The 143,632-nt window shown below is 41.5% G+C and overlaps 6 protein-coding genes and 2 long non-coding RNA genes across 12 annotated transcripts in view; all 8 read right to left on the bottom strand.

Moving 5' to 3' along the window:
- LOC116716494 (liprin-alpha-1-like) overlaps positions 1-10,989 on the bottom strand; it is a gene marked incomplete at its 3' end in the record, with an annotated part of 16,636 nt that extends 5,647 nt beyond the window's left edge. The window contains exons 1-2 of the mRNA XM_032557315.1: positions 9,953-10,989; positions 3,522-3,791 (exon numbers count right to left, since the gene is read on the bottom strand). Of these exons, the coding sequence (XP_032413206.1) occupies positions 3,522-3,791 (270 nt within the window). The remainder of the gene's footprint in view (positions 1-3,521; positions 3,792-9,952) is intronic.
- A 2,713-nt stretch (positions 10,990-13,702) lies between these two features.
- LOC116716499 (uncharacterized) lies at positions 13,703-21,853 on the bottom strand. The gene is made up of 13 exons (XM_032557322.1): positions 21,493-21,853; positions 19,286-19,491; positions 18,886-19,023; positions 18,654-18,792; positions 18,018-18,567; positions 16,443-16,584; positions 16,223-16,366; positions 15,952-16,010; positions 15,389-15,579; positions 14,909-15,312; positions 14,578-14,677; positions 14,014-14,209; positions 13,703-13,928 (listed from the first exon to the last, which is right to left on the bottom strand). Exons 1-13 carry the CDS (start codon positions 21,616-21,618, stop codon positions 13,792-13,794), a joined length of 2,532 nt encoding a protein of 843 aa, XP_032413213.1. The 5' UTR covers positions 21,619-21,853; the 3' UTR covers positions 13,703-13,791.
- A 3,207-nt stretch (positions 21,854-25,060) lies between these two features.
- LOC116716495 (CUB and zona pellucida-like domain-containing protein 1) lies at positions 25,061-54,210 on the bottom strand. 4 transcript variants are annotated; one of them, XM_032557319.1, is made up of 14 exons: positions 54,032-54,207; positions 53,124-53,329; positions 52,834-52,971; positions 52,507-52,645; positions 52,155-52,420; positions 51,406-51,542; positions 50,412-50,553; positions 50,182-50,325; positions 49,853-49,911; positions 49,504-49,694; positions 49,024-49,427; positions 26,052-26,151; positions 25,488-25,683; positions 25,061-25,402 (listed from the first exon to the last, which is right to left on the bottom strand). In XM_032557319.1, the coding sequence occupies exons 1-14, from the start codon at positions 54,155-54,157 to the stop codon at positions 25,266-25,268; spliced, it is 2,385 nt and encodes a 794-aa protein (XP_032413210.1). In that variant the 5' UTR covers positions 54,158-54,207; the 3' UTR covers positions 25,061-25,265. The 4 variants fall into 4 exon arrangements, with proteins under 4 accessions (XP_032413210.1, XP_032413208.1, XP_032413207.1 ...); XM_032557317.1 differs by lacking the exons at positions 49,024-49,427; positions 49,504-49,694 and adding exons at positions 26,383-26,786; positions 26,863-27,053 and having other exon boundaries at positions 51,406-52,420; positions 54,032-54,210; XM_032557316.1 differs by having other exon boundaries at positions 51,406-52,420; positions 54,032-54,208.
- Positions 38,110-46,028, bottom strand: LOC116716496 (endogenous retrovirus group PABLB member 1 Env polyprotein-like). The gene is made up of 2 exons (XM_032557320.1): positions 45,737-46,028; positions 38,110-39,953 (listed from the first exon to the last, which is right to left on the bottom strand). The coding sequence occupies exon 2, from the start codon at positions 39,624-39,626 to the stop codon at positions 38,223-38,225; it is 1,404 nt and encodes a 467-aa protein (XP_032413211.1). The 5' UTR covers positions 39,627-39,953; positions 45,737-46,028; the 3' UTR covers positions 38,110-38,222.
- A 17,335-nt stretch (positions 54,211-71,545) lies between the features above and the next one.
- Positions 71,546-75,951, bottom strand: LOC116716491 (CUB and zona pellucida-like domain-containing protein 1). The gene is made up of 6 exons (XM_032557313.1): positions 75,840-75,951; positions 73,868-74,055; positions 73,229-73,623; positions 73,042-73,138; positions 72,370-72,550; positions 71,546-72,155 (listed from the first exon to the last, which is right to left on the bottom strand). Exons 1-6 carry the CDS (start codon positions 75,934-75,936, stop codon positions 72,019-72,021), a joined length of 1,095 nt encoding a protein of 364 aa, XP_032413204.1. The 5' UTR covers positions 75,937-75,951; the 3' UTR covers positions 71,546-72,018.
- A 74-nt stretch (positions 75,952-76,025) lies between these two features.
- LOC116716492 (uncharacterized) lies at positions 76,026-76,755 on the bottom strand. The gene is made up of 3 exons (XR_004338517.1): positions 76,521-76,755; positions 76,303-76,447; positions 76,026-76,165 (listed from the first exon to the last, which is right to left on the bottom strand). It is a non-coding gene; the product is annotated as an uncharacterized LOC116716492 (long non-coding RNA).
- Positions 76,756-87,946: 11,191 nt separating this feature from the next.
- Positions 87,947-91,717, bottom strand: LOC116716493 (uncharacterized). Of its 2 annotated transcripts, XR_004338519.1 has the most exons (4): positions 91,230-91,717; positions 90,794-90,935; positions 88,076-88,178; positions 87,947-87,973 (listed from the first exon to the last, which is right to left on the bottom strand). It is a non-coding gene; the product is annotated as an uncharacterized LOC116716493 (long non-coding RNA). The 2 variants fall into 2 exon arrangements; XR_004338518.1 differs by having other exon boundaries at positions 87,954-88,178.
- A 1,439-nt stretch (positions 91,718-93,156) lies between these two features.
- On the bottom strand, positions 93,157-109,793 carry LOC116716498 (uncharacterized). Its single transcript, XM_032557321.1, has 13 exons — positions 109,625-109,793; positions 108,565-108,761; positions 102,375-102,512; positions 102,162-102,273; positions 101,890-102,076; positions 101,219-101,360; positions 100,771-100,926; positions 99,682-99,737; positions 98,260-98,435; positions 97,777-98,177; positions 97,610-97,706; positions 94,563-94,794; positions 93,157-94,488 (listed from the first exon to the last, which is right to left on the bottom strand). Exons 1-13 carry the CDS (start codon positions 109,745-109,747, stop codon positions 94,292-94,294), a joined length of 2,214 nt encoding a protein of 737 aa, XP_032413212.1. The 5' UTR covers positions 109,748-109,793; the 3' UTR covers positions 93,157-94,291.
- Positions 109,794-143,632: the final 33,839 nt, after the last annotated feature.

Genomic DNA, 143,632 nt, shown 5'->3' with positions numbered 1-143,632 from the left:
TTTTCCTTCTAGGGCCTGAAACAGATTTTTAAAAAACTCCTGTGGTTCTTAGCCAAGAAAATGCAAATGAGGCATGTTTCCATTGACTGGTTTGGAGTGAATCAACCAAAGCGTAATTTCATCACATATTGACATGTGGCTGTAATAAACAGGAAGGTGAGGTTGCAAACTAGCAAAGATCACCAAGCTTGGAAAAATTGACGGAAACTTTTCAGAGTTTCATGCCTCTGGCAAGGCACAGACCCACCAGTGGATGGGAATGTTTCCGACATCAAAATTTATTCTGAAAATGTTTCTCCATCTCCTCTTTAAAGCATTAAATCTTTTTAAGAAAAGCCAAAAACCACTCAAGTGCAAATTTTCAACTTTTTCTGATTAAACACATCAAAACGTGCATAAAAAAACTTTAATGGAAAAACGGTTACTGAATCTCTGGTGTCTGTCGCCTCTTTAAAGCTCTTTCTGCTCCACTTGACTGTATGAGAAGAGCTTTATAACGACTGGTTGACTGAAGACAATAGATGCTGAAACCAGCATTAGTGTAAATACAGGTAAAAACGGAACAACCTGCAGTAAACAAACACTAGAAATCTGTTTCTGAGGCCTGGCAGGAGCTGCTGACGTGTGAGCGAGTCAGGCTGGAATGTCTCTGCATTCCAGTCAAAGCGTACACACCAAGAGGGAGGGAACCGGAGAAAAACCTGGACCAGCCCTGCATGGCACCAAATGCATGAAACATGTCAAGAGTCTTTAAATCAACTCCAACGTGTTCCTCCTCCATAACAAACCCTTTAAACTTTACATCCAACATGTATTATTTTAGTGCTCTTATGAGTTAAAAGTTTGGATGCCATAAAGTCTATTTTGGATGAAGGTTTGAAAACAACTGCAGTTGTAACGAGAAAAGCTACTGGATTATCAGAAACCCACAGGGAGATTATCAGGACGAACATGTGAAAAGTAGGAAGAAATCAACGTTTTATCAGATATGTTGAACACAATTTGTTTTAAACCGAATGTTTGTTCTGCTATTTGAAGCATGTGAATGTTCTGAGGCGTGGGTAACATGAAGAGGGGATTAAGGAACCTGGACTTGGCCTGTAAAGCAGATATAAAGACTCTGTTTTCTGTTTTATTAGTTTCTCTCCAGTAACATCAGAGTTTCAGATTTAACATGAAAGACAAAGAAAGCTCTGCAACCTGAGAAAAACAGACAAAAAACTGTTTCAAGTTTTATAAGACATCCAAGTGCAATAAAAACTGAATAGCAGTAGCATAAAAGAATTATACTATTGTTTTGATAAGGGTAATAGTTTTTGAGTATTCTCGTTTCACCTGCCACTTTAAAGCAGACTTGAACTCAATCTCTAGAAGCAGCCCAATAAAACCTTAACATGCAAATGAAAGTGTCTCCAATAACTTTATTCAGCTTTTCACTCTAAATAAATCCCTAATTCATCATCAATGGTTGGAAAAATCTGTCCACAGTTCAGCAGATTTAAAATGTATTTCTGTTTCCATCCAGTTCATGATAGTTTGTTGACCCATTAGCATTACCCGTTCATCTAAGCTTTAGGATGTTTTCCCTCCTGATAGTCCAGTAGACGCGGTTCTATCGGACTAAAACTGCATCATCTGCTCCATCTCCAGCTGCTGTGGTTCTCTTTCTCTCTGCTCTGAGTCAAACTAATCAAACCTTTTGACCAACCTGTTCCCCTCCACACCTGTGGGGGCGCTGCACCAAGAACCACTGAAGGAAACAAGAAAACATCAGAAGAAGACACTGACAAACTTCCTTCTTCACCAAATGGAAACTAAATTGGAGGCATCAGATTTTAGTGTTTGGATGATTTCTCTTTCGTCTATGGCCCATTTTTCTAGGCTAGCACGTTAGCTTTGGTTGCATATACCCAGAATGCTTTGCGCTGTACTCTACTTCCTGCTCTTGGCGTAATCTCCGGTCCACTTGGCGTTCACGTATGCATTCAAACTGAGCCAGAGTTCACTTCAACTGAACTTCAGTTTGGAGGACCAGAGTTTGTTTAGCTTTCACACCTCCCCAAACGGACCGGACGTTCAAGGCAAATGGATCGGAGTTGGATTAAGGTGGACTAATCAGGGCTGGTGGGACTGCAGCCTTAATTTTGCATCCTTTCCTACAGATCCACAAAGGTCCCTCCTGTCTGCAGAGGAATACTTTCTATTCATAGCTGGGACAGGTACCGGTCCGTCACTTCCATGTCTTGATTAGTCAAACATGAACCAAGAAAAGCCTCACCTGGATGGTAACTCTGTTCTAATGGAGAAACACTCAGCCACAAGAGCTACAGTAACGGATGAACAGACTTTCTGTTGTGTTCTCCTCTGCATAATTTAAAGGAGGAAACCTGAACCCTTCGTTATGAATATAAAACCCTGCATGAGAAAAACATGAGTAATTCATCTAACAAAGACCACAGAACAGATGGATGAAGACCGGGTCACAAGTTCTGCAGCACATTATGCAAACATATGAAACAGAAGCAACGCCATCACTAATTTATAACAAGAGGGTCATTAATTTCAATTAACTTTAATTTCATGCAAAATGGTGCTAACAAAACAGTTTCCTTTGACAGAATCTTTATTAATTATTACATTTTAAGACCAGATTTGAGCTTTAATTCATGAGGCGTCAGTGACAAACTTTTTATCCACTTTGACTTCCTGATGATTTTTTTGGTTTAAATCAAGTCCAGTGCTGGATTGCGCAATAAATCGCAGAGTTATCATTGGAGGATTAATGTATTCATTAACAATATCACAAGGAACTACTTCATCAGAATGGAGTTAATGAATCCAGACTGCGTATGCTAGAAATGCATCCAGTGCAGTTCTGGGAGTTTAACGTGTTAAGTGTGATTAATTAATTACATAATTTTAACTTGTTAAAAACTCCAATGCAATTAATTGCATTTTCTTCGTACATATAAAGGTCCCAATGAAACATTTATATTTGGGGGTTTCTAGTACAAAAATATTCCCTCAATGTCAAAAAATCACTTTCACAACTCTGGTGTTTCCATTAAATGAAAAATGTAATTAAAAATCACACTTGAATATGTTTGCTCATGTAATAAGTCATTAAAAACACACCACACCATCATCCTGCTGCTACTACTACTTCCTGTCATCATCTTCTTTGTGGTTTCTGCCAGTGGCAGCATCTGTTTATCCCGTGAAGTGAGTGATTTGTTAAACCAATTTCAATACATCCAAAAACCACAATCACAAAACACGGTTTTCCAAACTGCTGTTTCCATTAAGCAAATTTACTTTCAAAATGTCAAAATGTGCAGATATATTGTCAATGGAAACGCAGCTGGAGACTAAAGAAAACATGCAGACGTTGCACCTAAAGTGATGCAGCTATGACACTATAAACATCACTGACAGGATCAAACTAACCCCCCGCTGTGGTGTCCAGATATTAATGTCGGATCAACATTTATGCTATTACCTGCTATAATGTCTCCACCCACCTGTGGTAAAGCGGTGTTGAGCTGCCTCTGCAGTGAGTCCCGTTCATGGCTGACTTCATGCAACTTGCTCTGAGTCAGGCCCAGATTCTCCTGAGTTTCTCTCAGCGTGTCCAGGAGCCGGTCCCGCTCCTCCAGCATGGACACCATCAACGACTCAAAGTGACCCTCGGAGTCAGACTGCAGCGGCGACCCGGAGCCTCTGCGGCCGCCGCCGTTCCCGCCGCCGGGCCCTTCGGTCTCGCTGATGGTGGGCATCACCTCACACATCATCTGCAAGCAGGGAAAGAATGAGGTGGGGAGCATCAGACATCAGTAAAATTAACTCATATTTAAATAAACCGTATGAAATATTTAAGTTTTTCAGTAGTGAGAACATATATTAACCCCCTGATGCATAAGTGGATCCTTTTGGACCCGGTGAGATCATCTTTTTGCACTACATTTGTAATGAAAAGTTTTCATCATTTCATATTCCAGGTGTTCCTCAACAAACATGTTAATGATATTATGCAAATATTTAATTTACCTTTTACACATTTTAAGAAATAACATGTTTTATATTACTACCCCATTCCTCCGTGAGTGGGTCCAAAATGACCCTGATTCATTTCTTATGGAATTTAATGGGAATCTTTGTTTCTTACTAACTGTGACTGTCAGGAAAACATTTTTTGTGAACCAAACACACTGAATCCTAAGTCTCACCCCTGAATAATAATATTTTACAAAGCAAGAACTTTTACATATAATTATTATCTTTATTTTTACCTCACAAATATGTGTGTGTGTGTGTGTGTGTGTGTGTGTGTGTGTGTCGATCATCGGTGCTGTGGATGGATGGATGGATGGATGGATGGATGGATGGATGGATGGATGGATGGAAAAAATAAATGCACATACATACACACACTCACATGCATGATACACACAGCACAATAGAATACAGATGGCAATGTTAGCCAGCTGGGTTAGCTGGCTAGTTTCAAGAAACGTGTTCCTTCTATCCCCTCCTTCCCCTCCCCCCGCCCACACACACACACACACACCCACACACACACACACACACACACACATAATGGACACTGACATTGTTCCAACATTACTGTTGTAAAATTGCTGTTGTCATTTTGTTTTAAAAATGTTCTACAAATTGTCACAAATGTTCAACAATTTCTTCTAAAAATGCTTAAAGTGAAAAATGAAAATATTTCAAACATGAAAAAATACTTGTGTGAAATAAAACACAGCAGAAAGTATCAAACTAACCATTATTTTGAATCAAAATGACAAAAGTAGCATAAAAACGTGTTGATTTAAACATAGGTCCAAAAAGACCCACTCATAGAAGGCTGTGTAGTCAGTATGTCCTGCATCAGAGGGTATTTGAAACATAAAGAACCAGCATTTTCTCAGTTTGTTTTAGAAAACCCTGCTGCATCTGAAAGAGTTGCATCTTCTCCCAAAACCTACAGTTTTATTTTATTATGTTCTAAATGTGGCTCTTTCTGAACAGTCTGAAGTTTTCATTTTTGAGCTTCAATCCTTTAACTTCCTGCTTGAATTTCCCAACTGTGGGACATTAAAGGATATTTCTGGTCTGATATCCTTTTTGCACAAAGGATATTACTTTGAGTATTGAGTGCAATACTCAAAGTACTTTGAGTATAATTATTGCCCTCAAAGTTGTGGAAAAATTGCACAGCTTCGAGTCAGTTGTGTAATAATTTTTGCCTATTAACTCCTTATGTTTACTATTTGCTCCATTTCTCTGTCAATTTATTTTTGACACAAATAAATGTTACTCCTACGGGACAATCAGAGGATCATTCTACACAAAAACAAATTATGTTTGTAGACAAACTTGGATCTGATGCATTGAAAACCTATTTTTTAAAGTCTAAACGGGGATCTGCGCTTTGCAGAAGTATTCAGCAGTAGTCCTGAACAGCTTCTGTCATTCTGATCATATTTTCTTCAGTGATCAGCAGCAGCAGAGAAAGCTACGCTGGTTTGTTTAGTTGCTTTGCTATTTAGTAACTGACTGAGCCGTCAACTGATTAACATCTTCCTGTGTTGACTCGGACCGGGGCAGAATGGAGCGGGATCGGCTGATCCGAAATCATTCGAAAGGTTTCTTGACAGGAAAATTCAGACAAGCAGCTTAAATCATCTCTGACACAAAGACATTCAGAGGATTACGCTGCATCATCGCCTCAAACATCAGAATCAGGGAACAGCTTTTCATATTTACTACCAACATTCAGCAAACTGAAAACAAGATTTCCTGCCAAACTGCTTGGTCTCTGGATGCCATTAGCTGGGCCTTCAGTAAGAATGTAAAGTCATCTAAAAACTAACAGGTTACTAGGACTTCCTCCTCTTACAGCCGCCACACTGCCAAAACTAAAAATATCCTATTCTAGTGAAGCAGAAAAACTAGTTCACACATCTGTCATTTTAAGGCAGGACTGTCCGTGTTCTTTACTATCAGAAAGTCCAGAAAAATGTTCAAAAATCCCTGAGCTGTAAAACGCTGCAGTGGCTCCTTGTTCTCCAGTCGAACCAGCTCCCAGTGTACCGGAACCAGCTCCCAGTGTACCGGAACCAGCTCCCAGTGTACCGGAACCAGCTCCCAGTTTACCGGAACCAGCTTCCAGTTTACCGTAACCAGCTCCCAGTTTAGCCCAGTCTACTTTATAGACCAGGACTAAAACTTTCCCCGTTGATGAAGCTGATAATCAGGTGTAGATTATCCTGAGCTATCTCTGTAGCTACAAACTGACCGTTTCTGCTTCTTTCTCCTACTACTTTCCATTACCTGCTGTGTTTGCTAAAATTTACTTCCTGGATCCTCTCAGTTTTCTCACCTTGTAGTTTTTATTTGGCAACGAGTTTCAGTTTAGTGTTGGTATTTTCCTGGATGGAAGTATCTATTGCTTTTATGAACCATGTACTGCTGCCAGTTTACTCACTACTTTTTCTTGCTTCTGTATTTTGTGTCTGCTGTGTCTTCTCAACTTCCCAGTCAGTTGCATTTTACTGATTTCATTCTCAGGTAAAAGATACGACTTCTGAGATAAACAGAATTTGTCTGATTGGTATGTTGATCGATTTAATCACCTGATACAGATAATTCAATCAGCAAATTCAAGGTGAGGGTTTGGAGACTAAAGGCACATTTTCCTGAACATCAACACAGTGGAATAAATTATCAAAGTTAATATTTTCCTAAAAGAAGTGAGGTTAAAATAATTACAGAAAGGATTAACCATAAAGATCAAACTAAAGTGTCACAAATATAACCGTTTACTAAGCTTCAGGGTTTCCCTGCAGAAAATTTGCTACGCATGGTGGCTTACCATGTTTTTGAATTAAAGATGTTTAAAGTTGACAGGAAATTTGAAAATATCAAAAGGCAAACATTAAAAAAGTCTAAAATAAACAAAAACAATGCTCAGCCTGGTGGGGGCACAAGTAAAGCTTGGTGGCCCACCAGACTTATAATAGAAACCCAAGCTTAAATTTCTAATAATTCATTACACAGATTTCCCAACGCTAATGTCAGCATCAACATTTCTAAAGACGCTCCATGAGTGATCAGGGATTCCTGAAACTCTGGAAAGTTGAATGACTAAAATAAAACTTTGCTTCAATCTGACGGTTCAATAACCTGAAGAACAGATTAAAAACAATAAATATCTGTTGTTGTTGAGCTAATACGCCAATTTATTCAACAATTCAAATGTAAAAAATGTTTCTTGAATTGAAAATGTTGCTTATTTTGTTGATATTTCAATTGTGATTAATTAATTACAGATCCTGCAATTAACTCGATTAAACATTTTATTTAAATGTTTAATTTAAACATTAAATAAGTAATAAATAATTACTTATTTATAACCAAAGAGTAAAGAAGGCTGAGTTCACCCTGGTTTTAAAGCTTTGTTTATGTTCTAGTTCAAGTCCTGTTTCTGCAGATTTGAGATAAGATAGCAACTAAGTTCAAAAGCACAGCAGAGATGATTTGATCACCAAACTTTAGAGGCCGGATACAATCCGTCATTCCAACAACGCATCGACTAAGAAGATGACAAAGAAAGTTAGATCATCTAGATCTTCAAACTGTACCAAAGAAAAATATTTTATCAAAGCAAATATTCAAGCTGACATTCACCGCCAACGTTGAGCGAAGAACTGAGATCAGCAAATTGAAGAAGCCTGGAGTTCATTTAAAAGATGCTGCTTTAGCAACAGTTGTGGGGGATTTGGAGCCAGTGGGTTTACCTCCTGTACACACCGAGCCGGCGCAAAGCGGAGAATCATGTGAGCTGGATTTAACATACCTACATGAAACCCACAGTCGGCTGAGGGAATTTAAAACAACCCTGATCAGTCAACCAAAAACTCCCTACTGGAAGTGTTTGCCTTTGACACACACTAATTAACCAGACAAAACTGACCGTGTCAGCCCTGATTAATTGAAATCAGGAATTGCATGCTTCCAATAATAAATGCTGTTTGTGGTGGACTGAGCCAAACTTAACCTAATTTACTGGAAGCAAAAACCCTGAACCAACGCTTCATATTGAGGTCAAGCCACTCAGGATCAGCAGTGGGGGGGGAGGGTCGCTAAGCATCAATGGGAGGTAGCGACAGATGGTGAGCAACTCTGTAAAGACACGCTCTACGTCAAAAACTAAAGGTAACAAATCAAGATTTGGATAAAAGACGATGCAACATTTATAAAACTTCTAACCAATTACTGCATAGAGAATTGTTTTAAGGCTCAGAGTATAAAGGACTGAGTGTAAAATAAGAAAGGCAGAGTTGATGTTCTGCCGTTTATTAGGATTCAGGCTTTTTCCTGGATGATTTTTACAGATGACTGGTTTTCTTTGACAATTCTACTTAAATCTGCTGAAAATCTTCTGATTGAGGAAACTGTTTTGAACGAGAAGGAATCACAAAATGATCCTCATTTACTCATCAAACCATATTTACTGCTTCTACCAACAACTACAGCTCAATGCTTCAGATTTTCTAGTGACATTCTTGACATTTTAGTCCAAAACATTCACATATTTGGGTTTCCTCTGTGTTATGAAACATAATCAACACAGAACAGAAGCTGTCCTCTGGCTCAGCAGCTCCTTTATGAATGATTGTATTTATTAACGTAGTTCACACTGTAGAATAGGTGTTTATAATCAATAAAAGAGTTTTTATGACTAGAATAATCCTATCTTTAGAGATTCCTGCACCTGTAGTTGACACAACAATAAACTCCTGCTCTGCAGTGAGCTGCCATCTTGCTTACGTAAAGGGTTTCCTCACAGTTTTACTTTTTATCCGACATTGTTTAACATCTGGATAAAGTCGGTGTATAATCTAGATCAGATTATCCTAGAATAAATACATGCCTGAGTTCAGAGTTTACCACTTATAAAAGAAAAGGGAATTTAAATGTTTGATTTTGAACCAAACAAGCTTCAAGAACCTTGAGTCCAGCTTGAAACCCAAAGGTAAAAAGATCTAGAGGCCTAAATTAAAACAAACAAAATCTTTTAGTAACTTAAAAATCCATATATTGGACAAATGGTCGAAATGTGATTTGATAATCTACATTTAAGTGCATAATTTCTAAAATGCAGACTTTTATCTTTTACATCAGAGGTCACAACCCCTAAATCAGTCATTATAGACTTTTTTCAATTCAAAGTTATGTCTTTATTTACACATTAAAATGAATCCAACATGTAACAAATTGATAAAATGAGGCATAAAATAAATATTGCAGTCAAAAATGCAGACGTTCACTGAGAAAAAATCTGTTACATTAAAAGTTCTGTAACTTTATGCAAAATAATACTTTGTTCGTATGTTTAAATAGATAGAAATAAAGAATCTGCATATTAATTGTATTGAAAGCACAGTAATAACGGATGTTTATATAAAGCATAGTTTATTGTGGAACACTATACATTATTTTTACTATTAGTTGAGAGTCCTCTCAATCAAAAAACGTTATTGAAATAAGGACTTTTCCATATTTAATTTTCATTCTTATATACCGGTACTCTAGAGTAGAAAAGTGATAAAAAGTCCATTGGTTTTTTTTTAAAATACCAAGTTGTTGTGAGTTTTGACAAAGATATTAGACAGGAAAGAAAATGTTTCAACCTGAAAATCACTGATCAGACCCAATCAAGGAAAAATCGGCCAATTCTGATAATCTAAAGGAGCTGACTGGTGCGTCTCTACTTCCGTTCATCTTTTCTTGCAGCTGAAATCTGCATCCATGGAAGGAAAACATGAAGTGACAGCTGCATCGTCAACTCTGGACATTTCTGTTAAAACCTCTGGAGAAAAGGGATAATGGAACATCCAAAGACCTGTTCAGCACCATCCAACCACAGTGACACATAGCTCACCTTTGCAGTTTGACGTTAATCCAAACTCCTTTGTAATCCACGTTTTGGAGATAAACTAAATCCAACTCTATGGAACGGTCTTCAACAATATCCAGGGTTATTCGGGAATTCTTAATTCCGTTCAGGTGTTGGGATTAAGGCTGTGGAAGAGTCCTTTAGAAGGGGGAAAAATAAAATTTCCTTAAGGCCTCAGACCCACACAGGGTGAGAGGGGGGCAGTATTCCAACTTTGGCCGGCTAACTCCGTGTTAGCACGCTAGCTTCCCGAGTGAGCTGGTGATTCGATGATTGCATTCCTGGATTTGGAAGTAAAGTGTCGATCTTTGCACATCAAAACCACACAAGCACCCTAAAATATAAAGTTATTCTAATCGAAAATAGCATTTCATAACTGACAGATACACCCTGATCCAGTCAGGTGACGTGGAAACTGTTGCTGAGCGGCTAGCTAATTTGAAACAGAAATCTTTGGCTTGGAGTCAGTTTAAATCGACAGCTACTAGCCTGCTAGGTAGCTAACGCTCACTACTTTTAATTTATGAACAAACACGTAATGCTCGGTTTCGTATAAAAGTACGCAACATTGTAAAACATATACTATAAAATCTATTTCAAAGTGTTTAAAATGATAAAATCTTGAAACAGGTCTCCAAAGCTGCCGAAATGAGGAAAGTATCCAGCAGCGTTAGCGCCTCGGCTAACGTTAGCTTCCCGTCGATGCGGCTGCGGAGCGGCGTCACCACATCACGGCGCAGCTCCGCTTCCACTCGGAAACTTCCAGCCAACGCCGGCCCGTTAGCGACGGTTTTCTCCGTCTCGACAAACCCGAACTTTAATCCACTCCCTTCACGGAGGTTTCGCTTAGTGTTTCCGACCGAAATAAAAAAGGTCCGTTGGTCCGGTCCTGTTTTTTAGCCGTCGCCACTGCCTGGCAGCTTCGGCAGTCCGTGAGAAGTAGGAGCCTGGCAGTCTGCGGGAGGAGAGCGCTTCTTCCCCCGCGGTGGGCTGCCTGGAAACTGGAGGAAAAGGAAGAGCAGCAGCACTTTCCGTTCCAGTGAGCGCTCAGGTGACCACCACACACATTCAACCTGAGATTTTCCCTGGAAATGTTATTTATTGTGTTAGTATGCTGGTGCTTCTCACAAATTTTATCACCCAAAAGTTATTTTCCTTTTCAGTTTTTCAAAAATAACTAGAATGCAGAGGTGGGAACTCAAAAAAATATACTCAAGTAAGAATACTTCAACATATTTTTAACCAAGTGAAAGTAAAAGGGAAAAAAAGGATAAAAAGCCATCCAAGGAAATACTCAAGTAAAAAGAGAAAAAAGAGTTTGGTTAAAAAAATGAACTCATCCAATGGACCAAAATCTAAAATATTGTGGACATTTTGGCATTTTAAAGGCCAAAATGAAAGTAATTCATATTAATACCTATACAATATAATAATAAAAAAAAAAAATAAAAAAAAATAATAATAATAATAAAAAACAGACAAAAGAAAAAATTGTCCAATTTCTTTCTTCAATGCATGTGAAACTTTATTAAAAGCTTTTTTAGTAAAGTTAAAGTGGTGAATCTTTGGTTAAAACAAATTTGTTCCTCATTCAGTGAAGTTTCTCACAGTGGGCAGAGGAGTCCGAAATTTTACTGAAATAAGAGTAACAATACGTCACAAAAAATATTACTCACATAAAAGTAACAAGTACAACATAGTTAAAAAGGTTATTTCAAGTAAATGTATCTGAGTAAATGCTTAGTAAATGGATGTTATGCATTGTAGACACAAAACCTAAAAAAGGTTGCTATATTTAATCAAGTTTAATGAATTAAATAAAAGCTGATTGGGTGAGCAAAGTCAGCTTCCCCATATAAATCTATTCTACTTATTATATCAGCTTGGTTATAAAAAGACTAATACTTTGTGTTGCACTTCACATTTGCCATTTTAACATATTTATGTCAGCAATAATTTTAATTTGATTACAATTATTAATTATTAAATCTCCATCTGCAGCCACGACTTTTGCTGGATGGGTCAAATCATTCTTGAAGTGGGGCTCATGTTTCACAGGAGCAACAAATCACTCCTCAGTTTTCTTTTTGTTTCTTCCTTTGGAAAATAGGAAGAAAAAAAACATATCACATAAAAAGCTCCAACACTTCTAGGTTTTGTCTTGGTTTTTTAAATCTTTGTTTAAAACTAACAAAATTGCTAACTCCAGGACAATCAAAGAAGAAAACCTGCTAGAGAAAACCACTCTACACAGAGAGAATGGCCTAGTCAAAGTCCAGACCTAAATTCAATTAAGAATTATATTTCTTTTTTCCTCATTTCAACCTGATGAGATGCTTCAAGGTGAACTTTGAGAATGTTTGTGTCATTTTGTCCCTTGTTTACAGGAAGAATGAAAATCTGTGTTTTGAAAATCAAATCAAAATTTGATGTATAAACTTTTTCTGGATAGCACCTAAAAACACTGTTATGTGAATTCATGTCATATTATTAAAACCAATTTAACTTCCTCAAATTGAACTGCATCCACCTTTGTCTCGTTAATTAACTTCAAAAATAACTTGGACGATGAGTTTATGTTTTATTCAGGTCTAAGTGGGTGAGTTGAGTAAAACTGTTTTTATAGTCATTTACAAATTATAATTCAAAGCAGTTTTATGCATAATTCTTTTTGAGAAACATTATGAATTCATAAAACGCAAATGAAGCCCTTCTGAAATTCTTGAACAGAGGTTTGGCTCCATCTAGTGGTCATATTGACTTTCTATTCTCTGAAATTATATATATATATAAATACTCAATTTCCATGTTGAATTATTAGTGTATTACTTAAGTAATATTAATGTATGAATATATATATATATATATATATATATATATATATATATATATATATATATATATATATATATAATTAAAAATACAAAGTTTACTTTTGAACATACTGAGATAAATGGGGAAAAGATAACAGAAATAAAAAAATCAAATCTCTTTGATGTAAGTTTCAAAGCTGGAGGTGATTAAATGTGAAACATTTCATTCATATTTTTCCTGAATGTGGCAAAAATATCTGTGAATATAAATCTCTATGAACAAATGGCCAACAGACCTTGAGATGGACTTTCCCTCCGTCTCCTCTCAGCAGAAAAAAACACTATAGATTATTTAAAGACACGATATTGTCACCGATTTTCCAAATAATGAAGTTCCTAAAAAATGAAAGGAATGTAAAGCTGGATGCATGTTGTCCATTTGTCTGTTTGGTTGCTGGGGGTTCGAGTTGGAGGTTTTATGTGTAAATTGCCTGATTTATGCGGCGGTGGAGCATCTCTGCAGACAGACTCTCTGCTTGCATCATAATTACAGTAACATCCTTGTGCAGGATCTCCTCAAAATCAATAACAATGTTGTGGCTTTTTAACAACTCTAGTTTCTTTGTTTCTTCTCTACTTTAATGACAGAGCGCTGCTAAAAAGTCTGGCTGTAACACTAGATTCTGGATTTCACACCTTAGTATCTTCTGAAGGAAAAACACACAGCAAAAATAATGAAATCAGTATTTTATTGAGATTTTCAGAAAGAAAATGATAAAATCAAAAGTCTTTCCAAAAATAAACTTTTTATAGAATAAAAACTTAAGGCACATTTTTTTATTTCAATTTAACAGAAGCAAATATTTTATTAAAATAGGAAAGAAATAATCAAAAGTTTTTTGATTAGCTGCCTGAATCATAATTAGATATTAAAAAGATTTAATTAATAGTTCAGAAACATCCAGAATCCCATGTTCAGATTATCCAAGCAGCCTGGCAGATGTTCAGGTTTCAGTTTTCATGTGCAGGCAGAGGTTGGTATTTGGCCCTGGAGGTTTTGGTTTTGTAGATGATCAAGCCACAGACCATCCCAACAGCAGCAAGGAGACATCCAGCCACAAACATCAGGTTCAGGTTCAGGTTGACAGCTGCAGACGAGAGGAACACGCTGCTGATGGAGTCCTGTTCACATTTTATCTGCTGCTCATAAACCTCATCATTCCATCTCCTTACCTGAGGCCCCTCTGGGGTCCGCTTCACGCTTCAGACGCAAAGGACCCTGGGAAACGAAGTGCTGTCCGCTCTGGACCACAGCCTCTCTCTTTCTGCGGCTGAAGCTGCTGGACCTTGTGGAGTTGCTGCATCCCAGTGAGCACCTGGTGTTGGGGTTTCCTGCTTCACACATCATGACTGTGCAGCTGATGTACACCTGAACTCAACAACACACAGCCACTAAAAGAAAGCACTCCCTCTGGTGGACAAGAAGCAGAGCTGCAGTCAAGCAACTTCAGAGCTCTGCTACATTTTCCATCAAATAAACCTAACCTTTGTGTTTATTATATTTATGCTGAAGTAAGTATTCCAACAAATTATTTGTTTATCTTTGACCTTTTTGTTCACAATTAGAAACAGCTGTACCATCATCAACACTAACTGGTCAACATCATATTTAATATCAGCTCCTTGTATCTAAACAGATCAAGTGATTTTACAGAAGACCTGACTTGAAACTCTGTGTTTGACTTTGACAATGACATGTGAATTGATGCATATGAGATGCAGCCTGCACTTCCTCACCTGATCATGCAGGCCGATAAATCTGAAGGCCTCCACGCTGAACTGGAACTGTCTATCGTTGGAAGGTGTATATGTCCGCACAGTCGGGTCAACCCCACACCTGCACCGAGAAAAACAAACAAGTCACAGAGCTACTGAATCAAAGAAAACTCTTTGCTGTTTTGGAGATTTGGCAGTTTTGAACCTTGGTCAAATACGGCTGTGGAAATGAACCGTTTTGACTGAAATTTGTCTTCGCCAATATCAATGTGCAATTATGAGCACCTATTATTAATGGTGACGCAGCATTAACATCATGCATGCGTTGGCCAGATGGAAAGCCACGCCTCACCCGTTCTCAATGATGGAGTAGGTTGGATGGTAGTTGGGGTTGTCATACGGTGCAGCTCTGCAGGACTCCACAAACATCTCGGTGTTGTTGACAGAGGAGCTGGCGTCCAGCTGCATGTAGATCCTGTTTCCGATGTCAAACTCCAGTGGGTATGAGTTTGGGTCATACTTGGCTTCAAACCGGTCATTCTGGTAGAACTCAAACTGGTATGTGAACGTGCCGAAGCCTTTCTCCCACACCGTGACGGTCTTTCTGTGTGCTGAGAAGCTCAGCGTCACATTCCCCCGTTTGGGGTACTGGCAGTAGAACCGGGCCTCCACCAGGTGCTTCCTGGTGATCAGCTCGTTCGGGTCGTCTTCCTTAGTGGTGATCTCATTCTTGAAAATGAGGTAGTCATCGTCTTCCTGCAGAGGGAGTGGTCTGTGTTAAAACAGCTAACTGACTGGGAGGAGATGAGTTGATGTGTCAAACCGCTCTCACCTCGATCTGAGTCCCACATTGGTTGAGGGGAATGATGGCGACGATGTGAGTGTGGTTGGAGTGCCTGCGGAGGCTGCAGACAGTGTTGCTGGGGTCACTGAGGCGAAGATGATCCTCCTGGAGTCCAAAGAAGGAAGCTTTGTCAACCTCAACCTTCATTGCGGATTCGGTGCAGGTCACTGTGGCTTTAACTGGAACGAGGACAGACGTCAAATAATTAGTTACGTATAAATCCAAAGATAATATTTAAAATATTGGGTATAAACTCTGTGTTGGCAAAAAACAAAGAACAAAAATAAAACATGTAAAGTTAATACTTAAAATGTTCCTAAACATTTAAAGTATTTTAAGAACTTTCAAATTATAAGATTTGAAAGTTCGGCTGCTTGAGTGGAAGATAAAGGAATGAGTGAAAATATATTTCTGTGTAGTTTCTTTGTATGGATCAAAGTTATGCCCTCAGATAATGGATGACTGTTCTTCAGAAACAGTATCATCAATTATAGCAACATTTACATGGAGAGCTTCATTTTCCTCCCATAGACCTTTAGATTTGGACTCACTTTGTTCCTTCCTGATTTCCACCAGGACACACCTCATCTGAGACTGATAGACGGAGGACCTGGACAGGAATTAGAAAACAAAACATTAGAAAACAAGACATTAGAAAACAAGATATTAGAGGATTGGAAGGGCATTAGAAAACTCTAATACCTGAGAAGGCATTATTGTTCTGAAAGTTCATTTCTACACATGGTAATTCAACTTACTTTACAGAAAACTGCAAGGACACTGATTGGTGTTTACAGCTGAGATAAAAGCAGCTGGTCTCACCTGCTCACTGACTCCACAGCAAAGCAGATTGGGTAATGTTCCCCCAGGTCATCCAGGACGGGTGTCCACCTCAAAACAAACTCGTTATTCGTGTCTTTGTGTTTGGTGATGTTCGCTGGTCCACTAACGACAAGACTTTGGATGCTGGATGGAAAACAAAGCAGAGGTCCTTGTATAATTTTTGTTTCCTTTTTGAGTTCAGTAAACTCTACGAACTTACGCTGAATATGTGGCCTGAGCTCTGACTCTGATCTCCACCTCTTTGTTGACCTCTGCCATGATGCGTTCTCCCTCTGCAGGTGTTGGAGCCACAAGCTGAGGCAGGTAGAGTCCCTCCTGGCAGGATGGAACAGCAGGATCCACTGGGAGACAAAATCAGGATTCAACCATAAGGATCCAAACAGGTATGTGTATGATGTTGGTTATCCAGGAAATGTTAAGGTGATTAAATCAAATCAATCAATCTGGAGACATGATCAAGACTGCAGTGTAGGTGTTAGAAAGATCAAACATGAGGGAACCTCCTCTGTTTATTTTGTTATTTAATGTTTAACATAGATAACTGCCTTCAGTCCTGTCCTACTGGTCTAACAAACCAAACTGAACTGGTAGACTGGGCAGAGATGGACAGAGGCTCAAACGGGCATCCCTCTGGTACAGGATGCACTCCGACTAACAAACTGTGAGGATTTGAGTTTTCTTTGTGTTTATTTTAGGTTTCTGTGTCTATCAAGTCTCTGTGTTGTCCTGTCTACCCCTTGATTGTTCCCAGCTGTGTCTCATTTTCCTGATTACCTGCTGTGTATTTAATCCCACCTGTGTTCCTTGCTCCTCGTCGGGTCCTTGTCTTGTCGAATCTGTTGTGTCTAATCTGTCTTGCTGTCTAGTTTGTCCAGCTGTCTTGTCAAGTCTGCCATCAGTGATTCATTTGTGCCAGTTGCTACCAGTTGTGAGCATTAGCCTTCCGCTTATTCTGTGCTGCCTGGAGTTTGGTATCATTAATCATTAAATCATCATTTTCTTCACACCAACCTGGGTCCTGTGCGTCTGCCTCACCACCGCTAACCGCAAATCATGACACAAACATGTATAGTTTCTACAACTATACTGGGACTGTGCTTGGTTGGATGAGACTAACATAAAACAAAGAATAAATAAATGGGATGCTACCTTTTGTTCACTGTTGAGTGAGAGCTTTGATGCCTAAAGCCTGTTTCTCCTCCAAAGGGAACCTTGTTAGGATGCAAGGAATCATAAAGTCTGACTTTATGATAGATATTTGATAGATCTTCATTGGGTCTATTAGCTTTATTACAACCAATACCAATGGAGAGCTGGTTCATTAGACACAAACTCAGCCTTTTTACAGTCAGTTCAGTCTCAACACGTACAGTACAGACCAAAAGTTTGGACACAACTGTGTGTCCAAACTTTTGGTCTGTACTGTATGTAACCCATATTTAGTCAGAAGACTTTTTTAAAGCCATGGGTCACAGTTTCCTTCCTCCTCCGTCTCCACTGTGGCTGCAGCTCTGTGCTCTGTTCAGCGTCTTACAAACAAATTCATGCATTTCTTCAAATCTACATTGCAAACTCGATTACATGGTGAGTCTGTGAGCAGAATTGTTTCATGTCTAAAATAATCATGCGATTCCTCACTGAAGCATTGGTTTTAGCAGAATTTCACAGATACTTCACATGGAATTACAAATGGTGAGATCAAATTATAGACTTTTGATAGCGGACTTTGAAATTATTAGAAATTTCATAAAACCATGAAAACATTACGACTGACCAAGAAATGCAAACTGCAGTGGTAATTTGCTGAGGGGAGAACCAGAGGTGAGGTATCCAGGAGGCGCTGGGGTTATCCACCACCAAGGGCTGGTCGCTGGAGCTGCGGTTGTGGTAGTCTGCCACCACCACCACCATGGGGTTGTTGTTGGAGATATAGTTGTAGTTGGTGCAGCAGTGGTAGTCTGCCACCACCACCATGGGGTTGTTGTTGGAGATACAGTTGTAGTTGGTGCAGCAGTGGTAGTCTGCCACCACCACCAGGGGTTGTCTGTGGTAGTTGGTGCAGCAGTGGTAGTCTGCCACCACCACCAGGGGTTGTCTGTGGTAGTTGGTGCAGCAGTGGTAGTCTGCCACCACCACCAGGGGTTGTCTGTGGTAGCTGTGGAGGCTCGTCTCTTCGTCCTTGAAGGCAGTGGATACTTGCGAACACTTGATCCATCAGAGTAGAACAAGTCGATAGTGCCGCGTGCGTAATCTTCTACCACCATCTCAAAACCAAAGACTCTGTAGTCGGAATTGGTGTACTGGTAGTGTAAAGTGCAAGAATCCTGGAACAATAAACACATACTAATTAAATGGTTAATTATCACAGTTTTATATGAGCTAATAATATAACTTAAAATATGTGACTGACCTGGTCAAGCTGGAAGCCTGAAGGAAGAGAGCATCTGTCGCACTCTATTCCAGGGAGATTCCCATACCTGCACACGACTCTGTCACCATCAGGGTCAAAGGCAGCCAGCTTGTACGTTCTTGGGCAGTTCTGAGGAACTCTTCATGGGATACAAACACAAGTTTTGGGAATATTCTGCAAAGCAGAAGTCCCGTACACCAACTTGGACAGATGTAAACAACCAGACGATTACCTGATGAAGGGAAGGACAGCAATATCTGGAGATCTGTTTGGTTGTCTTGTGTCTGATCTTGTTCCCAAATCCACAAGGGACTCCAACCTCCAGTTACTCACTGAGTTACGTGTCGTGATCCAGCAGCAGCTGGATGCCCTGATGATCATGGGAGAGAGGAAAACAGGCAAAGTCATTTAGACTTAGCAAATAAAACATTTTGTAGTTTTATAAAATGTCTAACTCTAAAAAAACTCAATCCATCAGTATGGTGGCTCTGGTTGCCCTACTGTGCTGTACAACAGGGAAACGATGGATATTCCTCATGGCTTCAATCTAACAGTATGACAGATTCACCTGATCCAGGCAGTAAAACGGACTGAAGCTGGGAAAAGAATTTACAGAAATAAATGCTGCTCACCTGAGCAGAAATGGTTTGTCACTGGGGACTCTCCACGTTTCAATGTTTTCTGTTTCACACCACCGGGATACGTAGGATGGTGTGTTGGTGCTGGAGTCGATGTTAATGATCTTTCTGGTGGTTGCAGACCCACAGTTGCCAGTATAACAGTTCCAGTAGTGGTAGTATCCACAGGTATCATAAGTATCTTTGCCTCTGAGAGAAATCTGGGGACAAAAATACAGGTAAAAGCCAGTAAATTAGAATATTTTGAAAAACTTGATTTATTACAGTAATTGCATTCAAAAGGTGTAACTTGTACATTATATTTATTCATTGCACACAGACTGATGCATTCAAATGTTTATTTCATTTGATTTTGATGATTTGAAGTGGCAACAAATGAAAATCCAAAATTCCGTGTGTCACAAAATTAGAATATTACTTAAGGCTAATACAAAAAAGGGATTTTTTAGAAATGTTGGCCAACTGAAAAGTATGAAAATGAAAAATATGAGCATGTACAATACTCAATACTTGGTTGGAGCTCCTTTTGCCTCAATTACTGCATTAATGCGGCGTGGCATGGAGTCGATGAGTTTCTGGCACTGCTCAGGTGTTATGAGAGCCCAGGTTGCTCTGATAGTGGCCTTCAACTCTTCTGCGTTTTTGGGTCTGGCATTCTGCATCTTCCTTTTCACAATACCCCACAGATTTTCTATGGGGCTAAGGTCAGGGGAGTTGGCTGGCCAATTTAGAACAGAAATACCATGGTCCGTAAACCAGGCACGGGTAGATTTTGCGCTGTGTGCAGGCGCCAAGTCCTGTTGGAACCTGAAATCTCCATCTCCATAGAGCAGGTCAGCAGCAGGAAGCATGAAGTGCTCTAAAACTTGCTGGTAGACGGCTGCGTTGACCCTGGATCTCAGGAAACAGAGTGGACCGCCACCAGCAGATGACATGGCACCCCAAACCATCACTGATGGTGGAAACTTTACACTAGACTTCAGGCAACGTGGATCCTGTGCCTCTCCTGTCTTCCTCCAGACTCTGGGACCTCGATTTCCAAAGGAAATGCAAAATTTGCTTTCGTCAGAAAACATGACTTTGGACCACTCAGCAGCAGTCCAGCTCTTTTTTTCCTTAGCCCAGGTGAGACGCTTTTCGCGCTGTTTCTTGGTCAACAGTGGCTTGACACGAGGTATGCGGCAGTTGAAACCCATGTCTTTCAAGCGTCTCTTGGTGGTGGATCTTGAAGCACTGACTCCAGCAGCTGTCCACTCCTTGTGAATCTCCCCCACATTTTTGAATGGGTTTTTTTTCACAATCTTGACTAGGGCGCGGTGATCCCTATCGCTTGTACACTTTTTCTGACCACAGAGCTCTGAGAACAGCCAGCCTCTTCAGCAATAACCTTTTGTGTCTTTCCCTCCTTGTGCAATGTGTCGATGGTCGCCTTTTGGACAGCTGTCAAATCTGAAGTCTTCCCCATGTTTGTGTAGGCTTCAGAACTGGACTGAGAGACCATTTAAAGCCCTTTGCAGGTGTTTTGAGTTAATCAGCTGATTAGTTTGTGGCACCAGGTGTCTTCAAAATTTAACTCTTACACAATATTCTAATTTTGTGACACACGGAATTTTGGATTTTCATTTGTTGCCACTTCAAATCATCAAAATTAAATGAAATAAACATTTGAATGCATCAGTCTGTGTGCAATGAATAAATATGATGTACAAGTTACACCTTTTGAATGCAATTACTGAAATAAATCAAGTTTTTCAAAATATTCTAATTTACTGGCTTTTACCTGTAATTATTTAACCGTTTTAGGTGTGCCTGGGAGAAAAAAAAAAAAGGATGTTATGTAAAACTCAGATCCGTCTATGAATCAGGAATCATACCCTATTGAATTATTATTCAATAATAATATCAGATTAAGCTAATTCAACTGCAAATTATTGCTGCTTTGGATGCTGACTCTGAGACCTGATAATGGACGGATGGAGAGATGATGAAGAGCCAAGTTAACTTATCACTACTTTCCCCAAGTTAGAAAGTAGAAATATTTTGTTTTAAATGTTTTTCAAATTTCCTTCACTTGTTAAATCATCTGAAAAGCTAATTTAAATATCTCTAAATGTATCATTGTCCAAACACTGACTATAAAAAAAACGTAATTAAGTAATTGTGGTGCAGTAATATATGGAGAGCATGATAATAGTCATCACCTTAAAGGATCCGTCAGGGTTTCGTCCTTTGTAGGCGTAGTTCATGGTTCCTCCCCAGTGATGAGACGCCGACACCAGGGAGGTGAGCAGCAGCAGCTGAAGAAGGAGCAGCACTGCAGAGGCCATGATGATGATCTCCAGCGATGAAGCTCACCTCCACCTGCAGGATCTTATATAGACCTGTCCCACTGGGAGGAGACGCCCAGCGCAGAGCGAGGAGGGCCGCTCCAGGTCCGTACAACAAGACGGAGATTAAGACAAATTTTCATAAATGATGCTTAAACTTCAGCAGAGATAATGTTATTTCCAAAGGGTCACAAAACCTGACAAAACAGGAACTTTAAGCAGTAAATTTGTAATTTTTATTATGTATGTACATTACATTTCTTCTGAAGTGGCTTTGAGTGCTATTAAAGTTCTATTTTGATTTTCTACCACAAAAAGTCTTAAATTTATTCTGTTCTTCCACTTATAGATTTATTGATATAAACTGAGGTAAAGTGCCTAGAGTTTGTTTCACTGTTAATCTTTGATTTACTTTTATGCAACAGTATCACTTTATGAGTATTCAGACACAATACGCTTTTGTTTCTTCAAAGACCTCGAATTCTTCATGTCTCTCATCATAAAATATGTCCTGGTTGAAAGGAGGTTTGGGTATTTTTCTCTTTTTATTACCAGCATCAAACACATCGGTTGCCTACATCGATGGTTAGAGTCGGATATCAACTGATTTAAGCACCAGAATTTATAATTATGCGTTCATTTTGAACAAATGTCTTTTCAGCAGTAAATTTGTAATTTTTATTATGTATGTATTTACATTTCTTCTGAAGTAGCTTTGAGTGCTAAAAAAAGCTTTATTTTAATTTTCTAACATGAAAATGTCTTTATTTCCTTCTTGTCTTTCATTTAACAGTTTTATTTATCGATTTAAACTGAGGTAACATTCAAACTGTTTATTTCAGTTAATATGTAATTTTATGCAGCAGTATCACTTCAGAAGAAACAACACACCTTTGTTTCTTCAAATACCTCCAATTCTTCATGTCTCTTATCATAAAATATGACCTTGTTTAAAGAAGGTGGAGGTATTTTTCTCTTTTATTACCAGCATCAAACACTTCAATGACCTACATCGATCATCAAAGTCTGATATTAACCAGCTACATTCAGCACATAAACCTGAAACACAATAAAACGAGGACATGCAAACAAAGTAATCTACCGTAAATTTACAAAATACCTAAATTAACAAGTCCAGTTCATTTCATTCCATGTTCTTTAGACATGAAAAGCAAACTTTTGAGAGATGCTTTTGTCCAGAAACTGCAGATCCATCTGAGATGTTTCTGCAACAAAACACAAGCATCAAGAACACTGCAGATCCAACAGTCTTAAAACGACTACAGACACTGAGGATACGCACAGAGGTTTGCAGATGACAAAGATCTGAAAAAGATTTGCTTTAAGAAATGTCTCCCATCAGCCAAAACAACGAGAAACAGGTGATCCAATGGATGGTGGTGTTTAGGGATTTATGAAAGACACAAATTATAGATTATTTAGTGTCACCAGTAACAGAAACAAAGACTGAAACCATCAGTGGCTGAGAATGTATCCCAGAAATTTTAGTACAATGAGCCAATTATATTGACCTGAAAAGGGTTTCATCTTTCTGCAAATTGTCCCTTTAAAAACTCGTAGTTTCCTTGACAGATGTTCAGAACTTGAATCATCATCTCTTTATGTACTGAACGTTTCAGAGATTATGGTTGTTTTAGCACTTTTACTGTGTCTTAGCCCAAACCAGATTTATATGGCATAGTTAATATTTTATGGATGTTTTTCATTTCATTGTAATGTTTTCCAAATCTAAAGTCTGACTGTAGAAAGAAACTTGTTTTCTGTGTCAGATGGATTTGGTTTGATGCACTCTAACCTAAATGATTCCCTAACGCCCTAATTTACAGCCTCTAGTCCATTTTTATGTTAGGATGTTGCATAGATGTTGCAGAGACAGATTTAAAGTATTTAGGTAAACTTAGCCTGTATCTAAGCTAAATGAGGACAATTAGAAAATGGCTAAAACAGGCAAAGTAGGACTAAAAACAATCAAACATCCCACAGTTGATCTGGTCCCAAATTTGGAAATCTTATTTTGAATACTATCTTATTTCAATTAAAAAACAACAGAATTAAGAAAAAAATGTCTTTTACCGTAAGATGAGTGAGGAGTTTATCCTTTGGTTGAAGCAAAATCAAAACGAGTCTTCAGTCTCCACGGTGAAGCTAAATTACCAGCACAATGTTCTGCAAGAATATGTAACAGAAAATCAGTTTCCCTTCCTAAGCGCAGGGTTAATACATCATCTAATGAGGAGGAAGTTCAGAGGTCAGAGTTTAAATAATGATTTTTGGAAAAATAAAACTTGCTACTTCCTGATGAAACACATCCAGGGGGTTTCTATTCCATTAATAACAAAACTCCATGATAATGTATTTCCTGCTTTCTGGTCATAGATGATATGGGAATTTTAGAGGATACTTTCTATTGAACCAATACATACAACAATAAGCAACCCTGCCACTTTATTAGGTACACCTTGCTAGTGGTTGATCGGTGTTCCCGGTGGTGGGTTGAGGTTGGACAGGCCAACAAGGCCACCACTATCCTGCACACAACATGCAGAACCCCAACAGAAACAGTGAATCAGCCAATCACATGGCAGCTCTTAATCCATTCTTTATCTTTCAGAAAGATAAAACTTGCTAGATTAGTTGCTTCTGAACTGATCTGATACTTAATGGCATGATAGCAACACAGCTGCTGCAGATGTTCAGATCTCTTATTCCACCACAGCCCAAAGATGCTCTGATGGATGACGGCCAGGTGACTGGAGGCTCTGAGTACCTCCAGTCACATTGGCAACCTCAGTGAATTCACTGAGGTTGGCAAGAAAATATCATAACAGCTGTAGGTTTGATTCCAGCTTCTTCCAATCACATGTTGGCAGGTGGCCAGTCCATCGCAGGACGTTTATGAAATGAATCTTCAGATAAGACAGAGAGAAAGTCACTGACTGTAAATTATTCATTTAGAACAAAGGACATTCTGTTTCACAACATTCACTGAGGAACATGTGCAGTAATAACTGTTTTTATGAAGCCAACCAGAAATACCATGTTCACCTTTACACTCTCAAAAAAACTAAAAATACATTTTCATATCAAAATGTAATATAGAAAAGGGCATAGAAGGTACATCTTCATAAGATGAGAACAGTAAATCAGTAGCTACAGTGGCAAGCAGGGACCTTTCTTCCAGTTTTGTTTCACAGCTGGTAAATACTGTAAGTGTTGCAGTTTGCATTTTTATTAGATTGTAAAAAGACTTCATTTAAAAAGAAATCTGATAAACTGCATTTTACAGTTTCTCAGTTTCTAAAGCAAAAATCACAGCAAAAATAACGAATGAAGTATTTTTATTGATACATTTGCATATACCAAATCCACTTATATATACTTTGAGATTGACAGAAAGAAAATAAAAAGGATCAAATTGAAAGCCTTTACAAGATGGACTTGTATTCTGAGATAATAGTTTAAGGCACATTTTCTTAAACATAAACAACATTTTATTCAGGATAGAAAAGAAAAAAATCAAAGCTGCCTGAATCATAATTAGATATTAAAAAGATTTAATTAATAGTTCAGAAACATCCAGAATCCCATGTTCAGATTATCCAAGCAGCCTGGCAGATGTTCAGGTTTCAGTTTTCATGTGCAGGCAGAGGTTGGTATTTGGCCCTGGAGGTTTTGGTTTTGTAGATGATCAAGCCACAGACCATCCCAACAGCAGCAAGGAGACATCCAGCCACAAACATCAGGTTCAGGTTCAGGTTGACAGCTGCAGACGAGAGGAACACGCTGCTGATGGAGTCCTGTTCACATTTTATCTGCTGCTCATAAACCTCATCATTCCATCTCCTTACCTGAGGCCCCTCTGGGGTCCGCTTCACGCTTCAGACGCAAAGGACCCTGGGAAACGAAGTGCTGTCCGCTCTGGACCACAGCCTCTCTCTTTCTGCGGCTGAAGCTGCTGGACCTTGTGGAGTTGCTGCATCCCAGTGAGCACCTGGTGTTGGGGTTTCCTGCTTCACACATCATGACTGTGCAGCTGATGTACACCTGAACTCAACAACACACAGCCACTAAAAGAAAGCACTCCCTCTGGTGGACAAGAAGCAGAGCTGCAGTCAAGCAACTTCAGAGCTCTGCTACATTTTCCATCAAATAAACCTAACCTTTGTGTTTATTATATTTATGCTGAAGTAAGTATTCCAACAAATTATTTGTTTATCTTTGACCTTTTTGTTCACAATTAGAAACAGCTGTACCATCATCAACACTAACTGGTCAACATCATATTTAATATCAGCTCCTTGTATCTAAACAGATCAAGTGATTTTACAGAAGACCTGACTTGAAACTCTGTGTTTGACTTTGACAATGACATGTGAATTGATGCATATGAGATGCAGCCTGCACTTCCTCACCTGATCATGCAGGCCGATAAATCTGAAGGCCTCCACGCTGAACTGGAACTGTCTATCGTTGGAAGGTGTATATGTCCGCACAGTCGGGTCAACCCCACACCTGCACCGAGAAAAACAAACAAGTCACAGAGCTACTGAATCAAAGAAAACTCTTTGCTGTTTTGGATATTTGGCAGTTTTGAACCTTGGTCAAATACGGCTGTGGAAATGAACCGTTTTGACTGAAATTTGTCTTCGCCAATATCAATGTGCAATTATGAGCACCTATTATTAATGGTGACGCAGCATTAACATCATGCATGCGTTGGCCAGATGGAAAGCCACGCCTCACCCGTTCTCAATGATGGAGTAGGTTGGATGGTAATTGGGGTTGTCATACGGTGCAGCTCTGCAGGACTCCACAAACATCTCGGTGTTGTTGACAGAGGAGCTGGCGTCCAGCTGCATGTAGATCCTGTTTCCGATGTCAAACTCCAGTGGGTATGAGTTTGGGTCATACTTGGCTTCAAACCGGTCATTCTGGTAGAACTCAAACTGGTATGTGAACGTGCCGAAGCCTTTCTCCCACACCGTGACGTTCTTTCTGTGTGCTGAGAAGCTCAGCGTCACATTCCCCCGTTTGGGGTACTGGCAGTAGAACCGGGCCTCCACCAGGTGCTTCCTGGTGATTAGCTCATTCGGGTCGTCTTCCTTAGTGGTGATCTCATTCTTGAAAATGAGGTAGTCATCGTCTTCCTGCAGAGGGAGTGGTCTGTGTTAAAACAGCTAACTGACTGGGAGGAGATGAGTTGATGTGTCAAACCGCTCTCACCTCGATCTGAGTCCCACATTGGTTGAGGGGAATGATGGCGACGATGTGAGTGTGGTTGGAGTGCCTGCGGAGGCTGCAGACGGTGTTGCTGGGGTCACTGAGGCGAAGATGATCCTCCTGGAGTCCAAAGAAGGAAGCTTTGTCAACCTCAACCTTCATTGCGGATTCGGTGCAGGTCACTGTGGCTTTAACTGGAACGAGGACAGACGTACTAATCAGAAACAGAAGATGATCAGAATAATGTGAAAACAATGACGACAACAAAAATCTTTGAAGGGATTTCTTTTGAAAGCCCTTCAATACTTGACGAAAGAAAACTTTGGACTTGGTGTTCCCTCGGCGGGTCACCGGGGCCCCACTCAGGAGCCAGGCCTGGAGGGGTGTACGATGGTGGCCGGGCTTTTAGGATCACATCTCTGCTTTTTGCGGATGATGTGGTTCTATTGGCTTCATCAGGTCGTGATCTGCAGCTCTCTCTGGAGCGGTTCGCAGCCGAGTGTGAAGCGGCCGGGATGAGGATCAGTGCCTCCAAATCCGAGGCCATCATGGTCTTGAGCCGAAAAAGGGTCGAGTGCCTTCTCCGGGTCGGGGTGTCCTGCCCCAAGTGGAGGAGTTCAAGTATCTCGGGATCTTGTTCACGAATGAGGGAAGAAAGGAGCGGGAGATCGACAGGCTGATTGGCTCAGCGTCTGCCGTCAAGCAGCGCTGTACCGGTCCATCGTGGTGAAGAGAGAGCTGAGCCAAAAAGCGAAGCTCTCGATTTACCGGTCGATCTACGTTCCCACCCTCATCTATGGTCATGAGCTTTGGGTCATGACCGAAAGAACGAGATCGCGGATACAAGCGGCCGAAATGGGTTTTCTCTGCAGGGTGGCTGCGCTCTCCCTTAGAGAGAGAAGCTCAGTCATCCGGGATCGACTCAGAGTAGAGTCGCTGCTCCTTCACATCAAGAGGAGCCAGTTGAGGAGGCTCAGGCGTCTGGTCAGGAGGCCTCCTGGACGCCTCCCTGGTGAGGAGTTCAGGTCCCATCAGGAGGAGGCCCCGGGGAAGACCCAGGACACGCTGGAGGGACGATGTCTCTCGGCTGGCCTGGGAACGCCTTGGGATTCCCCTGGAGGAGCTGGAACAAGTGGCTGGAGAGGGAAGTCTGGGCCTCCCTTCTGAAGCTGCTACCCCCGCGACCCGACCTCGGATAAGTGGAAGAAAATGGATGGATGGATGGATGGATGGATGATGGATGGATGGATGGATGATGGATGGAGGATGGATGGATGGATGGATGGATGGATGGATGGATGGATGGATGGATGGATGGATGGAGGGAGGATGGATGATGGATGGAGGATGGAGGATGGAGGATGGATGATGGATGGATGGATGGATGGATGGATGGATGGATGGATGGATGGGATTTCAAAGGGCCCAGTGATCAACACCATATCTCTAATGGGATTTGTAGTTTCTGAGAAACTGCAGCACTAATCTGGACAGAGGAACTTTAGCAATCTGTTTCTGTATTCTCTCCTCCAAACTCACATCTCAGACTTACTTTGCCGCTTCCTGATTTCCACCAGAACACACCTCATCTCAGACTGGTAGACAGAACGCCTGAAACCAGATGGGAAGAAACAGACCAAAACATTTCAGCTGAGCAGAACATTATTTTAAAAACCATGAAAATGGACATTTTGCAGCATTAGGGCAAGACCATAAAGCTGTTTATATGCTAAACTAAAGTATAAACATCATTATGGTTTCATTTATCCATAATAAATTCCTTTTAACACAAATAAATCCTGGACTCACCCATTCACTGATTCCACAGCGAAGCAGATTGGGTAAAAATCTCCCAGGTCGTCTTCAGTCGGTGTCCATCTGATGATGAATTCGGTTTTTGTGCCCCTGTGTTTGGTGACGTTTGTTGGCCCACTTAAAATCAGATTAAATATCCTGAATAAAAAAGTAATGCAGAGGTTATTATGTTATTCCCAGTAATTGGAGCTTAAAATAAACAGAATTGCATCACATCTATCATTAACCTGTAATCTGACTGAAAGCTTTATCATTACATCGTTTGCGTTACTGATAATAAAATGTGCGTGCATCGCTGTAATTCAGCACACTGCTTGATTGCTAAACAGCAAGTTTCCCCAAGTTTTCTCTGCTTTAAAAAGGTCTGAAAACGTCTGCTGAACCCTGCAGACGCCCTGTCAGAGACCGATCATCTCACTGTAGGACAAAACTGTCATTATGTGTCTGTGCAGAAACAAGTTAGTTTAAAAATAGAAAGATTTAGCATCCATATGTTGCTTTACTGAATTCTGAATGGCTACACCCTCTGACTCTCTGAAGAGTTGCTGACTGCATGCTGTGTGATTGTTAACTTTCTTTGTCAGTTTTTGCTGTGGTGATGTAGCCATGTGTTAAAATGTTAGTGTTGGTAGTTTGGGAACGGAGTTTATTGGCTGAATAATTTCATTGTGAAGTTGAACTTTTTGTATTTTGTCTCTGTATTAATTAAGTTGTTGATGTTTATGTGTTTGCTGTCCAGTTGGGTTGAATTCAGTCATTCTTGAGATTCTGACGAGTTTAGCTGATAGTCCCAGGTAGTCTGGTGTTACTCAGTCACTTAGTTACTTTTTTCAAATGACTTTTTAAAATTAACTTGTCCAACACCGGTTATTACGGACCAGCCGTCAGTGAACTGGTTCTAACTTACGCTGAATGTGTGGCCTGTGCCATGACTCTGAGCTCCAGCTCTTTTTCGACCTCTCCTACGATTCGTTCTCCATCTGAAGGTGTTGGAGCCACAAAGCGAGGCAGGTAGAGTCCGTCCTGGCATGAAGGAACAGGAGGATCCACTGAGGAATGGAAGACAGGAACTAAACTTAAATGTGAAAAACACAGAAGTGTTGTCCTGTAATGATCTTACACAGGCAGAACACGGTTCGTTTTGCAAATTATGGTTACAAAGTTTCAATTAAGGTCAAAATTGGAATACAAACTTCTACTTTGGGTTTCATATATCTGTACATATGACTCCAGAGAAGTCCGTGTCTCATTAACCTCACCACACATCACTGATGCAGTATTTCTACAACTTCATATTTTCGAACAAAGTTCCAATGACGTCCACATTTTGGGTCAGAAGGTGGAGACAATGTCAACTTTAACATCCTACTCTGTTAAAAGGCCCAACAGTGGTGAAGGTTACACACTTCACAGTATGGCTCTAATTTTAAATGTATTTATTTGTATCTAATTTGAGTGACCAACTAGACATTCAACCAGTTTGGATTGTGGGAGGAAGCTGGAGTAGTAAGACTGTGCCACGTATGCATGGAGAAAAAAATGAAGTCTATGCAGACTGTACTGTGCACAGGATTATTAAAGATATCCTTAAAATATGGTGTGCAACAAATATTTTCCAACGTTTACATGGATGCACAACAATCACATTATGGAGACTCTTTACCTAGACTACTTTACAATCTCACTTTTATCTTCCAAATTTGCTCACTTACATTTCTGCAACATCTTGATCATTAGGTGTTGGTTTAGACAAATGGTGCAGAATACATCTTCAATATATTTACATTTTTAAATTACCTGCAACATCATAAATAGTGTCAGAACTTTATTAGAAACAATTAAACCTTTCTTACCAAGAAAAGCGAACTGCAGTGGTAATTCACTGATGGGGGAAATATTTGCCTTTTGGTGGGTTGTACTTTGCAGCCTAGACGACATAGTTGTCGTCCACCACTCACGCCATGGGGTAATGGTTGCAGCAGGAGCTGCTGAAGTTTTAGTCGTTGGTGCAGTTGAAGATGTTTTTGAAATAGTTGGATTTGAAGTACTAACTGTTGGTGCAGTTGAAGATGTTTTTGAAATAGTTGGATTTGAAGATGTTTTTGAAATTGTTGGTGCAGTTGAAGTGGTTGTCTGCCATGACCAAAAGGGGTCAGTAGTTTCCAGTGTGACTGAAATTCCAGTTGCTGCAGGAGTTGACCGCTGCCTCCAGGAGGTAGAGGGTTCTGGGTTAGCAGTAAACTGTTTGGTTTCTGGTGCACCTATTTTTAATGGGTCCCCCACAAGCACCACGTTCCTCTTCATCCTTGTAATCAGTGGGAACTTGCGAGCTTTCGACCCATCTGAGTAGAACAGATCGATAGAGCGTCGTGGAAAGTCTTCTACCACCATCTCAAACCCAAAAGCTCTGTGGTCAGCATTGGTGGACTGGTAGCTCAACCGACAAGAATCCTGACAAAGTTAACACATACAGATTATCAGAAGGCAGTCACCTGTTATCTGAACTACTAAAAGTGTAAATGAGCCTCCCAGCTCACCTGATCAAGTTGAAAACCTGAGATTGAATTGCAGTTGTCACATTCTATGTTTGGGACGTTCCCGTAGCGGCACCGGACTTGGTCTCCATCAGCATCAAACGAGGGCAGGTTGTATGTTCTGGGGCAGTTCTGAGGAACTCTTCATTAGATACAAAATAGATTGTAAATAATGTTCTGCAAACAATCTCTTTATTAAGGTTAAAGAATACAACAAAATGTGTAAGTATGAGGAACATTAGTAGAAACATAAAATCATACGTCTGTAAATAAAGGTATTATTGAAAGTAAGTTAAAAAACTAAATTACCCGTATAAAAAAAGAACTAAAACAAAAAACCTTTAACCACCTTCTGTGCTTCTTTCATGCTTCTCTGCTCTAAATCTTTTTCATGCAATATTTGATTCAGGCACCTCTTCAAAGTGCACTATTGTTTACTTTTCAGAGTATTTAGCCTAAATGTACTTTCTCTTTGTCTTTTGGTCTAACTTAGACAATACATCACACAGTGACATCACACAGTGATTTATTCAAAAGTATAGATTTGGAAAAGTAAATTAAACAGTGGAATGGTACGATACTACCTGATGACAGGGAGGATGGCAATGTTTGGGGATTTATTTGGTTTTCTAGTGTCCGACCTCGCTCCCAAATCCACCAGTGTGTTAAGCCTCCAGTTACTGACAGAGTTACGCGTTGAGGTCCAGCAGCAGCTGGCTGCCCTGGTTTTTAGGAAAGAGAGGACAGATACATTCATTTAAAGCTTGGCACCAAACACTGATAAATTATATCAACTGGTCTTTGTTTTGATAAGAAGAAAACATTCACCTGAACTTCACCGGTTTGTCAGAAGGGAGAATCCAACTCTCAACGTTTTCTGCTTCACACCACTGGTTTTCATAGGACGGTTCATCTGCGCTGCTGTCGATTTGAGATAATTGTCTGCTGGTGGCGTAGGAACAGTTTCCGCTGTAACAGTGCCAGTAGTGGGAGTAACCACAGGTATCATAAGTACCTCTGGTCCGGACTGACAGCTGGTGAGAAACAACATAAATAAGCAAAAGATAAATCAACATTTTTCATGCAAAGAATTTGTTTTTTATTATCCATAAACCAAACAAAAATGAAGCTAGAAATGTAGCATAACTTATGAAACTAACTGATCCATTTCTAAATACGCACATCAGCTTATATGCAAAATGAACAAAAGTCAAAATTCCTGCAAAATGCTCTGTATTCAGTAGATTAGACATGGAAGACATTTCTGCTTAAATTCTTATAACAGGTGGTTTTGATTGTTTCTTATTTGTTCACTTATCAATCAATCATACAAAGAATGACAAACTAATTAATCATTCAGACAGTTGACTGGGTAATCAATGAATCTAAGGATCAATTAGTTATTGATTCCAGCAACCATTCAACCAATTTATCAAGTAATTTGTTAATTGATCACTTATTTAGTAAAGAGATCACCCAGACAAATGATCAGTACATCAATTAGTCACTAATCAGTCTATCGACCAGTTTTTATTTTATTAAATACTTAATGGATAAATATTTTAGCAAGTGAATTAAAAATGTTAATGTTTTGTCATTACGTAAAATTTCTGAGATTCTGGAACTACTAGCCTATGAAATCTAAGGTATAAAAAAATCTCACATTTTTTCTTGCAGAAAACATCTTTTCAAATTTTTAAAATAAAAAAGCTGAGTTGTCTTAGACAAGGTTCACAAAGTAAACCAGGGTTCACTTTATATGATATCTTGAACTTTTACCTTCTCTTATACAATTTACATATAAAGTATAAAGATACTTTATATGTAAATATGCAAGAAGCTCAAGGTAAAAAAAAAAAGTAAATGTAAATTTTTTTATGGTAATTTGGAGGAAAAAACATAAGACCTGTGTGAGCTACATAAGAAGAATGTGTTCATAATTTCTCCTACTTATGCCATAACAGACAAAAAGATAACGTATTTTAGATAAATAGCCTGCTGCTGATTTAAAATGATTGTTTTCAACCTTAAACGATCCGTCTGGGTTTCTGCCTTTGTAGGCGATGTTCATGGTTCCGCCCCAGTGTTGCAACGCTGAGATGACGGAGGTCAGCAGGAGCAGCTGAAGGAGGAGCAGCACTGTGGAGGCCATCGTCACGCTCCCAGCACAACTTGAATATGCTCACATTTACCTGCAGCATCTTAAATACACCTGTCTGAGCAGGGAGGAGCTCCAGGTGAAGGACTGTGTACTTCAGTTTGGAGCAATGAGGCGATTGCAGAACTGGTTTTATGGAACAATTGGGATTACAACACTTTTTACTGTAATTACATGCAATAGTGAGTTGGGCCACCCATCCACCTCCACACACAATGAAGCTGAACTTTTCCCACTTTTAGAGCATTCAGATTAGTTATCGAAATCTGAACAAATCAATCCTGTTTTGCGGTCCAGCAGCTTTGCCAGTAACAGAAGAGGAAATGCCCGAATGATTACGCAGTGGAGAAAGAAGATAGATGTGTTTAGTTTTTTATGTGCTTAAATTATCAGCATCAAACACAACTCCAAGGAAATATTGGGTCAACCTTCCAGGTCCTTGAATCCAGGTGTCCAGTTACCTTCATGCCAACAGGTGTAAAACACCCAGCACCTCGGCATGCAGGCTGTTTCCATAGATATTTGTTAAAAAACAAAATATGTAACCCAGTAAACTTCAGACTGGTGGCTTTATGGAGTGACACCAGTCAGATAAGTTTGGAAGAAAGTGAGCATGATAGCAACTGAGCCATGAACTGGTAGGTTGAGTAAAATCCTGTGCAGGGATTACCAGTTTTCTCAAAAGCCAAGGAAAGCTTGTCACTGCGCTGTGTGCAGTTTGAGATTGTAGCTCTAGAGGAATTCAAGAAATTTCTAGATCGAATTGCTTGTTCATGAGAGTTAACCCAACAAACAGTGCTGTGTAATAAGCTTGTCCTTCAGGTGCCTCTGTGTCTTCTCAGTTGGTTAACTTTTTGTAAAGACGATATTATACTGCAGCCACAAGAAAATTTGTAAAGACCTCCACAAAGACTGGAAAACCAATAACCAGAACTCTGAAAAATCAGAGTCCTGATGCACATTATAGAATATTATGTAGAGCATATTGTAAAACTTGTTTCTATGGTAAAATGTTAAACCATAGTGATAAGCCTGGCAAATAATATTCTCTCGTTTTACAGATTTTATGTGAACTTACTATTCATTTATGACGAAAAGAAAGGCACAAAGGAATAGGATTTTTCAAAGGCTCTGCTTCACCCTTTGTCTTTGGTTCTTTTATTCTTGGAAACACAAGAAGAGTACATTTCTTCTCACTGTACACAGAAGGTAACAATAACCCCTGGGACTTACTGCACAGTGAAAAACAAAGAACAGCTGAGTCTGAACTGAAGCAGTTCTTCTGACTGAAAAGAAACAAAAGTTAACAAAATAATACTTCATCTATTTACCTGAATGATGGTCTAAAGGAAAATGTCAAAGTTTAACAAAATGCAACTGTTTTCTCAGCCTCACCTTAGTTTTTGCCTTTTGGTAATTATTTTATCTGCATACCTTGGTGGTTTTTTATATTCTGTCATCACAGGTTGATCATTCAGAATTTTAAGACTTTGCTTATTTTTATTTTATGATTTACAAGCTAAACTGGTACAAGACTATCCTACAACAAACTTCTCTAGAAATCGTGATGAAAATTAAGATTCATTGGCTTAAAGTGTATGGAGAGGTAACTGCTGGTTATTGAAATAAGACAACATTACCAGTGACTGAAACTGTAAAAGGACTAACAGAAAGCTAACCAGAACCATGGCAAACAGTCCTGGCTGGAACTGCCGTGGCACAAAGCTGAAAAATAAATCCTTTAGATCTGGGAAAGAAAACGGCACTACAAGAAAACAACCTGGTGAACGTAGAAACAAGGACAAAGTAATAACCTTCTGTTGTGAAAACAATTAAACTGAAAATGGAGGAAGTCCAATAAAATCAGCCTTGCTGCACTTCTAATCTGAGTCACGGGAAGAAAGCTTAACTTCAAAAACAAGTCAGAGGCATGAGGCAGGATTGAGTTGTAATAGCTCCTTCTGAACATATTGAGGTCCAGAAGAAGAAAAACAATAAGCTACAAACCCTAATAGTTGGTGATGGAGTAGTGAATGGGTTTACAAGTTTTTGAAGAAAAAGAAAATTCAAAGTACTTAGTTTTGCCAACGACATGGTGTCTGATATCTTACATTTCATTAGCTGCAGCTATTTAATCAGTTAACTCCACTAAGAGCTGCAGAGCCTTTCTACCCCAACTCCTGGGGTAGAAAGGAGTTGGGGTAGAAATCCTTTCTACCCCAACTCCTGCCATTTACCATATGAGCTTAATGCTTTCCTAGTCCTAATCCATCGGGTTCAATATGACGATGGTCCACTCTTTGCAGCTAGAACAGCTTCAACTCTTCTGGGAAGGATGTCCACAAGGTTTTAAAGTGTTTATGGGGATTTTTGACCATTCTTCCAGAAACTTATTTGTGAGGTCACGTACTGATGTTGGACGAGAAGGCCTGGCTCTCACCCTCTGCTCTAATTCATCCCAAAGGTGTTCTATCGGGTTGAGGTCAGGACTCTGTGCCGGCCAGTCATGTTTATCCACATCAGACTCTACCCTCCATGTTTTTATGGACCTTGCTTTGTACTCTGGTGTAGTCATGTTGGAAGAGGAAGGGGCCAGTTCCTAACTGTTCCCACAAAGCTGAGATCCAGGGATTGCCCCAAATATCTTGGTATGCTGAAGCATTCAGAGTTCACTGGAACTCAGGGTTCAAGCCCAGCTCCTGAAAAACATCCCCACACCATGATCCTCCCTCCACCAAACTTTACATTTGGCACATTGCAGTCAGACAAGTATCGTTGTCCTGACAACCACCAAACCCAGACTCATCCATCAGATTGCCATATGTAGGAGCTCATTTCGTCACTCCAGAGAACGGGCCTCCACTGCTCTAGAGTCCTGTGGCGCTGTGCTTTACACCACTGCATCCAGCACTTTGTATCGCACTTGGTGATGCATGGTTTGGATGCAGCTGATCACCATGGAAACCTATTCTATGAAGCTCTCTGCACTAATTTGCACATTGTTCTGGAGCTAATCTGAAGTTTGGAGGTCTGTAGTGATTGACTGCAGAAAGTTGGTGACCTCTTCGAACCATGTGCTTCATCATCAGTTGACCCTGCTCTGCAGCCATGAGGTGGTGGGTGGCCCACCGCCTCATGGCTGAGTTGCTGTCGTTGCCAAGCACTTCCATTTCCTTATAATACAGCTGACAGTTGACAATGGATGAGGAAATTTCATAACTGGATTTGTGATAGGTGGCATACTATCACAGTTCCATGCTGGGATTCACTGAGAGCGACCCATTCTTTCACTGATGTTTGTAAAAACAGTCTGCATGCCTTATGATTAATTTTAAACATCTGTATCCATGGAAGTGATTGGAACATCTGATTCGGATAATTTGGATGGGTGAGCAAATACCTTTGGCAATATGGTGTATATGGACCAGAACCCAGCAATACTTTAGTTAGAACAACGGTTCATGGAAGTTGAGAAGGACTGCTTTCCACATAAATAAACACACTCATGAAATTCAAATCAGTTACACAACAGGTTTGCAGGGAGAGAGGGGCAGAGAAGCCAGATGGGTTGAGACAAGAAGGGGCAGACGACATGAGGCTGAGAACGAAATGACCCAATTTTGTCATGCAGCTGCAACAATGAGAATTGATTTCAGCAGTTTGGCTCGACCTTACAGAGCCCTTAAAGGTCTAAATACTTCCAAGGTCTCTTGGTAGATGTATATTAGAAAGTAGCTTCTCTTTAACACTTTATATAACCCGATGAAATTATTCATTCTTCCTGTTGCAGCTGCGGAGTAAGGTCTATTTTTGAGCTCATTGTGCTTCACACTGCTGGACTTTAGGGAGGGTTCAGAGATGCCAGGAGGTACCACCTACATATAAGGATGGACTCTCCCCTAGATTCAAGGTTATCTGAAGGGTTGCAATACTGCTGATCAAAGCCAGGCTGAAGATTCCTAGACCTCTGCTGAGATACTGTGGTCTGACAACTCTCATAGCCAACACTGACGGGAAGTTAGAGTCAGGTGGCTTAAATGAAGTGAGGTCTGCTACGTGAGCGCTAAGGAGAGACGTGCCGAAGCAAACCTGTTGATTCATTCCATCTGTAAATTTAAGAAACTCCGGTCCAGAAGACATTTTGTCATAAGTATTTTGTGAATCCTGTGAATGAGTGGGTGAGCAGAGAGGGAGGGGGGAAGGAGGACGGGAACCAGTCGCTCTGATAGGTTTATTTTGTCATAACCTGCAAAGAATCAGCCAGAGACAGAGATTAGGTTTCTTTTAATTTCTTTTCTGCAGAATAGGAGAATTGAGAACAGACGCGACGAATCGCTGTCAAACACTGTCTGGACTCAATTCTGCCAGATCTTTCTTTGCATTTCTCTTTATTGTATAGAAAAAGGAGGTTGGGCTTCTTCACACAGTCACACAGAGAATTGACCAACCGTCTTTATATTCTGGAACCTCCTATGGACATGCCCTTACAAGGGCATGTGGCTGACCACAACTAATCAGTTACATATGGAACTAATAACACATGAATGTTTTAACGTTTTTAGCTTCCAAGCAAACATCCTAAACAAAGTTAATAATATACTACAAAAGAAAGAGAAGTTAAGTAAATATAAAAAGAAGAATAATATGAGAGTAATAATATAAAAAGAATAATATAAAAAGAATAATATGAAAGAATAATATGAAAACATAACTTGTAAAATAAACTCATGAGTAAATGAACAGGAGGATAATTTTTCTAACATTTCCCACCTGTTTTTCATATTATGCATGAAGTCTAACACAGACATCAGGAATACATCACTTGTTGGCACATTTTCAATGCATCCATCATAACGTTAGACATCAGGGTGCCCCTCAGTGATAGAGGCAACAAGTTGATATTGATATAGAACATGTCCAACAGTTTTGGCTATCAGAGATTTTAGACATGGGATTATGCAGGCAGTAAAAATACAAAACAAGAAAAGAATAATAAGAAGAGGCATCATTAATTTCAACAGCAGGTGCCACCATGGTCCAGATATGAACCAAGAAAGGAAATCTCCTTGTGAGGGAACAGCATCCTGTAACATGGCTTGTTGCAGATTCTTTAAGGCAGACATGGCTTCAGCAATATGAGTTTCATTAGCATCAGAAATATAAGTACAACAAGATGTTCCTATCATTACACACACACCACCCTGACTAGCTGTAAGTATGTCCAACACCATCCTGTTTTGGAGAACCATCAGTCGCAATTCACTAAGTTGTTGATTCTGTCCTCTCTCAATGTCCATGGTAATATTTACCAGGGTCTTCATTCTGTAATCCAAAGTTTCAATCATCAGCATAGATTTTGCTACTCCAACCCATGGAAAAATTGACAGTCCCCATTTCTCAGCAGTACTCCAATGTTTGTGTTCTTTGGGAACATTTGAACCCCAGATAGGATCATGTGGCTGGAAAACAATTTCTGAATTTCTCCGCCGTCGCAGGTGATGGGAGTGTACTGCTGCAGTAGATACAATGATGGTATGATCAGAGACAAACACAGGAGCACAAGTACCTGACCAGTTCATGGGTAGCGACGCATAGATATTACTTCCTCCACACAGAAACCAACCACCCTCAGTGGGATAATTTCCTCGAGGTGTCCACATGGGACATGGAATTAGAGTCCCATCAGCACGTGGACAAACGGAGCTAGGAAATAAATCAGTAATATTTTGCTGGCATCCAGGTACATGGCCTACCCGAACAGTCCAGTTTCCTGGTGGAGAATGGATACAGACCGGATGTTTTGTCCCTGGCATCGTGACAGCTCTCATCCGTGATGGGTATCCAGTAACATTACTGTAGGTGAAGATAGGCATCACGCCAGTGCACACCCTTTTCATCAGGATGTCACCATCTGAAGTGTTGTCTGGAGTCGCTGGCATGAAACGTAAAGCACAAGAGGCAAAACAGACAGCTTGGGACCTGTTCATGGGACTGACATACAGAGTAGGTTTCCTGGTAGACTTTGGCATCACCGAGCAGACGTAGCAGTTGGTCATGTTCCGTTCTTTGGCCAACATCTCCACATAAGTCTGCCATATGTTGTCATGGTGATGGTCTGGAAGGTGTCCTAGCCAGATCTTCATAGCAGTGGTATGGACAAATCTTCTCCCCAGATGGATCAGTGAGGTTGGACTGAAAAAACAGGACACGCACACAGCAGCCACAGCACAAAAGAGGACCCATCTCCATGAGGACCCCATCTTTGCTCGGTTACAGAGATGTTAGAGTTTACCTAGGACTCTATGGAACAGGGATGTGATGAGTTCTTCGCTGACCTTGAGATCCGTAACCCTATAAAGCCACGCCCCTTTGTAGTCAGATTTCCCCACTGCCCCCACCTAGGTCTCCAACACTCTCTGCAACTTACAGTGGCTGAGGTGAATCCAGGATGGTCTCTCAGCGATCTTTACTGCAGTGGGAGTGGTCAAAAGCACTTGAAACGGTCCCTCCCACCGTGGGCAGGCCCAGTTCTGTCTCTTAATGGCCTTGATGAAAACCCAATCGCCTGGTTTCACCACCTGGAGGTCCTGTGAAGACAACGGTTCTTCTGGCAGTGAATTTGCATTTGACACTTCTTTAGACTGTAACATTTCTTTCATGTAATCAGCTAAAGTTTTTTCACTGTCATCTGGTGGTGGTGTGGTGTCTTTAAATAAAGGAAGCTTAAAAGCTCTGCCGTGTACTATTTCAAAAGGAGTTAAACCATTCCCGGTGGGCACAATTCTCATGTACATTTTCACTAAATCCAGACACTCTGGCCATGGCCTTTTAGTTTCTTCCATACATTTTTTAAGTCTGGATTTAACAGTAGAATTTGCTCTTTCAATTAAGCCAGCACTTTGGGGATGGTACGAACAATGATTTTTTAATGTTATCTGCAATCTGTCTGCCATTAACCGAATGACTTGATTCACAAAATGTGGACCATTGTCACTGTAGATTTTCTGTGGGATGCCATGAGTTGGAATGATAGTTCTGCATATTGCTTTAGCTACAGTTAGTGCATCCGCATGTTTTGCTGGGACAATTTCAACCCATTTAGAAAAAGCATCAATCATCACTAAGCAATATTTATAGGGACCACTTTGAGAAAGTTCAATAAAATCCATATGCATAGTCTCAAATGGGTATTGTGGCTTAGGAAATTGACCCCTCTTTGGTCGAACATTTCCCTGTGGATTATGTTTTACACAGATTGTACATGCTCTACAGAAAGTTTTAGCATATACATTAAACCCAAACACTGAAAAATGCTGCTGAATTATGTGAACCATCCCACCTGTGGACACATGGCAACAACTATGAGTCAAAATTGCTGCAGCATTAAAAGACTTTTAGGAAGAATAGGTTTGTTGTTAAGCATATAAAGGCCTGTTGTGTTCTTAACAGCACCCTTACTGAACCATGAGCGTTGTTCAGCACGGTGAGCAGCTTGTTGGTGTGACAGGAGAATTTCTAGATCAATAAGAAGTTCCTGTGATGTTGCATGATATATTTCTGACACACCAAAAGCGCCTGTAGCAGCTAGCTTAGCCATGTCATCTGCATAACGATTACCAGTTGACACAAAATCAGTCCCTTTAGTGTGAGCAACACATTTGAGAAGGGCCAACTTAGATGGTAAGAGTATGGCCTGAAGTAGCGATAACAGAAGCTTAGCATGTGTAACAGGTTTGCCAGTACTAGTAGTCATACCCCTGCGTTCCCATTGTTTAGCAAAAAAGAAAACTGTAGAAAATGCATATTGACTATCAGTATAAATAGTGACATCTTGACCTTTAGCCAACTTGCAAGCCCTGGTCAAAGCAATTAGTTCAGCAGCCTGGGCTGAATGATGTGCTTTAATCTGTTTGGCTTCAACTACTTCACCAGCAGAGGTCACCACTGTGTAACCTGTTTGAGTCTCCCCTTTGTAATTTTTGGAACAGGATCCATCCACAAACCATACATTGCCAGTTTTTAATGGCACATCAGACAAATCTGGACGAGGTAATTGTAATTTTTCAGTTTCAAACACACAGTCATGTGGAACACCGTCTGTAGCAGTTGGAACAAGAGTAGCAGGATTAAGAACAGTACATCTCTGAATTGTTAAATGAGGCTGAGAAAGCAAAAGTGCTGTGTAGGAGAGCTGTCGAGCAGGTGACAGAAAAGACATTTTTGCCTGCAACAACAGCACATCTACAGCATGAGGAACCAACAAATTGAGTGGGTGATATAAGACCACTTCTGCTGAACTTTCTACCGCTAAAGCAGCTGAGCATACGGCTTGTAAACATAAAGGAAGTGCAGATGCGACTGAGTCTAGCCGTTTGGAATAATATGCGATAGGTTTTAATTTTCCTCCATGAGACTGTAACAGGACTGAACACATAAACCCATTTTTACAATCAACAGTTTGAATGAACGGCTTCCTGTAATCAGGTAGCGCAAGAACTGTGGATGAGATAAGCTCTGTTTTCAAATCTGTGAACTGTTTTTCAGCTTCCTGTGTCCATGTTATCACCTCAGACATGGCCATAGGAGTCTCATAAATGAGATTAAGTAGCAGTTGTGTTTTTTCTGCAAACTGTGGGATCCAGGCTCTGCAATAATTACAGAGGCCTAGAAAAGCCATCATCTGTTTTTTTGTTATAGGTTTTGGAGCATTCGCTATTGCAGATTTTCGCTCATCATGTATTTCTTTTCCATTTTCAGAAATCTGATGTCCCAAATAGCGAACTTGTTGTTGAACCCACTGTAATTTTGATTTGCTAACTTTATTTCCAGTAGATGCAAGGTGATGTAAAAGTTGCAGAGAATCTGCTTTACATGCTGCTTTACTTTTAGATGCTATGAGAAGATCATCTACATATACCAGAATTTGACTGCCATTTTGCGGAGTAAAACTTTCCAGACAAGTCATAACTGCTTGTGTGAAAATAGTTGGACTATCAGCAAAACCCTGTGGCAAACGTGTATAAGTATACTTTTTTCCTTCAAAAGTGAAAGCAAACCAGTATTGTGAGTCAGGATGTACTGGTATTGAGAAAAAAGCATTACTTAAATCGATCACGGTGAAAAATTTGCTTTCTGGGTCTAGGGAATTAAGCAACGTGTGTGGATCTGGAACGTTTGGGGCTCGAGTTTGGACTGCTGCATTTACAGCATGGAGATCTTGGATCATCCGCCAATTTTTTCCATCAGCCTTTTGTACTGGAAAAATTGGAGTGTTACATGGTGAATCAAAACATGGTCTAATTATTCCAGCATCCAAAAGGTCTTGTACAACAGGTTTTATTCCTTCCTGTGCATCCGGTTTTAACGGGTATTGTTTTATTCTGGGCCTACACTGTGATTTTGGAGTAATAGTGACTGGTTCCACTATACTAATTAATCCTACATCTGTTGGACCTGTGGACCATAATGAGGCAGGCAAAGTCTGTAGGTCATCCTCATCAGACTGCGATAGTAGGACTGTAGAATCTAAATTAAATCAAGGAGAATCTGTAACTTTTGGTTCTGTATCAAAGAGAACTCTGTACGACATTCTCCAAAGCTGTGTACTTGGACTGTACATCCAGCCTATTTTTTGAGAGCAAGGCAGAAAATCAGATGCCATTTCTGCTGCTTTTAAACGGGGACCTGTGTCTCTGCTTTGTGTGTCATCAGCTTTAAACAAAGACAGATGTGGGACCCCTGGTAGGCAATAAAGAGATAGCTGTTGTGTGGGCAGAAGCACAGAAGCTGCTGCAAATGAGTTTCCATCAGTATACAAATACTGAGTAGTCACCAACATTGGTGCCTGCTTTAAGAATTTTTTTGCATATTTGTCATCTGTCGTTAAACACACATTCATGATAACTTCTAGTTCTGCTAACGGTGTTTCATCAACAGGGACAGACAGAGACTCTTTTGCTTTGGTTAAGAGTTCACTTTTTTCACTTATCTGTTTAAGAAATGGCAGCTGCAGAGCGTAATACATTGGTTTTTCAGTTACTGTGGCCATAACGTTTTCAACTCTCACAGCTTTCATTCCTCCCTTTGTAGGGAAAATTGCAATGCCTAATTTTCCCATCAAATCGCGCCCTAAGAGATTAATTGGGCAGCTAGGTGAAATTACAACAGGGGCGTGCAGCCTTTTTCCTGTCTGAGGATCACAGATGTCAGTAGAGTGTGACATCCACTCTTGTGAAGTTTGACCATTTGCTGATTTTACAAATATAGGAGTATTGGAGGATTTGAGCCCTACACTGTCTTTAACGCAAGTTTTACAAGCTCCAGAGTCACATAAGAAAGTCACAGGCTGACCATGGACAGTCAGAACAATATACGGCTTTTCTTTTAATGCATTTAGTAGTTCACATGCCCCATACACATTAACAACTTGAGTCTGAACTTCGTTTTTAACAGTTGATTCATCTAGTCATGCCTGATAAGGTCGTGAATTGCCCCTGCGACCTCTCCTCCTCCCCCTTTGGTGTGGCGCCTGTCTCTGATTAGGACATTCTTTTGACCAGTGATCTAGTGACCCACAAATCCAGCACCCCTCCTCTGTTTGTGGTATTCTGTTTCTTAACTGAGACAACCCCCTAGACCGAGGGCCACCTCTGCCCCCCTGAAAACCACCTCTATTTCCTTGAGGGGGTCGGGTGCTTTGAAATGAAAACACTTCCTCTGGGTCAGAGGTGGAATCTGCCCAGAAGATATGTGCATCTCCCCCACTAGCACTGCCTCCCTTTGTTTTTGCATGTTTCTCTGCATGCCGTGCATATTCCATTAACTCATGAACGGTGGAGGTGTTAAATGCCACCAGATGTTTTCTAATCCATTTAGCAATGTGTGGGAGAAACCCGGACATTAACATATTTTTTAATTGCTGTTGGTAAGGAGAGCCTTTATGATCACTGAACATAATGCCGCTGTGAAATTTATATTCTTTTTCAAAACGGATTTTAAAATCATCTACATCTTCCCCTGATTTTTGTTTAATTGAACCAAGGTGGGAATAATCTGCATGCCTAGCAAAAACCTCCCTAGCTTTTTGTTGAACTTCATCCCACTGATGTTGTAATTCACTCCCCATAGTAGCTTGATATGGAAGAGCAGTTCCTGGAGAACGGATTGAGTATCCAGTATATGTGCCCCGGACTTTTGCCCAATCTTTCCCTAAAGAAGATTGCAAGGCTTGGCCAAATTCATATCCATTTAATCCATAGGAATTATAAATCCCTTCCATGTCCATGATCCATTGATCAAGATCTTCTTTTGGAGAAGTTACATCTTCTACAGCTTTTCGGGCTTCCTCAAGAGACCACGGACGGAAAACTAGTATTGTAGGTTGTTTATTTTCCTCCCCTGGATTAGGATTTGCGACCTGAACCATTGGATATAACTCTTCTGATGGCTCAGACAGTGAAGGGTACAAATTTTGATATGAGCTAGAAGAACCCGGAGTTTTAGAAGAATTATATGGAGGAGGATTTTCCATTTGTACATGGATTTTAGCAGCTATCGGGGTTGTTTTACTGCGAGTGGATTGAGACGGACCCAAAGTTTCCTGTTTTTTTTCTATTTTTGCAGGCTGGCCTGTTAACAACCCCCTTAATGCCTCAGGAGCGTCCTCCTTTGGGTCAAAGGCTGGGGGTGGGGTTTTTTGTGCACATACTTGAGCTCGAGGTTGAGTTTCATTATCTTCTGATCTAACAAACAAAGCTTCGGTTTTTCGGCCTAATTTATTTTTAGCACACGCATTATGTCTATTTTGTGCCTGGGTTAACCACTTACGTGCAACTACAAGTTCCTTTAATTTTTTCTGTTGTCTGGTACCAGTTTTTGAACTAACACTTGTTTCTAATTTACAAACCACGTCCTTCCATTGTTCCACTTTCAACACACCATCTACCCCGTACTTCTTTTTCCATTTGGTGAGGTACTTTAAGTTACCTGGCTCCATCTCACACATAAACTTCTCATCCCCTTTAAGACTTTTCACCTTCCCATGTGAAGAACCCATTTTTTTTACAGTGTTTTCGTCCCGTTCTTTATGACACCTAGGGTGGACACTATAGAACGGGGAATTGGGAAGTGGGGTGGTGGTTAAATACTTGTCGTGGTAATCCTCACTTCAACTCAACTCAATAAATGATTTGAGTGGAGAATTCTTGCTACTCATCCTCAACAAGCCCACCACTTGCTTTCCCACTGTTATTTTAAAGGTTTCACAGTTTTCTTTCCCTTCGTGTGTGTGTTTTATACTTTCCCTTCTTTATTTTTACTTTACATCAAACGGGGGACTGACAACCACCCGGATACCACATTATTTACTTACTTGGCTGATTCCTGCTCTGTCTCGGTTCTGAGTCCCGTCAATCCGCCGTTGGCAGAAAGAGGTTGACCTAAGACACTGGCCCAGCGAGGAATTTACCCCCCGGGACTTTCAGGTTAAAGAACCTGACTGCCGGCAGTTTTCAGCGCGTCTTTCTCCGTCCATCAGCGGCGGGTATGTTGGGAATTCCGGACGAGCCTCCAAAAATGATAGGTTTATTTTGTCATAACCTGCAAAGAATCAGCCAGAGACAGAGATTAGGTTTCTTTTAATTTCTTTTCTGCAGAATAGGAGAATTGAGAACAGACGCGACGAATCGCTGTCAAACACTGTCTGGACTCAATTCTGCCAGATCTTTCTTTGCATTTTTCTTTATTGTATAGAAAAAGGAGGTTGGGCTTCTTCACACAGTCACACAGAGAATTGACCAACCGTCTTTACATTCTGGAACCTCCTATGGACATGCCCTTACAAGGGCATGTGGCTGACCACAACTAATCAGTTACATATGGAACTAATAACACATGAATGTTTTAACGTTTTTAGCTTCCAAGCAAACATCCTAAACAAAGTTAATAATATACTACAAAAGAAAGAGAAGTTAAGTAAATATAAAAAGAAGAATAATATGAGAGTAATAATATAAAAAGAATAATATAAAAAGAATAATATGAAAGAATAATATGAAAACATAACTTGTAAAATAAACTCATGAGTAAATGAACAGGAGGATAATTTTTCTAACACGCTCCATCTGCAGTCAATGCATCAGCTTGTTTTGGAACGGTTTGCTCCTGATAAGCAGAGGGTTTCATCCTAGTCAGACATCCTTGAGCCTGTTCTTCTGAAGCGATGATCACGTTGCTGTCCTTGTTGATAAAATGAAAAAGATTTGCAGCGAGTAGCTTTGTCCCATGTTTATTAAGATTGCGTCCGCCTCTTCCAAAAAGGTGAAAGCGCTGCCAATAGATCCAGAGGTTATCGATGAAGGTCACTGAGCAGGCAGAGCAGGTTTTTCAGAAACATTTGCAGGCTCTGAAGAGCCACAATGCATGGTTAAAACATTGGAAGGAAGAAACTGAAAGATGTCAAAGAAGACCTTTTAATAAAGAGTTTCCAGAGACAGGATTTTGGTTTGTGATGCCATTATTACCCGGATGATTCTTTTATTATACAAAAACCTCATATTTTTCTTAGATGCTTTTAAGGCGTGCGTTGTTCTAAAAATAATTAAAAGAAGACATGCTGGATTTTAACACGCTAAAGATGGGTTATCAGAATTCATTGCTTCAAAAGTTTTCAGTCTCAATTTTAACTAGATTTTTTGGAGCTTTGCACAGGAGTGTAAACTTGGGAAGCTCTGATCGTGAAGCTGCAGGTGCAAGAGAGAAAAAAGCAATCAGTGTCTGAGAAAAGGCCCATCCATTGCAGAGAAGTCAGTACTCATGCATGCTGCAATTTATGTGCTCCATGTTCATTATTGTCTCATTCAACATTTTCACTTGAGTCTGGTTATTTAATAGTTGTTTGTCACCATAATTTTGCGTCGTTGGCGGGATCCCATGTGTGGCTCATGGGATGAAATAATCAGAAGTAAAGAGACAGAAGAACTGATCACAAATTTCACGTTTTCCATCATTAGAAAATGTGAATCCACCAAGCTCATATTTCAACAGTGACCTGGTGAGGATTCCTTAGAATTGTTCAATAAGCCTAAATCTTCATTCATGAAATGAAACTGCAGGATGTGATGACAAAACTGGTAGAGCTAAAGTCACAGACAGTATTATTTATATGGAACAGAGAAATGATGGTTTCACAACTTTCACTGAAAAACTTTTGTCTTTTAAGAGTCTTTTTATTGAGCCATTTAGAAATACCAAATCCACCTTTAAACAAAGGAAAGAACATAAAAAGATAGAAATAATTTTTTAAAAAGTAACATGACTGAGTTCAAAACTGATTAATTATAACAGACAAACATTTAATCTGTGCTACCTTCATCATATAGTGCATTAGAGAGCAGGAGGAAACATTTTCAGTACGTCAGCAACCAAATGAAGAACTTTCTTCCAGTTTTGCTTAAGAAGAACTTTATATTTCCAGCTGGATCTTTCTCTTCAGCATCAAAAAACATAACTGGTGATTTATTCAGCTGTTTGCATCTACATTAGTTTAGAAAATTACATTACTTCAAAAACACCCAAGATCTCACATTACACCAAATGTTCCAGTTTTAGTTTTCATGTGCAGGCAGAGGTTGGTATTTGACCCTGGAGGTTTTGGTTTTGTAGATGACCACACCGCAGACCATCCCAACAGCAGCAAGGAGACATCCAGCCACAAACATCAGGTTCAGGTTCAGGTTGACAGCTGCAGACGAGAGGAACACGCTGCTGATGGAGTCCTGTTCACATTTTATCTGCTGCTCATAAACCTCATCATTCCATCTCCTTACCTGAGGCCCCTCTGGGGTCCGCTTCACGCTTCAGACGCAAAGGACCCTGGGAAACGAAGTGCCTTCCGCTCTCGATCACTGCCTCTCTCGTTCTGCGGAAGTTGTGTATGGTGGAGTTGTTGCATCCCCTTGAGCACCTGGTGTTGGGGTTTCCTGCTTCACACATCATGACTGTGCAGCTGATGTACACCTGAACTCAACAAACCACAGAACAGAAATGAACAGAAACCACTCCCTCTGGTGTTTGTTTTCATGCAGAATATTTTAATAATTCATTATTTTATATAAAAATTGTTACTTTTGTTCAAAATGTCTACAAAAAACAGGTACAAACTATATTCAGTTGGTGGAAAAACTCCAATTCAATTAAAAATCTTTTCCAGTAAAGTTTATTGCTCACCTGATCATGCAGTCCGATGAACTGGAAGGCCTCAATGCTGAACCTGAACTTACTGTCGTTGGGGGTGGAGTGGATCTGCACAGTCCGGTCAACATTGCACCTGATGGAAACCAAAGGCTCATGTTAACTGATTTAAAGCACATAGATGGAACCATCAACCTCATCATCATCAAACGTCTTCAGAAGTTGATCAAATAAACTGTTTTTTATAAAAAAAAACAAGAAAATTTAGCTTTAAATAAAATTCTCTTTTAACTAAACTGCTTGTTTTGGCAGTTTTAAATATGAATATTTTGACATTTGAATTGGATTTTTGTTATTTTATCTGCATGTCTTAGCCAAAATCAGTGTGTAATTATGTGCAGATAATGTTAATGGTGACGCAGCATTAACATCATGCATGCATCAGCCAGATGGAAAGCCACGCCTCACCCGTTCTCAATGATGGAGTAGGTTGGATGGTAGTTGGGGTTGTCATACGGTGCAGCTCTGCAGGACTCCACAAACATCTCGGTGTTGTTGACAGAGGAGCTGGCGTCCAGCTGCATGTAGATCCTGTCTCCAACGTCGTACTCCAGTGGGTATGAGTTTGGGCTGAACATGGCGCCGAACTGATTGTCTTGGTAGAACTCAAGCTGGTATGTGAACGTGCCGAAGCCTTTCTCCCACACCGTGACGGTCTTTCTGTGCACTTTGAAGCTCAGCGTCACATTCCCCCGTTTGGGGTACTGGCAGTAGAACCGGGCCTCCACCAGGTGCTTCCTGGTGATCAGAGCATTTTGGTCATCACTCCCCGTAGTGATCTCATTCTTGAAAATGAGGTAGTCATCGTCTTCCTGCAGAGGGAGTGGTCTGTGTTAAAACAGCTAACTGACTGGGAGGAGATGAGTTGATGTGTCAAACCGCTCTCACCTCGATCTGAGTCCCACATTGGTTGAGGGGAATGATGGCGACGATGTGAGTGTGGTTGGAGTGCCTGCGGAGGCTGCAGACGGTGTTGCTGGAGTCACTGAGGCGAAGATGATTCTCCTGGAGTCCAAAGAAGGAAGCTTTGTCAACCTCAACCTTCATTGCGGATTCGGTGCAGGTCACTGTGGCTTCAACTGGAACAAACACAGATGTTTTAAATGATTAGTAGGCAACAAAAAATGGCCTGAAATTTCAACTAACATGAATAATCTCTGTAAAATTATCTCCACTGATCGATGGAACTGTTTTCTCGGTCTACTGAAGGTATTTCCCAAAGTAAGCTCACACTTACTTTGATGCTTTTGGACTTCCACCAGAACACACCTCATCTCAGACTGATAGGCAGAGTTCCTGAAAATGTATTACAAGAAACTGTTTCATTTTCCTTTTGACTAAAAGCACTTCTGTCATATATGAAATAACTACTGTGTTTAACTACTGTGCTACTACTATTCTCATCAACTTAACAATGGGAAACACACCCTAAAGTCTCTAAAATGGACATTAAATGAGGAAAATGATTGTTTGGCAGCCTTGCGTCTGTTATGAAGAGATTGCAAAGCTGTTCATGACTGAGGTGCAAAATAAAAGAGACAAAAGATGAACTAATCCTGGTCTCACCAGCTCACTGATTCCACCACAAAGCAGATTGGGTATTGTTCTCCCAGGTCATCTTCAGTTGGTGTCCACCTGATGATAAAGTCGTTATTGGTGTCCCTGTGCTTGGTGACGTTTGTTGGCCCACTGAAGATGATGTTTTGGATTCTGGGTGACAAAAAAAGCAGAGGTTATCATATCATCAGTGTTGATTTATCATTGGCATCAGCCTTTAGTAAACTCTGGTAACTTACGATGAATATGCTGCAGTTGCCTTGACTCTGATCTCCATCTCTTTGTTGACCTCAGCCTTGATCCGTGTTCCATGTGAAGGTGTCGGAGACTCAAATTTAGGCAGGTAGAGACCCTCCTGACATGAGGGAATGGGCGGATCCACTGGGGAATAAAAACAAAGAAACTTTAAATATCCATAAATATAACCTTGCTTTCCTCACTTATCTTGATACTTGAGCATTTTGCATTATAATTTACTTCTGAATGAAAGATTTTTGTATATATCAGTCAAAGGGTCTGGTAATCTGGCTACATTCACACTTCTTATCACACATGGAAAAAATGGGGAACCAACCTTCACTTTCTGTACATTTATTAAGGAAAACATACAACATTGGGAAATGATAAACAAATCACCACATTACACAATCTATGACTTTCTGTTCCCTGAAGAATACTGCGTCTCACTGAGGCCTGTTTGTCTTAACCACTTTTGAAAAGGAAATTTGCCGATTTACTGCTGGCGATGAGCTCACAGTCTTTGAGATCAAAAGGTCTCTTTGCCTCCATTCAAAGGTTTTGTGTCAAAGCGGTTCCCACACCTGAACCGGGCAGGTGGGTCATTAGCAGTACTGATCGAAAAGTTGACTAATATTTCCACTCAGAAAAATTAAGCAAAATAATAAGATTGATCCAAATATTTGCCAGAGAAATGAAAACCGTTTCCTCCTAGATCCTAATTTCTTTCTTACATGACACAAGTAAACTCTTCTGGGAATTTAACTGGAACTGTGTGCTTTGAGACAGTGTTTGAATCCCGTTCCTTAGGGTTAGTCCCATTTCTCATTTCTTATGCTTGTCCCTTAAAAATAAGAGTTAAGGATTATGCTATGAAATGGTATTCAGCTTTTATTTAGCCTTTCCTGCAACACTCCCAGTGGGTCTGGTTTGAAAAACGACAGAAAAAGCACTTTATGGTCAGTTATTTATTGCAACCAGTAAATGTGTTCTTACCTAGAAAAGAGAACTGCAGAGGTTGCTTACTAAGGGGAGTACTGCTCACACTTTGTGTCGTTGTTGTGGGAACAGTGGTGGTCTGCCGCCACCACCAGGGTGTTGTTGTAGTTGGTGTTGTGGTAGTCTGCCACCACCATGGGGTTGTTGTTGGAGCTGCAATTGTAGTTGTGGGTGCAGTGGTAGTGGTAGTCCACCACCACCATGGGGTTGTTGTTGGAGCTGCAGTTGCAGTTGTAGTTGTGGGCTCAGTGGTAGTGGTAGTCCACCACCACCAGGTTGTTGTTGGAGCTGCAGTTTCAGTTGTAGTTGTGGGCTCAGTGGTAGTGGTAGTCCACCACCACCAGGTTGTTGTTGGAGCTGCAGTTTCAGTTGTAGTTGTGGGCTCAGTGGTAGTGGTAGTCCACCACCACCAGGTTGTTGTTGGAGCTGCAGTTTCAGTTGTAGTTGTGGGCTCAGTGGTAGTGGTAGTCCACCACCACCAGGTTGTTGTTGGAGCTGCAGTTTCAGTTGTAGTTGTGGGCTCAGTGGTAGTGGTAGTCCACCACCACCAGGTTGTTGTTGGAGCTGCAGTTTCAGTTGTAGTTGTGGGCTCAGTGGTAGTGGTAGTCCACCACCACCAGGTTGTTGTTGGAGCTGCAGTTTCAGTTGTAGTTGTGGGCTCAGTGGTAGTGGTAGTCCACCACCACCAGGTTGTTGTTGGAGCTGCAGTTGTAGTTGTGGGTTCAGTGGCAGTGGTAGTCTGCCACCACCATAGGGTTGTTGTTGGAGCTGCAGTTGTAGTTGTGGGCTCAGTGGTAGGCTGCCACCCCGACCAGAGGTTGTTTGTGGTGGTTGGTGGTGTGGTGGTGTAGGCTTGTCTCTTCGTCCTTGAAGGCAGTGGATACTTGCGAACACTTGATCCATCAGAGTAGAACAAGTCGATAGTGCCGCGTGCGTAATCTTCTACCACCATCTCAAAACCAAAGGTTCTGTAGTCGGAATTGGTGTACTGGTAGTGTAAAGTGCAAGAATCCTGGAACAATAAACACATACTAATTAAATAGTTAATTATCACAGTTTTATATGAGCTAATAATATAACTTAAAATATGTGACTGACCTGGTCAAGCTGGAAGCCTGAAGGGAGTTGGCAGTTGTCACACTCGTATCCTTGGTTATTCCCATACCTGCAGCGGACTCGGTCGCCATCAGGGTCAAAGGCAGCCAGCCTGTACGTTCTTGGGCAGTTCTCAGGAACTCTTCATGGGATACAAACACAAATTGTAAAATCAGCAAACCAAGAAAAAAAAGTATTTTCAACATTCTCTGAAGTCTCTGACATTGACTTGATGGAAATCACATTGAAAATAATACAAATATTTTGGTTTATTCTTTACATTTGATTGTGTTTAATGCAAATCAGTTATAGAAACCAAAGGATAGTTACCTTAAGAAGGGGACAATGGCAATATCAGGTAATTTATTTGGTTTTCTTGTGTCCGACCTCGTTCCAAAATCCACTTGAGAATCCAAGTTCCAGTTAATAACCGAGTTACGTGTAGAGATCCAACAGCAGCTAGCTGCCCTGATATTTTAAAGGAACAGGACAAGATAAAGCTTCATGCATATTTTGCCACCAAAAACACAACAGCTATTCATAACATGGATGATGATATTCAAAGTGATTCCATTCTTTCAAATATGAATATTTTTTTTTACATTTGTAAAAATGCTCACCTGAGATTGAAAGGTTTGTCACTGGGGATGGTCCATGTCTCAACTGTTTCTGACTCACACCATTGGCTTTTGTAGGATGGAGTATTGGTGCTTGTGTCAATTTGAGTTCTGACTTGAGTGTTTGCATGGCCGCAGTTGCTACTGTAACAATACCAGTAGTGGTTATAATAACAGGCATCATAAGTATCTCTGGTTCGGAGGGACATCTGTGGGTGAAATATTATAAGAAAATATGAAACTTTACAGCACAAGATGGTTCAGTCCTTCATGTAAATGACTGATTTAAATTTTTTTTTAAATGTTTAAACTTTTTGTTTTAGGTAATTAATAGTAAAACATATTTAAGATTTTTTTTAAATTTGAAATTGAAGTAGCTGTAAAGCAAGAAAAAATGGTTTTAAAATGTTTTCATCAATCAGCCAGTTGGTAAGTATATTACATTTTTATAATTTTCTGAATTGAGGACAATCATCTCAAAAGTCGTAAAGAAAGAAGATGTAATAATGCAATACAGAATAAAGAATAAAGACGTAATAAAGAAGATCTAATAATTTATTAAATTATTAAAATTTGATTATTTCAGTAAATCCATCAATATGTGAACCACAGATTAATCCCACACATACTAATGATTTCAAGTTTTTATTTCTGTTAATTAAAAAAGTACATAATACAGAAATGTGGGTTTCATGAAAAGTATGTTTAATACATGCTTAAAGGATATAGTTTTAAAAATATAATTAATCCAACAAACAAGCCCCATTGAAGCCTTTATTGAACATGACTGTACACACAACCTTCCTCACAGTTTAACGTATTAATATGGCGCAACAGTCAAAACAAAACATTTCTAAGATAAATATTATCCTGTTAAATCTAAATATAAAATGTTATTCAGGGGTTTTTACCTTAACTGACCCATCAGGGTTCCTTCCTTTGTAGGTGAAGCTGGTGGTTCCTCCCCAGTGATGAGACGCCGACACCAGGGAGGTGAGCAGCAGCAGCTGCAGCAGAAGCAACACCGCGGAGGCCATCTTGATGCTCTCAGCTCAACTCTGTCACTAGCAAAGACGCTCCCGTCTACCTGCAGCATTTTAAATACACCTGCCAGGTCAAAGGGGTGTTGCAGGATGAAGGAATGAAGAGAAGCTGGAGAACAATGAGGCAGCTGCAGAACTGGTTTGAGAAAACAAACAGAAACCAGAGCATATTTCACTTAGACTGATGCAGATGAAGAACAGGATGGGAAAACCTTTCCAATGTTCTGTTTTGAATGGAAAACTTTATTAAATAAATAAATGAGTGACATATGAATGAAAACATGAAAGGCTCAATAAATGAATGGATTAAGGACTAGGCTGATAAAAAACTTTTAATTTCTTTTTTCAATAAAAAATATCATTTTTCTTTCATATTTCAGGAGTGTTTGTTAAAATTAAAGGATGTGAAATGCAAAGAAAGAAAGATTTTAGACAGTAACTTTTCACATGATCACATCTGAAGGTATTTAGCGCAGCAATACGCCTTTATTATTCTAGACATTTCTTCCTGTCACTCCACACTATACTGTCATGGTTTGTAGAAGACGTACTGTAGGTGCTCTGCTGTTTCTCGTCCTTTTTTATCACCAAAATCAAAGTTAACCTCAGTTAACCAAGACATTTGATCCCAGTTTGATCCCAGTTTGATCCCAGTTTGATTCTCTTTGCGTTTCCTGCGAAATCCTGAGTCACAGTGATGTTGAGTAACTTCCTGTCAGGCTGCCAAACACCATAGATCTCAGTTTCTTTTTACTTTTTTCCACCTGTTTATAATGACAAAGGAATAAAATAGATAATATAATAGCAAAACACACAACTTTAGCTTTGTTACTGTTTGTTTCCTTTTAATATTCTTGGAAACTTGTTTTCTAAGCTACAAGAAAAACGATCAAGTTTAACCTTAATGAAATCTCAACAATGCTCTCCTAAAGTTTAGAAAGCATAGTTCATTTCAGTGACTGTTTCAACAGGAGAGAGAAAATAAATCATGAGAACTTTCCTCTTGTATGATTACTTCTATTGTTTGTGTCAAATTGCATTCCAGGTTAATAGGCACTTCCCACATAAATGATGACGTAACTATGCAGAGAATCTGTATCAAACAAAAAAAAAACAAAGACTTGGATTAAAAACATAGATTTGGCTTTAAGTTCCTTTTTGACATGACAATAATAATTAACCCTCCTGTTATGTTCCGGGTCAAATTGACCCGTTTTAAAATTTACAAATTAAAAAAAAATAAATAGAAGCATTTTTTTTGCATGAAACGTTTTCTATTTGTCTTAATAGGTGCACTCTAGACATAAGTTGAAAATTTATTCATTTTACACATTTGTACCAAACCCTAGGTCTACTTTTTACATCGATACTGTTCGGGTCAATTTGACCCGGCAGTCAGGTTAAAGTGCAAAAAAAGATTTTAAAATGTCCAATTCTATATGTTTCCTTGCAGTTATGAACCATATTTCACCACACACACACTCACACACACACACACGCAACCACACACACACAAGCCCACTTTCTCACTATTCTCTTTACTTCACTAGGAAACTGCGAGAAAGCAGGTGTTCACACAACCTTTGACGGGAATCTTTTCTGTTCCTGTGGACAAACTCCACCCACACTGAGTGGACACTCAGCAGAAGTGGAGAAAAACATAAATACTCTCTGCATGACTCATTTATCTTGATTTTAATCAGCGGGTCAATTTGACCCAGAACAGTATGTGTGTCTCAAGTTCAATTATAAAGATCACCCTTTGGTAAAAAAAAAAAAAGTATAATATAAAATAATTTACCAAAGGTCAACTTCAAGGAAATTATTGTTTTTTTGTGTCTAGGTTTTTTTCATTGGACATTAAAAATCTAAATTCCATTTTTTATGTCCAAATGAGTAAATGAGCAGGTTGTCGTCATTGATCCTTAATTTCTGAGAAATAATAAAACATCATTGCACAAATATTGATTGAAATGGTTAGTATTGGAGTTAATAATCAGATACAAAAATGTTTTGGAGGAATTTTTTGGTTTCTGACACTATTGCATGATTAAACACTCCCTGGGTCAAATTGACCCACGAACATTTTTGCTGTACCCTAGAAACGAACATAACAGGAGGGTTAAGTGATTGTACACAGAGATTGCAGTAGATCTACCAGAGCAGCTTTAAATGGAAATGATAAGTTTCCATTTTGTGGAACCATTTCTGCTCAAAGTGCTCCTCTGTCTGTGAGAGGATCTGCAGTTAGTGACTCACCCTCTGCCAATTTAAATTTAAATTTACCGTTTTAGTTTGTTCAAAAAACAACACAACTCTGGTTATATCAGAAACAGAACTGTATCCGTGCCTAATGTTTTTATGTTTTTTATATTTCAGTGCTCTATATGTACGTATGATTTTGTACATGTTGTATTATTTTAAACGATTTTAAACGACGTTGCACCGAGAACTACTGAAGGAAACGACACAAAAATCTCAGAAGAAAACATCGAGCGCAACTTCCTTCTTCACCAAATGTAAACAAAAATAAAGTAGCGTCAGATTTTAGCTGTTGGGGGATTTCTCTTTTGTCTTTTGCTAAAGGCCATGGGCCATTTCTCCTGCTAGGGCTAGGCTAGCATGTTTGTTTTGGTTGTATTTACCCAGAATGCATGGCGCTGTAGCCCATGTCTTGCTTTAAGTGCAGACTCGGGTCACACTGGAGGTTCACATTCAAACCACAGCAAGTTCGTTTCAATGAGGTTTGTAGGCGGACCAGAAAGTTCACTTCTTTGGTCCGATTACACGTTCACACCTCCACAAATGAACCAAACTTTACTGGCAGAAGGACAGGAGTTTGATTACAACTCCTGTGTGTTTTGATTGTTAAATTTCCAGTATTAACAAACAACACAGAAATTAAATGTGAATCATCTCACCTCTATTTGCACATTGTTACTGCTCTGCGGTGAGACATTACATTGTTAAGCAGGAATGTTCTGAGTGCCATTTATATAGTTTCACTTTGTTTTCCCAAATGTGAGACATAAAAGATCAACCACACCTTGTTTTTTCTCTGCTAGTTCTGTGTTGGCTTTTCAGGGTTACCATTTACTGAAGCCCGCTGCCTACATGAACAACGGCAGGTTTGCTCTGTAGAAACATGCTGCCCTAATTCAGAGCTGGCCCTAGCAGGAGCAAATGAATATTACAATCTATGTGGAAGCCATAACTCACTTTGTTTTATGTCTTTATGTTTACATTAAAGCCATTTTGTAAAGTGAAAAGACGCCTTCAGAGTTTGGACAAATGCAGATTAGATTGATCTTTTGCTGATCAATGCAAGCAGATTGTGCAGCTGCAGTGTTCAAGGTGGGGCTGCACTGATTGATCAGCCAGCCGATTTGTTGGTGCTGATTTTCTTAATTTGGGAGATCGGTGATCGGCCGATTTTTACATCTTAGCCGGTCTTATCCACCGATGTTATTAACTTTGACAAAGGTCTAAAAATCAACCACTGTGCTTCTCCTTTCTCCTGTGAGAGAGGTTTGACTGACAGACCAGCAGCTCATGTCTGCACATTCACAGTTAACAACAGCCACCCCATTGTTGCCAATGCAGCTACTTTCTTGATATATTGAGCAACATTTCAGACAAAAAATGGAATCAGTAAGTTAGGCTTCTTAAAAGATCGGTAATCTGCGATCAGCCAGAAAACTGCAATCGGTGCAGCCCTAGTTCAAGATAAGAAATTATTCAGTTGAGATTTTAGATTTCTAAAATAAAACTACGCTGACATAGTTACACAGAAATTACAATATTATCATCATTAGGCACTTTCATCAGCCTAAATACAACAGACCCTCACTGTGTACAACGAACACACAATAAGCAGAGACAAGCTAAATGCTAAAGCTAATCTTTTGGCTGTATGTGGGTCAAGAGGATGCAGAATATATATAATTGATCTGATCTGTATAAAAACAAACTAAATGAACAATTATTAATTTCTTTTAGACACTTGCATCATTAAACTATCATCTGATTTTGGTTTATCAGCTGTTTCACAATCTTCAAAGTAAAAATCAAGTCTGGCTTAAAATGACAGCTAACTATTGCTAGCAATATTTAGCCAGAATTTAAGTTACAGAAAATGGAAGTCGGTTACTCGTCCTCAAAAACAACTGAAACATCTTAAAGTGACCCGGTGGGAACATCTCTGTCTACTTTGGTCCATTTGGAGGATGACTGTTAAAACCAGAAAAACAAAAAGATCATGTTCCACCACCCGGGTGGTCACCGTTCCACTCCGTGTCTGGAAAATGTCCTGGTCACTGCAGAAAAAGTCCGGATCATTTCATGTCTGATTTACAGAAATTATAAAACATTAGTAGAATATAGACTGTGATTTGTGCATATTGGTGACAGAAACAGCTAATTTGGTGCTTGTCATGACAGTAATTGTAGGTTTACATTAACTAATTAACATTAAGTGTTGACTGATGTAAAACTTTGCATTCTCAAACTGATAACAGATCTGAAAGTTAAGAGTGGATGGTGCAACGCCTGATGGTGGAACTGGTTTTTCTGCTCTGACACATTTCATTTCTTCATCGGTGTTTTCTGCCATCACCATAGCAACCTTGTCTTTCACATGAAACTCATAACTTTAATGTTTTCTCTGTAATCAGTCATCACTGCTCCTTTCTGTTTTGATTCAGTGACATTGTGAGTTTTCAACTAAACAATCCAGTGAACTATGAGGCCATTAAAGCAAATAAATCTATTCAAATGTTCATGTTTCCTGTAGAAATGATAATTTCATGCTTTTGCTGTTGTAACAGTGAAAATGTTTCCTAAAAGTTATGACATTTCATTATGTTTGCATCAAATAAATGTATTCCCAGCAACTTCTGCAGCATTTCAATATTAATTTATTAAATGTTCTTGTTCGTGAGAAAAGTGGGTTTTTATTCTCATGTCTTTGTTTCCGGTAATGTAAATAAATTGTGACTGAGATAAATAAAGCTGTAAGTGTAAAAATGAGCAAATACAGATTTTGATTTAAAATCATTTTCATTCATCTAAGAAGTTCCTGGTAGAAAATATCTAAAGGCAATGAAAAAATATAAAACGATCAAGAAATTTTATTATAAAATGCCACATGAGAAATTATTTGTACTCTTCCCTGTAATGACTCATAAAACTATTTGTTGGTCAGTCCAACCTTCCTACTTCCTACTTCCTGAGCAGATTTCTGCATTTTTCTCTGGTACTTTGATGATTTATCTGGCGATGAACCTGAAGTCTCTGAGGTTGAAACGCCTCCTAACCATTCCCCTAATCTTTGGCTCCTTCCACAGATTCAGGTCAGGACTCTGATGACCATAAATCTAAAGTATGAAGTAATAACTGTAAGTCGTCTGTGAGGGTTTTGGCCTGTCTTCTCCTCTCCTCTCATCAGCTTTCACTGTAAAACATGAACAGCTCTGGCAGAAAACCGGTGGTTAGTTGAGATAAACCTGCTTAAAATTAATGAGATTTTAGGCTACTGGGTTATAATCTCCATATTTATTGCAGTTTTTATCTCTGCAATCTCTCCATCTCATATAGAGATAGAGAGATCTCACATCACCAAAAGGCCTTGAGCCTTTTGGTGATGTGAGAGGGAGGGATAGAGGGATAGAGGGATAGAGGGATAGAGGGATAGCCATGAGTGCAGATGGACAGCTAAAGCATTTCCTTACATAATGTTATGCAGGAGGCAGCTTTTTTTCAGACGAGGATCTTACAGATCTGGTGACCTGATCTGTTGAACGTATGTTTAACACCTGATGCTGAATGTAACTGCAGTTTGATGGATGAAACTTTCTTTTCTCTGCATTTTTCATCTCTGAGAATAAAGTTTTCCTTCTTGGAGGAGAAAGACTTGAGAAATTAATGTTTTACTTGTGCAGATCTGTGTTTCATGTTGTCCCTGTGAATGAGTGTGGTTTCTCTGGGTACTCCAGCATCCATTTTAGACAAACGTGGTTCTAATTCAACCTGTCTGTGGACGGACGGCTGTCTGAATGTGTCGGCCCTTTAAGGAAGCCCTGACCTGTCCCAGGTGTTTCTCACCTGAGATCAAAACCTGCATCAGCTAAGAATGTGGCCTTACCTCCCTGTTGTCTATCTTTGGAGCCATCTGTCACCTCTTTGTTTGATTTGCACAGACGGGAACTTTTCGCATTCCTTTTCAGGTGTTGCTTCATGATCCAAAAATAACTTTTGGCTTCAAACACAACAGACACCGAAGTGACGGAAAGAAGGTGACAAAGATGAATTTACAGGAAACTTCAGGCAATAATAAAATTATAAATACTTCCTCTATAAAATTCAAACAGATAATATTGCTGTCCTGTCATTGTGATTTTGATATTTCTGAGCTTCCTAATCAGATTATTAGTGGTCAAAATTGGGTTGTTTTAACTTTTGATAATTATCACAATTAAAGCGAAGAAGTATTCAGGTCAGTAATTATTTTTAATTGTACTGAATTAATGCAGTATTCCCATTTGTGTAGAAGTTTGAGGGAAGAGATTGCACATGTAACATAAAATGTGGGAAAAGTGAAGCGCTGTAAATGTAAAGCTTCACATTTACCTCATTCTTGCAGAAACTGTAAATATTTCATTCAAATCAGAAACTGTGCAAAATGCTAGAAGCAAAAAATGTCCACAAATATGATTTGACCCTAAATGAATGCAGAGCACATCATTTACATAAAAACCTCTTGCTTAGTGTTTTTAATTTGAAAGCTTTGATCTCTTCAGGCTTTTTGAATTGTCATGATTGAATTAAACAACTTTAGGCCCAGTTCTGAGTGAAGTAGTTTATGTAAAATATTGGGACCGCTGCACTAAATATGATCCAGGTGATGACATGAGTCATGTGCTTTTCAGTTACATATAGTTGAGCTAATTTAAAAATATAAAGAAAATTGATTGTATATGAACCAGAACTGTATTTAAAATCAGTTTTTCTTCTGGATTTTATTTGAACCAGTGTTCTTGGTGTAAAGTTAATTAAAACAAAATTGCAACAATCTGTCTTGTGATCAGTGAATTGTGAAACGAAACATCCCGGCAGCGTCCCGTTTAGAGACACGGGTTTGGCATGCGGCCAGTAAACTGGAAACCTTGTGAGCTGCTCTGATGTCAACATTTCTGGCAGAGTGTTGACGATGCCAGAAGGAAACTAAATTTTAGATCAAAGCAAATACACAGCAGCAACAAATATAACAAAAAATTAATCTGCAGTCAGCAGCAGACAGTCTGGGACTGAGATCAGGGGTTTGTGACTCGTTGTTGTCCTTCAGCTTCTCATCTCTTGGTTTTCAGAGGGTTTTCATCCATTTGGAAGACAGATCTGTGATCAGGCTTTTGCTCCCTGGCTGATGTCTTTAGATGTTGTTGAATTCAAGCCGCTCTGCTCCGGATGGCAGCATGTTGGAGAAACTCTGAACTTTCATTCAGACATTTTCTTTTTCTAAACTTCATTCCTGCCTTTCTGGGAAAAAAGCTTTTTTGGACAATCATTCCTTCTTGTTTTAGATCCTGTGTAGTTGAACGGATTTTGGCAATACTTTTCATACTTATTTGTTATGATGTGTAACCATAGCAACAGGGTGGTTTACAACAGGTAGCAGCTGATTAACACTAGAAAAGCTGAAATAAAACCACAGCTGAAGTCAGAAATCCCAGAGTTCATTTAATTTCCCTTTGGGATCAATAAAATATTTCTGAATTTGAATTTGAATATTTATACAAAAGGTTCTTTACTCATGATGTCATTTTAACTGCACAAGTTCCTCCTGGAGCAAAACTTCCCATGATGCTGCCACCACCGTGTTTCAAAGTCACTATGTTGTTCTCAAGCTTCACGTTTCCCAAGTATCCAAATATTTTAGTTTTTTATTTATCAGACCACATGACAGGATATCTAAGGTCTGAGTCAGGAGGCCAACTGTAATCAGTTTGCAGTCATGGCTTCTTCCTGTGTGAGCGGCCGTTCAGTCCATGTTGGCTCAGGACTCGTTTGGAAGTTTCTCTCATTTCTTTACCAGCTTCAGTAGTTTCTTCACCGGATCTTTAGCTTTCATTTGGGACACAGAACCCAGTGAGGGCTGGACCTTCCCATGATGTTTAGATTCAGGTGTGATTATTTCAACACTTGTACCACTGCAGCTGTGGGACATTTTATATTTTGACCTGGCAGCTCTGATCATATTCTTAACATTTGCCTTCTTTTCTTATCCTTAAGGACTGAGGTTAGTGAAACTGCCCAGAGAACATTTTTGTTCTAATTACTAATCAGTGTATTTGAATGTGTTTTGTGTTGATTTTGTAAAACCAGTTTTCCCAGGGCTGGTTCTCATTACTGACCCGTTTTCTGCTCGTCAGATTAAGTCCACTCCTCTGTTCTTGGTTTCTTTGTTTTGTGTCAGCAGCACTTTGGCCTCACCGCCTTGAACAATGTTTTTCATTTTATTCATTCAAAACCTGTCCTTTTATAACATGATACATGGAGTCGCACAGGAATCTGTCATGTGTTTAATCTCTTTCTGGCCTGCATCCACCCACCTGCCGCCTGCATCATCGTCCTCGTCTCTCCGATAAACCTGAATATTTCCACCTTGCAGTGAAACCGGTAGCTCAAAAAGAGTTCGAATCCTTTAATCTGAGCAAATAACGAAATAATAAATATGCACTTTTATCGAACACAGCAACTCAATATTTTATTCTTTAAGCTTTTTGCTAATTTTCATTCTGTGTAATTGCTTCTTCAAGCCAGTATTGCAGGCTGCACAGTGGCGCAGTTGGTAGCACTGTTGCCTTGCAGCAAGAAGGTCCTGGGTTCGATTCCCGGCAGGGGTCTTTCTGCATGGAGTTTGCATGTTCTCCCTGTGCATGCGTGGGTTCTCTGGCTCCCACAGTCCAAAAACATGACTGTCAGGTTTATTGGTCTCTCTAAATTCTCCCTAGGTGTGAGTGTGTGTGTGCATGATTGTTTGTCCTGTGTGTCTCTGTGTTGCCCTGCGACAGACTGGTGACCTGTCCAGGGTGAACCCCGCCTCTCGCCTGGAACGTAGCTGGAGAGGCACCAGCAACCCTCCCGACCCCATTAGGGACAAAGGGTGAGCCGAAGATGGATGGACAAGTCAGTATTGCATTTTTCAAATGATTTCTACCTTTTTTCCCCTTTTCCGTCCCACACACCTGTTGGATTCAGAGATTTAAAATCTAATACCTTCTAAAAAATGTAATGAATAGTCTAAGGCAACATAATTGAACACGATAAGATTCTATTTCTTTCCTACAAGCTTATCAGTGTGTATTTACAAGGAAGTACATGGACTCAGCAGAGATTAGGAGGCCTGACGTTGATTTGTTGCTGATCTGCGTGACAGAACAGAGAAACTTGAACCTTATCTGGTTACAGACGAGCGAACCGGTGGCGGTCTATTTCACCTGAATATGTGCAGATACTAAAAGAAAAACCGAGGACAGCAGTTTGAAGTTTTGATTGTGTCTAGAATATTCTAGTTAGGCAACAACACAGGGAGGCATTTTAGAAATATATCTCTGAATGAAGGAGATAAGAAAATGTCTGCATGTCCTGATAAAGATCCTGGTCAGATTATCCAATCAGATGAGAGGAATTTGTTTTCCCAGGAGGTCAAATTATCTTAATAATATCAATTCTGTGTCAATATGAGAAATTTTGCTCAAATCAGATTAAACTAAACGTTTTAAGAAAATATTTCCTCTAAATCCAAAACAATTATGAAGTGTAAAACTTACTTGATGTTTGATTAATATATATTGAGTTGAGTTCAGAATATTGTATTTATCGTAAAGGGAAATTAGACGTTTATCTTCAGAGTCGTTGTTGATGGGCAGGAAGGATCTCCTGTAGCAGTCAGTCTTGCAATGGCTTTGAAGAGGCCTCTGACTGAAGCCTGTCTCATGACCATCATGACATGCTAGCAGCTGAATAAAGACACATATGAGCTGAACAATATTTAATTCTTTAGCTTTTCCAACCATGGTTAGAAACGTAGTAAACAATTTAAAATTCATAAAGGAATTCATAAGCAAAAATCCAAGAATAACGCAAAACTGAAAACCAAAATGGCCGACTGATGATGGGCGACTCAGCAGGTTGAGTTGTTGTGTTGCATGTGAAAGGTTTGGTGTCGATGTGACTCTGCTGATGTGTGTTTGTATAAATGTGAGTGTGAATGGATGAAAGAGGCTCCGCTGTGAGCAATGAGTTGGACCGGAAAAGAGCGATATAAGTTCAGTCCGTTTATCATGACTGCATCACCCTCGGCAACATAAGACTTGTGCATACACATTGTTCATGACTGTAATAAATCCATTCCCAGCCACAGAACTCCATACAGCTTTATTGAAAGGTTTATTAAAACATTGTTTTAGTAAAGTGCTGTCCTGAACTTCAGCCATTTGAACTGAGTCCATTTGTTCTCTAACAAATCCTCTGGGTTCAGGTTGAATGCAGAATCAAACTCTGTCAGTCAACAGATGATTCATTTCCTCCTGTTTCTGTTGCCACTTTGGTCCAAAGCCAGCTGCCTTAATGAACATTTTCTGTGTTGTTTATTTGACGAGCCGATACTCATGCCATCTTTAATTAATTCATATGCGAGGTGTGCATGGGGAATCAGACCTGTCACAGGTTTGATCCCCAGCCAAAGACGAGGAGCTGAAACAACAGAGCAACATTCTGGATTCTCATCTTTCAGGTCCAACAACTGGCTACTGATTCCAGTAAACCAAAACTTAAATATGCATTTCTGTTCTCACTTTGCTGCTGAAATGAAACAAAACAAGACCAACAATAAACCTGAATAGAAAAAAGCTCAGAATACAGGCATAGTTTCATTTCATCAGTTCTGTTCACATAAACTATTAATTTTAGGCTGCGGTTAACAGCTAAATACGGCTAAAAGCTGGAATCTGTGACTCCAGTCATCTAGTGTCACCGTCCTGCAACCTTTAATTCATCCCTGCTCCAACACACCTGAATCAGATGAATGCTTAATGACCAGGCCTTTGCAAAACATGCTAACATGCTGAGGAGGTAAATCTACCTGTTCAGGTTGCAGATTCAGGTGTGTTGGAGCTGGGATGCATCCAGAAGTAGCACTGGAGGACTGACAGACTCCTGGTTTCAAACCCTCCAGTTTAACAACAAACAAGATCATCTGCTGGAGGTAACAAAGTAAAATCATTTAGACAGCTTTGATCACTGATCCTTCAGAAAACTCTGAATTGGAAAAAAGCAAAAATGTTCATGTCTGTGATGCTACTATTAACCCAGGAAAGTCCTGAAGAGTTTTAAACTAACATCTGTTCCTTTCAGGACGATGTCTTCTCCTCGGACATCCACAGAAAAATCACATTTTAATCACGTTCCAAAGGAGGAAGAGGAGGCCAGAGCTGCTGGACTGGCCGGCCTGCAGCTCTGGCCTCAACTACTGGTGGAAAAGTAAGGAAGATAAAATGTTGACCCTCCAAGAGGGTTAAGATAGATGGATTATCTTAGCAAGTTAAGGTAAGACATCCATAACCTGAGTACCTGTGCATCCTTAATAACACTTAAATCCATGCATCTAAAATTGAGGCCTTAAAATGTCTTAAATTTATTTTTAAAATGTGTAAATCGGCTTTGAATACGTTAATTACAGGTCCTTAAATTTGTCGTGACGAGATTATTTAGTCTCGTATTTTTTAGAGAAGAAGAGAATAAATATAACTAGAAACACTAAGAGTAAACTAAACTAAACTAAAGTAGTGAACTAAAGTAAAACAGAAACAAGAGAGTAAAGATTACAGAATAATTAAACCTAAAAAACAATTCAAAACAACATAATAGATGCAGCTATGAAAACTAACGGGAAAAAAATGAAACAAACTGTAAATGATGTTTTCAGCTAAACTAAGAATGTGACTAAATCTGTTGTCGGAATCCAACAAGTACAATTTCCTCCTTAATAGTTTTCCATTCTTACAAATACATACTTTCATATAATAAAAATATGGGATTTTCTTTGTACAGTTCTGTCATTGTTCATGTCTTAAATTTCATTCATGATAGTTTTTAAAAGTTTTAAATTTGAGTGCAGAGACCCTGATAAAAGCGTCCATGAAAATCCTGCACCTGCTCATTTCTGAGGCCCAGAAGCTTCAGGATCCAGACCCAACCGGACATCAAGCATGTTGAAACAAACACAGTGGATGGAAGAAAGTGATCAGTTTTATGCTTTTTTCTATATTCTTTTTATTTTATCACTTCCTGTAAGCCCTGCCCTCACCGTTTACTGTAACTGTCAGCGATCAATCACTGCAGAGTAAAAACAAAAGAGGTGCGGGTTCCCGCACATTGTGTCTGCATGGATCAAAGCTCAAACCTTTTCCTTTTCTGCTGCTGCCAAAACCACCACTATAAAGAATCTCACCTGTTTGGCCACTTCTCACCTGACCCAGCTGAAGGAATCCTGCTCCACGGTCCAGTTAAACTCGCTTGACTGAATTCTAACCAGCTGATTCATCCATTGCATGCAGATATGAGATCTAAACATCCCCAGACGGAGATCCTATAGAAGATCTATCTCTTAAATTTCCTGCAGGATGAAAACACAGATTTTTGTTACCACATTTAATGATTACTTTAAATCAAATTAACTGCTACCAGCTGCTGATAACATGAACATAATTACACCTGTAATTATAAGAAATTAATGTTATCACTTCCGCTTCTGAAGACGAAACCTAAGAAAACTTTATGATATAAATGTTCAGAGTGACGGGCCTTTACAGGCGTAAACAATGAACTGAATGAGGAAACATCAGATATCTGCAAAAATAATAAATAAATGCTCCACACAGCTGACTCAGCATCTGCAAAAAAAACAAGTTTATTGTTTATACTTCAAGTAAATGTACTTTGTAAAGAAACACAGAAATAGATTATAAGAGCTCTTTTTTGTTTGATTCATTCACAACGCTGCAAACTGCTGCACTGTGAATGAATTTCTTTCAGTTGATGAAGAAAGAAGAAAAACTTTTTTGACTTTTGCATTTCATGCTTCATAAAAAGTCGTGATGTTTTTATAGTTCCTTCCTCCCTCAGTGTTTAAATGCAATAGTTTTCAGACAACTTCCCAGAAAACAAGGTATGTCAAGAACTGTGGCGCAGACATGAAGAGGCTGAAAATCCTGCACCATGTGTTTCCCTTGCTGCCCTCTGGGTGGCGCTATCAATCAATCAATCAATCAATCAATCAATCAATCAATCAAATTTTATTTGTATAGCACATTTCAGCAGCAAGGCATTTCAAAGTGCTTTACATCATTACAAACAGAAACACAATGCAACATAGAATCAATAATCAAAACACGACATTAAGTAAAGTTCCATCAATAAATTTGTAATTGATTACGTTTCAAATATAATCCTAAACAGGTGGGTTTTTAGTCGAGTTTGCATCCATAAAGGTTTACCTGTTACACTCCTACTGTGTTATATGGAACAAAATACCTGTCGCTATTTTTATTCCCCCTCACAATCACACAGTTTAAAACGATGTAAACAGCATTTTAATGGGCTTCTGGCACCAGCCTCCGTTCCTCTTTCACTGAATTTCGCTCTGGGACTCCGCCGTCCCTCACAGATTTTTTCTGTGCAATTCTATGGTACCTGTTAGTGTCTAGAATTTACAGGGTTTGTGTTACGCGCAGTGAAAAACTCGCAGTTTTTCTTCCGGCGCGAGTCAAGGAGTGACGTTTAACAACCGCTTCATTCCTAGAGCAGCAGATTAAACAGCAAACCGTAGCTTTTATTACTGATTGTAGTGACTATTTGTCCAAAACTCAAATTCAAAAATCAAAAAACTTAAGACTTAAAGGTGATCAAAACAAAAGGCGAATCCAACTCAAATAGTCACCTGATGCACCGTGGATTCTGGCTTACGCCATCCAAAAAGATTTTTAAAAAAGTCAAAAATTCAGTTCTTTGTTTTATTCCACTGTTCAGACAAAACAAGTTACAGGCGTCACAGGATTCTGCTGCTTCTCCTGCTCTGATTCCTGCACCTGTTCACTGACTGACTGACTGACTGACTGACTGACAACTGTTGGCAGTTCTGTATCCAGTTAATACAGAACTGCCATACATTTTGTAACATGGTAAGAAACCATGACCACCACATGCACAATGAGCTGCCTAAAACCTACGTATTTATACTGTGAAACACCCACGTCCCAAACTGAAATTAATTAACTAATTAAGTGAATTACTAACCTTATTTTAAATAACTTATTTTAAATAACAAATTAAACAAAAATTCTAATTATAAATCAACGAGAAAATAAGCAAATAAAAATAATCTAAATTCTAAGATTTAACTGAAAGTGGATAACTGATAATCATGTGATGCTGTAAAATAATAGTTCTCTTGTACAAAATAGTTTTTTTATTTTAGTATATTTCATGTTCCATGTGTGTTAAATTTGGACGGGTGGATCCGGTTAATACAGAACTGCCATATATTTTGTAACAAGCCCAGAAGTACCACAGCAGACTATACGTTGTAAACAGCAGGGGGTCTCAGCCTCCTCCTCTTCCTGTTCTGGGTGCCAGAGAAGACAAGGTGACAACAGATACTCACAAGCTTAGATACCCAGATTTTTCTCCCTAATTTTTACATTTTCCTCGAACAGATGCGTCATCCCATAGGTACAATTTTTTCACTTTGGTTCTCTGTGGCGAACGAAGCCAGTTGTTCTTGGTTGAACTTTAGAGACTCTCAGTGTTTCCTGTTTCACCTAAGGTCTTTCCTTTATAGTTGCAATTTCTTTAACTTTGGGTGATTGATGAGCCGTCAATACTTGCATGTAAAACTGATCGTATCCACTTATCTATTTGAAAAAAGGCTACATTTAACAATAGTCAGCTTACTATTACCAACTTTGCAACTTTTTTAATATGTTTAATACAGAAATAAATCAATGAAGGCCAAAATCAGTCAGGAGTTTTAAATATTGGAGATCAGCCAGAAAACTATGGGTGCACCCGTACTTTGTTTCAACAACAGCAATTAGTCTGTGGAGCAACTGATTAATGTAAGCTATGTAATGATAGTTAATACAAACAAAATGTATGCAACAGTTATTGAAGTACTAGAACATGTTTTGAATATGTCTGCATACTCGACAGAACATTCCTCAGGAAAAATGAGAATGTTCTCTATTCAGCATCGATTAACTGTATTTATATTTCTCTTAAATAAATCTATCTACTGTATTTATCACTTATATTGGTGGGTTTGTGGGATCCTAATAACGGTCCCTTGATTTTTCCCAAGACCAGAAGAAAAAAGTCACTTAAGGGGATAAACTGCAACAGAATGTGGAGCAAAGCATCCACCAATGCTGTGCTTGACTAAACTAACCAACAGGCAGCATCTGCAGTCCATGAGGTTTTACAATCTGCCTGAAGAAACAGTGCAGATGGAACAATTAAGTAAAGTTCTGATTGCATTAGAACAAGTTGGTCTGTTGGATTTTAAGGGTATGAGCTTGGATGAGATCCGACTAGATCCCAAGGATAAAGTCAGTCAGTTACAGATATCTAATATTATGCCATGCTAATTGTGGTGTAATGTAAATATCTGTTAAAGCCATTTGGGTTTTCCACAGGTAGTGCAAGGAATAAATGATGGTGATGATAGGGACTCTGTTCATAGTTCCTTGTCTTCAGGTGTGTCAATGTATTTATTTACTGTCACATTTTCTCTTTTTACAGAGTCCACTAAAGCCAGAGGCAAGAACAGAGGAGTCACAAGATGGCGACAACTTGGGTAGAAAAGTGGATATTTTTTATTGTCTTTATTTTATGAATTATTTTGTTCCCATTTTTGGTGTATCAATGGATTTCTTGTCACATTAATCTTCAATGATGTCCACTGTTGGCACAAAACTAAACCACAGTTTACAAAACTCACTTGTACCACTGGAAACTTTTAACTGGACTCTTAACAATTAATGGCCAACTTTATCTTTATGGGAACAAGGCAGTTCAGAGTATTTTATGGCATAAAAACATAATATAGTAGCCATTTATGAAACAAGCCATAAACATTGCATTTTGCCAAATGGTATCATGAAAAAGATGTGCAGGTCTCTGGGTGTTAACTAACAGATTTAAAGTTATTAGTCATTTTCCCTCAGCTCCTTAGTTCAGGCTCTCACCAAGAAGCTGCTGCTGAGTTTCTGTTTAAGTTCCTGGTTTTCAGTTTTTAATATTAGACACATTCTGTTAGTTTGTTCCTCACAAATATATTAACAACAATTTTCACTGGTAACTTTCCATTGATTTTCAGTTTTTAAACCTTCAGATCGTCAAAGATAATTTGTTTGAGAGGACGTTATAAATGCCTGACAGTCTCATAAATGGGCAGCAACACTGACTGCTGATTAGAATAATTATTAACCCATCATGACCAAGATGGCGGCGCGTGAACAACGCGAGGCTCAGCGTCTCTCCAGAATCTGCTCTTTAGTGGTTTTTTATCTATTCCCCCTGAAGGCACACTGAAGGCATCAAAACTATGAATAACACATGTGGAAATATGCACTAAACAAAAAAATGTAAAACAACTGAAAATAGCCCTTATATTCCAGTTTCTTCAAAGTAGCAACTTTTTGCTGTGATTACTGCTTTGCACACACTCTGCATTTTCTTGATGAGCTTCAACAGGTAGTCACCTGAAATGGTTTTCACTTCATAGGTCAACCTGCCCTGTCAGGTTAATAAGTGGGATTTATTGCCTTATAAATAGTCATGAAAATAAAAAAAAACATTGAATTAGAAGGTGTGTCCAAACTTTTGGTCTGTACTGTATATAATTATATATACATAGTTATAATTATAGCTATATAATTATATATAGTTATAATATATTATAATATATCATAATTATATATTATAACTATAGTTATAATATAATTGTTTTATAATTGTATAATATTTTGTTTTTTGATTGATTCATCTCCAAGCATAATATTATTTTTCTAACAAAAACATGGTTGGGACCAAATGGCCCAAATCAAAAGGTTTAGTACCCTATACGTTCTGATTGCAAAAGTACAGAGTAACAGGAGACATTCGACATGGTTGGATGTTTTGTCCACATGTAGAGCGGTTTGGCTCTCCAAATCTCTGTAAACATTGGATCTGTCCTTTGCCAATCTATACTAAATAAATCTAAATGTTATAGAGAAAGCACACAACATAACATAATCATCTGTAAATAATTTTTTGAACACAGAGTAAAGTTATCAGTTGCTTATAAACTTTTTATTGCGCTCATTTCACAGCAGGACACGTATTTTCACGTGGGAAAAGAAAAGTAAAAAAATTACAAGTAGACACGGCCATCACAGATACAATTCCCAGCCTGATGACCTTTTGTCTTCCCCCTTCTCATTAATCACTTTCCTGTCTGACCACCCTAAAATAAAGGCCACTAGAGTCAACAAAATTTTAAAAAATACAAGTAAAATAACTTGAAAAATGAGGGATATTGCTGATATATAGCTCAGCTTTGTCATGTTCAAAATTCTGTAAATTAATTTTCAAAACAATCAGAAATATATTCAAAAACATCCACATTATTTCATCCCACACATAAGGTTTAGTGTTTTATTTTCAAATAGTGTTATCTTTTTTACCATATGGAGTAATTATCATTCAAACCACCAGTAGAGAAAAAGACAGAAACTAAGGAAGCAGCAGATCTGAGCTCAGTCTGTCTCAGAGGTTGCCAGCAGTTGGTATTTAGCTTTGGCTCTTCTAGATCGGTAGACAACCACTCCACACGCCAGCAGGCAGCCGACGATGAAGACCATGTTCAGGCCCAGGCTCAGGTTTGGTCCAGTCGCTGACATAGTGAAAAAACCATGTTATGTTCAGTAACTCAGGCATTTGTGTAATTAGCACAGTGTGTTGTTACAGGGATATGCTAGAAATACAAACATCAAAAGTAGTGAAAGTAAAAATTATGTTGTGAAAAATATAACGTAGTGAGAGAGCAATCTCAGTGGGAGACACTACATTAATTAGAGAAACATCAGCTGGTGAACTTTCAGTCTCACCTTTGGCATCTTTAGTCCTAGCAAGGTGCAAAGGACCCTGGGAAATGGAGTGGCTGCTTGTCTCAGCTGTAGCGTCCCTCTTCTTGCGATTGTTCCTTGAGTTTGATGTAATGCATCCCTGAGAGCATCGAGTTCCAGGAGCGCCGATCTCACACAGGAGGACCGAACAGGTGATGTAAACCTGCAGAAACATGGAGGAAAGACAGATTCATCTTTTTATGTCAATGCATTTAAAAACGTACATTTGCAGAAAGTTAGCTGCGATATTATGCTTGAACTGAAACAATCTTAGATTGTTGAAGTTGGGAAACAGCCACATTTGAAACCCTGCAAGGATAAGCCTGTTCGATAATAGATGGATGAAACAATTTTGAGTTGCATACAGGCCACTAAGTGTTTGTGGGTGTATTGAGATAAGAAGTGTTGGTAGTCGAAACGCTGTTTTTAATTTATTTGTTTATTGTATTGATTTCTCACATTTGGCAGCTGTTGCTTTCAGAAAATGCCCCATTGCTGAAGATCTGTAAAAATCCTGACTATAAGTTCATTTTCCAGATAAATAAAAGTATTATAGGTTGGGTTTTCCTTGACATTCTTTATACTAAAGGTAGGTTTTGAGAAGATTTAGTAATACTAACATTGGGTCATGAAACATAAAAAAAGTAACTTCACCTCCTCGTGAGCTCCGATGAACTCAAAAGCCTCCATGCCAAACCTGAACTGAGACTTTGAGCTTTGGTAGATTTGCACTGTTCTGTCCTTCACACATCTGAAAACAATGGTTAGAATGTTTTAGACAAACAGAAAAACTGTTTGTAGTAACAATTTAAAAAATCACTTCTTTTTTTTGTCTCGGTACCCGTTTTCGATGATGGTGTAGCTGATGCGGGAGTTGGGGTTGTCGTAGGGAGCCGCCTTGCAGGATTCCACAAACAGCTCAGTGTTTGGGATGGACGAGGTGGCCTCGATCTGCATGTAGATCATCTGCTTCAGGTAAACCTCCACCGGGTAGCTGCTGGCGTCTACTTGCTTGCTGAAGCGCTGGCTCTCAAAGAATTCAAACTGGAAGGTGAAAGCACCAAAGCCTTTCTCTCTGAAGGCGTACGGGTTTTTGTGTCTGAATCCCAGGGTCAGGTTGGTTCGCTTTGGGTAGGAGCAGGAAAAGGCAATTTCGACATTGTGCTGCCTGGAAATGATTTTATTTGGGTCAGCTGAAGTGATTTCATTCTGAAAGTATATCCTATCTTCATCCTCCTGGAAAGAAAGAATTAAACACTCATTGAAAAAAACTGTTTGTTTCAGTTACAAAAACTTCCTGTCTTGATAAATGCGTTTGCCTGAACCTAAAGAAAACTGATCAGACAGAAGATTTGATATGTACAATAATACTCAAAAACACATTTATTCTTTGGTTTAGTTAAATTTTTTGTGTAATTTAATTCTTTCATTCATTGTTTAAATCTGCCACAGTGTTTGGTTCATTTTTGTTTCTCTGTACCTGAACATATGTCCCACATGCGCCCAGCTCCATGATAACCACCACATGGGTTTCGTTGGAGAGTCTTTTGAGGTCACAAGAAGAATCAGTGAAGCTATTTAGATGCAGGTTGTCCTCGTTGCGTTTGATGGTGTAGGTCTTTGCCATTTCTATAGTCATAGTTGTTTCATTGCAGGTCACAACAGCCTCTACAATGTTCACAGGGTAAGTTTCACATTATTTTCACATCATTATGGGTAGTGGCAAATGTGTTAAAAAGGTGTACCATTTAAAGTTTATGATTATCAGGAGCATCTAGCTTTAAAGATAAAGCATCAAAATCAAAAATTACTAGCATCTATATGGCCAGGAATGAATTCTTGACTACAAAACATTCTTATTCCCTGTCAGCTGTGATGGCATCACATTTAAAAAGTAGTACGCGGAGGATGGGTGTCAACGACTCAGTGATCTCCTGGGTTACTGACTACTTGACAGGCAGGCCACAGTTTGTCCGTCTGGGCAGTGTCCTGTCTGATGTGGTGGTCAGTGACGTAGGAGCTCCACAGGGAACTGTGCTTTCTCCCTTTCTCTTCACCCTGTACACCATTGATTTCCAGTACAACTCTGAGTCATGTCACCTACAGAAGTTTTCTGATGACTCAGCGGTTGTCGGGTGTATAGAGGATGGAGGGGAGGGGGAGTACAGGACACTGGTGGACAGCTTTGTGGAGTGGTCTGACCAGAATCACCTGAGGCTCAACATTAGTAAGACCAGAGAGATGGTGATTGACTTCAGAAGGAAGAAGATACCTTCACGGCCACTAAAGGTCAAAGGGGAAGTGGTGGAGGAGGTGGAGGATTACAAATACCTGGGAGTTGTAATCGGCAACAGACTGGACTGGGCATCTAACACTGACGCTGTGTGCAGGAAGGGGATGAGCAGACTCTATTTTTTAAGGAAGCTGAGATCCTTCAATGTGTGCAGCAAGATGTTGGAGACCTTTTATCACAGTGTTGTTGCCGGCGCCATCTTCTTTGCTGCTGTGTGTTGGGGAAGCAGCATCAGAGCCAGCGACTCTAATAGACTGGACAAAATCATCAGGAAAGCTGGCTCTGTACTGGGACTAAGGCTGGAGTCCCTGGAAACTGTGGTGGAGAGGAGGACACTGAAGAAGGTTCTGTCTATTATGGACAATAAACAGCACCCTCTCCACCACATAGTGGACAGACAGTGGAGCACCTTCTCACATAGGCTGCTCCAGCTCTGCTGTCGTAGGGACAGATACAGGAAATCCTTCCTGCCACATGCCATCTCACTGTACAATAAAAGCTAAATCATTGTTCTGCACTAATCAGTCCGATTTTGCACAACTGCACTGTGGCACACTTGCTGTACATATATTTACATATACATACTGTTCTGCATTTTTTGAATCTTTGCAAGGACTGCTCTAAGCTGCTTTTTATATTAACAGCATGTTATATTTTACAATTTATAGCATTTTATTTTATCTACAACTACTACTCAGTGGTAGTTGTTATTGTGTCTTGTCTCTATGCTGTAACTGCGAAGTAATTTCCCTGCTGGGATGAAAAAAGTACTTTTATTCTATACTATTCTATTTTGAAGAAGCTGTTTCATGTGTAATAAAAGTCTGCAAATATCCATAAACTGTAGATTAATCCATCAATGTCTTGGTTTAGTAAGATCAAGTAAAAACAAGAATAAGCTCTAAATCTTAACTTAAACTTAAAAAAAATTCAGCTGAAAATCATAAAACATAACTCAGTGTAGAGGAACCATACCTGCTAACCACACTGTCATCCCACAGCTTTAGCTGGGTTAAGCTAATATGTGCTAACCTGAAAGTTAATCTAATTTCTACATGGTGGTACCCATTTGACTTCAAATTTTCATGATAAAATGTTAATTAACGGATTAATGAGGGATTAAGATTATTATCATGGATAAACTGCTTTATTGACTCACCATGGTGACCAACATCAACAGTCACACACCGCAGCTCTGAGTGATAGATGTTGTAATACCTGAATTGCAGCAAACAAGAGAAAATACTTTGAACCATGGAAGAAACTATGTTTATTAATTTATAAATTTTTTGGCTATGCTAGTCACACCTAGCTAATCTAGGGAATGTTTTTAATACTCACATATTTCTTGCTTCAGACACAAAGCAAATAGGGAAATGACCATTCAGTTCATCTTCAGTTGGTGTCCATTTTATAATGTATGTATCTGTGGAAGAGCTCTCCTTAGAAATGCCTGGTGGGCCTGTCACAATTAGGTCATTAATCCTATAGAGTAAGAAATGGTTTTAATGGCAGAATGGAAAGGCACACACATTACTATGAACGAGTCTAAACAAGAATATGTATATGGATATGATAAGGAATCTCAAGAACATATAATAAGAAAGAAGAAAATTGCTCACGTTGCATACTGGGCCTTTGAACTGACTTTAATTTCAAGGGTGTGGTTGACATATGCAGGAAGATTTACTCCATTAATCGGAGTTGGTGCCACGAAAATGGGAAAATAATCACCATCGACGCATGAAGGAGCACTGTGAGAGTCCACTGGAAATCAGATTAGAAATGATTGAGAAATAAGACACTTATTTGAGTAAGTTTTACAAAAAGTATTACATACCAAGAACAATAAACTGTAGCGGGAGAATGCTTAAAGGTTCAATTGATGATCGGTAAGACTGGGCAGTCGTAGTAGTGGTAGGAGGAGTTGTGGTTGTGGTTGGATAAGATGTGGTGGTGGTTGGATAAGCTGTGGCGGTTTCAGCAGCTGTGGTGGTGGTTGGAGCAGCTGTGGTGGTGGTTGGAGCAGCTGTGGTGGTGGTTGGATAAGCTGTGGTGGTGGTTGGATAAGCTGTAGTGGTTTCAGCAGCTGTGGTGGTGGTTGGAGCAGCTGTGGTGGTGGTTGGAGCAGCTGTGGTGGTGGTTGGAGCAGCTGTGGTGGTGGTTGGATAAGCTGTAGTGGTTTCAGCAGCTGTGGTGGTGGTTGGAGCAGCTGTGGTGGTGGTTGGATAAGCTGTAGTGGTTTCAGCAGCTGTGGTGGTGGTTGGAGCAGCTGTGGTGGTGGTTGGATAAGCTGTAGTGGTTGGAGCAGCTGTGGTGGTGGTTGGAGCAGCTGTGGTGGTGGTTGGATAAGCTGTGGTGGTGGTTGGAGCAGCTGTGGTGGTGGTTGGAGCAGCTGTGGTGGTGGTTGGAGCAGCTGTGGTGGTGGTTGGAGCAGCTGTGGTGGTGGTTGGAGCAGCTGTGGTGGTGGTTGGAGCAGCTGTGGTGGTGGTTGGATAAGCTGTAGTGGTTTCAGCAGCTGTGGTGGTGGTTGGAGCAGCTGTGGTGGTGGTTGGATAAGCTGTAGTGGTTTCAGCAGCTGTGGTGGTGGTTGGAGCAGCTGTGGTGGTGGTTGGATAAGCTGTAGTGGTTGGAGCAGCTGTGGTGGTGGTTGGAGCAGCTGTGGTGGTGGTTGGATAAGCTGTGGTGGTGGTTGGAGCAGCTGTGGTGGTGGTTGGAGCAGCTGTGGTGGTGGTTGGAGCAGCTGTGGTGGTGGTTGGAGCAGCTGTGGTGGTGGTTGGAGCAGCTGTGGTGGTGGTTGGAGCAGCTGCCATGATCTGGCGTTTACGTCGTGCCATTGTTTGGGGCCACTTTCTTGTGTAGGACCCATCAGAGTAAGTCAGTGTGATGCCTTGGTTGGGGAAGTCCTCCACCACAAGCTCTACTGGGTGAAATCCAGTTTGACCTCCAGGAGTATATGTAATGGTGCAGGAATTCTGACAAGAAAGACAATTTTCTTAAGTGTTGTTTGTCCATTTATCCACTCAAGGATGTAAAACATTTGTAATGCAGCCTCATGAGCTGCGTATGGCTTTTCTCTCTGTCCTGTGAGGCTCACAATGACTTGACTCATTTGCATTGATTTTCATTTTAACTGCAGTTTGTGGAGTTTTTTTTTTTTTTTTTAAAAACAACTTCTGTTTGACTTCTTTCCAGCAGAGACATTTTACACGTCTGCAGTTCATCTATTTCTGTTGCCGTTACTTCAACTGAACCACTGGCAGAGTTCAGCCACTAAGTTATATCACCTCTACTAGGCCTGTCACAATAACAAATTTTGCTGAACGATTAATTATCTCAAAAATTATTGCAATAAACGATAATATTGTTTGAAGACCTTTTTACACTGATTTAATGGAAATAACATAATAATTCCTGCCAAAGATAGACACACTTTATTTTCAAAAGAACATTTAACACTGGAACTGATAAAACAACCAAAAACAAAAATAAAATGGATTCTCAGTCTCCATTAACAAAAAACACACTTGAATAAAAACTAAACATAAAGCCAAAGTGGAAATAAATACTGCATTCAACCAAAAGAGTGCAGATTATGAAGTCTGTATATTATGTTGCCCTTCAGTAATAATTAGATTTAAATAGAGAAGATGGGCAAATACAACTACCTGATGCAATAGTTAACGCTACATGATTTTTTGCCCCGATTTTCCACTTTAAAATAATCTTAGAAAGTTGGTCGTTCTAAGATTGTCGCTTGCGATTTTGTAACCGATCATCCAGTATTGTGTGGTGTGTTATGGTAGATCGTCGTTGCCGCTCTGATCCAAATCAGGGTTTTTCCCCGACTGGGATCCAGAACGCAGCCTGTTGAATGTGACAGGCAGCCAATCAGAAAGCGCGGATTCACCTCCTGCTTTCTGAGGGGAAATTACGGAGGGGAATCCCAAACAGCTGACACGGTGCAACCCGAAGTCCAGCGGACATTGGAGACAGGGGCGCAACTACATATTTTTGAGGTGGCTGTGAACGTCTCATCAGCGCTCCCCCCCCCCCATAAACTTGTACAAAGGAGCCAAAGAGCCTCGTCTGTTATCCTGTGTCTGCAGGTCTGAGGCTTTTTGTTAGCATGTTTTCTATTATTCTTATAGCTTGATAGGAAACCTGATCCAAACTGGCAACCCACATTAATAAAACAGTGAAATAATATTGATCACAAAACACTGTATTTATAAAAGATCAACATTTTTCCTACACAATCCTAACAAACGTTTGTAATGTTCTCTTCACAATATTTATTTATTTACCATTAGTCTATTTGTATGATTTACTCTTTAAATTCCCATCTATATTATTTTTCGGTCTCAAGAAATAATTGATGGATGAAGAGACTGATGTCTGGTTCTTTAGGTTCTGACGGGTCTGCTGTTCCTCTCCTCATCCATTCTGTCTGATATCAAACCCACTGGGTACCACTGAATGTCGCCGACACATTTATTTTAATGTCCCTATTAAACGTCTCTGTGATTGTTTAGCCTGTTTCTTCCCACCACCGTCTGAATTTTTGCCAGAGGTTTTGTTTCTAAGGACGGCGTTTTATCGGGTGGACATTTTAAAAAGACACTGGTTGATAGCAGCTCACTGCGGCTGCGTAGCAACCGTCTCTAGGTAACTATGACAACAGCATCAGTCAGCAATACGGAATAAATCGAGTCCCGTATTGGACAACAACAACCGCGTGTCATTGTAGCCCAGCTTAAGCTAACCTGAATATTTACAACTCTCTTGTTGATACTCTGACATTACTTACCTTCTGTCTTTCAACCATTTTGAAAAGCTTTTCTTTGTCTCTCCAACATCTTTATCCCCCTCCCTTTTCCGTTTTGTGCCCCGGAGTTTTTTCTGCGTCCATCTTTAGTTCCTTGTTGTCGAGGTATTACTACAAATTTCAAAGAAAAAATCGCGCCCCAGCGCTTCTTGAAGGGCCGCTGCCCAGGCTACCTGTCTGGGAGGGGAGAGCGGCTGGCAGGAGGAGAGGGAGCCTAATCAGTGCTGTTCCTCTGTTATTGATCATTTCATACACAAACAGCTGTTAAGTACATAAAATGCTGACTAGGAAAAAAAATTCCTTACATCGTTTTTGCTCCCCTCTAGTGCAGCGCCCCTATGCGTTGCATACACTGCATAGCCACCTTTTGCGCCACTGATTGGAGATACGTGGAAACAACATTAATGTTTATTCAACATTTTGTGCAAAGAATATAAAAATGACAAGGGGAGGAGTTGGAGCGAAATTTCTACCGCAGTTGATAAACCCGGTAACTTTTCAGCTGTTCTTCGTTAACGTGACATAAATAGGTTCTAATGATTTTCATTCAGTCAGGACTTTACGCTGACACTGGCCACATGCACTGCAGGTAGATTGTAGTAAAGCATTGATTAATGCCTGGTTTTAAAATTAGTTAACTGAACTTGTAGCCATTATTTTGTGCCCATAGTTGGACACCACATGGCAGGACCGAACCCGATCGAACCGTTGTACCTAGGATTTCTGTCGGCTAATGTTTGGGTCTGTCAGGTTTTGAAAATGAGCCGAAAATCAACTCTAAGATCGTGAAGAGGTCAGATAATTATTGCAATATCCCAGCATTTACAATATAATATTACTTTCAGAATCCATTTCATTGAGGAGAGAACTTCACTCTGATTTCCTAGTTACTTACAACAGCCCATCACACTTCATGATCTGAACATTAACAACAAGACTTGGGCAGGTTTAAGGCATATGTGTCTGCTCTGCTAATGAAGAAACATGACTTGTGTAGAGGGTAGACCTGTCATGAAACAAATCAATTAATCGCATGATAAATTAAAACAATCAACCTCATTTTAATTATCGGCATTCTCGTTTCTTCCGGCCTTTTCCTCTTTGTTGACGCTGAATGAAAAAAGGCTCAACTCCAGTGCTCTCCACTGAAACTCCCTTCCTCATTTCCTTAGTGTAAAGCCCAGCGCACACTACACAGATTCATTGCGATGCCCATTTATACACAGATGCTTTTATTTTGTTTGCTTGAACAAAATAAAAGCCTCAGAAAGGTAAGAGGGAGACCAACCATTCTTGTCCCTTGCTCCAGATTATCCCCCAGCCTCCATCCTGTTCAAGAACTGTGGCTGAGATATGGAGTAACTGAAGTTTCTCCTGCCAACATTATACTTGCCTGCAAAGAACCCCAGTGTACAGTGGCACACACCCAGAAAATGTTCACTGGGGTGACCAGGCAAGGGTAGTAAAATGCAGAGGTGGGGACTCGAGTCACATGACTTGGACTCGAGTCAGACTCGAGTCGTTAAAATCACGACTTGAGACTTGACTTGAAAAAATGCTCAAAGACTCGGACTTGACTTTGACTTTCATGCCATTGACTTGGGACTTGACTCGACTTGAAGCTGTTTACTTGAAAAGACTTGATATTTTTTACTCAAAGTCTTAAAATTTAAAACACATTATTTATAAAGTGGCGTCATTAATTAATTTCACTCACTCCGTATCAATATGCGCAGACCGTCGCTATGGTTTTCCTCTCTCCTTATGTATGTATGTGTACGTAGCTGCAGCACAACCAATCAAATTAACAGGATTTGGACGTTTAAAAAAACGCGGCAAAGCTGCAGAGCTCAGGGAACGAAATACGAAATAACCGCTCGAATATGCTTCCGCGAGTAATTTCTTTTGGCTACGTAGGTTATGAACTTTCGACTAAAAAACGAACTGCAACTTGTAAAACATGCAAGAAGAGAATATCGGATGGAGATGCCACGACGTCCAACTTTGTCCGGCATTTGAAGCTTCACAAAGATCGGTAGGTGGCACTTTTCTTTTGCTGTAAGATAGTTGACTTTAGCTAACTTCGTGTTAGCATGTGTACTCCGGGTTAAATTGGTGATGATTTACCATAAATCCGGTCCTTCAAATGCCTCCACAAATAATGTGCACCGTGTTAGCTCAGGAAGCCGGTGGATAGTGAGCGGGGCTCCGGAACAGAAAGCAGATTCTGGACCTGAACACAGGGAACAGAGTCTCTCTGTCCCATCATGATGATGAGCCGGGTCTAGTATCATCTAAGGATGGTTGGTGTATTTGAAGACATCTACGTTGGGAAATTATATTGACAATATATTGTTTTGACAGGTCAGAGAAAAGAGGAAAAAACTGCTGTTATGGTTCTTTGTATTGTGCTGTGGAAATGTCAGCATTTTCGTCTTTTTTTATTGAATATCAAGTTTAACAGAACTGGGCAATAAAGTGGTCCAATTTAAAAATGTTTTTTATACTTTGTGTTCAGCTACACATGTTCTATCATTTGAGATAAATACATATTTTAAAACGAACAAATGGTCTATTATTGGAATTTTATGTATAATTGCAAATTATAAAAAAAATATAAAATAAAAACGACTCGAAATGACTTGAAATTAAAGGTTCCTGACTTGAGACTTGACTCGACTTTTGCCTGTCTTTACTTGAGACTTGACTCGGACTTGAGGACAGAGACTTGAGACTTACTTGAGACTTGGACACACAGTGACTTGGTCACACCTCTGGTAAAATGTTATGGTGGCACATCTCAAAAAAATAATTTGCATTTTTCGATGGTTCAGGGCCACCTTTGGCCCCACCCTTAGGAGCTCCACTGGCTATATGCACCAAAGCCATGACTCAAAAACATTAAAAAAAAGACTGGGTCTTTTGATCTGGTGATCTTTGTCCAAAGCTTGTGTGACACCAAACTGATCAAATTCATATTAGAGATGCTATTCCATCAAATTTGACCCTCATCTGTGCCCACATTATAAATCATTACTATGGATTTTACCAGAAATGTTTCTCTACCAAGAAACCATCCGGAGATATGAAGAAGTAGATCTTGAGCTCATGTTAAGTACATAGTGCTAATCGAGCAGCTGGAAAGGCTTCAAGTTTCTTCTTTGGGTCGAGTCTAGCTGAGCACCAGGATCTTCCTTCTGCCTCTGGAAAAATACTTCATATCGAGAATGAAAGTCCAGTTTGCGATGAGACGGCATAGATGTACTGTAAACCCTAAGCTATCTGTCCTTTTACCACATTTAGATGTGACATCTGTTGAGTTTGGTCAGCTTTAGTTTTCAGATAATAGTGTATGGCTAAAATTTCTGTTGATGAAAATGTGTTACAGATTGCAAGTTTGCTTATTTACATTGAGTCATGAGCTGCTTAATTTACATAGAGACTGAGTTAAATGAGAGGAAGGAAAGACATCCTACTAAAACAATTTACTCTTTAACTTTTGGTATAAAAAGATTCTTACCTGTTCGAAAGTGAAGCCATTAAGAAGGCTGCATATAGAGCACTCATATGTATTAGGATTTGTCGGTAGTCTGCATCTTACACGGTCACCATCGGGGTCAGCAGGTTTGATATTAAATGATCGGGGGCAGTTACTTGTTACTCTGTAATGAGACAAAAGCCTGGTTAGAAATGGCAGGTTGGAGACGTAACGGATTTGGGCAAATGCCTGGAAAGAGGCTGTCCTGCTTGGACACAGCTAAGGATTTTATCTATGATGATTTCCAATCTGTACTTTGCATCAATCAGCAAATTCATGCAAATACTTGAGCTTGAAATTTAGGAAATCCAAGTTGAAGACCACTGTCCTCAGATGAAAAAGAATTGATTGAGTCTTTTGGTATTTGAATGAGGTGCAATGTTGTGCTGAGAAGAGAATTTCTAAAAGAGAGTTTTCAGTCAATTTACCACATAATTTTGCTCATGTACATGAGATGTGCAGTAGGTACGACTGAAAAAATAAAATAGTAAATAAATTGGCAACAAAAAAAGCTGTGTCTAAAGGCAGCAGGCTGACAACCCGAACCCTACAGGGAGAAAAGAGGCTTGAGTTGTTCTACTTTCTTAGTCAGGATGTTTAGTCGATGTCTTTTAGGAAACATACTTATGAAAATAGCCTCTGAAAAATGTCCATTTACTACTGGGCCAGGGTTCTCAGGAGAGATCAAGTGTTAAAGCTGACTTTGGAAAGTCAAAGCACCTCTAAAAGACCTGATTGAGGTAGAGGGAAGTCTGGGATCTTATGCTGTGACTGCTGCTACTCTATTATTTACCCAACTAAGCGCCAAAGATTTGTGGATGAATAATTTGATCATAATCAAGGTAATTTAGAATAGAATATTTGATCCGTAAGGGGAATTTGCATATTTGTTGACAAGCTACTCCATTCAAGGTGTTGGCTGTTAGTAAAATACAAATAAAACCATAAGCAAATTAAAATGTATTTAAAAAATACATAACTCTGATGTTGTAAGCAATGTACACCTAACAAAAAATGTATTATAAAATAACAAGCATGGACATGGAAATATATAAATGAGTAGAGAAAACTTAAAAGTAAAGACACTCAGAGTTTGGCATTGTAACGTTTGATGGCTAAAGGCAGGAAGGATTTCCTGCTGTGCTCCGTGGTGCATTTTGGAACAATGACATTTTATATATATATACTGTATATATAGGAGAGAGAGAGAGGTCTTTCAATCCAGTATATTGTTGTACACACACATTTATATACACACAAAAAAAATACACACACATATATAACATACAGCTCTGGAAAAAATTAAGAGACCACTGCACTGAACCATTAGGAATATTATGCAACGCTAACTCTATCCCTAGATTAAAGTGAGACATTGCAACTGTAGCAGAATTTGTGATTATTAAGTAATGATACTGATACAGATGATAATCAGATGGATGAACATAAATAAACAGCAGCTTTCCTACCAACAGACATCTATCTTAGTATTTAGGGCACAATAAGACATATTTTGTAACAATATTCTAAATATAATACCAGAGTTGTTGGTGGATTTATGCCTTTAAAATTAATAAATATTTGCAAGTAAACAAGCGAGTATAAATTACCTGAGAACATTAGGGGTGGTAATGACAGGAGGTCTGTTAGATTCCTGAGTATCTGATCGGATCCCCATATCCACGTGTGTCATCATTTTCCATGGATAATAATAATTTGCCACATTTGGATACCAGTAACCATTTCCGTGGTACCAGTAGGAATCGTATGGGTATCTGTTAAATGAAGGGTTTTAATAAGGACATGAATGAAAAATTGATGCTGTTATATTGTTCAGTAAAATTAACAAAAAGTACAATTGAACAGATTTATAGAACACGTTATATTTACTTCAATTCCACAACCTTCTGTGATTTGGGGAAAATCTAATGGCTTTTATGTCTTCAGACTGATTCTGTTCCCTTTGGACCATAAAAGTTGATATGGACTGTGATCCCCATGAAACGGTGCTTCAGCACAGCTTAACGCAGTTCAGGTCTCTGGAGATCTGAACTGCATATCGCAGAGGTCATTCAGCCATTTGACTGAGGTGTGTTGAACCAGACACACATCTAAAGTTGCGCGATACAGGGTGCTGTGGTGGCGCAGGGATACAGCGCCACCACATGGGGAGATCTCAGTACTCCACGCAGCCGTCTCAGGCTCTGGTCCCATCCTGATGACCGTTGCTGCATGTCTTCCCCCCTCTCTCATTGTCCACTTTCTTGTCTGACCACTCTCAAATAAGGCTCATTCAATAAACCCTTTAAAAAAGTTATAGACTGTACAGCAATGGAATGTTTTAGTATAAATAGAGCTTTCAAAATGTCAAAATTATTTTTCTACGTTTCCCTTCAGGGGTCACCACACCAAATCATCCGTCTCCATTTACCCCTACACTCTGCATCTTCTACCCTCACACCAACTAACTTCATGTCCTCTGTCACCACATCCATAAATGTTATTTTTTGGTCTTCCTCTTCTACTACTCTCTCAATTATTTATTGATATTCTTAAAATGATTGACATGATGCCTGTAAGGTGGAATTTTCACTAGTCAGAAGATCACAACAAAATTGTTCAATTGAGCAGTAGAAGGATAAATGTTTAAACTAGTGAGGCTATTTTTGCAATATGTTTTATTTGAGGAATTCTTCATCTGAAATCTCACCTCATTTCAAACGGAAGATTACTGGCCAGCTTTGTAGTTGTTTTCGTCTCATATTGTGTCCAAGTAAGACCATAAGAACCAGAAGTAACGAAGTTTACAGAGCGCTGTGTCCTAGTCCCACAGTCACCACTCAGGCAGGTTCCCTCATCAGATGAGTGGTAGTAGATATGAACAGTGTCTTTCTGTCGAAGCTCCACCTGGAAAAGGTTAACACAAACTCTGTAGCAAATAAAGCTCTGTACCGGAAAACTTTCACTGTAACTGATAGAAATATTCAGAGCTGCTAAAATTGATCTGCGCTGATATACTGGATTGTAAACAGTCTGTCTTTTTCAATGTTTGATACACATGAACATTATATACAATAGTTGAAAACATGAGTCGCTCAACCCTTGAATCATGAGGCCAATAAGCCTATTTTTAAGAACTGCACAGTGTTTTCTGTTGTAGTCCTGTACAGTATATTATTATTAATCTTATTTTATATATCATTAACACTTAAAGTAGTGTTTGTGTGAACCTATATATCTGTTGCTGCTGCTATAAATGAATTTCCCTTACAAGGGAAAATAAAGGCTGTTTCTATTCTTTTCTACTCCAACAGTGATCGGATATTAATAGTAGTAACAATAAAATTATCCACAGAAAGGATGCTCTTTATAACAATTTTCTTATAATTATCAAAATTGATTTAAATTCTTAATGTGACACATTTTCTACCTGGTCCTAAAAAGAGCAGTAGAAAGACACTCACGTCATAAGTCCCATCTGAATTTCTTCCTTTGGGAGTGAAGGTCACTGACCCACCAAAGGAAGAAAAGTAGTGGTAATACCACGCAGAGGCAGCAGTGACCATCAGCAGCAGATGCAGCAGTACAGTGATGGTAGCCATCCTGACCAGTGGTCCATCCTACAAAGGGCCTCTTCATTTTATACCCTGCAACAAGGACCATCATGCATCAGTTTTGGGAAACAGCAGAAATGCAGAAGAACTTGTTGGACTTGCCTTAACGCCTTTAATGTTCCAGATGACCTAAGCCATTCTGATAACTACACCTGTTCAGTTGTCGAAAACAGAAATTCCCATCATGGGATGGGGTTGAAGAGCTGAGTGGAAACGCCAATCTGCTTTAGAGATGTTAAAAATGATAACCCACCAAATTATAACTGTCGTGATTTGTGCGGTGGAGAGGCAAATGCAGAGGACCCAGGTTGTAGTGAATGATGGTTGTTTAACGATGAAATAATCCAAAAGTCTAGAAATCCAGGCAGCACAGATGAACTGACTTAACTAAGCTCAGAGCTGATAGCAACTGGAAACAACTGAACCGAAATGACTCGACAGCAGACAAGAAGCCAAACGAGACGAGGACCTGAGACAGAGACAGAGACACAGGTGACATTAAATACACAGAGAGTAATCAGGGAACGAGACACAGCTGGAACAATCGAGGGGAGACAGGACAACATGGAGACTCAGACACAGAAACCCAAAATAAACACAGGAAAAACTCAAATCCTCACAATAATAAAACATTTATAATGAAATTTTATATTCATTATAACATTGAATATGTTATAATATTCAATGTTATAACACTGAACATAATGTTCAATGAATCTTACACAAAGAACAGGGATTTCTTTGTTTAAGAAATTTAATCCCTTTAATGAATTAAAGGGAGTTTAACACATTTAACCCATATTTGCTAATGGAATTATAATAACATTTATACCAAACTACATCATGACATTCATGTAGTAGTAAATCTGTACATAGCAGAGTTGACAAATCATACTGTAACAATTTTTTTTTCCCTTAAAAAAAAATAATGTCATAATGCAAGCAACAACTACAGACACTCAAACAGTTTTAACAGATTTATTTAACAGTAGAATGTGCTGGAGAGCTTGTGGAGGGGCGTCGATCTGCGACAGCAGGGGGGAACCGGGCCAGCGGAGGAGCTGCAAAGGGCGAACGGTTAAAGAGGGAAGTAATGAAGGGAATGACGGAGTAACCTGTTGGTGGCTTACAGTCTGCGAGTAGAGGTAAGCAGAGGAGAGGACATGGGGCTCCAACAGTTGGTGTGGTTTGCAGATGGAGGAGTACCAGCAGGTGCTGGAGGGCGTGACGCACCCAGGTGCAAGGCCCAACGGAGCAGCGAGGATCAGATACTTCAGGTGAGTATTTCTCAGAGAGTGTTCAGCACGGGTTCACTGTAGAGGAAAGGACATATGAAAAGGAGTCAGAACAAGGACACTGGGAATACAGCACTGACCGCTAGACAGTACCACTGTAGAATCAGAACCATCTGGCACCTGCTTCCGGGAAGCCGCTCTTGTTTAAGGCAGATTGGTGGTGATGAGTCACAGCTGGATCCCATCAGCCTGCCACCCTGTGAAGGAGAAGAAAACCACTCCCCTGCAGAACCCAACAAATAACATACGTAGCTGATGTTTCACAATGACTGATTTATCAAAGTTTATTATCTTTAATATAAAATAATTAAGATTATATTAAAAGGAAATTATTCTTTTCTTTATATATTAAAATGACAAATGCATTGCATTAAATTATTGAGTTGTGTAAACATGTTCCTGAATACACTCCTGTAGGTGTGTGTGTGTGGGGGGGGGGGGGGGGGGTGTAGGTGTGTGTGCGTGTGTGTGGGTGTGTGTGTAGGGGTGTGTGTGTGTGTGTGTTCATCAATGTCAGTATAAAGGAGATTTATCATAATCAGTTCTATCAAATGTAAACATTGTGCTGTTTATTCAGAAAAACCCCAAAACATATAAATATTGTAAGGTCCTAGGATTGACCCTTGGGGTACCGCACATGTGACCTCTGACCTCTTTGTTGAGAAGTTTCCAATTTAAGCAAAGAAATCCCTGATCTTTGTGTAAGATTCAAACCAGTTGAGCACTGGACCGGAGAGTCCGACCCAACTCTCCTATTGATTCAGTGAAATGTCAAGGAAAACTTCGTACATTGCAGAAATCCAAGAACCAAATGTTTCCTCTCTGAAATGTATTTCTTTAAATGCTAAATCTGTCTACTCAAATTAGAGTAGCAATAATAATAATATTGCTCAAGTTAAAGAAAAAAGTACAGTGAAGTAAATTTACTCTTATTAGCCTTTTTCCAAAAACGTTACTCAAGTAAATTAAACCAGTACTACTCACTTTTGAACATAGACAACAAAATTAGTATCCTGTACTTGTTTACAAGCTTAATGTGAAATATTGTCACTAGTCATCATTTATCTAACATTACTTGTATCCAACAGCATTACTCGACTCACTGGGTTAGTTTGGAGATAAAAACTGTCCAAGGTCTTTGCCTTTTGCAGGTTTGCTGCCATGATTCTAACACATCCTTCGCCTGATTCCCCCCGGACCCCCCAACGCCCGCTCATGCCACCGGGCCTGCCTTTGTTCAGTTCTTGATTCTTGCATTATGCTGTTTGCATGTTGTTCTCTTTGCGCCATAAACTGTAAGTGTTTTGCTTCATCATTGAGCAAATTTTACTTTACCTCTGCATCAGGGCTTCCCCCAATAATTTGCCAACCAAAGATCTCCTCACAGCCTTTTGTTTTTTAAAGTTTGCCTTGAATAGCTGGACTTAAATCAAACATTGTACTTTTGTAGCCTTCAGAGTGAAACTATGCTACAGCAAGGAAATATGTTTTCTCTTCTAACGAAGGCAAACAAATATGGAGGAAGTTCTTTGCTGTTCTTACTGGAAGCTGGGTGTGTCTGATGCTATCGTCATGTTTTATGACAGACACCACAGGTATGTGCTCCTCTACTGTGAAACCAGTTGATCAAGCTGTCAGGGATTATTTAGCAGAAGGAAAGATGAGGCTGAAAATGTATCTTCACACAACAAAGTTTAAGTTTGTTTTCTGGAAATGTGTTTTGCTCCTGCTTTGAACCCTAACCCTCCGGTATAAATACTACTATTTAAATCAGGGGTGGTCATCTCCAGGCCTGGAGGGCCTAAAAATCTCCTGCAACTTTTAGATGTGTCTCTACTTCAACACACCTGAGTCAAATAATGAGGTCATTAACAGGACTTTGGAGAACCTGACTGCACTTAGGAGGAGATTCAGCTGTTGGATTCAAGTGTGTTGGACCAGGGAGACGTCTAAGAGTTGCAGGACACCTGCCCTCCAGGACCAGGATTCCCCACCCCTGGTTTAATTGAACATTCATAAAATAATTCAGTAAACAACCTGCACTCATTGTGTGGATGACACTGTAATTTTTTTTTATCCTAAAATGTTTACTTTCACTATCATAGTCCTGATTTGAACTATTGTTCTTTGATTTGATTTCACCGACATTAAGTGATCCAACCACATTTCTTCCTCAAAGACCCACTTTCCTTCCAGTTATTAATAATGGGTTAGAAAGTTCATAACAAAGATTTATTGGTGTGTCGGCTGAGAAACAACTTAAAACCATATAGAAAGAGTGACAAAATAACAATGTATTTTTAAGAATGAAACTAGTTGATAATTGCCTCGAGAAATGGCTCAGTAATTATACCAAAAATCTCTGAACTTTGAGAAAATTTTAATTATATCAACACATTTTTATGTTGCATTCATTTATTGAAGAAGCTTGGAGTTTTGTGTGGTGTAGAATAAATAATAATAAATCAGAGCACTATAGCTGCAAAGAAGCTTAGCTTAAAGAGTATCAGATCTGGATTAGTCAGTCTCGGAGGTTGGCTGGGGTTAGTATTTAGATCTGGCTCCTCTTGATTGGTAGACGACGATGAAGACCAGTTCAGGCCCAAACTCAGGCCAGGGCCAGATGCTGAAATTTATAAAAACAGAGGAACATATGATAAATCGCATTAAAACATAATTATTTTTGCACAAAATCATAAACGCCCTTTGCAGGTCAATTACGGTGCACACTTTCTTACCACATTAATTTTTTTACAGAAAATAACTGTTAAAATAACAATGGAAAAAAACACTAAATAACCTGAACAACACTGAGGATTATATCACCTGCATGCCCACCTTTAGTGCCAGAGGTCCCTGGGAAATGGAGTGGCTGTTAGTTTGAGAAGGAGCTTCCTTTGGTTGGTGCATCGCTGAGAACAGGGAACGGTGCACCAGGAACGGCGTTCTCACACAGGAGAACCGAGCAGGTGATGCAGACCTGCAGACACACGGAGAAGAAATGTGATTACTTTTCAATGAAGAATGCAAGTGCATTTAAAACTTGAATACATTTTATGTATTATCATTAAATAAAATGCATTAATTGATATAGCTCATGAGAAAGTTGATAATAATGAAAACATAAAAAAATTGGGTCCTAAAGGGCAATTACCAAATAAGCCATGCATTGAGTAACCATTAAAAAAAGTTATGCCACTGATAAAAGGTTTGTTTGTGGAAAAGAAGTTAAACTATGAGCAGGTAGAGATTTAGCCATGCAGAAGAGCCAAACCTTTAGTTTAGTTTTACGGCTGCAGGTTTGAGCTGCTGGACTCTCCACTCAGGGTGATCTAAACTAGAAATCTTTTTTCTCGGTACGGGTTTTCGATAATGGTGTAGCTGATGCGGGAGTTGGGGTTTCTGTAGGGAGTCGCCCTGCAGGCCTGGACGACGTGGCCTCCATCTGCATGAAGTCTGGAAATCTGTTTGAAATATTAAAATAATACAGGAATGGATATGATTTAATTTTTAATTTACACAGATGGCGGGCATTCAGTCAAAGCAAGAAAAGAAGAATTTATTATAAATATAAGCTTTTACATCCTGGAAAAACTTAGAGGCTTTCATAATGGCTGTTTGAATTAAAGTTAACTCAGTTTATTTATTTATTTGTGATTTTAAATTGTAGGAATTTTATCTCCACCTCTAGTTTTTCCTTAATTCTTTATTTTTTTGCTCATGTTTATCCCTGTTTAATTTTTGTCTGTCTTGTATTTTTGTTTGTTTGTTTTCCTTGTTTTTATGTTAAGTAAAACATTTTTTGTTGCCTTTTGCATGAAGAGCCTTAAAGAAAAAAATTGTTTTACAGTATTCCATTTTCTGTTACGTTTGAAACAGAAAATGTTAAAATTAAATGTTATAGGGCTTTTAAACCTGACAAAAATATTCGCTTTAAGTGACGATGTGTGGCAATGAGCAGCTACACAGAAAGTACTCTGACCTCCAGCGCCCCCTGGTGTTGTGGCTGCAGATTGTCATGAGTACATGAGTTTCTTTAGTTTTAACTGAATTTTAAACAGAACAATTAATTTGTTTTAGTTTTTAATACAAGGCTCACCTTTGTTTCTAGGCATTTAGAGAAAATATAAGTTCAAAACAGAAGTTTTTGTAGGTCAAATAAATAAGACCTTTGACTGAGTTGGTCGTCTGAATTTGATTTAAAAAATAACTAAACTTGTTTGGCTAAATTTTATGATGCAGGAAATCCTGTTTATTTCCCGTTAAATGGCGCCGCATTTCATTTGTAAGGAAAGTTGCATGTGTTTAGTTTGCAGATTTGAGTTTGTTTGTTTGCACCCATGAAAGATTAACTAAATCTCTTATTTCTTATCGAACTGCTTTTGGTGGAGGCAGGCAGGGTGACAGCCTTACTGTTACCCTGTAGGGGGGAAACAGTAAGGCTTGAAATCACTGGAGGAAACTCAATGTAAGAGCTTCAGCGATGACAATTAACAGCAATAATTCAGGTTATTTATTGTCATAACAGAAAAAAATGGAGCTTCATTTTTTGGACTCATATTTCCAGAATATTATTTATTCATTGTTTTAATTAGAAAGATAAACCTTCTGCTAACAATCTACAAATTTTATTTACACACTAAATATTTGATTTATTTAGTTTGAAATAGGAATATTTAGTTCTAAGCTATCTAGCCTTTAATCTAAATATTTAGCTTAGTAATTACATGTTTAGATTGAAACTGACATTTTGAATGAACAACATGGTGAAAATTAACCACCATTTTTTTTCTTTTATGACAGAAATTTTAACACCAAATTATTGCTGTTCATTTGTGATAGTTTAGCTTCACGGATGGAATCCCATACATCTTTTTGTTAGTAAATGAAAAATAAAAAGTTAAAAACAGCTTTTGATTTTTCATAAGTAAATGGACTGGATTTATGTAGTATTTTTGGGCAGTACTTTTCATCATACTTCCACTGAAGCCACATCCACACTTACAAATATAAATTTCAACAAAACCTGATCAGATATTGTCGCTCAGACTTTTTGAGTCGCTCGGTAGAATCTGTTCAGATCATCAGGTTGGATTCCTTCTCTCTCCAAACGTCCAAATAATCTCATCAAAAGCCTCAATGTTGTCAGAATTACAATTCAACTGAATTAGAAACATGAAATAAGTGATAAACACTCCACACAGGCTCCCATAAGCTTTTTATTACATAACCAATGAATGTATACATAACACCCTTCTCCTTTTACTGTAGGAAAAATATTAATATTTGTCTTAATAACATGAACTCCCTTAAAATGCTGAATTTAGTTTCCCTAACCAGACAACCCTAATCAGGACATGAAAACCTTTGGAGGTGTTTATGAGAAAAGGACAGTAGCATGAAGGCATCCAGCTCAACGTGTTTCAGGTGCAGCATTGCTGCAGGTGAAGTGGAACCGGGTCCAAGATCCGATCAGATGGTTCTTCTCACGCTCAGCATCTGAAAACAGCTGATTCTTTCTCATCTGTCGACTTGTTGGATCATTTCTGCTGAAAAGAAAACCGTGACCTGGAAATCTGAAGCATTTTAGCTCAGAAGTTCCTCTAAAATATTGTTCGCAAAGCAAGATAAGGTTTGATTTGACTGATTAAAACTCCCAAATTATTATATCAGATTTAGATAACATATCATAATTCTGCCTGCATGACGAAAAGGAAACATGAATTAAAGGAGACACATTACTGAAACCTGATAGTCTCAAAAAACAAGCTTTTATTTTTGTTCTGAGGCTTCACAGATCTGAGTGATCAGCTTAAATCTGGAGTTTAGATTGAGTTGGAGCTAATCGGCCATTTTGGATAATGGCTGAAATACAGTTTGATTGTTTGGCTAAAATAAACTGGATCTGATCAGAAAACATGTTTTTATTTGATACAAACGAATTCTGGGCTGGTCTAAAAACGACAAGAAGCAAAATTAAATCCTTTTTATCCTGGTGAGGAATAAAATGTTAAATGCTGAGTGAAAAAAACATGAAATAAACAAACTTCTGATTGTTGCATCGACTGTCTTTTTGGATAGTAATGACCCAGTTACTGATAACTTACTGGGTAATATTTCTGTACTTAGAAACGAAATATGTTCATTGGCTCTAAAAAGTGGTTTGGATTGAAACTTTTCACTGTTTTTTGTAAAACCAGGTGAAAAAAAGAAAATAAGTGAGTTCTGATTCTGACCAAAACCGATCTCAGACCTGTGGTTTGGGTAAAAAAAGATGGTTTAGTTTGTCTCCTTTAATTCATCTGTTTTCCAGAGGCTGTCAGGGAGGCGTCGCGTTTATTTCTCAAACTCGTCTTCAATGAGAAAGTTGAGCTCTTCAGCTTTCCTCTTCCTGCTGAAGTAGCGGACCACCACGGCCAGCAGAACCAGCGACAGGACGAAGCCGCTGCCGAACACCACCGTGGTGATGCTGGAGGAAAACATCTCCCTGAGCCTCCAGGCTTCTCCGTCCGATCTGGTTTCTGGAACAACTCCTGGAGAATGTCAGGAAAATGGTCAGTTTTTACTCAAACAGGAAACTCGACCGTCGGGTCGCTCGGACTCTAACCTTCAGGAGCCGTGTCACTTTTCGGAGCTGCATCCATGTTCTTGTGCTCCGCATGTGAACTGGGACCAGCCGGCCCAACCACTTGCAGAGGACCCTGGGTAATGTAGTGCCCTGTGGTCTCCATGCTCAGGCCTCGTCTGCGCCGGCGGGGCGCCTCGCTCAGACATCCCTGCGCACATCGGGAAAAGGGATTCCCAGGCTCGCACAGGATGACGTTGCAGATGATGTAAACCTGAGGTGGAATGTGAAGAACGGGAAACAAAAACAAGGATTTCCTTTACTGTTGACCAAAGGACCTCTGGTGTTTGATCTGGAAGACGTTTGGTTGTCCTGTTGGTCCTCCCTGATGCCTCTCTCAGGAGGATCTAGAAATAGCTTGATGTGATTCATAGTTTACATTTATAGTTTAATAGGATCAGAACCAAACATCTCCAGCAGCTACATGCCTCACAATAAAAGCTTTTTATTTATAACTTAATTGGTTCAAATCTTACCTAAAGAACAGAGACCTCTTTGTGTCAAAAGGAACGAGCAAAAGTCACATGTGGAGTACCACAAGGCTCAATCCGACAACCCCTCATATTCAGTATCTACAAGCTCTACATTATGATGTCACCAGGTGACTCTGAACGGATCCGCCTGGGTGTAGTAAAAGACTCAAACCTGAACCTTCAGAGACACATAAAGACAGTTAAAAAGTCTGTCGCCTGAAGAACATTTCCAGGAGTAAAAGGCTGAAGTCCCAGTAAGATCTGGAGAAACTCATCCTGCTGCAGCTCAGAGAACAGACTTTAAAATACTGTTATCAGTTTATAAACCACTGAACGGCTTAAAGATCTGCTATCAACCTTCCTGACCGCTCAGGTCTTCTGGTTCTGGTTCTGCTCTGTATCCAGAACCAGAACCAAACATGGAGAAACAGCATTCAGCTTCTGTGTACCACAAATCTGGATCAAACTTCCAGAAAACTGAAAAACAGAAATCTAGAATAAAAACCTGCCCGTTTAGAGTTGCCTCTGATTCATAATAACTGGAACTCAGAACAACATATTTGACATGTTTTGATGGTTTTGATGACTGTCTGTTGTTTTTATGACGTTTGAACTGTCTTCACTAACTAATCCTTTCCACTCCAGTAAGCTTGTTTGGGATGAATGTCCAGCTAGCATGTGGAATCTCTTGAGGACGATAAGTTGGCGTCAGCTTTCAGACGTTTATCTGATTAATCACAGCGTGGATGGATTAAATTTGACAGGAATACCTTTGGGTCAAATAGGATTGTAGTAGACAGTGAGATGAAGGTTGAGTTGCTTGGCCACAGTGTCAAAAATGAAGTGACATTCACCACGTGACCTCATCACCCCCCATGATGCTCCCTCATCATGGAGGGTTTTCCATGAAGAGGATGGATTAATAAAGGAGAACAAAATTCCAGTGGCTAGATGGTATACAGGTAAAAGCCAGTAAATTAGAATATTTTGAAAAACTTGATTTATTTCAGTAATTGCATTCAAAAGGTGTAACTTGTACATCATATTTATTCATTGCACACAGACTGATGCATTCAAATGTTTATTTCATTTAATTTTGATGATTTGAAGTGGCAACAAATGAAAATCCAAAATTCCGTGTGTCACAAAATTAGAATATTGTGTAAGAGTTAAATTTTGAAGACACCTGGTGCCACAAACTAATCAGCTGATTAACTCAAAACACCTGCAAAGGGCTTTAAATGGTCTCTCAGTCCAGTTCTGAAGCCTACACAAACATGGGGAAGACTTCAGATTTGACAGCTGTCCAAAAGGCGACCATCGACACATTGCACAAGGAGGGAAAGACACAAAAGGTTATTGCTGAAGAGGCTGGCTGTTCTCAGAGCTCTGTGGTCAGAAAAAGTGTACAAGCGATAGGGATCACCGCGCCCTAGTCAAGATTGTGAAAAAAAACCCATTCAAAAATGTGGGGGAGATTCACAAGGAGTGGACAGCTGCTGGAGTCAGTGCTTCAAGATCCACCACCAAGAGACGCTTGAAAGACATGGGTTTCAGCTGCCGCATACCTCGTGTCAAGCCACTGTTGACCAAGAAACAGCGCGAAAAGCGTCTCACCTGGGCTAAGGAAAAAAAGAGCTGGACTGCTGCTGAGTGGTCCAAAGTCATGTTTTCTGACGAAAGCAAATTTTGCATTTCCTTTGGAAATCGAGGTCCCAGAGTCTGGAGGAAGACAGGAGAGGCACAGGATCCACGTTGCCTGAAGTCTAGTGTAAAGTTTCCACCATCAGTGATGGTTTGGGGTGCCATGTCATCTGCTGGTGGCGGTCCACTCTGTTTCCTGAGATCCAGGGTCAACGCAGCCGTCTACCAGCAAGTTTTAGAGCACTTCATGCTTCCTGCTGCTGACCTGCTCTATGGAGATGGAGATTTCAGGTTCCAACAGGACTTGGCGCCTGCACACAGTGCAAAATCTACCCGTGCCTGGTTTACGGACCATGGTATTTCTGTTCTAAATTGGCCAGCCAACTCCCCTGACCTTAGCCCCATAGAAAATCTGTGGGGTATTGTGAAAAGGAAGATGCAGAATGCCAGACCCAAAAACGCAGAAGAGTTGAAGGCCACTATCAGAGCAACCTGGGCTCTCATAACACCTGAGCAGTGCCAGAAACTCATCGACTCCATGCCACGCCGCATTAATGCAGTAATTGAGGCAAAAGGAGCTCCAACCAAGTATTGAGTATTGTACATGCTCATATTTTTCATTTTCATACTTTTCAGTTGGCCAACATTTCTAAAAAATCCCTTTTTTGTATTAGCCTTAAGTAATATTCTAATTTTGTGACACACGGAATTTTGGATTTTCATTTGTTGCCACTTCAAATCATCAAAATCAAATGAAATAAACATTTGAATGCATCAGTCTGTGTGCAATGAATAAATATAATGTACAAGTTACACCTTTTGAATGCAATTACTGTAATAAATCAAGTTTTTCAAAATATTCTAATTTACTGGCTTTTACCTGTAAGTTTGGAAAGCTCTAGTTTTTCCTACCTGGTCATAATCTCCGTTGAATTTAAAGGCTTGGATCTCAAAGTTGAAGTTCGTCTGGTTTGACGGGTGGATCTTAAACGTCTCGTCTTTGACACACCTGGAAGACAACAGATGAAAAACGTTTCTCTGAGCGTCTTCAGCGAGTGTTTCTGAGCAGCAGGACTCACCCGTTCTGGATGAGGTTGTAGTAGATGGGGTTGTCAGGGTTGTTGTCCGGAGTTGCTTTGCACGACTCGACAAACAAGGTGACGTTTGGCAGCTCCGACACGGCCTGGATGCCCATGTAAATCATCTGCAGCATCTTGACCTGCACCGGGTAGGCGTCGGGCGGCACCCTGCTGGTGAAGTTGCCGTTCTGGAATATCTCAAAGCTGTAGCCGAAGCTGCCAAAGCTGGACTCGGTGAAGATGTAGTCGGCATCGTGGAGGTTGTAGAAGTTGGAGACGCTGATGGTTTTGGGAAACTCGCAGTAGAAGTCAACCTTGACGTTGTTCCTCCGGATGATGATCTCGTTGGACTGCACGATGGAGTGGATCTCGTTCTTCAAGACGATGTAGTCTCCTTTGTCCTGTTTTCAGGTGAAAGATCAGAGTGAAATAGTGAAGCGGCAGAGAGGAGTCGGGCCGAGGTCGTTCTGATTTATTCCACACCTCCAGCTTTGTGCCACAGGTGGTGAAGGACATGGTTCCCAGGATGTGGGTGCCGTTGCTGGTGAGCGTGCACGACGGGTCTCTGAGTGACAGAAACTCCTCACTGATGTCTGGCATGGAGGCTTTCTCCAAGGCCACCGTCATCTTGTTGGGCAAGCAGGTAACAGAGGCTCTGCCTGGAAATCACAGGAATAATATAATTATTAGGAATGTCACCATAAGCAATTAATCACATGATAAATTAAAATAAGCTCAATATTTTCCGTTTGCATGATCTATTGTGTTTCTCGTTCTACCAAAAACTGGATGATGAAAGTCTTCAGTTTGGTGCTTTGGTCTCAACTGATTCCTTTCATTGAAGGACCGTTCTGTTTCCAGAGCCTTCATAATTCATTTTATTTGTTGTTTCTGTTGTTTTGTTTAAATGTTTTTCAATTCCAGTGTTAAATGTTCACTAGAATTTAAATTGTATTAATCTTTAGAATGTGTTCTTGCATTATTTTTCCATTACACTTAGAAATGCTCTCCAAACAACAACACAAGAGTTCTGGTGGAACGTAGACAGAACTCTGAGCTGTTTGTGTTTTGCAGCAGAAACATTGAACATTGAGTATTTATTAGATGAAGTGTACAAACTGGATGCAGGAATGGAAACAACTGCTGGGAGGAAGGATCTGTGGTAACGCTGCTCTGTGCACCTCTGATGCAGCAACATGTCACTGATCAAGTTCACTTTAATTTAAGGTAAAGTGTTTGGACATTTTTAAATACTAGATGATCTCCTGCATCATTGGAATATTGATTATATCATATTTTCTTTGCGTTCTGCTCTCTCAACTCACCACATTGGTGCTAACACTGTTAGCGCAGCTAAATATGTGTTTTACACAAATTCATTGTCAAAATAATAACAGTGTAAAACTTTGCAGCAAAACGTTTAAGCAGAAGGTAAAATAAGGATGACAGAAGAGATGTGATAAATAAATGTTTAATAAAAACGTTTATGAGAACATTTGGTTCATCATGGCGGATTTTCACCTCTTTACCACTTCCTGCTTGTGCTCTCTCTGAACTTCATTCATAGATAGATAGATAGATAGATAGATAGATAGATAGATAGATAGATAGATAGATAGATAGATAGATAGATAGATAGATAGATAGATAGATAGATAGATAGATAGATAGATAGATAGATAGATAGATAGATAGATAGATAGATAGATAGATAGATCATCATATGATGGCTCCCTGCTATCCTGCTAGTTTATGTGTGTATGTTTTAGCCTTTCTCCCGTGTGTGTGGGGTTGTGTGTGTGTGTGCACGTGTGGGCGTGGGTGTGTGTGTGTGCGTGTGTGTGTGTGTGTGTGTGTGTGTAGGCGTGGGCGTGTGTGTGCAATGTTTTATTATTAGGAACAAACCTTGCAGGACGGCGGAACGGCTCACCATAACAATGACACATCTCATCTCTGATTGGCTGTGGGATAAAAACAAAACAGGTTGGTGTCGTTATGAACCCAGTAAAATTAGATAACATCTAAATAACGTGCAAAAAATGAATTCTGCTTGGTGAGTTTGGACTTTTTGTTTGTTTCATTTTTAGATGCCAACGTTACAGCCATTGTTTTATAGCAGCTCCTCAGATTTCAGATCAACTTTGATCAAAATTATGACACTTTTTGTTTTATAAAACATTATGACTCGGCTGCAAACGGCCAACACTGATCAGCCTAAATCCAGTCACTGAATCAAATTTACTTTTTAGACACAGTCAAATTTTACCATTTAAATATCAGTTCAAGCTCCTGCTCTCTGTTTTTAATTTAATGCTTTATTTATTTATATTTGGAAATTATATTTTGAAAATTTGGCACCAAACCTTTTGGTTACAATTTCACATCTTATTGACCCTAATTTATTCTCTAACATTAATTTGTCTGCTGTCCAGTATTTGCATCATTTCCACAATAGACATGAGTGTTTAATTATTTTACAGTTTACTGCTCAGTACAGCAGCATATTGAATTATACTTTAATGTTTTCAACAATGACGTATTAGAGCCAATGCAGATGGAAAAAAGGAGTAAATCTTTGTCAAAAAAATTTTAATTTTGAGATTAATTTCAAACATTTTGTATAAAACTTCTAGGAAATTTCTGAATTTGAAAAGGCAAACATTTCCATGAAAAACTCTCAGATTTTCTAAAAAAATTACAATTTCTGAGTTTGAAAAATGAAAAATTTTCAGAAATCTCTAAGTTTTTTATTCCTCCTTTTTTTCTATCTATAATGGTCCGAACACGCAGTTAGAAAAATTATAATCTTTTACAAAATATTCACTATTAATTAGTGTTAACTGTGATTTTTATGCATATCCAAAGGTGTTTAAGGAACTAATTAGATTAAAACTGAATTAAAAATGATAAAACTCTCATCCTGAACGTCGTTTTCTGTGTTGAACAGCAGCTGAAGAGAAAACCAGGACGTTTCTGTGGAATGAAATTACTCACGTTATTGCCGTCTCTGCGGTGAAACAAATCGGGACGAGTTTGTTGGCGTCGCTTTCCTTCGGGGTCCATCTCAGAGTGATCTCTGCTTTCCCGTCCGACCCGCTTCTGAACTCCTTGGTCACGTTTTGGGGGCCGCTGACCTGGAAGTCCTGAATCCTTCAGAGGAGTAAACAGGACAGGTGAGTAACAGCATGCAGAGCAGGACAGGTGAGTAACAGCATGCAGAGCAGGACAGGTGAGTAACAGCATGCAGAGCAGGACAGGTGAGTAACAGCATGCAGAGCAGGACAGGTGAGTAACAGCATGTAGAGCAGGACAGGTGAGTAACAGCATGCAGAGCAGGACAGGTGTGTAGCAGCATGGAGAGCAGGACAGGTGTGTAGCAGCATGCAGAGCAGGACAGGTGTGTAGCAGCATGCAGGAATGTTGCCGGAAGCGGCGTCCGTACGGCGCGTTCTGAGCCTGGGCCTCGGCGTAGAGCTGCAGCGTCTGACCCACGCTGGCGTGGAGAACGTCTCCGTGCGACGGCGTCCGGGACAGGAACATGGGCAGGAGGTCACCGACCACGCAGCTCGATATCGGAGGAAGGACTGAATCAAAAACACAGAAAAGATTTAATCCAAAATGATAATTGAGTCAAAAACTAGAAAGCTATTTTCAAAACCATTGAGCTGTTTGATGTTATAAATGTAAGAAATGATTTAGATCAAATACGATTATATCGCCTTCTCCAGTTTCTTCTGCTGTCATTTTTATTCAGCTTAAAGCCTTTCGTATAAAATTTTTCTTTTATTTATTTAGAAATATTTATAAATAAATAAAAAGATAATATAATATAGTATAATTATAATAATTTATATTTATTATAACCAGAGACTTTATTCAGCAAAGTGTATGTATTTATTTTATTTTATGTTCAAATGAATTGTCTTTAATCACTAGATAATTCATAAATACATTTAATAATGCATTTTGAGATATGAAAACAAAAAAAACTCTGGAATATTTGTGAGAAATCAGTGATGTGTCATTTTTTTCACAGCCTTTTTAAGTGGTTTATTTGGCTAAATGAAACGGAGACATTTGTCCAGCGGGTGAATTGATGAGAGGAAACCTCACCGTCCACCACGAACTGCAGCGTCAGCGTGCAGAGCGGAGGCTGGCTGCTGCTGGAGGCCTCCCGGGTCGCCGTACTTCCGTCTGCGTAAGTCAGCGTCACGTTTTTGGTGGAGAAATCCTCCACCGTCAGTTCAATGACGTGTTGGCCAAGTTGGAGCTCACCTGAGCCTCTCAGCGTACAGGTACTCTGAAAATGACACCTATAATCATCTGATGGTTCTATCTGTAAAACTCTTTATATGTATAAAATGCCGTGGAAAGGGCCAGGTTACCTCATCCAGAGTGAAGTTTGCTGGGGCGCCTGAAGCGAAGCGGCATCTCACCGCGTCATCTTCTGGATCATGAGCCAGAAGGCGGAGATGGGTGAAGCAGTTCTGAGAAACCCTGCAGGAACATTTTCATTTTCCCATCAGGTCAAAATCTGTACTTTTATGTCATATTTCACTAACAAGCCGTGTTAGATGAACACAGACGGTTTCCGGTACCGTAAGGAAGCCACCGTTGCGGTGCTGGGACAGTTGTTGATGCTGTAGGAGTCTGATCTGACTCCCAGGTCCAGCTGTGCGTGGCTCTCCCAGTTGGATTTGTGCTCCAGATTATTGTCCCAGCAGCAGCCGGAGTCTCTGAGAGTCAAAGCCAGGATGTGAAAACATCATCATCGTTCATCGTTTTAGATATACTGTATATTTTTAACGTTTTCATTTCTCCAAATAAAACCTGGAAAAATCCCAATTTTCTGCTCCAGTCACAGATAGTCACGTTACTACTGCCCCCTGGTGGCCAACATGGAGACAAACATTATTGTTTGTGTATTATGTATATTGGGCTAAAAAAGGTTGCATTACATGAAATGAGATTATTTATTTAATATATCATATAAAACACATCAATATTTTCTGTTTATTTGCATAAAGTCAATTCCCTAAAGTCACTAAAACATTGATTGTATTATTATGATTTTTAGTAGTTTTGATTATTGCATATTAGACACATTTACATGCACTGACTGCAGCATCCTCAGTGCACAAAGAAGCGTTATCACAGATCCTTCCCCCTCAGCAGCTGTCAGAACATCACTGCACTCAAAAAACTCAAGTCATTCAAATTTAAATTATTGCAAATATTCTGTGGTTTTTATGCACCATCTACATTAACATATCACATATGTTTTAATTCCTCTACTTAGTGACATAATTATTTTAAGCAGTGTATGCTGCCTTTGAAATAACTACACAGCTTTGTTTTCTAATCTTGTAAATTTGCCCATACAGTCTCTTATTCCTATTTTTCTGTTTTCATATTTATACCGTTGAATAAATTCACATCCTTCCATCTGCCTGTTACTTTGCTGCTCAGTTAAAAAGTAAAGGATATTTCTATCCTATTTAATTTCTACTGTCTTATACATATTTTTATATTAACCTGGAGTTTAAGTAAAATGATGGAGAATTAGACTAAGAAAAAAATAAATAATTATGAGAATAAAGCAAAATAATATGAGAGCTAAGTTGTGATGATACAAGAATAAATTTATAATATTACCAGAATAAAGTCACAATATTAGGAAAATGAAATAGTACCTTTATGATAACATGAAAAATAAAACATTAAAAGAGGAATGTTGAGCTTCTTCTGAAGTTAAACACTGAATCTTTTAATACATTTTAACAACTTTATCCCCACAACTTAAAAAGAAAATCTCTTTTGGCCTTAATACGTAGCAGGAAAATGTTCTTTAACTTGAACAGTTTAAAGTATGGTCAAGCTGAACGTAATAATTTACATTATACTAATAATGTAAACCATCTCCTACTAATACCAGTAATAATAACTTAGTCTTCTGAGAACAAAATGTTCCTCAGAAGTTTTCAAAAGAAAGATTTGCATGACCTGAAAGCTTTCTGGTAAATCATAAATATGAGGAAGCATCAGCTATTATTATTCTCTGCCTTTGTTCTGCCAAAGCTGTCAGCCAGACAAAGACATTCAGGTGTTGATGTGACTCAGAGTTGAATGGAAACTCAGAGAGGGGTAACAATCCACCGCATCTCTCAGGGAGTGGCAACTTTAAACTCTTTGCTTTCTTCGAAATAGAAAGTACTCCTGGTTCAGGGCTTCTTCGTGTTTTCGTCTCTCTTTTCTTAAACCTCCAGTGGGTCAAAGAAGATGGCCGCTCTGCTGAGCCTGGTTCTGGTTCTGCTGGAGGTTTCTTCTTGTTAATGAGGAGTTTACCTTTCCACTGCCGCCACATGCATCCTCAGGATGAGGGATTGCTGCTAAATCAGCAGCTTGATGCAACAGAATGAAACCGATTTGAATAATAAACTGGACCTGATGTTTCCTAACGATGATCATATTAGAATCTGGAATAAAATGCCTGCAGATGACATGTTGTGCATTTATACAATATGAATAAACTGAATGTAATCAAACTCACTCAGATTATAGGATACAGTTTGGATGTAGAGAGAAAACTCTTCCAACTCGGCCTTTAAGATGTCCTGTATTAAGTATTTAACATTTATTTTAATTTCATAACTGGTTGCATTGAGAGCTTAGCAGAAATATTCTCCATCTCCCCAATTCAGATTTACATTTTCTCTCGATATTAAGTTATTTTTGAAGCAGAATTGTAAATGTTTTGGTTATTATCAGGATTGCATTGTGTATTAATGACGCCTTATAAATAAATTTGCATTCCTCCTGCAATCTGAACGCTGCCCACGCTGCAAACAGTTTACAGAAAATAAAAGTCTTATGTTAATAAAAGCCTCTCCTTGTTCTGCCACCTTATCGTGGTGGAGGGTTTGAGGGCCCCAATGATCCTAGGAGCTCTGCTGTCTGGGGCTTCATGCCCCTGGTAGGGTCACCCAAGGCAGACAGGTCCTAGGTGAGGGACCAGACAAAGCGCAGCCCGAAGACCCCAATGATGAGAAAAAACATTGGACTTGGCATTCCCTCGCCCGGACGCAGGTCACCGGGGTCCCACTCTGGAGCCAGGCCTGGAGGGGGGGCACGATGGCGAGCGCCTGGTGGCCGGGCTTTTACCCATGGAGCCCGGCTGGGCTCAGCCCGAAGAGGAAACATGGGCCCATCCTCCCATGGGCCCACCACCCGTGAGAGGGGCCAAAGGGGTCGGGTGCACTGTGTGATGGGTGGCGGCAGAGGGAGGGGACCCTGGCGGTCCGATCCTCAGTTGCAGAAGCTCTTGGGACGTGGAATGTCACCTCTCTGGTGGGGAAGGAGCCGGAGCTAGTGCGTGAGGTCGAGAGGTTCTGGCTAGAAATAGTCGGTCTCACCTCGACGCACGGCTCTGGTTCTGGAACCAGTCTCCTTGAGAGGGGCTGGACATACTTCCACTCTGGAGCTGCCCAAGGTGAGAGACGTCGGGCAGGAGTGGGCATACTTGTTGCTCCCCATCTCGGCGCCTGTACGTTGGGGTTTACCCTGGTGAACGAGAGGGTAGCCTGTCTTGGACACTCGGGTGAAGAGAGGTGCGGCGCTGTCCACTGACCACTACCGGGTTATGAGCTGGCTCCGGTGGTGGGGGAGGAAATAGGTCAGACCTGGCGGCCCAAACGTGCTGTGAGGGTCTGCTGGGAACGTCTGGCGGAAATTCCCTGTGAGACAGAGCTTTAACTCCCATCTCCAGCAGAACTTTGAACACATTCTTGGGGAAATGGGGAACATGGAGTCTGAGTGGACCGTGTTCCGCGCCTCCATTGTCGAGGCAGCTTGTCGGAGCTGTGGCCGCAAGGTTGTCGGTGCCTGCCGGGGCGGCAACCCTCGAACCTGTTGGTGGACACCTTCGGTGAGGGATGCCGTCAGGCTGAAGAAGGAGTCCTATTGGGCCTTTATGGCCTGTGGGACTCCAGAAGCAGCTGATGGGTACCGGCGGGTGAAACGGTTCCTTAAGGCTCTGGATGTTGTAGGATTGTGTTGGCTGATGCGGCTCTGCAATATTGCATGGACATCGGGGGCAGTTCCCCTGGATTGGCAGACTGGGGTGGTTAGGTTAGGTTAGGTTAAACTTTATTAATCCCATAGGGAAATTGAGGTTATCTGGTGGTCCCCCTGTTCAAAAAGGGGGAGCGGAGGGTGTGCTCCAATTATAGCTGGGTCACACTCTTAAGCCTCCCTGGCAAGGTCTATTCAGGGGTCCTGGAGAGGAGGGTCCGTCGGATAGTTGAACCTTAGAGATAGGGTGAGAAGCTCAGTCATCCGGGAGGGACTCAGAGTAGAACCACTGCTCCTGAATGTTTCTTTCTTTGGGGCGTGCTGTGGTGGCGCAGGGGGTTAGCACGCCCCACATTTGGAGGCCTTAGACCTGCGAACGTCGCGGGTTTGACTCCCGGTCCCGACGACCTTTGCCGCATGTCCTCCTTCAAAAATGCCGCCGGCTCAGCTGGCTGCCTGCAGACGCAGCTACTGTCGTGTGTGTGTTAATCTGTGTATAAAAAAAAAAATTCTTGCTGTAACTGCGAAATAATTTCCCTGCTGGGATGAATAAAGTAACTCTTCTTCTTCTTCTTCTTCTTCTTCACGTCGAGAGGAGCCAGTTGAGGAGGCTCAGGCGTCTGGTCAGCAGGCCTCCTGGACGCCTCCCTGGTGAGGAGTTCATGTCCCACCAGGAGGAGGGGAAAACCCAGGACACGCTGGAGGGACGATGTCTCTTGGCTGGCCTGGGAACGCCTTGGGATTCCCCCGGAGGAGCTGGAACAAGTGGCTGGGGAGGGAAGTCTGGGCCTCCCTTCTGAAGCTGCTACCCCCACGGCCCGACACCGGATAAGTGGATGGGGTCGGGATGGATGGATGGATGGATGGATGTTAAAAAAAAGACTGGACCTCATCTGGACCCCAACATTTCACACAGCAGCTACTGCAGCTGCACCACGATTATCAGGCAACTTTATTTTGATTGAGTTTGGCTAAGAAAATCAGACTCTACATTAACCTAGAGCAAAGTTGCAACATTTTCTACATCTAATGAACTCAAACTACCAGCAAAGTTCTGAAACAAATTCTGTTCTTCGCCAGCAATAAAGGCACACTCCAACACTTCAGTTAATTTCCTGATATTTATATACAGTGAACCCTCATTTTTCGCGGGGGTTGGGTTCCAAAAAGAACCCGTGATCGGCGAAATCTGTGAAGTAGTTACCTTTATTTTTTTACAATTATTATACAGCATTATTAAATACTCTACATTGAAACCAAAGAATAAAGCTTGTTTTCAGGCCTAAGCATTTTTTAAACAAATATAACGCTTTCTTACAAATAATTACAGTAAAATAATCATTTTAATCATCAATACGAAGAACAGTAGGACAAACTGTGACTCGTGTTTCACTGATCCTCTGACTGAGACGCTGCGGCCTGACTCTGCTCTCTAGTGGCTTTTTCGCCTGAGGTGCAGGTGAGTTTTTTCGAGAGAAGAATGTCGTTATCGGTAGTTGTTGTCGCTCTTTTTTCTTCTGGGCAAAAATATTTGCCAAAATTTGCCAAGCTGTATATTTAAATAACGTAACGTTATTGGCACACAGGTAGAGAAGAAGTGCGGAGACTGTTTAGCCAATCAGGACGCAGAACATAATGCACTGTGAAAAAAAACTACACAAAAAATCCACGAAGCAGCGAGACCATGAAAGGTGAACCTCGTTATAGCGAGGGTTCACTGCATATCTATATCTTATTCAAAGTTTTGTTATTCTATTCTGTTATTAATGTGACAGATTATTTTGTAAAAATATTTAAGGTAACAAAGAAGTTGTTTAAAGTTCCCAGTGTTTCCAGTTTTCCCAATTTGTTTCGTAGCTATGAAAAAAGAGCAAATAAAAGAAACTAAATGTCATCAGAAACTCATATTCAGTTATGAAAGCAGCAGAATTAACAGATAAGATTATAAACCTGTCTTTTGGGACATCAAGAAGCTGTAAAATGTAAATAATAATAAATCTGATGTGGATTAAAAATATATTATAGACACTTTAATTCATTTAAACATTTATTTATCTACTGATGTTGGATCAGCCAATTATATTTTCTGAATTTTCACTTTCAATGCAGAGCATACAAAATAGTCAGGCTGTGCATTTCTACTGTCTTTTTTATTTCATTTTGTTTATTGTATTTTATTTTTAAGTCACTGCAGCAGCCGCCCCTCAGCAGTTGGTGCCCTGGGCAACAGCTGGTATGTCGGCTAACCTGCTGTCACCGATTTCTGCAGGAAACCGAAACATGCAGAACACCGAAGACTATAAACCTGGATCAGAGAACTGGCCAGTCCTGGTTCTGGTTGGTCAGTTTTTGTTCCAGTTGGTCAGTCCTGGTTCTGGTCGGTCAGTCCTGGTTCTGGTTGGTCAGTTTTTGTTCCAGTTGGTCAGTCCTGGTTCTGGTCGGTCAGTCCTGGTTCTGGTTGGTCAGTCCTGGTTCTGGTCGGTCAGTTTTTGTTCCAGTTGGTCAGTCCTAGTTTTGGCTGGTCAGTTCTGGTTCTGGTCGGTCAGTCCTGGTTCTGGTTGGTCAGTTTTTGTTCCAGTTTGTCAGTCCTGGTTCTGGTTGGTCAGTCCTGGTTCTGGTCGGTCAGTTTTTTTTCCAGTTGGTCAGTCCTGGTTCTGGTTGGTCAGTCCCGGTTCTGGTTGGCCAGTTCTGGTTCTGGTTGGTGAGATCTTGACTCACCTCAGGATGAAACTCGTCCCATTGGGCTGGAAGGTTGCTGTTGTGTGTTCTTCAACCTGGCACCATCTGCCCAAAGAGTCCTGGTCCGTTTGGACCACAGCTGACCGGTCCAGGTCCGTACACACCCCACCATCACAGAGCAGAGTGGACTGGTTCTGACAGCTGTTTCTGCCGTTTTGTCGGTGGTAGAAAGTCACCTGCAGGGTTTGAAAACATAAACTAAACATCCAGGTGTTTCTGGAAAACTTGAAACTCGTCTCCAGATTTCTTTCTTAGGACTTTTGTTGCATTTTCACTCAGTTTTATCCCAATAAATTAGATATTTAGGTTGTTTGTTACCAGTCTATTCAGATAAATCTATGAAAATATGAAAATGTCAGACATCCAGAAAATGTGATTTATTTTCTGGGTCCTGGCGCAGGTCTTTTCCGGGTTTGCCCTTTTTAAGCATCATCAGTCAAAATAGGTCAGACTAAACGGGTTCAGCTGAGGAACAATGAGGTTTAGGAACTGAAAGTGAATGAAGAAACAAGTCCAGAGAAAATGTTTGGAAAACCTTCAGAAAACTGATAAGTGTAAAAGATTATCAGAATGAAAGTGAAGAGAAACCGGAGTTTGATCACGACTACAATCATAATATTTACTTTAGATTTACATCAGAGGTTGTAAAAGACAAATTATTTGACCTGGAAGTAACTTCAGTAGTAGTTTTTCTTCAGTTTAGGTTTTATCTCGACAGGTTGAATAAGATTCAAAGACATTTTCTTGACATAAGTCATTAGATGCTTTGACAGCAGGTATGGGTGACACGCAGGTGTTCAGCGTGCCAAAAATCACTCCCTTTGTTTATTTCCGTTTCTTTACCTGACGTGGCCGTTTCGTTTCTCAGGTTAGGAAACAGAATGTAGTATCTCCAACAAACTCAAACTTCAATTGTGACACTAAATTTTTTATGATTTGTTTTAGTCCTGGCTAATGAAGCTTCAGGATTTATTCCTGCCTTCAGTTTGATAGAACATTCAGAATCTGAACCAGCTCTGTGTTTAGTGATGTTCTGTACCTTGTAAGTCCCATCTGCGTTGCTCTGCAGCGGCGCCAGGCTGATGCTGTCTCCATAAAAGCTGCTCGCTGTGCTCATCCCCAGCAGGGCCACCAGCAGCAGCGCAGTTGCTCCTGCCTCCATGATGCCTCTCCGGTCGGATCTGTTGGTGCCAGAGCCCAGCCCGAGACTTTCAGCGCCGCAGACGCAGGAGGCAGGAGGCGGTTCCCTCCGAGTTCATCCAACAGGTCTGACTGGATCTGAGCTCACTTCAAACCTTTGAAGTGTCACTGACGTGACAAAACGTTTTACAGCTGGGAGATGTAATTAACTGAGCCTAAAGTTTCACTCTGCAGGTCCATGGGAAAAATATTCACTCTTTTCTGCTTTCTTTCATGATTCACACCTGTTTAAAGTCATTTGGGAGAATTTCAATGCCCAGACTTTGACTAGGCCACTCAGATGGAGCCTTACTAGTGTGTTCTGGACCAACAAAGTTTAATGTTAAGGTCACAAACTGGAACATTCACCATGGCTTAGGGCATGCTGTGCTGCTGTTTGAAAACTTTTAGCCTACTTCATGTTGTCAGGCTGGTTCTGTTTCATTTATTTATTGACTCTATAGATCCGGCAGTAATCAGGCCAGAGTGTGATCAGTGAAATAAACATAAAGAAACAGCTTTCAGTTTCTATACACCATAGATCTGGAACAAACTTCCAGAAAACTGCAAAACTGCGGAAACCCTGAGTTCCTTTAAGTCAAGGCTAAATTCCACCTGTTTAACTTTGCATTTGAACCATAATAAATGGAATATCCATCAACTTATTTGATCTGTATTGATGATCTTGATGATGTCACTTGACAAAATGTAATTTTTGTTTTCTGGTTTTCTTAATTGGTGACTGTGATTGTTTATAACATTTTATTTTTGTGTTTTTATGATTTAAAGCACTTTGAACTGCCTTGTTGCTGAAATGTGCTATAGAAGTAAACTTGATTGATAACTGATTGTTTGAAACCTGTTTTTTGTTTGTATTTTCAGTACTTTTGTCCGCTAATAAAATTTCTTGAAAAAATGTGACAAATAGGTTCAACTAGAAGAAACTTTTAGTCCAGCACTTTTTTCAAAGTACTGGATTTCAAATTAATTAGGCCCGAGCAGCAAAGCGCTGCGAAGGCCTATTGTATCTGTACTGTTTTATTAGGCCCGAGCAGCAAAGCGCTGCGAAGGCCTATTGTTTCTGTACTGTTTCTTATTAGGCCCGAGCAGCAAAGCGCTGCGAAGGCCTATTGTATCTGTGCTGTTTATTATTATTAGGCCCGAGCAGCAAAGCGCTGCGAAGGCCTATTGTATCTGTACTGTTTCTTATTATTATTAGGCCCGAGCAGCAAAGCGCTGCGAAGGCCTATTGTATCTGTGCTGTTTATTATTATTAGGCCCGAGCAGCAAAGCGCTGCGAAGGCCTATTGTATCTGTACTGTTTATTATTATTAGGCCCGAGCAGCAAAGCGCTGCGAAGGCCTATTGTTTCTGTACTGTTTCTTATTATTATTACGATTCTGCCCCCCCAAAGAGGCGCCTTTTTGGGGGCTTTATCATATTCAAAAACTCACCAAACTTGGCGGTGGCGACTAGAAAATTTAAAAATTTTGAATTTTAAGGTTGTCGCAAAAATCGCAAAAAAAATTGCTGAACGGCGGCAACTAGCAATTTTCTGTTGACACAATGGTATGAACGTACTTCATCGTAGAGACATGAAATTTGGTACACATGTAGAGCTCACCAAAAGACTCAGAACTTACATTTAATGTTATAAGCCAACTATCACAGGAAGTCGGCCATTTTGTATTGAACGTCCATTTTTTACCTCGATTTTGACGTTTACAGCCTTCGTATTTGATCGAACTCCTCCTAGGGATTTCGATTGATCGACTTCAAACTTGGTCAGTCTGATCATAAGGCATGTTTGATTTAAAGTTATCAAATTGGTGAGTTTTGGAGCATGTTGAAGGGGGGTTAGCAGGGGTCAAAGTTCACCTACTCGCCATGAAACACGAAACTCTTATATTTCCTATACAAAAACACATAGAGGGACCAAACTTTCAGTGATTGATCGTCATCGGGTGCCCTACAATACCCTATGGTCAAATGATGACATCACTTAGGCCACGCCCCCTGAGAACAGGAAGTGTCATGTTTTACTGTGAACGGTCGCTATCTTAGCCCTTTGACCTCATCAATATGAAACTGTGTCCAGAGACAGAAGACATGTTGGTGTGTTGAGGATTCCAACCCTGACCGGCTTTGACATAGCAGGTGGGCGTGGCGGCGTGGCGAAGTGACCTGTAACGCCGTTGCCATACGTTTGGCTCTGAATTCCACAATTTCGGGCCCAGCTGCTCCAAACTCACTAGGATGGATCCTTATCCACTCACCGACAGGAATTCATAACAAAATTTGGTGGGCGTGGCCTAATTTCTCTATAGCGACCCCTAGAGTATTTTAAATGAACAGCCCCAAGCCATGCTTAAACCTAGAATTACGAAACTTGGTACACATGTGTATTTTGTCGGGACGTACAAAAAAGTCTCTTAGAGCTATGCTCTAAACCCAACAGGAAGTCGGCCATTTTAGATTGAATTTCATTTGACCTCGATTTTGACGTTTACAGCATTCGTATTTGATCGAACTCCTCCTAGGGATTTCGATTGATCGGCTTCAAACTCGGTCAGTCTGATCATAAGGCATGTCTGATTTAAAGTTATCAAATTGGTGACTGTATGAGCTTGCTGAAGGGGGGTTACCAGGGGTCAAAGTTCACCTACTCGCCATGAAACACGAAACTCTTATATATCCTGCACAGAAACTCACAGAGACACCAAATTTTCAGTTATTGATCAACAATAGGTGTCCTAAAATACCCTGTGGTGAAATGATGACATCGCTTAGGCCACGCCCCCTGAGAACAGGAAGTGTCATGTTTTACTGTGAACGGTCGCTATCTTAGCCCTTTGACCTAATCAACATGAACCTGTGTCCAGAGACAGAAGACATGTTGGTGTGTTGAGGTTTCCAACCCTGACCGGCTTTGAGATAGCAGCTGGGCGTGGCGGCGTGGCGAAGTGACCTGTAACGCCGATGCCATACGTTTGCTTCTAGATTCCACATGTTTCGACCGAGCTGCACCAAACTTGGCTTGAGTGATGCTGGTGTGATACCTGAAAATTCTATGTCATCAGATTATGACGTCATCTAAGCCCCGCCCCCTCAGAACAGGAAGTGCTATTTTTTTCCTTGGAAACTTTCATCTATGGCTCTCTTGACCTAATCAAGGTGATTCTGTGTTGGATGACAGATAGGAAGTTGGTCTCGCTTGCTTTAAAGTGCCAAGAGTTTTCAATGGCGGCAACGCCGTTCGTATACGTTTGCCTCTACATTCCACATATTTTGACCGAGCTGCATCAAACTTGGCCTGAGTGATCCTGGAGGCTTGCCCGTCAATCCTACGTCATCACATTATGACGTCATCTAAGCCCCGCCCCCTCGGAACCGGAAGTGCCGTTTTTTTCCTTGGAAAGCTCTGTTTATGGCTCTCTTGACCTAATCAAGGTGATTCTGTGTTGGATGACAGATAGGAAGTTGGTCTCGCTTGCTTTAAAGTGCCAAGAGTTTTCAATGGCGGCAACGCCGTTCGTATACGTTTGCCTCTACATTCCACATATTTTGACCGAGCTGCATCAAACTTGGCCTGAGTGATCCTGGAGGCTTGCCCGTCGATCCTACGTCATCACATTATGACGTTATCTAAGCCCCGCCCCCTCGGAACAGGTAGTGCCGTGTTTTTCCTTGGAAAGCTCTGTTTATTGCTCTCTTGACCTAATCAAGGTGATTCTGTGTTGGATGACAGATAGGAAGTTGGTCTCGCTTGCTTTAAAGTGCCAAGAGTTTTCAATGGCGGCAACGCCGTTCGTATACGTTTGCCTCTACATTCCACATATTTTGACCGAGCTGCATCAAACTTGGCCTGAGTGATCCTGGAGGCTTGCCCGTCGATCCTACGTCATCATATTATGACGTCATCTAAGCCCCGCCCCCTCGGAACAGGAAGTGCCGTTTTTTTCCTTGGAAAGCTCTGTTTATGACTCTCTTGACCTAATCAAGATGATTCGGATGATAAACTCTGTCAATGCTCACTGCTGGCTGAACCGTGTGGGCGTGGCCAAATGGCGAATATCAGTCCCTCGCCATATACATACGTTTGGCTCTAATTCACACATGGATCATCCGATTGGCGCCAAACTGGATATGTATGACCTTTGTTCTGCTCTAAAGAGCCCAACGGGTTTGAGATGTAATTTGGGGAAAATGCGCGACAGCTTCTGCAGCGGCTAGCGGGCGGCAGTGCTGGAAACTGCGGCAGAGCTTCTGCGGTGGGGAGCGGGCTGCGGCTCTGGAAAACGCGCGAGAGCTTCTGCGGTGGCCGGAACCCCCGCGGTGGCCAATAGGCCGGAGCGGCGCTTGCTGCGAGGGCCGCCCGAGGCTGCTCGCAGCTTTAATTATTATTACGATTCTTCCCACCTCTTCGTGTGCCTTTTTGGGGGCTTTATCATATTCAAAAACTCACCAAACTTGGCGGTCGCGACTAGAAAATTTAAAAATTTTGAATTTTAAGGTTGTCGCAAAAATCGCAAAAAAAATTGCTGAACGGCAGCAACTAGCAATTTTCTGTTGACACAATGGTATGAACGTACTTCATCGTAGAGACATGAAATTTGGTACACTTGTAGAGCTCACCAAAAGACTCAGAACTTACATTTAATGTTATAAGCCAACTATCACAGAAAGTCGGCCATTTTGTATTGAACGTCCATTTTTTTCCTCGATTTTGACGTTTACAGCCTTCGTATTTGATCGAACTCCTCCTAGGGATTTCGATTGATCGGCTTCAAACTCGGTCAGTCTGATCATAAGGCATGTTTGATTTAAAGTTATCAAATTGGTGAGTTTTGGAGCATGTTGAAGGGGGGTTAGCAGGGGTCAAAGTTCACCTACTCGCCATGAAACACGAAACTCTTATATTTCCTATACAAAAACACATAGAGGGACCAAACTTTCAGTGATTGATCGTCATCGGGTGCCCTACACTACCCTATGGTCAAATGATGACATCACTTAGGCCACGCCCCCTGAGAACAGGAAGTGTCATGTTTTACTGTGAACGGTCGCTATCTTAGCCCTTTGACCTAATCAACATGAAACTGTGTCCAGAGACAGAAGACATCTTGGTGTGTTGAGGATTCCAACCCTGACCGGCTTTGACATAGCAGGTGGGCGTGGAGGCGTGGCGAAGTGACCTGTAACGCCGTTGCCATACGTTTGGCTCTGAATTCCACAATTTCGGGCCCAGCTGCTCCAAACTCACTAGGATGGATCCTTATCCACCCACCGACAGGAATTCATAACAAAATTTGGTGGGCGTGGCCTAATTTCTCTATAGCGACCCCTAGAGTATTTTAAATGAACAGCCCTAAGCCATGCTTTAACCTAGAATTACGAAACTTGGTACACATGTGTATCTTGTCAGGACGTACAAAAAAGTCTATTACAGCCATGGTCGAAACCCAACAGGAAGTCGGCCATTTTAGATTGAAGTTCATTTGACCTCGATTTTGACGTTTACAGCCTTTGCATTTGATCGAACTCCTCCTAGGGATTTCGATTGATCGGCTTCAAACTCGGTCAGTCTGATCATAAGGCATGTCTGATTTAAAGTTATCAAATTGGTGACTGTCTGAGATTGCTGAAGGGGGGTTACCAGGGGTCAAAGTTCACCTACTCGCCATGAAACACGAAACTCTTATATATCCTGCACAGAAACTCACAGAGACACCAAATTTTCAGTTATTGATCAACAATAGGTGTCCTAAAATACCCTGTGGTGAAATTATGACATCGCTTAGGCCACGCCCCCTGAGAACAGGAAGTGTCATGTTTTACTGTGAACGGTCGCTATCTTAGCCCTTTGACCTAATCAACATGAAACTGTGTCCAGAGACAGAAGACATGTTGGTGTGTTGTGGATTCAAGCCCTGACCGGCTGCGATGAAGCAGCTGGGTGTGGCGGCGTGGCGAAGTGACCTGTAACGCCGATGCCATACGTTTGCTTCTAGATTCCACATGTTTCGACCGAGCTGCACCAAACTTGGCCTCAGTGATGCTGTTGTGATGCCTGACAATGCTATGTCATCATATTATGACGTCATCTAAGCCCCGCCCCCTCAGAATGAATTAGAGAGATCTTCTGTGTAATTACATAATAAACAGTACATGTTCGTCGTTTGTAGGGCAATGCTGCCCTCTGCTGGCCACTGAAATAGTTTCATTATTTCAGTAATTCGACACCAGAGGGCAGCATTGCCCTGCAGATGAAATTCTTCGATTTTGTAATACACAGGAAAAAATGAAAAATTGGTATTTCTAACACAAAAACTCACAGAGACTCCAAACTTTCAGTGATTGATCGTCATCAGGTGGCCTACAATACCATATGGTCAAATGATGACATCACGTAGGCCACGCCCCCTGAGAACAGGAAGTGTCATGTTTTACTGTGAACGGTCGCTCTCTTAGCCCTTTGACCTAATCAACATGAACCTGTGTCCAGAGACAGAAGACATGTTGGTGTGTTGAGGTTTCCAACCCTGACCGGCTTTGAGATAGCAGCTGGGCGTGGCGGCGTGGCGAAGTGACCTGTAACGCCGATGCCATACTTTTGCTTCTAGATTCCACATGTTTCGACCGAGCTGCACCAAACTTGGCTTGAGTGATGCTGGTGTGATGTCTGAAAATTCTATGTCATCAGATTATGACGTCATCTAAGCCCCGCCCCCTCAGAACAGGAAGTGCTATATTTTTCCTTGGAAACTTTCATCTATGGCTCTCGACCTAACCAAGGTGATTCTGTGTTGGATGACAGATAGGAAGTTGATCTCGCTTGCTTTAAAGTGCCAAGAGTTTTCAATGGCGGCAACGCCATTCGTATACGTTTGCCTCTACATTCCACATATTTTGACCGAGCTGCATCAAACTTGGCCTGAGTGATCCTGGAGGCTTGCCCGTCAATCCTACGTCATCACATTATGACGTCATCTAAGCCCCGCCCCCTCGGAACAGGAAGTGCCATTTTTTTCCTTGGAAAGCTCTGTTTATGGCTCTCTTGACCTAATCAAGATGATTCGGATGATAAACTCTGTCAATGCTCGCTGCTGGCTGAACCGTGTGGGCGTGGCCAAATGGCGAACATCAGTCCCTCGCCATATGCATACGTTTGGCTCTAAATCACACACGGATCATCCGATTGGCGCCAAACTGGATATGTATGATCTTTGTTCACCTCTAAAGAGCCCAACGAGTTTGAGATGTAATTTGGCTCCACTGCGCCCCCTAAGTTAATACATCGGCTGTGTCTCCTCGAGGCATCGACCGATCTGCACCAGATTTTTTGACAGTGGTCGGGGAGCGCTGCCGAACGCATTCACGCATGTCGCCTGGTGGACGGGCGTGGAAAATGCGCGACAGCCTCTGCGGTGGCTAGTGGGCGGCGGTGCTGGAAACTGCGGCAGAGCTTCTGTGGTGGGGAGTTGGCTGCGGCTCTGGAAATCGTGCGAGAGCTTCTGCGGTGGCTGGAACCCCCGCGGTGGCCAATAGGCCGGAGCGGCGCTTGCTGCGAGGGCCGCCCGAGGCTGCTCGCAGCTTTAATTATTCTTATTATTCTTCCACCCAAATGAATTGCCTTTTTGGGGGCTTTATCATATTCAAAAACTCACCAAACTTGGCGGTCGCGACTAGAAAAATTCAAAATTTTGAATTTTAAGGTTGTCACAAAAATCGCAAAAAAAATTGCTCAACGGCAGCAACTAGCAATTTTCTGTTGACACAATGGTATGAACGTACTTCATCGTAGAGACATGAAATTTGGTACACTTGTAGAGCTCACCAAAAGACTCAGAACTTACATTTAATGTTATTACCCAACTATCACAGGAAGTCAGCCATTTTGTCTTGAACGTCCATTTTTTTCCTCGATTTTGACGTTTACAGCCTTCGTATTTGATCGAACTCCTCCTAGGGATTTCGATTGATCGGCTTCAAACTCGGTCAGTCTGATCATAAGGCATGTCTGATTTAAAGTTATCAAATTGGTGAGTTTTGGAGCATGTTGAAGGGGGGTTAGCAGGGGTCAAAGTTCACCTACTCGCCATGAAACACGAAACTCTTATATTTCCTATATAAAAACACATAGAGGGACCAAACTTTCACTGATTGATCGTCATCGGGTGTCCTAAAATACCCTGTGGTGAAATGATGACATCACTTAGGCCACGCCCCCTGAGAACAGGAAGTGTCATGTTTTACTGTGAACGGTCGCTATCTTAGCCCTTTGACCTAATCAACATGAAACTGTGTCCAGAGACAGAAGACATGTTGGTGTGTTGTGGATTCCAACCCCGACCGGCTGCGCTGAAGCAGGTGGGCGTGGCGGCGTTGCGAACGCCATCGAATTTCGTTTGGCTCTGAATTCCACAGTTTCGGGGTGAGCTGCTCCAAACTCACTAGGATGGATCCTTATCCATCCCCGAACAGGAATCCATAGCGATATTTGGTGGGCGTGGCCTAATTTTTCTATAGCGACCCCTAGAGTATTTTAAATGAACAGCCCCAAGCCATGCTTAAACCTAGAATTACGAAACTTGGTACACATGTGTATCTTGTCGGGACGTACAAAAAAGTCTCTTAGAGCCATGGTCGAAACCCAACAGGAAGTCGGCCATTTTAGATTGAAGTTCATTTGACCTCGATTTTGACGTTTACAGCCTTTGCATTTGATCGAACTCCTCCTAGGGATTTCGATTGATCGGCTTCAAACTCGGTCAGTCTGATCATAAGGCATGTCTGATTTAAAGTTATCAAATTGGTGACTGTATGAGCTTGCTGAAGGGGGGTTACCAGGGGTCAAAGTTCACCTACTCGCCATGAAACACGAAACTCTTATATATCCTGCACAGAAACTCACAGAGATACCAAACTTTAAATTATTAATCATCATTAGGTGTCCAAAAATACCCTGTGGTGAAATGATGACATCACTTAGGCCACGCCCCCTGAGAACAGGAAGTGTCATGTTTTACTGTGAACGGTCGCTATCTTAGCCCTTTGACATAATCAATATTAAACTGTGTCCAGAGACAGAAGACATGTTGGTGTGTTGTGGATTCAAGCCCTGACCGGCTGCGATGAAGCAGCTGGGTGTGGCGGCGTGGCGAAGTGACCTGTAACGCCGATGCCATACGTTTGCTTCTAGATTCCACATGTTTCGACCGAGCTGCACCAAACTTGGCCTGACTCATCCTGGTGTGATACCTGACAATGCTATGTCATCATATTATGACATCATCTAAACCCCGCCCCCTCAGAATGAATTAGAGAGATCTTCTGTGTAATTACATAATAAACAGTCCATGTTCGTTGTTTGTAGGGCAATGCTGCCCTCTGCTGCCCACTGAAATAGTTTCATTATTTCAGTAATTCGACACCAGAGGGCAGCATTGCCCTACGGAATGACAGTTCAATGTTGAATTAAAGAGGAAAAAATTAAATAATTTGTAATTCTAACACAAAAACTGACAGAGACACCAAACCTTCAGTTATTGATCATTATCTTGTGTCCAATAATATCCAATGGTTAAATGATGACATCACGTAGGCCACGCCCCCTGACAACAGGAAGTCTTGTATTTTACTGTGAACGGTCGACAGCTTCTGCACCAAACTTTGCACGAGTGACCCTGGTGGGATCCCTGACGACCCTGTGTCATCATATTATGACGTCATCTAAGCCCCGCCCCCTCAGAACAGGAAGTGTCTTTTTTTTCCTTGGAAAGCTCTGTTTATGGCTCTCTTGACCTAATCAAGGTAATTCGGATGATGAGCTCTGTCAATGCTCGCTTCTGGCTGAACCGTGTGGGCGTGGCCAAATGGCGAATATCAGTCCCTCGCCATATGCATACGTTTGGCTCTTATTCACGCATAGATCATCCGATTGGCGCCAAACTGGATATGTATGACCTTTGTTCACCTCTAAAGAGCCCAACGGGTTTGAAATGTAATTTGGGGAAAATGCGCGACAGCTTCTGCGGCGGCTAGCGGGCGGCGGTGCTGGAAACTGCGGCAGAGCTTCCGCGGTGGGGAGCGGGCTGCGGCTCTGGAAAACGCGCGAGAGCTTCTGCGGTGGCCGGAACCCCCGCGGTGGCCAATAGGCCGGAGCGGCGCTTGCTGCGAGGGCCGCCCGAGGCTGCTTGCAGCTTTAATTAGGCCCGAGCAGCAAAGCGCTGCGAAGGCCTATTGTATCTGTGCTGTTTATTAGGCCCGAGCAGCAAAGCGCTGCGAAGGCCTATTGTATCTGTACTGTTTCTTATTATTATTCTTCTTACGATTCTGCCCCCCTCTTCGTGTGCCTTTTTGGGGGCTTTATCATATTCAAAAACTCACCAAACTTGGCGGAAGCGACTAGGCGGTTTAAAAATTTTGAATTTTAAGGTCGCCGCAAAAATCGCAAAAAAAATTGCTCAACGGCAGCAACTAGCAATTTTCAAAAGACCCATTGCTATTCACTTACTTCATCGTAGAGACTTGAAATTCGGTACAGTTGTAGAGCTCACTAAGACGCTCAGAATTTACAAGTAATGTCATAGTGCAAGTATCGCAGGAAGTCGGCCATGTTGGATTGAAGGTCCATTTCGGACCCTGATTTGGCCGTTTACAGCCTTCGTATTTGATCGAACTCCTCCTAGGGATTTCGATTGATCGGCTTCAAACTCGGTCAGTCTGATCATAAGGCATGTCTGATTTAAAGTTATCAAATTGGTGAGTTTTGGAGCATGTTGAAGGGGGGTTAGCAGGGGTCAAAGTTCACCTACACGCCATGAAACAAAAACCTCTTATATTTCCTATACAAAAACACATAGAGGGACCAAACTTTCAGTGATTGATCGACATCGGGTGTCCTAAAATACCCTGCAGTGAAATTTTTTTTTTATGTAGGCCACGCCCCCTGAGAGCAGGAAGTGTAATGTTTTACTGTGAACGGTCGCTATCTTAGCCCTTTGACCTAATCAACATGAAACTGTGTCCAGAGACAGAAGACATGTTGGTGTGTTGTGGATTCAAGCCCTGACCGGCTGCGATGAAGCAGCTGGGTGTGGCGGCGTGGCGAAGTGACCTGTAACGCCGATGCCATACGTTTGCTTCTAGATTCCACATGTTTCGACCGAGCTGCACCAAACTTGGCCTGACTCATCCTGGTGTGATACCTGACAATGCTATGTCATCATATTATGACATCATCTAAACCCCGCCCCCTCAGAATGAATTAGAGAGATCTTCTGTGTAATTACATAATAAACAGTCCATGTTCGTTGTTTGTAGGGCAATGCTGCCCTCTGCTGCCCACTGAAATAGTTTCATTATTTCAGTAATTCGACACCAGAGGGCAGCATTGCCCTACGGAATGACAGTTCAATGTTGAATTAAAGAGGAAAAAATTAAATAATTTGTAATTCTAACACAAAAACTGACAGAGACACCAAAGTTTGAGTTATTGATCATCCTCGGGTGTAGAATAATATCCAATGGTCAAATGATGACATCACGTAGGCCACGCCCTCTGACAACAGGAAGTCTTGTATTTTACTGTGAACGGTCGATAGCTTCTGCACCAAACTTTGCACGAGTGACCCTGGTGGGATCCTTGACGACCCTATGTCATCATATTATGACGTCATCTAAGCCCCGCCCCCTCGGAACAGGAAGTGCCGTTTTTTTCCTTGGAAAGTTCCATTTATGGCTCTCTTGACCTAATCAAGATGATTCGGATGATGAGCTCTGTCAATGCTCGCTGCTGGCTCAACCGTGTGGGCGTGGCCAAATGGCGAATATCAGTCCCTCGCCATATGCATACGTTTGGCTCTAATTCACACATAGATCATCCGATTGGCGCCAAAGTGGATATGCATGACCTTTGTTCACCTCTAAAGAGCCCAACGGGTTTGAAATGTAATTTGACTCCACTGCGCCCCCTAAGTTCATACATCGGCTGTATCTCCTCGACGCATCGACCGATCTGCACCAGATTTTTTGACAGTCGTCGTGAAGCGCTGCCGAACGCATTAACGCGTATCGCCCGGTGGACGGGCGGGGGAAATGCGCGACAGCTTCTGCGGCGGCTGGCGGGCGGCGGTGCTGGAAACTGCGGCAGAGCTTCCGCGGTGGGGAGCGGGCTGCGGCTCTGGAAAACGCGCGAGAGCTTCTGCGGTGGCCGGAACCCCCGCGGTGGCCAATAGGCCGGAGCGGCGCTTGCTGCGAGGGCCGCCCGAGGCTGCTTGCAGCTTTAATTATTAGGCCCGAGCAGCAAAGCGCTGCGAAGGCCTATTGTATCTGTACTGTTTTATTATTATTCTGCCCCCCTCTTCGTGTGCCTTTTTGGGGGCTTTATCATATTCAAAAACTCACCAAACTTGGCGGTCGCGACTAGAAAAATTAAAAATTTTGAATTTTAAGGTTGTCGCAAAAATCGCATAAAAAATTGCTCAACGGCGGCAACTAGCAATTTTCTGTTGACACAATGGTATGAACGTACTTCATCGTAGAGACATGAAATTTGGTACACTTGTAGAGCTCACCAAAAGACTCAGAACTTACATTTAATGTTATTACCCAACTATCACAGGAAGTCAGCCATTTTGTCTTGAACGTCCATTTTTTTCCTCGATTTTGACGTTTACAGCCTTCGTATTTGATCGAACTCCTCCTAGGGATTTCGATTGATCGGCTTCAAACTCGGTCAGTCTGATCATAAGGCATGTCTGATTTAAAGTTATCAAATTGGTGACTGTATGAGCTTGCTGAAGGGGGGTTACCAGGGGTCAAAGTTCACCTACTCGCCATGAAACACGAAACTCTTATATTTCCTATATAAAAACACATAGAGGGATCAAACTTTCATTGATTGATCGTCATCGGGTGCCCTACAATAACCTATGGTCAAATGATGACATCACTTAGGCCACGCCCCCTGAGAACAGGAAGTGTCATGTTTTACTGTGAACGGTCGCTATCTTAGCCCTTTGACCTAATCAACATGAAACTGTGTCCAGAGACAGAAGACATGTTGGTGTGTTGAGTAATCCCAACCCCGACCGGCTTGCGATGAAGCAGGTGGGCGTGGCGGCGTTGCTAACGCCGTCGATTTCGTTTGGCTCTGAATTCCACAATTTCGGGCCCAGCTGCTCCAAACGCACTAGGATGGATCCTTATCCACCCACCGACAGGAATTCATAACAAAATTTGGTGGGCGTGGCCTAATTTCTCTATAGCGACCCCTAGAGTATTTTAAATGAACAGCCCCAGGCCATGCTTTATCCTAGAATTACGAAACTTGGTACATATGTGTATCTTGTCAGGACGTACAAAAAAGTCTATTAGAGCCATGGTCGAAACCCAACAGGAAGTTGGTCTCGCTTGCTTTAAAGTGCCAAGAGTTTTCAATGGCGGCAACGCCGTTCGTATACGTTTGCCTCTACATTCCACATATTTTGACCGAGCTGCATCAAACTTGGCCTGAGTGATCCTGGAGGCTTGCCCGTCGATCCTACGTCAACATATTATGACGTCATCTAAGCCCCGCCCCCTCGGAACAGGAAGTGCCGTTTTTTTCCTTGGAAAGCTCTGTTTATGACTCTCTTGACCTAATCAAGATGATTCGGATGATAAACTCTGTCAATGCTCACTGCTGGCTGAACCGTGTGGGCGTGGCCAAATGGCGAATATCAGTCCCTCGCCATATACATACGTTTGGCTCTAATTCACACATGGATCATCCGATTGGCGCCAAACTGGATATGTATGACCTTTGTTCTGCTCTAAAGAGCCCAACGGGTTTGAGATGTAATTTGGGGAAAATGCGCGACAGCTTCTGCAGCGGCTAGCGGGCGGCAGTGCTGGAAACTGCGGCAGAGCTTCTGCGGTGGGGAGCGGGCTGCGGCTCTGGAAAACGCGCGAGAGCTTCTGCGGTGGCCGGAACCCCCGCGGTGGCCAATAGGCCGGAGCGGCGCTTGCTGCGAGGGCCGCCCGAGGCTGCTCGCAGCTTTAATTCTTCTTACGATTCTGCCCCCCTCTTCGTGTGCCTTTTTGGGGGCTTTATCATATTCAAAAACTCACCAAACTTGGCGGAAGCGACTAGGCGGTTTAAAAATTTTGAATTTTAAGGTCGCCGCAAAAATCGCAAAAAAAATTGCTCAACGGCAGCAACTAGCAATTTTCAAAAGACCCATTGCTATTCACTTACTTCATCGTAGAGACTTGAAATTCGGTACAGTTGTAGAGCTCACTAAGACGCTCAGAATTTACAAGTAATGTCATAGTGCAAGTATCGCAGGAAGTCGGCCATGTTGGATTGAAGGTCCATTTCGGACCCTGATTTGGCCGTTTACAGCCTTCGTATTTGATCGAACTCCTCCTAGGGATTTCGATTGATCGGCTTCAAACTCGGTCAGTCTGATCATAAGGCATGTCTGATTTAAAGTTATCAAATTGGTGAGTTTTGGAGCATGTTGAAGGGGGGTTAGCAGGGGTCAAAGTTCACCTACTCGCCATGAAACACGAAACTCTTATATTTCCTATACAAAAACACATAGAGGGACCAAACTTTCAGTGATTGATCGTCATCGGGTGCCCTACAATACCCTATGGTCAAATGATGACATCACTTAGGCCACGCCCCCTGAGAACAGGAAGTGTCATGTTTTACTGTGAACGGTCGCTATCTTAGCCCTTTGACCTAATCAACATGAAACTGTGTCCAGAGACAGAAGACATGTTGGTGTGTTGAGGATTCCAACCCCTGACCGGCTTTGACATAGCAGGTGGGCGTGGCGGCGTGGCGAAGTGACCTGTAACGCAGTTGCCATTACGTTTGGCTCTGAATTCCACAATTTCGGGCCCAGCTGCTCCAAACTCACTAGGATGGATCCTTATCCACCCACCGACAGGAATTCATAACAAAATTTGGTGGGCGTGGCCTAATTTCTCTATAGCGACCCCTAGAGTATTTAAATGAACAGCCCCAAGCCATGCTTTAACCTAGAATTACGAAACTTGGTACACATGTGTATCTTGTCAGGACGTACAAAAAAGTCTCTTAGAGCCATGGTCGAAACCCAACAGGAAGTCGGCCATTTTGTATTGAAGGTCCATTTTGGACCTCGACTTTGACGTTTACAGCCTTTGCATTTGATCGAACTCCTCCTAGGGATTTCGATTGATCGGCTTCAAACTCGGTCAGTCTGATCATAAGGCATGTCTGATTTAAAGTTATCAAATTGGTGACTGTCTGAGATTGCTGAAGGGGGGTTACCAGGGGTCAAAGTTCACCTACTCGCCATGAAACACGAAACTCTTATATATCCTGCACAGAAACTCACAGAGACACCAAACTTTCAGTTATTGATCATCAATAGGTGTCCTAAAATACCCTGTGGTGAAATGATGACATCACTTAGGCCACGCCCCCTGAGAACAGGAAATGTCATGTTTTACTGTGAACGGTCGCTATCTTAGCCCTTTGACCTCATCAACATGAAACTGTGTCCAGAGACAGAAGACATGTTGGTGTGTTGTGGATTCAAGCCCTGACCGGCTGCGATGAAGCAGCTGGGTGCGGCGGCGTGGCGAAGTGACCTGTAACGCCGATGCCATACGTTTGCTTCTAGATTCCACATGTTTCGACCGAGCTGCACCAAACTTGGCCTCAGTGATGCTGTTGTGATGCCTGACAATGCTATGTCATCATATTATGACGTCATCTAAGCCCCGCCCCCTCAGAATGAATTAGAGAGATCTTCTGTGTAATTACATAATAAACAGTACATGTTCGTCGTTTGTAGGGCAATGCTGCCCTCTGCTGGCCACTGAAATAGTTTCATTATTTCAGTAATTCGACACCAGAGGGCAGCATTGCCCTGCAGATGAAATTCTTCGATTTTGTAATACACAGGAAAAAATGAAAAATTGGTATTTCTAACACAAAAACTCACAGAGACTCCAAACTTTCAGTGATTGATCGCCATCAGGTGGCCTACAATACCCTATGGTCAAATGATGACATCACTTAGGCCACGCCCCCTGAGAACAGGAAGTGTCATGTTTTACTGTGAACGGTCGCTCTCTTAGCCCTTTGACCTCATCAACATGAAACTGTGTCCAGAGACAGAAGACATGTTGGTGTGTTGTGGATTCAAGCCCTGACCGGCTGCGATGAAGCAGCTGGGTGCGGCGGCATGGCGAAGTGACCTGTAACGCCGATGCCATACGTTTGCTTCTAGATTCCACATGTTTCGACCGAGCTGCACCAAACTTGGCTTGAGTGATGCTGGTGTGATGTCTGAAAATTCTATGTCATCAGATTATGACGTCATCTAAGCCCCGCCCCCTCAGAACAGGAAGTGCTATTTTTTTCCTTGGAAACTTTCATCTATGGCTCTCTTGACCTAATCAAGGTGATTCTGTGTTGGATGACAGATAGGAAGTTGGTCTCGCTTGCTTTAAAGTGCCAAGAGTTTTCAATGGCGGCAACGCCGTTCGTATACGTTTGCCTCTACATTCCACATATTTTGACCGAGCTGCATCAAACTTGGCCTGAGTGATCCTGGAGGCTTGCCCGTCGATCCTACGTCATCACATTGTGACGTCATCTAAGCCCCGCCCCCTCGGAACCGGAAGTGCTATTTTTTTCCTTGGAAAGCTCTGTTTATGGCTCTCTTGACCTAATCAAGGTAATTCGGATGATGAGCTCTGTCAATGCTCGCTTCTGGCTGAACCGTGTGGGCGTGGCCAAACGGCGAACATCAGTCCCTCGCCATATGCATACGTTTGGCTCTTATTCACGCATAGATCATCCGATTGGCGCCAAACTGGATATGTTTGACCTTTGTTCACCTCTAAAGAGCCCGACGGGTTTGAGATGTAATTTGACTCCACTGCGCCCCCTAAGTTAATACATGGGCCGTATCTCCTCGACGCATCGACCGATCTGCACCAGATTTTTGGACAGTCGTCGGGGAGCGCCGCCGAACGCATTCACGCCTGTCGCCCGGTGGACGGGCGGGGAAAATGCGCGACAGCTTCTGCGGCGTCTGGCGGGCGGCGGTGCTGGAAACTGCGGCAGAGCTTGCGCGGTGGGGAGCGGGCTGCGGCTCTGGAAAACGCGCGAGAGCTTCTGCGGTGGCCGGAACCCCCGCGGTGGCCAATAGGCCGGAGCGGCGCTTGCTGCGAGGGCCGCCCGAGGCTGCTTGCAGCTTTAATTAGGCCCGAGCAGCAAAGCGCTGCGAAGGCCTATTGTTTCTGTACTGTTTCTTATTATTATTACGATTCTGCCCCCCCAAAGAGGCGCCTTTTTGGGGGCTTTATCATATTCAAAAACTCACCAAACTTGGCGGTGGCGACTAGAAAATTTAAAAATTTTGAATTTTAAGGTTGTCGCAAAAATCGCAAAAAAAATTGCTGAACGGCGGCAACTAGCAATTTTCTGTTGACACAATGGTATGAACGTACTTCATCGTAGAGACATGAAATTTGGTACACATGTAGAGCTCACCAAAAGACTCAGAACTTACATTTAATGTTATAAGCCAACTATCACAGGAAGTCGGCCATTTTGTATTGAACGTCCATTTTTTACCTCGATTTTGACGTTTACAGCCTTCGTATTTGATCGAACTCCTCCTAGGGATTTCGATTGATCGACTTCAAACTTGGTCAGTCTGATCATAAGGCATGTTTGATTTAAAGTTATCAAATTGGTGAGTTTTGGAGCATGTTGAAGGGGGGTTAGCAGGGGTCAAAGTTCACCTACTCGCCATGAAACACGAAACTCTTATATTTCCTATACAAAAACACATAGAGGGACCAAACTTTCAGTGATTGATCGTCATCGGGTGCCCTACAATACCCTATGGTCAAATGATGACATCACTTAGGCCACGCCCCCTGAGAACAGGAAGTGTCATGTTTTACTGTGAACGGTCGCTATCTTAGCCCTTTGACCTCATCAATATGAAACTGTGTCCAGAGACAGAAGACATGTTGGTGTGTTGAGGATTCCAACCCTGACCGGCTTTGACATAGCAGGTGGGCGTGGCGGCGTGGCGAAGTGACCTGTAACGCCGTTGCCATACGTTTGGCTCTGAATTCCACAATTTCGGGCCCAGCTGCTCCAAACTCACTAGGATGGATCCTTATCCACCCACCGACAGGAATTCATAACAAAATTTGGTGGGCGTGGCCTAATTTCTCTATAGCGACCCCTAGAGTATTTTAAATGAACAGCCCCAAGCCATGCTTAAACCTAGAATTACGAAACTTGGTACACATGTGTATTTTGTCGGGACGTACAAAAAAGTCTCTTAGAGCTATGCTCTAAACCCAACAGGAAGTCGGCCATTTTAGATTGAATTTCATTTGACCTCGATTTTGACGTTTACAGCATTCGTATTTGATCGAACTCCTCCTAGGGATTTCGATTGATCGGCTTCAAACTCGGTCAGTCTGATCATAAGGCATGTCTGATTTAAAGTTATCAAATTGGTGACTGTATGAGCTTGCTGAAGGGGGGTTACCAGGGGTCAAAGTTCACCTACTCGCCATGAAACACGAAACTCTTATATATCCTGCACAGAAACTCACAGAGACACCAAATTTTCAGTTATTGATCAACAATAGGTGTCCTAAAATACCCTGTGGTGAAATGATGACATCGCTTAGGCCACGCCCCCTGAGAACAGGAAGTGTCATGTTTTACTGTGAACGGTCGCTATCTTAGCCCTTTGACCTAATCAACATGAACCTGTGTCCAGAGACAGAAGACATGTTGGTGTGTTGAGGTTTCCAACCCTGACCGGCTTTGAGATAGCAGCTGGGCGTGGCGGCGTGGCGAAGTGACCTGTAACGCCGATGCCATACGTTTGCTTCTAGATTCCACATGTTTCGACCGAGCTGCACCAAACTTGGCTTGAGTGATGCTGGTGTGATACCTGAAAATTCTATGTCATCAGATTATGACGTCATCTAAGCCCCGCCCCCTCAGAACAGGAAGTGCTATTTTTTTCCTTGGAAACTTTCATCTATGGCTCTCTTGACCTAATCAAGGTGATTCTGTGTTGGATGACAGATAGGAAGTTGGTCTCGCTTGCTTTAAAGTGCCAAGAGTTTTCAATGGCGGCAACGCCGTTCGTATACGTTTGCCTCTACATTCCACATATTTTGACCGAGCTGCATCAAACTTGGCCTGAGTGATCCTGGAGGCTTGCCCGTCAATCCTACGTCATCACATTATGACGTCATCTAAGCCCCGCCCCCTCGGAACCGGAAGTGCCGTTTTTTTCCTTGGAAAGCTCTGTTTATGGCTCTCTTGACCTAATCAAGGTGATTCTGTGTTGGATGACAGATAGGAAGTTGGTCTCGCTTGCTTTAAAGTGCCAAGAGTTTTCAATGGCGGCAACGCCGTTCGTATACGTTTGCCTCTACATTCCACATATTTTGACCGAGCTGCATCAAACTTGGCCTGAGTGATCCTGGAGGCTTGCCCGTCGATCCTACGTCATCATATTATGACGTCATCTAAGCCCCGCCCCCTCGGAACAGGAAGTGCCGTTTTTTTCCTTGGAAAGCTCTGTTTATGACTCTCTTGACCTAATCAAGATGATTCGGATGATAAACTCTGTCAATGCTCACTGCTGGCTGAACCGTGTGGGCGTGGCCAAATGGCGAATATCAGTCCCTCGCCATATACATACGTTTGGCTCTAATTCACACATGGATCATCCGATTGGCGCCAAACTGGATATGTATGACCTTTGTTCTGCTCTAAAGAGCCCAACGGGTTTGAGATGTAATTTGGGGAAAATGCGCGACAGCTTCTGCAGCGGCTAGCGGGCGGCAGTGCTGGAAACTGCGGCAGAGCTTCTGCGGTGGGGAGCGGGCTGCGGCTCTGGAAAACGCGCGAGAGCTTCTGCGGTGGCCGGAACCCCCGCGGTGGCCAATAGGCCGGAGCGGCGCTTGCTGCGAGGGCCGCCCGAGGCTGCTCGCAGCTTTAATTAGGCCCGAGCAGCAAAGCGCTGCGAAGGCCTATGTTTCTGTACTGTTTCTTATTAGGCCCGAGCAGCAAAGCGCTGCGAAGGCCTATTGTATCTGTGCTGTTTATTAGGCCCGAGCAGCAAGCGCTGCGAAGGCCTATTGTATCTGTACTGTTTATTATTATTACGATTCTTCCCACCTCTTCGTGTGCCTTTTTGGGGGCTTTATCATATTCAAAAACTCACCAAACTTGGCGGTCGCAACTAGAAAATTTAAAAATTTTGAATTTTAAGGTTGTCGCAAAAATCGCAAAAAAAATTGCTGAACGGCAGCAACTAGCAATTTTCTGTTGACACAATGGTATGAACGTATTTCATCGTAGAGACATGAAATTTGGTACACTTGTAGAGCTCCCCAAAAGACTCAGAACTTACATTTAATGTTATTAGCCAACTATCACAGGAAGTCGGCCATTTTGTCTTGAACGTCCATTTTTTACCTCGATTTTGACGTTTACAGCCTTCGTATTTGATCGAACTCCTCCTAGGGATTTCGATTGATCGACTTCAAACTTGGTCAGTCTGATCATAAGGCATGTTTGATTTAAAGTTATCAAATTGGTGAGTTTTGGAGTATGTTGAAGGGGGGTTAGCAGGGGTCAAAGTTCACCTACTCGCCATGAAACACGAAACTCTTATATTTCCTATATAAAAACACATAGAGGGACCAAACTTTCATTGATTGATCGTCATCGGGTGTCCTAAAATACCCTGTGGTCAAATGATGACATCACTTAGGCCACGCCCCCTGAGAACAGGAAGTGTCATGTTTTACTGTGAACGGTCGCTATCTTAGCCCTTTCACCTAATCAACATGAAACTGTGTCCAGAGACAGAAGACATGTTGGTGTGTTGAGGATTCCAACCCTGACCGGCTTTGACATAGCAGGTGGGCGTGGCGGCGTGGCGAAGTGACCTGTAACGCCGTTGCCATACGTTTGGCTCTGAATTCCACAATTTCGGGCCCAGCTGCTCCAAACTCACTAGGATGGATCCTTATCCACCCACCGACAGGAATTCATAACAAAATTTGGTGGGCGTGGTCTAATTTCTCTATAGCGACCCCTAGAGTATTTTAAATGAACAGCCCCAAGCCATGCTTAAACCTAGAATTACGAAACTTGGTACACATGTGTATCTTGTCGGGACGTACAAAAAAGTCTCTTAGAGCCATGCTCTAAACCCAACAGGAAGTCGGCCATTTTAGATTGAATTTCATTTGACCTCGATTTTGACGTTCACAGCATTCGTATTTGATCGAACTCCTCCTAGGGATTTCGATTGATCGGCTTCAAACTCGGTCAGTCTGATCATAAGGCATGTCTGATTTAAAGTTATCAAATTGGTGACTGTATGAGCTTGCTGAAGGGGGGTTACCAGGGGTCAAAGTTCACCTACTCGCCATGAAACACGAAACTCTTATATATCCTGCACAGAAACTCACAGAGACACCAAATTTTCAGTTATTGATCAACAATAGGTGTCCTAAAATACCCTGTGGTGAAATTATGACATCGCTTAGGCCACGCCCCCTGAGAACAGGAAGTGTCATGTTTTACTGTGAACGGTCGCTATCTTAGCCCTTTCACCTAATCAACATGAAACTGTGTCCAGAGACAGAAGACATGTTGGTGTGTTGTGGATTCAAGCCCTGACCGGCTGCGATGAAGCAGCTGGGTGTGGCGGCGTGGCGAAGTGACCTGTAACGCCGATGCCATACGTTTGCTTCTAGATTCCACATGTTTCGACCGAGCTGCACCAAACTTGGCCTCAGTGATGCTGTTGTGATGCCTGACAATGCTATGTCATCATATTATGACGTCATCTAAGCCCCGCCCCCTCAGAATGAATTAGAGAGATCTTCTGTGTAATTACATAATAAACAGTACATGTTCGTCGTTTGTAGGGCAATGCTGCCCTCTGCTGGCCACTAAAATAGTTTCATTATTTCAGTAATTCGACACCAGAGGGCAGCATTGCCCTGCAGATGAAATTCTTCGATTTTGTAATACACCGGAAAAAATGAAAAATTGGTATTTCTAACACAAAAAGTCACAGAGACTCCAAACTTTCAGTGATTGATCGTCATGAGGTGGCCTACAATACCATATGGTCAAATGATGACATCACGTAGGCCACGCCCCCTGAGAACAGGAAGTGTCATGTTTTACTGTGAACGGTCGCTCTCTTAGCCCTTTGACCTAATCAACATGAACCTGTGTCCAGAGACAGAAGACATGTTGGTGTGTTGAGGTTTCCAACCCTGACCGGCTTTGAGATAGCAGCTGGGCGTGGCGGCGTGGCGAAGTGACCTGTAACGCCGATGCCATACTTTTGCTTCTAGATTCCACATGTTTCGACCGAGCTGCACCAAACTTGGCTTGAGTGATGCTGGTGTGATGTCTGAAAATTCTATGTCATCAGATTATGACGTCATCTAAGCCCCGCCCCCTCAGAACAGGAAGTGCTATTTTTTTCCTTGGAAACTTTCATCTATGGCTCTCTTGACCTAATCAAGGTGATTCTGTGTTGGATGACAGATAGGAAGTTGATCTCGCTTGCTTTAAAGTGCCAAGAGTTTTCAATGGCGGCAACGCCGTTCGTATACGTTTGCCTCTACATTCCACATATTTTGACCGAGCTGCATCAAACTTGGCCTGAGTGATCCTGGAGGCTTGCCCGTCAATCCTACGTCATCACATTATGACGTCATCTAAGCCCCGCCCCCTCGGAACAGGAAGTGCCGTTTTTTTCCTTGGAAAGCTCCGTTTATGGCTCTCTTGACCTAATCAAGATGATTCGGATGATGAGCTCTGTCATTCCTGGCTTCTGGCTGAACCGTGCGGGCGTGGCCAAACGGCGAATATCAGTCCCTCGCCATATTCATACGTTTGGCTCTAATTCACACACGGATCATCCGATTGGCGCCAAACTGGATATGTATGACCTTTGTTCACCTCTAAAGAGCCCGACGGGTTTGAGATGTAATTTGACTCCACTGCGCCCCCTAAGTTAATACATCGGCCGTATCTCCTCGACGCATCGACCGATCTGCACCAGATTTTTGGACAGTCGTCGGGGAGCGCCGCCGAACGCATTCACGCCTGTCGCCCGGTGGACGGGCGGGGAAAATGCGCGACAGCTTCTGCGGCGGCTAGCGGGCGGCGATGCTGGAAACTGCGGCAGAGCTTCCGCGGTGGGGAGCAGGCTGCGGCTCTGGAAAACGCGCGAGAGCTTCTGCGGTGGCCGGAACCCCCGCGGTGGCCAATAGGCCGGAGCGGCGCTTGCTGCGAGGGCCGCCCGAGGCTGCTCGCAGCTTTAATTATTATTATTCTTATTATTCTTCCACCCAAATGAATTGCCTTTTTGGGGGCTTTATCATATTCAAAAACTCACCAAACTTGGCGGTCGCGACTAGAAAAATTCAAAATTTTGAATTTTAAGGTTGTCGCAAAAATCGCAAAAAAAATTGCTCAACGGCGGCAACTAGCAATTTTCTGTTGACACAATGGTATGAACGTACTTCATCGTAGAGACATGAAATTTGGTACACTTGTAGAGCTCACCAAAAGACTCAGAACTTACATTTAATGTTATTAGCCAACTATCACAGGAAGTCGGCCATTTTGTATTGAACGTCCATTTTTTTCCTCGATTTTGACGTTTACAGCCTTCGTATTTGATCGAACTCCTCCTAGGGATTTCGATTGATCGACTTCAAACTCGGTCAGTCTGATCATAAGGCATGTTTGATTTAAAGTTATCAAATTGGTGAGTTTTGGAGTATGTTGAAGGGGGGTTAGCAGGGGTCAAAGTTCACCTACTCGCCATGAAACACGAAACTCTTATATTTCCTATAAAAAAACACATAGAGGGACCAAACTTTCAGTGATTGATCGGCATCGGATGTCCTAAAATACCCTGTGGTGAAATGATGACATCACTTAAGCCACGCCCCCTGAGAACAGGAAGTGTCATGTTTTACTGTGAGCGGTCGCTCTCTTAGCCCTTTGACCTAATCAACATGAAACTGTGTCCAGACACAGAAGACATGTTGGTGTGTTGAGGATTCCAACCCTGACCGGCTTTGAGATAGCAGCTGGGCGTGGCGGCGTGGCGAAGTGACCTGTAACGCCGATGCCATACGTTTGCTTCTAGATTCCACATGTTTCGACCGAGCTGCACCAAACTTGGCTTGAGTGATGCTGGTGTGATACCTGAAAATTCTATGTCATCAGATTATGACGTCATCTAAGCCCCGCCCCCTCAGAACAGGAAGTGCTATTTTTTTCCTTGGAAACTTTCATCTATGGCTCTCTTGACCTAATCAAGGTGATTCTGTGTTGGATGACAGATAGGAAGTTGGTCTCGCTTGCTTTAAAGTGCCAAGAGTTTTCAATGGCGGCAACGCCGTTCGTATACGTTTGCCTCTACATTCCACATATTTTGACCGAGCTGCATCAAACTTGGCCTGAGTGATCCTGGAGGCTTGCCCGTCAATCCTACGTCATCACAATATGACGTCATCTAAGCCCCGCCCCCTCGGAACCGGAAGTGCCGTTTTTTTCCTTGGAAAGCTCTGTTTATGGCTCTCTTGACCTAATCAAGGTGATTCTGTGTTGGATGACAGATAGGAAGTTGGTCTCGCTTGCTTTAAAGTGCCAAGAGTTTTCAATGGCGGCAACGCCGTTCGTATACGTTTGCCTCTACATTCCACATATTTTGACCGAGCTGCATCAAACTTGGCCTGAGTGATCCTGGAGGCTTGCCCGTCGATCCTACGTCATCACATTATGACGTCATCTAAGCCCCGCCCCCTCGGAACCGGAAGTGCCGTTTTTTTCCTTGGAAAGCTCTGTTTATGGCTCTCTTGACCTAATCAAGATGATTCGGATGATAAACTCTGTCAATGCTCGCTGCTGGCTGAACCGTGTGGGCGTGGCCAAATGGCGAACATCAGTCCCTCGCCATATGCATACGTTTGGCTCTAAATCACACACGGATCATCCGATTGGCGCCAAACTGGATATGTATGATCTTTGTTCACCTCTAAAGAGCCCAACGAGTTTGAGATGTAATTTGGCTCCACTGCGCCCCCTAAGTTAATACATCGGCTGTGTCTCCTCGAGGCATCGACCGATCTGCACCAGATTTTTTGACAGTGGTCGGGGAGCGCTGCCGAACGCATTCACGCATGTCGCCTGGTGGACGGGCGTGGAAAATGCGCGACAGCCTCTGCGGCGGCTAGCGGGCGGCGGTGCTGGAAACTGCGGCACAGCTTCTGCGGTGGGGAGCGGGCTGCGGCTCTGGAAACCGCGCGAGAGCTTCTGCGGTGGCCGGAACCCCCGCGGTGGCCAATAGGCCGGAGCGGCGCTTGCTGCGAGGGCCGCCCGAGGCTGCTCGCAGCTTTAATTAGGCCCGAGCAGCAAAGCGCTGCGAAGGCCTATTGTTTCTGTACTGTTTCTTATTAGGCCCGAGCAGCAAAGCGCTGCGAAGGCCTATTGTATCTGTACTGTTTATTATTATTATTCTTCCCACCTCTTCGTGTGCCTTTTGGGGGCTTTATCATATTCAAAAACTCACCAAACTTGGCGGTCGCAACTAGAAAAATTAAAAATTTTGAATTTTAAGGTTGTTGCAAAAATCGCAAAAAAAATTGCTCAACGGCGGCAACTAGCAATTTTCTGTTAACACAATGGTATGAACGTACTTCATCGTAGAGACATGAAATTTGGCACACTTGTAGAGCTCACCAAAAGACTCAGAACTTACATTTAATGTTATTAGCCAACTATCACAGGAAGTCAGCCATTTTGTCTTGAACGTCCATTTTTTTCCTCGATTTTGACGTTTACAGCCTTCGTATTTGATCGAACTCCTCCTAGGGATTTCGATTGATCGACTTCAAACTCGGTCAGTCTGATCATAAGGCATGTTTGATTTAAAGTTATCAAATTGGTGAGTTTTGGAGCATGTTGAAGGGGGGTTAGCAGGGGTCAAAGTTCACCTACTCGCCATGAAACACGAAACTCTTATATTTCCTATATAAAAACACATAGAGGGACCAAACTTTCAGTGATTGATCGTCATCGGGTGCCCTACAATACCCTATGGTCAAATGATGACATCACTTAGGCCACGCCCCCTGAGAACAGGAAGTGTCATGTTTTACTGTGAACGGTCGCTATCTTAGCCCTTTGACCTAATCAACATGAAACTGTGTCCAGAGACAGAAGACATGTTGGTGTGTTGTGGATTCCAACCCCGACCGGCTGCGATGAAGCAGGTGGGCGTGGCGGCGTTGCGAACGCCGTCGAATTTCGTTTGGCTCTGAATTCCACAATTTCGGGCCCAGCTGCTCCAAACTCACTAGGATGGATCCTTATCCACCCACCGACAGGAATTCATAACAAAATTTGGTGGGCGTGGCCTAATTTCTCTATAGCGACCCCTAGAGTATTTTAAATGAACAGCCCCAAGCCATGCTTTATCCTAGAATTACGAAACTTGGTACATATGTGTATCTTGTCAGGACGTACAAAAAAGTCTATTAGAGCCATGGTCGAAACCCAACAGGAAGTCGGCCATTTTGTATTGAAGGTCCATTTTGGACCTCGAGTTTGACGTTTACAGCCTTTGCATTTGATCGAACTCCTCCTAGGGATTTCGATTGATCGGCTTCAAACTCGGTCAGTCTGATCATAAGGCATGTCTGATTTAAAGTTATCAAATTGGTGACTGTATGAGCTTGCTGAAAGGGGGTTACCAGGGGTCAAAGTTCACCTACTCGCCATGAAACACGAAACTCTTATATTTCCTATACAAAAACACATAGAGGGATCAAACTTTCAGTGATTGATCGTCATCGGGTGCCCTACAATACCCTATGGTCAAATGATGACATCACTTAGGCCACGCCCCCTGAGAACAGGAAGTGTCATGTTTTACTGTGAACGGTCGCTATCTTAGCCCTTTGACCTCATCAATATGAAACTGTGTCCAGAGACAGAAGACATGTTGGTGTGTTGTGGATTCAAGCCCTGACCGGCTGCGATGAAGCAGCTGGGTGTGGCGGCGTGGCGAAGTGACCTGTAACGCCGATGCCATACGTTTGCTTCTAGATTCCACATGTTTCGACCGAGCTGCACCAAACTTGGCCTCAGTGATGCTGTTGTGATGCCTGACAATGCTATGTCATCATATTATGACGTCATCTAAGCCCCGCCCCCTCAGAATGAATTAGAGAGATCTTCTGTGTAATTACATAATAAACAGTACATGTTCGTCGTTTGTAGGGCAATGCTGCCCTCTGCTGGCCACTGAAATAGTTTCATTATTTCAGTAATTCGACACCAGAGGGCAGCATTGCCCTGCAGATGAAATTCTTCGATTTTGTAATACACAGGAAAAAATGAAAAATTGGTATTTCTAACACAAAAACTCACAGAGACTCCAAACTTTCAGTGATTGATCGTCATCAGGTGGCCTACAATACCATATGGTCAAATGATGACATCACGTAGGCCACGCCCCCTGAGAACAGGAAGTGTCATGTTTTACTGTGAACGGTCGCTATCTTAGCCCTTTGACCTAATCAATATTAAACTGTGTCCAGAGACAGAAGACATGTTGGTGTGTTGTGGATCCAAGCCCTGACCAGCTGCGATGAAGCAGCTGGGTGCGGCGGCGTGGCGAAGTGACCTGTAACGCCGATGCCATACGTTTGCTTCTAGATTCCACAAGTTTCGACCGAGCTGCACCAAACTTGGCTTGAGTGGTGCTGGTGTGATGCCTGAAAATTCTATGTCATCAGATTATGACGTCATCTAAGCCCCGCCCCCTCAGAACAGGAAGTGCTATTTTTTTCCTTGGAAACTTTCATCTATGGCTCTCTTGACCTAATCAAGGTGATTCTGTGTTGGATGACAGATAGGAAGTTGGTCTCGCTTGCTTTAAAGTGCCAAGAGTTTTCAATGGCGGCAACGCCGTTCGTATACGTTTGCCTCTCCATTCCACATATTTTGACCGAGCTGCATCAAACTTGGCCTGAGTGATCCTGGAGGCTTGCCCGTCGATCCTACGTCATCACATTATGACGTCATCTAAGCCCCGCCCCCTCGGAACCGGAAGTGCCGTTTTTTTCCTTGGAAAGCTCTGTTTATGGCTCTCTTGACCTAATCAAGATGATTCGGATGATAAGCTCTGTCAATGCTCGCTGCTGGCTGAACCGTGTGGGCGTGGCCAAATGGCGAATATCAGTCCCTCGCCATATGCATACGTTTGGCTCTAATTCACACATGGATCATCCGATTGGCGCCAAACTGGATATGTATGACCTTTGTTCACCTCTAAAGAGCCCGACGGGTTCGAGATGTAATTTGACTCCACTGCGCCCCCTAAGTTGATACATCGGCCGTATCTCCTCGACGCATCGACCGATCTGCGCCAGATTTTTTGACAGTCGTCGGGGAGCGCCGCCGAACGCATTCACGCCTGTCGCCCGGTGGACGGGCGGGGAAAATGCGCGACAGCTTCTGCGGCGGCTGGCGGGCGGCGGTGCTGGAAACTGCGGCGGAGCTTCTGCGATGGGGAGCGGGCTGCGGCTCTGGAAAACGTGCGAGAGCTTCTGCGGTGGCCGGAACCCCCGCGGTGGCCAATAGGCCGGAGCGGCGCTTGCTGCGAGGGCCGCCCGAGGCTGCTTGCAGCTTTAATTATTATTACGATTCTGCCCCCCCAAAGAGGCGCCTTTTTGGGGGCTTTATCATATTCAAAAACTCACCAAACTTGGCGGTGGCGACTAGAAAATTTAAAAATTTTGAATTTTAAGGTTGTCGCAAAAATCGCAAAAAAAATTGCTGAACGGCGGCAACTAGCAATTTTCTGTTGACACAATGGTATGAACGTACTTCATCGTAGAGACATGAAATTTGGTACACATGTAGAGCTCACCAAAAGACTCAGAACTTACATTTAATGTTATAAGCCAACTATCACAGGAAGTCGGCCATTTTGTATTGAACGTCCATTTTTTACCTCGATTTTGACGTTTACAGCCTTCGTATTTGATCGAACTCCTCCTAGGGATTTCGATTGATCGACTTCAAACTTGGTCAGTCTGATCATAAGGCATGTTTGATTTAAAGTTATCAAATTGGTGAGTTTTGGAGCATGTTGAAGGGGGGTTAGCAGGGGTCAAAGTTCACCTACTCGCCATGAAACACGAAACTCTTATATTTCCTATACAAAAACACATAGAGGGACCAAACTTTCAGTGATTGATCGTCATCGGGTGCCCTACAATACCCTATGGTCAAATGATGACATCACTTAGGCCACGCCCCCTGAGAACAGGAAGTGTCATGTTTTACTGTGAACGGTCGCTATCTTAGCCCTTTGACCTCATCAATATGAAACTGTGTCCAGAGACAGAAGACATGTTGGTGTGTTGAGGATTCCAACCCTGACCGGCTTTGACATAGCAGGTGGGCGTGGCGGCGTGGCGAAGTGACCTGTAACGCCGTTGCCATACGTTTGGCTCTGAATTCCACAATTTCGGGCCCAGCTGCTCCAAACTCACTAGGATGGATCCTTATCCACTCACCGACAGGAATTCATAACAAAATTTGGTGGGCGTGGCCTAATTTCTCTATAGCGACCCCTAGAGTATTTTAAATGAACAGCCCCAAGCCATGCTTAAACCTAGAATTACGAAACTTGGTACACATGTGTATTTTGTCGGGACGTACAAAAAAGTCTCTTAGAGCTATGCTCTAAACCCAACAGGAAGTCGGCCATTTTAGATTGAATTTCATTTGACCTCGATTTTGACGTTTACAGCATTCGTATTTGATCGAACTCCTCCTAGGGATTTCGATTGATCGGCTTCAAACTCGGTCAGTCTGATCATAAGGCATGTCTGATTTAAAGTTATCAAATTGGTGACTGTATGAGCTTGCTGAAGGGGGGTTACCAGGGGTCAAAGTTCACCTACTCGCCATGAAACACGAAACTCTTATATATCCTGCACAGAAACTCACAGAGACACCAAATTTTCAGTTATTGATCAACAATAGGTGTCCTAAAATACCCTGTGGTGAAATGATGACATCGCTTAGGCCACGCCCCCTGAGAACAGGAAGTGTCATGTTTTACTGTGAACGGTCGCTATCTTAGCCCTTTGACCTAATCAACATGAACCTGTGTCCAGAGACAGAAGACATGTTGGTGTGTTGAGGTTTCCAACCCTGACCGGCTTTGAGATAGCAGCTGGGCGTGGCGGCGTGGCGAAGTGACCTGTAACGCCGATGCCATACGTTTGCTTCTAGATTCCACATGTTTCGACCGAGCTGCACCAAACTTGGCTTGAGTGATGCTGGTGTGATACCTGAAAATTCTATGTCATCAGATTATGACGTCATCTAAGCCCCGCCCCCTCAGAACAGGAAGTGCTATTTTTTTCCTTGGAAACTTTCATCTATGGCTCTCTTGACCTAATCAAGGTGATTCTGTGTTGGATGACAGATAGGAAGTTGGTCTCGCTTGCTTTAAAGTGCCAAGAGTTTTCAATGGCGGCAACGCCGTTCGTATACGTTTGCCTCTACATTCCACATATTTTGACCGAGCTGCATCAAACTTGGCCTGAGTGATCCTGGAGGCTTGCCCGTCAATCCTACGTCATCACATTATGACGTCATCTAAGCCCCCGCCCCCTCGGAACCGGAAGTGCCGTTTTTTTCCTTGGAAAGCTCTGTTTATGGCTCTCTTGACCTAATCAAGGTGATTCTGTGTTGGATGACAAATAGGAAGTTGGTCTCCGCTTGCTTTAAAGTGCCAAGAGTTTTCAATGGCGGCAACGCCGTTCGTATACGTTTGCCTCTACATTCCACATATTTTGACCGAGCTGCATCAAACTTGGCCTGAGTGATCCTGGAGGCTTGCCCGTCGATCCTACGTCATCACATTATGACGTTATCTAAGCCCCGCCCCCTCGGAACAGGTAGTGCCGTGTTTTTCCTTGGAAAGCTCTGTTTATTGCTCTCTTGACCTAATCAAGGTGATTCTGTGTTGGATGACAGATAGGAAGTTGGTCTCGCTTGCTTTAAAGTGCCAAGAGTTTTCAATGGCGGCAACGCCGTTCGTATACGTTTGCCTCTACATTCCACATATTTTGACCGAGCTGCATCAAACTTGGCCTGAGTGATCCTGGAGGCTTGCCCGTCGATCCTACGTCATCATATTATGACGTCATCTAAGCCCCGCCCCCCTCGAACAGGAAGTGCCGTTTTTTTTCCTTGGAAAGCTCTGTTTATGACTCTCTTGACCTAATCAAGATGATTCGGATGATAAACTCTGTCAATGCTCACTGCTGGCTGAACCGTGTGGGCGTGGCCAAATGGCGAATATCAGTCCCCTCGCCATATACATACGTTTGGCTCTAATTCACACATGGATCATCCGATTGGCGCCAAACTGGATATGTATGACCTTTGTTCTGCTCTAAAGAGCCCAACGGGTTTGAGATGTAATTTGGGGAAAATGCGCGACAGCTTCTGCAGCGGCTAGCGGGCGGCAGTGCTGGAAACTGCGGCAGAGCTTCTGCGGTGGGGAGCGGGCTGCGGCTCTGGAAAACGCGCGAGAGCTTCTGCGGTGGCCGGAACCCCCCGCGGTGGCCAATAGGCCGGAGCGGCGCTTGCTGCGAGGGCCGCCCGAGGCTGCTCGCAGCTTTAATTCTTCTTACGATTCTGCCCCCCTCTTCGTGTGCCTTTTGGGGGCTTTATCATATTCAAAAACTCACCAAACTTGGCGGAAGCGACTAGGCGGTTTAAAAATTTTGAATTTTAAGGTCGCCGCAAAAATCGCAAAAAAAATTGCTCAACGGCGGCAACTAGCAATTTTCAAAAGACCCATTGCTATTCACTTACTTCATCGTAGAGACTTGAAATTCGGTACAGTTTGTAGAGCTCACTAAGACGCTCAGAATTTACAAGTAATGTCATAGTGCAAGTATCGCAGGAAGTCGGCCATGTTGGATTGAAGGTCCATTTCGGACCCTGATTTGGCCGTTTACAGCCTTCGTATTTGGATCGAACTCCTCCTAGGGATTTCGATTGATCGGCTTCAAACTCGGTCAGTCTGATCATAAGGCATGTCTGATTTAAAGTTATCAAATTGGTGAGTTTTGGAGCATGTTGAAGGGGGGTTAGCAGGGGTCAAAGTTCACCTACACGCCATGAAACAAAAAACCTCTTATATTTCCTATACAAAAACACATAGAGGGACCAAACTTTCAGTGATTGATCGACATCGGGTGTCCTAAAATACCCTGCAGTGAAATTTTTTTTTTATGTAGGCCACGCCCCCTGAGAGCAGGAAGTGTAATGTTTTACTGTGAACGGTCGCTATCTTAGCCCTTTGACCTAATCAACATGAAACTGTGTCCAGAGACAGAAGACATGTTGGTGTGTTGTGGATTCCAACCCCGACCTGCTGCGATGAAGCAGGTGGGCGTGGCGGCGTTGCGAACGCCATCGAATTTCGTTTGGCTCTGAATTCCACAGTTTCGGGGTGAGCTGCTCCAAACTCACTAGGATGGATCCTTATCCATCCCCGAACAGGAATCCATAGCGATATTTGGTGGGCGTGGCCTAATTTTTCTATAGCGACCCCTAGAGTATTTTAAATGAACAGCCCCAGGCCATGCTTTATCCTAGAATTACGAAACTTGGTACATATGTGTATCTTGTCAGGACGTACAAAAAGTCTCTTGGAGCCATGCTCTAAACCCAACAGGAAGTCGGCCATTTTAGATTGAAGTTCATTTGACCTCGATTTTGACATTTAGAGCCTTCGTATTTGATCGAACTCCTCCTTGGGATTTCGATTGATCGGCTTCAAAGTCGGTCAGGTCTGATCATAAGGCATGTCTGATTTAAAGTTATCAAATTGGTGACATTTGAACAGGTGGAAGGGGGGTTAGCAAGGCTCAAAGATCCCCTGTGATTGACTGTGTAATTACAAAGGGCTTTGTCATGTGTAGGGCAATGCTGCCCTCTGGTGTCGAATTACTGAAATAATGAAACTATTTCAGTAATTTCAGTAAATCGACACCAGAGGGCAGCATTGCCCTACGGAATGACAGTTCAGTGTTGAATTAAAGAGGAAAAAATTAAATAATTTGTAATTCTAACACAAAAACTGACAGAGACACCAAAGTTTGAGTTATTGATCATCCTCGGGTGTAGAATAATATCCAATGGTCAAATGATGACATCACGTAGGCCACGCCCTCTGACAACAGGAAGTCTTGTATTTTACTGTGAACGGTCGATAGCTTCTGCACCAAACTTTGCACGAGTGACCCTGGTGGGATCCTTGACGACCCTATGTCATCATATTATGACGTCATCTAAGCCCCGCCCCCTCGGAACAGGAAGTGCCGTTTTTTTCCTTGGAAAGTTCCATTTATGGCTCTCTTGACCTAATCAAGATGATTCGGATGATGAGCTCTGTCAATGCTCGCTGCTTGGCTCAACCGTGTGGGCGTGGCCAAATGGCGAATATCAGTCCCTCGCCATATGCATACGTTTGGCTCTAATTCACACACATAGATCATCCGATTGGCGCCAAAGTGGATATGCATGACCTTTGTTCACCTCTAAAGAGCCCAACGGGTTTGAAATGTAATTTGACTCCACTGCGCCCCCTAAGTTCATACATCGGCTGTATCTCCTCGACGCAATCGACCGATCTGCAACAGATTTTTTGACAGTCGTCGTGAAGCGCTG

This window comes from Xiphophorus hellerii, unplaced genomic scaffold, assembly GCF_003331165.1.
Source record: "Xiphophorus hellerii strain 12219 unplaced genomic scaffold, Xiphophorus_hellerii-4.1 PGA_scaffold_59__1_contigs__length_156853, whole genome shotgun sequence".
Classification (NCBI taxonomy): Eukaryota; Metazoa; Chordata; class Actinopteri; order Cyprinodontiformes; family Poeciliidae; genus Xiphophorus; species Xiphophorus hellerii.
The sequence above is the reverse complement of the archived record's forward strand: the minus strand, read 5'-3'. Positions and strand labels throughout refer to the sequence as shown.

What these genes read in the sequence shown, in the direction of transcription:
- LOC116716499 (XM_032557322.1), bottom strand. Translation starts at nt 21,618, where the DNA reads ATGGCCTCTGCAGTGCTGCTCCTTCTTCAGCTGCTGCTGCTCACCTCC. An exon ending in GCTCAGGCCACATATTCAGC is followed by an intron (nt 16,367 to 16,442) that starts GTAAGTTCGTAG and finishes TTTTCCATCCAG; the next exon opens with CATCCAAAGTCTTGTCGTTA. An exon ending in TACTCCATCATTGAGAACGG is followed by an intron (nt 14,678 to 14,908) that starts GTGAGGCGTGGC and finishes TTCTCGGTGCAG; the next exon opens with GTGTGGGGTTGACCCGACTG.
- LOC116716496 (XM_032557320.1), bottom strand. Translation starts at nt 39,626, where the DNA reads ATGGGGTCCTCATGGAGATGGGTCCTCTTTTGTGCTGTGGCTGCTGTG.
- LOC116716495 (XM_032557317.1), bottom strand. Translation starts at nt 54,157, where the DNA reads ATGGCCTCCGCGGTGTTGCTTCTGCTGCAGCTGCTGCTGCTCACCTCC. An exon ending in GGAAGTCCAAAAGCATCAAA is followed by an intron (nt 27,054 to 49,852) that starts GTAAGTGTGAGC and finishes TCCTCGTTCCAG; the next exon opens with TTAAAGCCACAGTGACCTGC. An exon ending in AATGTGGGACTCAGATCGAG is followed by an intron (nt 26,787 to 26,862) that starts GTGAGAGCGGTT and finishes CTCCCTCTGCAG; the next exon opens with GAAGACGATGACTACCTCAT.
- LOC116716491 (XM_032557313.1), bottom strand. Translation starts at nt 75,936, where the DNA reads ATGGTTCAAAGTATTTTCTCTTGTTTGCTGCAATTCAGGTATTACAAC. An exon ending in TGTTGATGTTGGTCACCATG is followed by an intron (nt 74,056 to 75,839) that starts GTGAGTCAATAA and finishes TGAACATTGTAG; the next exon opens with AGGCTGTTGTGACCTGCAAT. An exon ending in CATGTGGGACATATGTTCAG is followed by an intron (nt 73,624 to 73,867) that starts GTACAGAGAAAC and finishes CTTTCTTTCCAG; the next exon opens with GAGGATGAAGATAGGATATA.
- LOC116716498 (XM_032557321.1), bottom strand. Translation starts at nt 109,747, where the DNA reads ATGGAGGCAGGAGCAACTGCGCTGCTGCTGGTGGCCCTGCTGGGGATG. An exon ending in ACGCAGATGGGACTTACAAG is followed by an intron (nt 108,762 to 109,624) that starts GTACAGAACATC and finishes CAAACCCTGCAG; the next exon opens with GTGACTTTCTACCACCGACA. An exon ending in TACAACCTCATCCAGAACGG is followed by an intron (nt 97,707 to 97,776) that starts GTGAGTCCTGCT and finishes GTTGTCTTCCAG; the next exon opens with GTGTGTCAAAGACGAGACGT.